The 144179-nt window shown below is 42.6% G+C and overlaps 1 protein-coding gene across 1 annotated transcript; it reads left to right on the top strand.

Annotated features, from left to right (window-relative positions):
• Positions 1–3392: 3392 nt before the first annotated feature.
• SLITRK6 (SLIT and NTRK like family member 6) lies at positions 3393–82741 on the top strand. The gene is made up of 2 exons (XM_040336090.1): positions 3393–3860; positions 80209–82741. The coding sequence occupies exon 2, from the start codon at positions 80220–80222 to the stop codon at positions 82716–82718; it is 2499 nt and encodes an 832-aa protein (XP_040192024.1). The 5' UTR covers positions 3393–3860; positions 80209–80219; the 3' UTR covers positions 82719–82741.
• Positions 82742–144179: the final 61438 nt, after the last annotated feature.

The raw sequence follows: 144179 nt of genomic DNA on the forward strand, positions 1-144179 counted from the left end.
GGTGGTATTTGATCACCTCTGCGGTTTTTATTTTTTGCGCTATAAACAAAAAAAGAATGACAATTTTGAAAAAAAAACACAATATTTTTAACTTTTTGATATAATAAATATCACAATTTTTTATTTATTTTTTATATATTTTTTTCTCAGTTTAGGCCGATACGTATTCTTCTACATATTTTTGGTAAAAAAAAAAAATCACAATAAGCGGCTGGTTTGCGCAAAAGTTATAGCGGGACAGAATTATGATTTTTTTATTTATTTTTTACTAGTAATGGCGGCTCTCTGCGATTTTTATTGGGACTGCGACATTATGGCGGACACATCGGACACTTTTGACACATTTTTGGGACCATTCACATTTATACAGCGATCAGTGCTATAAAAATGCACTGGTTACTGGATAAATGTGACTGAAAGGGAAGGGGTTAACACTAGGGGGCGAGAAAGGGGTTAAATGTGTGCCCTGCATAGTGTTTCTAACTGTGGGGGAAGGGGGGTGACTGGGGGAGGTGACCGATCTGTGTCCCTATGTACAAGGGACACAGCATCGGTCTCCTCTCCCTGACAGGATGTGGATCTGTGTGTTGACACACACAGATTCACGTCCTTGTCTGTGTAACAGCCGATCGCGGGAACCTGGCGGACATCGCGGCCACCAGGCACGCGCATCGGCACCGCAGTGATGCGGCAGGTGCGCTCTCGCGCCCCCCAGTGGCCAGAGGAGCCGAGGACGTCTATAGACGTCCTCCTGGCAATTGACAGCCACCTTGTGGCCATCTTTAATCTATAGCAGGGCTACCAAGTGATTAAAATTATAGGCTGATGATGAAGTTTTCCCAACTTCATCATTAAAACGACATTGCCTACACACCATTGTTTTTAAAAAATTATCTAGCAAAGCGCGGTGACATACAACCCGTACAACGGCATTCTAAAGGGGAAGTTCCATTCGCCTTTGGGCTGCTTTAGCTGATTCCGTGTTAGTAAAAGACGATTCGCGCTTTTCTGTCTGTTACATCGTGATGAATGTGCTTACTCCATTATGAATGGTAGTTTTACCAGAACGAGCGCTCCCGTCTCATAACTTGCTTCTGAGCATGCGCAGGTTTTTTACGTCATTTTAGCCCACACACGATTATTTTTTACAAGCTGAAAAACGACATTGATTAAAACGACGTTAAAAAATGCAGCACGTTCAAATTTTTTTTTTGCTCGTTTTCAGAACCTGAAAAATGATGTGTAGCCCACACACGATCATTTTAAATGGCGTTTTTGAAAAAACAACGTTTTTTTCATGCTGAAAAATGATCATGTGTACGCGGCATCAGCCTACGTGTTCATGCACACATAAGAGTTTAGAGAGATTTCAATGCAGGGACGTTTAGAAACAGGAAAAAAAAAAACACTGCCAGTGTGTGCAGGAGCAGCAGCATCTTTTCAGAAAGAAATGCTTACTGTTTGGAAACATGTGTAAATGCGCATTTACTGCTTGAACATTAACTAATTTCAATGGCCAGAATACATTATTATTCTGTCTAATAAAATTAATTAAAGCTCAAATGCATGACGTGCCAAATGTTCCTAAATGTGTTTTATGTGTATACAAACATTTTTTCTGCCAAAATGCTTTTGCCAGGAGGAAAGGTATCTAAGAGAGTTGGCCAAATGTCCAATGTGCATGATGTCCTACCGGGCTTTCAAATTATACAGCCTTAAATAACATGTGTTAGTATTTTTATTTATTTTTTGTTTACCAATTTTTTTTTATTGTATCATGAAAAAAAAAAACACATACAGATAATACATATATCAAGTATCAGTCTTGTATCAATATTGCATAGATGTTAAAGAACATACCAAATCGTGGACATTGTCCTTTTTGGGATTTGGCGAACTGGGTCAGCCAAGTATCTTTTTAGTTGGCCATGGTAACAAGTTTTTTATATTTTATGAGGAACTAACCTAAAGCAAATATGAAAAACCGGCTTCTGTCAAACGGGCATCCTGGAAAACCAGCATCCAATCAGCATCCAGTGTGTTCTGGCAAGGGTCTGGTCCCACTGTCAGACTTCAATAGCACAGCAGAGGAAATTGCTGTACTAACATTGCTTGTGTTAGTACATGGATCTGTGAAGCCTCGTACACACGACCGAGAAACTCGACGGGCGAAACACATCGTTTTGCTCGTCGAGTTCCTTGTTAGGCTGTCGAGGATCTCGGCGAGCCAAAAGAAGACATGCTCTCTTTTTGGCTCGACGAGATCCTCGACAGTTTCCTCGTCAAAAAGTGTACACACGACCGGTTTCCTCGGCAAAAAAAAAAAAACAGCAAGTTTCTTGTGTACGAGGCCTCAGGTGTTTTGTTTGTTAAGCCCGTTGGGTTGAACGGAAAAAGAAAAACATAAAGCATGTACCAGGCTTTAGATTGATCATTGACTTGAAATCTGAGATATTCAGGCAACTAGAGCTCAGTTTCCTTTAGCCCAGTTTCACACTGCTGCAGGATTGAAATCGTGCACGATCAGCTGAACTTGCACAATTTCATTTTCTTGGGGGGCGATTTCAGAGACATTTGTGCCGGGTTCCTGCACAGATGTCTATTGAAATTGCACCCGAAGTCGCCAAAAGTAGTACAGCAACTATTTTTGGGAATCGGTGTGGGGCTGCAAAGTTGGTGTCACACCGATTCGAACAGTGCTATTGCCGGAAATAACCGATTTGGCACGTGATTTGACATGTCAAATTGCATCAATGTGAGCCTAGGCTCAAACAAAGAAAAAATATAACATGCTGAGGAAAAAAAATCCATGAATAAAATTGTGGGAGCACCTCCTATAGGTGCACAAGATAATTTCAGAGCATTGGATTCTGGGATATATCCATGTTCCAATTATTCATATAATTCTGTTGTAAGATTTGAACACACTCTTCAACCCTCATGCTATAAAGGAGCCAACTTGGTACTGTCTGGCATCCAAAGCTAGTATTACTTATTTGGGTACATCTTTTTTACCCATGGTTCATTTAGCGAGAGAGCTGGTTTTGGATTATTTGCTTATTTTTAGAAATAGATTTTTGATGCTTTTTTTTTTTCCCATTTTGGAATATGTCAAGAAACACATGCAAATGTAAGCTTTTATTCCTACCTGACAGTTAAATGTCAGTTTGCTTTCTTTAGCATGCCCCCTATTAACGATTATCCTGAAATGAGTCATAGAATGTGAATACATCCCATTAATGTGTGCATGGTGGTAATGCACAATGGAAGCAGCAAGGGGAGACGTAGCAGAGATAACGAGGTGGAGTTGTAAGTAAAATGACACTCTCACAATAAACCTTCTCTTACTGGGAAGGGCTTAAAGAATGAGTCAAAAGCCAAGAAACCTCTTCGCTTACGCCCATTTCCCTGCTTCTAGCAATCTGACTAATAGTAATCCGAGCTAACAAGAAAGCTAGAAAGAGAGGAATGAGAACAGAGAATCTGACAGTAGCTATGTCTGCAGCTCAATGGAAGGTCCTGTCAAAATCATTTATTCTCTGCTGTGCAGCTTCCACAGGGTTAAACTCATCAAGTAAACTCAGGGTAGCAGGGATGTCTGCTCAGAATTTTAACTAAGAAAAGGATGCAAGTCACTGGATCAGCTACTGCATATTAGGATCGAACTGCAGTGGGATCTTCAGTGAACTGTTCTTGTTTCCTGATGATTATATGCATCATCGTGGATGTGTTTGAGCTTGCAGGAAAGTTCAGTTTGCAATGTCAATGGATATCTCTCTAAAGGGGTCTGCTTTTAAAGAAGACAAATACCATTTACACTGTTGGAACCTGTTTTACTTCTGATTCAGCCGATTTCACAGGTACGATCCTATTGCTGTTACATTTTCTAAAGCTTTACATAAGAGTGACTCACTTTTTTCCAGAGTACTAAATTGCATGTGTTTGGTTATTTGCTTTATATTCAATAACTATGCTATGAGCTGTACTGTTTGTTAAGTGGCTGTACATTATAACCCAATTCCAAGGGGATTAGGAAATCAAGTAATGATATTACAGTTTGATATAACTTTTCTCAGTTGCTATGTATGCCGTTACCAGTTCAATATAAAAGCCGTTTGCGCATTTTAAAGGTATTGATAAATACCTGTAAAAGTTTGTGTAATCATTTATATATTATCCTATTACTATGCAGAAATATGGACAACAGAGAACATATAACTGACAGCCAGCTGTCATTATGTAGGATTTTAAGGAAGCTAAAGGGTTTGTAAAGGTTTGTTTATTATTTTCTAAATTGGTTTCTTTAAGCTAGTGCATTGTTGGTTCATTTACCTTTTCCTTTGATTTCCCTTCTAAATGTTTTTTTGTTTTATTTGTCTGAATTTCTCACTTCCTGTTCCTTCTCAGTAAGCTGTTCAGTAAGCTATTCTGGCTGACTAACCACCGCTCGGATGATGGGGGCAAGCTTACTGAGGAGAAACAGGAAGTGAGAAATTCAGACAAAGAAAAAAAAAACATTTAGAAGGGAAATTTAAGGAAAAAGGTAAGTGAACCAACAATGCACTAGCTTAAAGGAACCTATTTAGAAAAAAAAACCTTTACAACCCCTTTAAGAAAATAATAGCCTGATCCAACTGATTTTAGCCAGATGGGGCAACAAGGAGCCTTGCACATGATTTTTAGAGAAACAATCAAACAGGTTCACTTGCTAGTCCCCTTTAAATAGCAGCACAAGCAGTGTCTACCTATCTTTTCTTCTGTCCATGACAATAAATACGACTACTTAGCCTAACCAAGCATTTATATTTATGGATAGATTAGTCCAGAGTTGTGCCTGAGGGTAGTCAGGTCATGCCTGCTTGTTCAACTGTTCTCTCAAATCTATGGGAACTTTTAGATGAGGAATGAAGTAGAGAGAGCGAGGAACTGTATTAGGACAACTATGTAAAAATGTTTACATATATAAAAGGGCAATCTACTGTGTAATGCTAACACTAAAGACATTGGCCACGTTCTGGATTTACATTCATTAAACCTAACACAGATGCACATTCTAGAGGAAAGATACCAATGATATTTTGACAGATGGGACCCTTGCCTCAGGTAGTTTGAAATTAAGGTGATTTTAGATATAAAGGCTGAGAATAACTCAGGGTACCTTATACAGTTCCAGAGATTAGGATTTATCACATATTACTTTGTGAAGCTTATATTGTACCAGGTTGTCAGCACAAGTAGAAGAGCATACAGTATATTTAAGCATTGCTAACTCATGCTGATCACTGTATATACACCTTGCAAACACTAGTTGTTTTAATTCTTGTAAATGTTTATTGTAGACCTTTTCATTGGTAGGAATGTTGAACTTTTTTGTTGTTTTTGCAAAGTTCTATATTTAAACAGTGATGTAAAGCAATATATTGCAAAAAATTGAATATGAGAAAATTATGTTTTTCAAAATGAATAATATGACTTGTGTTCCTAGCTCTCAAGATGTGTTGTTTATAATTAGCCAACAGCAGAGGTTACTGTAATAATTTTAAGCTGTTATGCCATACAGTACATACATAAATTGTTTTATGCATACTCAATATTTGATTCCTCTTGTCCATGGCTTTAAAAGTTCCACTTCCACTTAAACAAAATGGAAGAAGGAACCTGAATAGATTATTCAGATTAGATAAACATCTTAATTTTATTTTAAATTAAGATTAATTATTAAAAAAAATGAAATTAATTCAAAATAGATGTGCTTAATGTCATACATATGGGGGAAAGCTCGGCCAAAATATGATGAAGGAAATTAAAAACTGTGAACAATCATCCTTACAGTCTGTCTGCAAAACATATTTAAATTGTTTACTGAAAGTATCTAGAACAAAATTATAAATGCACAATTAATAAATAACACTATCCTATGTCTAAAATTGGAGCACTTTAGATCAGGAAATAAATAAATAAAATGCCATTATCTGTGTTACAATATATCAAAGAATAAATTACATCTTCCAACCACTTTCCAAATTAATGAAGATGACAGGTTCCTTTTAGAAATGTATGGCGTTTACATGTTCTCCCTGTGCTTGAGTTGGTTTGCTCCGAGTGCTCAAGTTTTTCCCACACTCCAAAAGACATGCTTGTAGGTTAAAGAGGTTGTAAAGGTTCATTTAAGAAAAAAAAATAACAAACATGTCATACTTACCTCCACTGTGCAGTTCGTTTTGCACAGAGCAGCCCTGATCCTCCTGTTCTGGGATCCCACGGTGGCTCTCGTGGCTCCTCCCCACAATAGCTAACCCCCTCTAGGAATCTCTCTCCCAAGGAGGTTAGCTTACGTGCAGGCTCCCGTGTCATACACTCGGTGTACATAGTGTATGACTCGCCCCCCCTCCCCAGCGGGCCGTCATTGGATTTGATTGACAGCAGCGGGAGCCAATGGGTGTGCTTCTATCAATCTATCCAATCAACGCCGAGACTCAGTGGAGAAGAGGACGCCGGAGATGAGCTGAGCAGGTGAACGGGCTCAGGTAAGTAAAACGGGGGGCTGGGGGGCCAATGTTTGCCAGGTGTTTTTTCACCTTAATGCATAGGATGCATTAAGGTGAAAAAACACAAACCTTTACAACCCCTTTAACTGGCTTCAATATAATTTGGACCTAGTATGTGAATGTGGGAATGGGACCATAGATCATAAGCTCCTTGAGATCAGGGGCTGATGTGAATATACAGTATATAAAGTCCTGGGAAAATTGTTGGTGCTAAATAACTACCTGTAATAATATTAAATAAAACATATTCAGGCTTTAAATATATGGACAAATCTATATTAGCTAGTTGTCATTGAAAGTCACTTTAAACCACCTAAGCAGCTTAGATGCAAAACCATTAGATTCATGGATACCGTTGGTCTAGTATTATTAGCAATAGAAGCCACTTGAGTCTAGGGGTAAAGGATGTGCCTCTACTAAGCTGCTTGTGTTTATGGAACAAAAAGATATGGCAGCTAAAGTGGATTACTCGCTTCTGTGATAACCTTGTATTTACCACTACTAGACTATTTGTTTTATGGGTTCTAAGAATCTGGTAAGTTGCATGGTGTGACATTTGTTTGGAGGTGGATACACAGTAGTTTGCTACTGCTTCGGTTAAAGGTGTTTCTACTTATTCAGTTAAGGGTGGAGGCAAATGCTCACGCCTGTGGCGGAGGATTTATTAGAGGTTACCATGTTTTCTGCAGAGGAATCAGTTAAAAAAGGAATCTATACTGTAAATAATATAATTATTGTAAAAGATAATAAAGATTGTATTAAGCACCACTAGTCTTTGTTTTTATCTGGTTTAATTGGATGTCTATACCATTTAGCTAGCTGCTAATATACATTACATTACATGTTTTGCATTAGTGGAACACTGATTATTTTATACATTTTAAATTTGTAAACTGATTAGCAGTTGGTATGGAAAAGTGATTATAGACCTTATTACAACACACATTGGATAAACTTATATAGGATTTCAGCCTAAATTCAGACGTAGAAATAACCTGTAAATAGAAGGCTCATTGACATGGGTAGAGGCCAGTGGTTTTAAAGAGCATGCAAATTTAATGATCCACTGCTATTAATCTTAAAATCAGTAATTTACTCTTTTACCACAGAAACTCTGCTTGCCAAGTTTGTTTGGAAAATACTCTTTGTCTCTCATGCCATGAATGTTATTTAGATAATATAGGGTGTCATCAGCTTAAGACCCTTTTGTATGTTATGCTTGACCAAAGCTACCTCACTACTGACTGCAGGTTTTTTTCATGTAATTTTATTAGACATTTATTATATAATATTTTGTTTGATAAATAGCTGCATTTTGCATTGGGAGCTATATTTAGATTCCTGGCTGTGTGCCATTTATTAAAATATCATGCTTGGGTGAGCTGCACTCATCTTTCAGCTAATGGTTGCTAGCAACTGTAGTATAAGAGGGTTAGGGTATCTCAGAACATTATTTAATGTTAATTTTTAAACATGAACTTTTCCAGTGATTTTCTAAGATTTTATAAGTAAATGCTGAGACAGTAAGACAGATTTCTGTTTTCAATATATATAGCATTTTGTACATATGATTTTATATATTATGGTCAGGACTAAATTATAAAAAAATAAAATAAATCAACCCACAATTAGAGATGAGCCAAAGTTACCTGAGTTTGGTTTAGGGCAGGTTCACCAAACATTACTAAGATTGAGATGGTGAATCCAAGCTCCATTGAAGTCAATGTAAAATGACAAAATGTAAAAAAAATGCATATTTCTAAAATAATAAGGAACGCATTGTAAAACAAATGGTATGGGAAGCTGGGCAGTGCCCTGATTAATATGAACCAAGGTATTTAATTCTGCTTGGTAATGAGCAGCCATTCTAACCCCTTCACACCTAAGGGTAAAACAAATCTTAATGCCTAAGCACAATTTTTCAATTTTGACATGTGTTAGTAAAACCGTACATAACATCACAACTACTTTGTTCATCCAGGTGGATTATACCTTGTTTTTTCAGGACAAATTGGGATTTAATTCGGTAGTAAATAGTTATGGATATCTCCTGATTTTTTTGTATTATCAAAAGAAAAACTGTCCCAAAACAGTAAAAAAATAAAATAAAAATTAAATGTAGCTGTATATTTCTTGTTAGCAGTGATACCACATATGTGTATGCCAGTTGTTGTTTGTGCACATAGTACAGCACAGAAGCAATAGTGTGCATTTTGCTTTTTTCTTGTCCTACCTAAAACACACTGACACTGATGCTAATTTAGAAAAAAATATCCTGCCCAAAATATATTGACTCTGACCCTGGCCGTGACCTTTGACCCTTACTAGACTCAAACACTAACCCTGGCACTGACCAAAGCAAACCCTGAGCTAGGTATTTTTTCTTTATTTTGTATTTTATTCTTTATTTTTTCAGCCACACTTTTTTGTCCCTCACTGCACATTGTGAGAGAGAGAGAGAGAGCGAGAGAGAGACTTGTAAAGCGCAACACATGCAAACTAAATCGCCTCTGGGCGCTGTATCCATTTCATGGGTAAGGAACCCCTTGACCTCAGAAGAGATGGGTTTTAATCTTTCTCCTGAAGGCCAAGTGGTCCGACTCCAGTCGGATGGTGGTTGGTAGTGCATTCCACAGACGAGGTCCCTGGACTGCAAATCTTCGATCTCCTCTGGACTTGTATCTGGCTTTGGGTATCTGGAGGAGGTTTTGATTGGTGGATCGCAGAATGTGATTGGGGTTATGGGCTTTTATTTTTTCGCATAGATATTGGGGGGCGTTGCCTTGAATACACTTATGTATTAGGCAGAGTGCCTTGAAAGTGATTCTGTCTTTTACTGGCAACCAATGAAGGGATCTCAGTGAAGGTGAGATTGATTCCCATGTTTTTTTCCCAGTCACTAGTCGAGAGGCCGTATTTTGAACGACTTGCAGACGAGTGATTTGGTATTTGGGGAGTGCTAGATAGAGGGCATTTGCATAGTCGAGTCTGGAATTGATGATTGTTCCCACCACGACTGCAATGTCCTCTTTCGGGATAAAGGACATGTATCTTTCCTCTCCATTTACATAGAGAGAGAAAAACACAGGGGCAGGCCTCATAGTGACTGATCACTGTGGTAGCCAATCAGAGGCTACCACAGCAATCAGGTGACCCTGAATTGAGAGATCCAGGTCCTGATGGTTAGTACAGGGCCCGGGGCTCTCAGTGAGACCCCGGTCTCTGTGCTGGGAGTGCACTGTGTGGCACACTCCCAGCATAAACGGAGATACGCATATATGCAGCCCCACAGAAATAAATCCCAGTGCAGTGGAGCTGCATACAGTATATGTAATGTTAATGTAATGTTAATAATGTTTATGGACAACATTAAAAATGCAAAATTCCCTTGATTAACATATCCTGAGACTTCCTGTGAAGTGGCACTTTTGTACCATGTATACAATCTACTACAGTAAAACTGACATTTACAGGGAATTAAACAAATCTGTTTAAATTAACAATAAATGACATCTCACATCTGTTCCCCTGTGCTTGCAAATACATGGTTGGAAATTCCCTTCAGGTACACCAGATCCTTATACTAATTGAGGGTCTTGTATGAATGTTAATGAGGGACCCCACACAAAAAAGAAAAACAGATTGTGGTTCCCTCTAAAAATATATGCCAGTCCTCTAACTTTGAAAAAGAGTTTTGTATGGATGTCAAAAAAATAAAAATAAAAAAATGCATGGACCCTATAAAAAAAGAATAAAAACGGTGGGGTCCCCCAAAATACCAAACCCTTGTCTGAGCCTGCAGCCTGACAGTCCAGGAAAGGGGCAGAAGGGTGTGCAGCCCCCTTATTAACCATACCAGGCCTCATGCCCTCAACATTGGGGGGTACTTTGCCAGGAGGAGCCACCTGGCAAAACACATTCTCCCCATGTTGATGAAGACAAGGTCCTCTTCCCCACAACTCTGGTGCAGTGGTAGCACAGGTCTCTGGGTAAGGGACTTATTGGAATCTGGAATACCTTTAAACAAAAGAAGGCCTTTAGATACTGCCCCCCCTATATGAATGGTTAAGAAATGCATAGTGATCCCATTGCTCAATTGCTATGAATAACAGCTTCACGAGCTGTCATTTGGAATAAGAACACATAGGCAAGGTAACCTGGGGAATGCCCAGGGAAAAAACAAGCCTACTTATCGACCAGCTTGCAGAAAACCAATTAACCTGTCTACAGTATGTGTTAAAAACAGGGGTTTGGTCTGCACACATTTGCAAATGCATGCGTGGACCACAGAGCCGCGCCAAGGCACCCTGTAATCTGTGGTCCTAACACTAAACAATGAGCATCCCAACATCACAAGGCAAGGTATACCTGGTGATGTTGTTGAGCAAATAAGGACATGACCATATTTTGTCAATGTCAATGTCCAAATATGGGCATGTGGACTGTCACTCTCTATCCTTGACCCTTTGTTCACATGGCTGTAGATTCCTGACCAGCAAATGAGTGGTGCCTGGAAAACATCATTGGTTGCTAAGCATGCTGCAGGTGCCACCCGCTGCTTTCTTAACAACCATTGACAGTGAAAGAAAGAAGATGTCATATTTGGTAGTAGTAAAAAAACACTACTATATATAACATTGTGCTCCAGCCAAACTAGCGAAAATGCTGGTGTTTGGGGAATGCCCTAACAGGCAAAGTTCAGTCCAAACCTGTGCTTGAACTGAACTGAGACTACCCCTGATAACTTTAATCAGTTAAAGGAGGAACACTTTCCTTTCTTATATTCATTCAGAGACATATGTATTTTTAATTAGATATAGGCAATTACAAAGTGAGCAGGCAGGGCTGGGCTTTCTAATAAAAAAAGCCTACTATGCAGTGTACTATTTTATGGATGGTTTTATTGTTAACTAAAAGTATTACACAAGTTATAAAACACGATAGAAAGAATCATTTTTATAAGCGCTAAATACAAAATTTAAATAAAAATGTACCAAAACCATGATACTTTTGAGCTTATTCACACACACACACACACACATATATATATATATATATATATATATATATATATATACACACACACACACACACACACACGCTATTTACTGTTTTTTTTTTTCTTTACAAAAGTAATAGAATAATGAGAAATTAAATTATTTTAAATGTTGCAGTAAATTAAATCTAGATTATGCATAAATTTATCATGTTCCTTTGTTTACTTTTTATAGCAAAGGGGAGGTATATATTTTCTAGAGATCTCCAACTCTTCTGTTATTTACACTGCTAGTAAGTCTTTTGTCGGCTGATACAGTCCTGGAATGTCATTATTTCTGACATTATATGTAATTATGGTCCCTGAGGCACTCTATAGCCATTCTGAACTTACATTCTGTAACACTTGACCCAAATCACACTGTCACTTGCCGCCAGAATTGGGAAATTATGCAGGAGGCAAGTGATACAAAAGGTATGTGATGGATTATAGGTAGACATGGGAGGGGCTTCCCTAAAGAGATAAGACAACAAGGTGACTAAACAGCAGTAAAGGATGGTTTGAGTGATATTATGAGATAGGAATGGTTATGAGGCTTGAGGCAGATTTGTAGATGGGTTTTGTATGTTGTAGTTATTATTTTGAATGCTATGCATTTGGTGAGCTAAATACTGTGGTTGGTTAGGAGTAGAGGTACACTAACAAGGAGGGAGTTGCAATAGTCGAGGCAAGAGATAACAAGGCAATGCATTAGAAGTTTTGTGGTGTCATTTGTCATGAAGGGGTAAAATTTGAAAATGTTTTGAAGATGAAGGCAGCAAGATTTGGACAGTGATTGGACCTGGGGCCAAAAGGAGAGTCCTGTATTTCACCTAACACCTTGGCTTAATGGTGTGATTGATTGTAGTGTTGTTAATCTTGATGCAGAAGTTGGTGAAGGGGACACAGTGGGAAGAATATTAAAATCTCAATTTTTTAAAGATTGAGTTTAGGCAGTGATGTGACATTAATGCAACTATGTAAATTTGGAAGTTAGTAATGCATGATGACTCGGAGACATAAGGGGTGAGCTTACCTGGGAAGATGTAGATAGAGAACAAGTGCAGGGCTTTGGAAACCTCTACAGAAAGAGAGAGATAAGGGGAGTAGATGGAGTTGTAGGTGGCACTGAAGGTGTACGCAGATAGATAGGAGAACCAGGAAAAATATTTATTTTTGGGGATCAGTTTCTGTGGAGTGTTGTCAAGCCATGTTAAAATGGGTTGACATTTTTGTTAAACAGTGACATAGTGGCTCAGACAGTTGTAGACTAGGCACTCTAGACATTTGGAGATAAATAATGGGTATTAAGTTGAACAGACAGGTGGGTTAAAATTAGAGAAAAGTAGGGTTAAACTGGCAAAGGTTTCTACAGGTATTTGTTTTCTCTTTGAAGGGGTAGGGGGTTTAAGATTTAGAGGGCAAGACACTGATACGGTTGTGGTCAGAGAGAGAAGAAAAGGGGTATTTGAGATGAGGAATTTAGAGGTGGGAGAATACAAGGTTAAGGGCATTGCTGTCAGTTTGCGTAAACGTGTGTTTATTGCCCTAGGCCAGAAGACAAGGTTAAGTTGAGGAGCTGAAAAATAGGTAGGATGTTAACAGGCATATTAAAGTCACCAAAAATGAAAGGGGTATTTCAGAGTATAGACAATAGGGTAGCAAGGCAGAGAAGTTGTCAATAAATAGGTCTGGTCCTGGAGGCCAATTAATCACAGTAATCCTCAGAACAATTGGAGAAAAGAGAAGAATACAGTGGGCTTCAAGAGGACAGAGATAGAGATGTAGGTATAGAAAGAACGTGTTAAGTACTTTGTGGGGATAGAAGGAATCCAATTTCACCTCCCTCACATCCAGTGGGTCTGAGTGAGTGAGTCCAGTGGAGGTCACCATGGGAGAGGGCAGCTAAAAAGGCAGATTTAGATTCCTAAAGCCAGGTTTCACTCAGAGCGATTAAGTTAAAGGGTGTACAATAAGAAACCACTGCTTACAAGTGATGTTAGCCGGCCATGATGCTCAGACTGCACAACAATTGAGGTGCATGCCCAGCCACTGCTGTAGCCTCTCAGATATACAAATTATGGGATGGCTGCACACTCAATACTTGCAAAAGAACTGCTTTATTATAGAACAAAGTCCATAAAAACAACCACAACTGATCAGGCAGGGGAGGGAAAAGGCAGGTAGACATGTTTCACACGGAAGTTCGTGCTTTTTCAATACCATAGACAGTTGCAGTCCACTTATCGTATATATATATATATATATATATATATATATATATATATATATATATATATATATATATATATATATATATATATATATATATATATATATATATATATATATATATATATATATATATACACAGTGGGGGAAAAAGTATTTAGTCAGCCACCAATTGTGCAAGTTCTCCCACTTAAAACATGAGAGAGGCCTGTAATTGTCATCATAGGTATACCTCAACTATGAAAGACAAAATGTGGAAACAAATCCAGACAGACAATCACATTGTGTCATTTGGAAAGAATTTATATGAAAATTATGGTGGAAAATAAGTATTTGTTCACCTACAAACAAGCAAGATTTCTGGCTCTCACAGACCTGTATCTTCTTCTTTAAGATGTTCCTCTGTCCTCCACTCAGTACCTGTATTAATGGCACCTGTTTGAACTTGTTATCAGTATAAAAGGTACCTGTCCACAACCTCAAACAGTCACACTCCAAACTCCACTATGGTGAAGACCAAAGAGCTGTCGAAGGACACCAGAAACACAATTGTAGACCTGCACCAGGCTAGGAAGACTGAATCTGCAATAGGCAAGCAGCTTGGTGTGACAAAATCAACTGTGAGAGCAATAATTAGAAAATGGAAGACATATAAGACCACTGATAATCTCCCTCGATCTGGGGCTCCATGCAAGATCTCACCCCGTGGGGTCAAAATGATCACAAGAACGGTGAGCAAAAATCCCAGAACCACACGAGGGGACCTAGTGAATGACCTGCAGAGAACTGGGACCAACGTAACAAAGACTACCATCAGTAACACACTACGCCGCCAGGGACTCAGATACTGCAGTGCCAGACGTGTCCCACTGCTTAAGCCAATACATGTCTGGGCCCGTCTGAGGTTTGCTAGAGAGCATTTGGATGATCCAGAAGAGGATTGGGAGAATGTCATATGGTCAGATGAAACCAAAGTAGAACTGTTTGGTAAAAACACAACTCGTCATGTTTGGAGGAGAGAGAATGCTGAGTTGCAACCAAAGAACCCCATACATACTGTGAAGCATGGGGGTGGCAACATCATGCTTTGGGACTGTTTCTCTGCAAAAGGGAACAGGACGACTGATCCATGTACATGAAAGAATGAATGGGCCATGTATCGTGAGATTTTAAGTGCAAACCTCCTCCCATCAGCAAAGGCATTGAAGATGAAACGTTGCTGGGCAACGAAGAAGTGGCTTCGTAAGAAGCATTTTAAGATCCTGGAGTGGCCTAGCCAGTCTCCAGATTTCAACCCCATAGGAAACCTTTGGAGGGAGTTGAAAGTCCATGTTAGAGTAGATCTGCATGGAGGAATGGGCCAACATACCAGCAACAGTGTGTGACAACCTTGTGAAGACTTACAGAAAATGTTTGACTTCTTTCATTGTCAACAAAGGATATATAACAAAGTATTGAGATGAACTTTTGATATTGACCACTCGAGTATAAGCCAAGTTTTTCAGCATATTTTTTGTGTGCTGAAAATGCCCCCCTCGACTTATACTGGAGTCACCTTTTTGCGCCTGATCTCCTGGATTTGGGGGACCCAGTACCGGCCGACTGTAGATCTCCTGGACCTCTTTGGCACACGTGTGCAAAGGTTCTTGTCCGGGGGACCTACGGCCGGGGAGAACTGATTTTTCAAACCTTGGCACCCCTTCCATAGACTCCCATGTTAAATGGTAATTTCTCAAGTGACTTTGGGGACCCAGTACCGGCTGGTCGTAGGTCCCCTGGACCCGGAACTTGTCACACATGTATTCCCATATCTCCTCTACAAGTTTGCAAGGTTTGTTGTCTGAGGGACCTACGGCTGGGGAGCACCAATTTTTTCAAAGCCAGGCACCCCTTCCATAGACTCCCATGTTAAATGTCAGTCTAGTCATGGACACAGTGAGGCATGGGCATAGTGAGGCATGGGCACAGTGAGGCATGCACATGGACACAATGAGGCACAGTGAGGCATGCAGATGGACACCCTAGGCTTACAGTATACTCGAGTCAATAAGTTTTCCCATTTTTTTGTGGTAAAATTAGATGCCTCGGCTTATATTCAGGTTGGTTTATACTCGAGTATATACGGTACTTATTTTCCACCATAATTTGCGAATAAATTATTTCCAAATCAGACAATATGATTGTCTGGATTTGTTTCCACATTTTGTCTCTCATAGTTGAGGTATACCTATGATGACAATTACGGGCCTCTCTCATCTTTTTAAGTGGGAGAACTTGGTGGCTGACTAAATACTTTTTTGCCCCACTGTATATGGTATCATTGAGTGCAAAACGTGTGTGTGTAATCAATCAACTGCAAGACATCAAACCGAGCTCCACCCGTGTGTCACAGAACATCCAGTTTACAAAATATATAATTTAAAATGTCCTTACACAAAAGGTTGAACTCATTGTATAGTAGTTAACTCAAAAACATGTACAGTGTATAATAACAAAAAAAAGTATAAAAACATTTATGCATACTTATAGGGGGTTAATGCACAGAAAAATACACATGTTCATGGATTAATGGAGTGACTGAGAACAGAGTATCCTCAAATAATCCCAAAACTATCTTGCATATTATATAATTGGTTACTGACAGATAAATCAAGTCATCAAAACCAGGAGGGAAAAAGACCAGAAAACTGAAGTATTGAGCCAAAATATTACCACCCAGGATCCAATCTGATTTATGAAGCGACTAAAAACAAGGCATCCTCATATGATCCCAAAATAATCTTATATATTTAGGCTGGTTACTGACAAATAAATTGAACCATTAAAATGGGGAGAAAGACAAGAAAACCAAAGTATTAAGCCAAAGTATTACCCCCCGGGAGCAAATTTTATTTATCCCTCAACTATAAAAGTGTGTCAAATCTCAGGCCTCGTACACACGACCAAGAAACTCGCCGGGCGAAACACATAGTTTTGCTCGTTGAGTTCCTTGTGAAGCCGTCGAGAAACTCGACAAGCCAATTTTCTCCATTCCCGTCAAGGAAATAGAGAACATGCTCTCTTTTTGGCTCGTCAAGTTTCTCGACAGTTTCCTCGACGAAAATGTACACACGACCGGTTTCCCCCGGCAAAAAAATATCTCCCAGCAAGTTTCTTCCTGTTTTTTGCCGAGAAACTCGGTCGTGTGTACGAGGCATCACTCACAATTCAAGCTGTTCTGAATTCTGGTCTGCAAAGTGAATATCCAAAAGACTCCACACTTGCACAGAACACTGAAACGGATGTCAAAATCTTCTCTATAGCCTGGATCTGTATTAAAGACATATCCCCATTATGAGCCTCATTAAAGTTTTGCAACATTGGTGGTGTGTTCTTTTTCGGTATCATTAACATGATCATGCAATCTATCTCTTAACTGTAGTGGTGCGTCCAACATATTTAATACTGGTCTCCTTACACGTTATTAACCACTTGCTTACTGGGCACTTATACCCCCTTCCTGCCCAGGCGAAATTTCAGCTTTCGGCACTGTTACGCTTTGAATGACAATTGCGCGGTCGTGCGACCGGGCTCCCTAACAAAATTGACGTCCTTTTTTTCCCCACAAATAGAGCTTTCTTTTGGTGGTATTTAATCACCTGTTCGGTTTTTATTTTTTGCGCTATAAACAAAAATAGAGCGACAATTTTGAAAAAAACACAATATTTTTTAGTTTTTGCTATAATAAATATCCCATTTTTTTAAAAAAAATATATTTTTTCAGTTTAGTCCGATACATATTCTTCTACATATTTTTGGTAAAAAAAAAAAAATCACAATAAGCGTATAGTGATTGGTTTGCGCAAACTTTATAACGCCTACAAAATAGGGGATAGAATTATTCCTTTTTATTTATTTTTTTAATTACTAGTAATGGCGGCGATCTGCGATTTTTGTCACGACTGCGATATTGCGGCGGACACATCGGACACTTTTGACACATTTTTGGGACCATTCACATTTATACAGCGAACAGTGCTATAAAAATGCACTGGTTACTGTATAAATGTGACTGGCAGGGAAGGGGTTAACACTAGGGGCATCAAGGGGTTAAGTATATACCCTGGGAGTGATTCTTACTGTGGGGGGAGGAGACTGACTGGGGGAGGTGACCGATGGTTGTCCCTATTTACAAGGGACACACCATTGGTCTCCTCTCCCTGACAGGATGTGGATCTCTGTGTTTACAGGGCATGCGTGTGCGCCCCCCAGTGGCGCACGGCCAGAGGCCCTATATAGACGGCCTCCCGGCAGATCAGAGCCACCTCGGCCGCAGGATGGGAGGTAGTTCAATAAATAATAAACTTAGGGGGTTATTTACGAAAGGCAAATCCACTTTTCATTACAAGTGCAAACTACAAGTGCAAAGTGCACTTGAAATTGCACTGAAAGTGGACTTGGAAGTGCAGTCACTGTAAATCCGAGGGGTAGATCTGAAATGAGGGGAAGCTCTGCTGATTTTATTATCCAATCATGTGCCAGCTAAAATGCTGTTTTTTATTTTTCTTGCATGTCCCCCTCAGATCTACACCGACTGTACTTCCAAGTGCACTTTCAGTGCAATTTCAAGTGCAATTTGCACTTGTAGTGCAAAGTGGATTTGCCTTTCGTAAATAACCCCCTTTGTGTTGGAAATGAAAAAAGTCTCGACACCATAAACCACACCACCAATATTGGATCAAAAACTATCCCCTCTAATAATGCGTGGACAACACGGGCCATTGGTCGCCCCATATTTATAGTTGCCTACAAAGTCTAACCATGTTTTCTATTAGTTGCATGAGCTGAAATAGCTTGGTAATAAAGCGTTACCCAAAGTAGGTGTCCGGCGAGACAAAATCTTGGCATTGGTCTTATCATCATCATCTCCTTCTTTTCATTTCCAAAGTCCACATCCTCACTGCACATTCTCCTAAGCCGTATGAACTGCTCCCTTGGTATGCCACGAATCACATGATGGGGATGTCCAGAATTGGAGCAGAGAAGTGTTTTCCCTGAAAGGGGTTTTCTATATAGACTAGAGACTACCCTGCCCTCTCTGTGTGGAAGGGAGACATCCAGGAAAGGGATTAATCTGCTGCTCATCTATCCAGTGAATTGTAAATATATTTGTCATTAAAATAATCAAAAAACTCATCTCAAGTTATTAAAAAACTCAACTCAAGTTATTAATGTCCCCATAGCAGAAAAACAGCAGATCATCTATATACTAATGGTACAGTTTAATGTAGGACCAGAAGGGATTTCTACTTCCAGATGCAAACCCTCTCCCACCACCCCATATAGAGATTAGTAAGAGAGGGTGAAAATCAAGCTCTCAAAGCAGCTCTGCATTACTTGAGATAGAAGGTATCATCAAAGGAGAAGAAATTGTGGGACAGCAAATAGCCCAAACATTCCAAAATAAACTTTGTGTGTGTAACAAAAAAATACTGTAGAGATCAAAAAAGAAACTGAACGCTCTAAGACCTGGAATATGTGGTATGGATGAGTAGAGACTAGAAACATCACACACAATCCACCCATCTTCGGGTTCCCATGTAACACTTTCCATTATCCTCAGGAGTTGTTGAGGGCCCATTAAATAGCTGGGGAGTTTTTAACAATAGGTTGTAGCTCGGTATCTACCTTTTAGACTAAGCTGTTCATTAAGTGACCTGATCCCATGGGATTCCCAGTCAAAGGACATAAACCCTTATGTGTCTTTGGAAGGTGGCGAAATATTGGACCATAATCTCTCCCTTTTTCTCAGACAAAACTCCTATTCAAACCCATTTCCTTATAAGATTGCTCAACACCTTTTTATAGCTACAAGTGTATTTTCCTTTAATTTACAATATTGTTACTATTGGACAGTTGACGGAGAACTCCCTCATTGTATGCAATAGCAACTTGAACCACAACCAAGCCTCCTTTACCTGAGTTCTTTATTACTATACCACCTGCCCCACCCTATTAGACTGTAAGTATGCATAAATGTTTGTTGTTATTATATACAGGTGTACATGTTTTTGAGTTCAACCTTTTGTGTGAGGACTTTTTGATATATTTATTTTGTAAACTGGAATATGTCCTGTGACACACGGGTGGAGCTCGGTTTGAGGTCTTGCAGTTGATTGATTGTACACACGCATATGTTTTACTCAGTGATACCATTTATATATGATGTGTGGACTGTGACTCTATGTGGTTGTGAGAAAGCACAAACTTCTGTGTGAAACGTATCTACCTGCCTTTTCCCTCCCCTGCCTAATCAGTTGTTGTTTCTATGGACATTTTTTGAATGACAATTGCACACTGTACCCAAATTAAATTTTTATTTTTTTTTTACCACAAATAGAGCTTTGTTTCAGGGGTATTTAATCAATTTTTTTTTTGTTTATTTTGCTAAAAAAAACGAACAAAGATCAAGAATTTTGAAAATAAAGAAATGAAACACTTTTATAATTTGTTATAACATTTTACAAACAGGTAATTTTTCTCCTTCATAGATATGCGTTGATGAGGCTGCACTGATGGGCACTGGTAGGCTGCACTGATGGGCACTGATGAGGTGTCACTGGTGGGCTCTGATAGGTGACACTGATGGGTGCGGTGGCACCGATGGGCTGCACTGAAGGGCATTGATAGGTGGCACTGAAGAGCACTGATAGGTGGTACTGATGGGCGGCACTGGTAGGTGACACTGATAGGCAGCACTGATAGATGGCATGAGTGATGAAGCACTGGTGGTCACTGATTGGCAGCACTTATGTGCATTGATAGGTGGCACTGGTGGGCATTGATAGGTGGTAGTGGTGGGCACTGGTAGGTGGGACTGGTGGGCACTGATTTGCAGCACTGATATGCACTGGCAGGTGGCACTGGTGAGCACAGGTGATGTGGCTATCTCTTTCCCTTTGATGTCGCTTTGGCAGAAGCCGGTGATCAGCTTTTTTTTCTCCTCATGCTATCAGCATGAGAAGAAAAAAAAAGCAGATTACCAATCTTCTGTTTACATCATGTGATCAGCCGTCATTGGCTGACAGCTGATCACGTGGTACGGGGTCGGAATCGGTTTTATTGACTCTGATCACATTGCGCGCCATGCAATTAATGCCCGCATTGTAGCCGTCATTCGGCTATAGCGCCGGTGGGAACTGGTTAAGACATTGTACCAGTGCATCATTTGTGCAGATTTAAGGCATTCCCCAAGCATGTTGTTTAAGAGAAATGTATTGTTTAATGTCACTCTAGGCCTCATGCACACTGGACACAACAAAAACGTTTTGGCATGTATTTTTGTATTATTGTACATGTTTTATAAATGTATTTATGTGAACTTTATAATGGTTTGTAATTTTAAAAATGTTTTGAAAGGTATGTAAAAGTTTTTTATGTGGAAAGAATAAAAAATAATAATAAAAAAAAAGTTTTGGCAGAAAAAAATGCTTGACACTTGTAAACATGTGTAAATGAGTCTTAAATCAAGTTAACAGTAGGCAAATTTAGCGCTTAAATGTTAGTTCATTTTAATGGCCAGAATAAATTACTAGTCTGGCCAACTAAATTAATTAACACCCGAGTGCTTGACATGCCTAAATGCGTTACAAGCATTTACAAGCGCCAAGTGATTTTCTGCCAAAACTAAACTTTTTTTTTGTATTGGTACATGTCCCCCAGGGCAGTGTCTAACTCCCCATGCACTTTTGTAGACAATACCTTTCCTATTAGCATTGAAAATGGTTTGTTTACAAACAGAATAAAGCCAGTCGGGAAATGCCATTTAGCAGAACGTGGTATTTTTTATAAATGTTACTTATGTTGTAGTACATCATACAAGTGTGCCACTTCACAGGCAGGTTCATGGCATCTCTACAATTAAGGAATTGCACATTTTTAATGCTTTACTTTAAGCCTTAGTAAAAGAGTTGCTCATCACTGAATGGTATTTTTTGCATTGGTACATGTACTGATTGGCAATGTCCAACTTCCCATGCCCTTTGTTTGATAATCTTTTGCCAGTTAGCTTTGAAAATGAGGAGTATTGATTTTTATGATTCACCTTCCATTGATTTCCATGGAGTTTGCAGCAAATTTCACAAGTTGCATATTTGTTTGACGTTTTTATCTGAAAGTGCCCACTAATGAAAGCTAAGCAGTTTTCAATTGTAAAGGTTATCAAATGCATTAAGTAGTCTAGAACTATGCCAGACTAAACCTGGTGAAGAAAACCAAATTACATTACCTGATTATATTCATAAGATGATAGTGACTTTTCACATGTCTTTACAGGGATGGTGTTATTTAATAACAAGACATTCTTTTTTTCTTGAAGGGGGTATATTTTTGGGATATGTCTCCAATTTGCATCTGAAATATGTCATTTCTGAGCAGGTCTAGAAGACATTGGGGTTTGTTTACTAAAGGCACATAGACTGTGCACTATGCAAAGTGCAATTGCACTCTGCAAGTGCACTTTCTCCAGAGCTTAATAAATGAGCAGAAGCTCTGCTGACTGCCATCATCCAATCATGTGCAAGCAAACGTGTTTTTTTTAAAGAAAATTTCCTTGCACATGACTGGGTATTCTTTGAAAATTAAAAGTTTACCTAATTTACTAAGCTCTGGAGTAACTGCACTTTGTGAAGTGCACAGTCAATGTGCCTTTAGTAAATTAACCCCATTGAGTAGCTTTTCTAGCGCCAATAGTCAGCTGGTATGTTTAGGTAGGTTATGTGCATGATTGTTGCCATTCTATTATATACCATCTGGGCAGGGTTATATAATAGATTTGTTGATGTTTGGTGCAAGTAGAGGATGGCAAGATTAAAAAAAAATCGTTGTGGGGAGAATCTGGTATGTAAATTGGTTTCCAGGGGAAAGGGGACATAAGGCACTGACAGAGTCCATCTCTGCCTCAAGTACATATCTGTTTTTGTACAGAGCATTAAAAAATAAGGCACTGTCTCATCATCGCATTTGAAACTGAAGAGTGAAAAATCTGGTGCAGCTCTACATAGAAACCAGACAGCTTTCAGGTTTTTCTTTCTGTCAAAGCTTAAAGTGGAGGTCCTCCTTAAAAAAAAAAAAAAATAGCCCAAAAAAAAAAAAATATATACTTACCAGAAAAGGCTGTTACTAGGCAGATCGTTCTAATCTGCCTCTTCCTTGTCCACGATGAGGTTCTTTGTTCTCCTCCTCGCATTGCCTCCTGGCAAAGGGAGGCGTGCTGCCTTCTGGGACACACAGGACGATGTGCCCATTCACAAAAAGCCACGCGACTCGCGCATGCACAGTAGGAAACGGGCAGTGAAGCCGCAAGGCTTCACCGCCTGTTTCCCTTAGTGAGGATGGCGGCCAGCATCGTGGGCAACCTGGACAGGTAAGTGTGCTTATTAAAAGTCAGCAGCTACAGTGTTTGTAGCTGCTGACTTTTAATTGATTTTTTTTTTTTTTTTTACCGCCGGACCTCCGCTTTAATTGAACAAGCTGAAGTTAGAAGCTGATTGGCTTTCATGCACAGCTTCACCAGATCTTGCACTCTCAAGTTCTAGTAAATCAACCCCATACTTTGGTAAATGCTACCCCAGCCATCTGGTAAATTATTCATTCACAAATACAGTACATACCTTTCCTTTTTCTTTCCTTACCAAAATAGCTAATCTTATCTTTACAACTGTAGCCTTTCTTGCAGTCTGTGTGACAAGCTTTAACTGACATGCGTCTTTTATCAACTCCTAATTGGTAAACACTCCTCCATCCCCTCTCAGTATAAGTTTATTTGATCTTATGAGGGAAAGACAGCTCCAGAGGGTAGAAGGCACTGACACCGCCCATCTCTGCCTCATGTACATCTACTTAATTACAGTACACTTAAAAAAGAAGGCACTTAAAGTAAGGCACAGCTAGGGTTGCCACCTCATCCCTTTAAACCCGAACACATATGAATTACACAGGTTCTGAGGCTAATTTAATACAGGAAAGGCACCAAGTGAGTTTAATTACCACCTTAATCAGCCACATAACCTGTGTAAATAATATGTGTTCAGGTTTAAAGGGATGAGGTGGAAACCCTAGGCACAGCCAAGAAAGAAATGACAAACAACAGACCGCCACTCCAGACAACCTGTATCTCTCCATCCAGAAGTTTATTTTCCAGTCTGCTTCCTTCTCTTCCCATCCTCAAACATGCTCTTTCTCCCTTTCCTTCTCATTATGGTTTCCTCACTCCTTAACCCCTTAGAGCTGCCACCTGCTGGCCCTTTAAGGGCTTTATAATGCTGGGAGGCAGGGTGGGGCTTATGGTCATGTGACCGCTGTGATTGGCTGTCACTGCGGTCACATGATCAGAAAGCTCCCAATCGCAAATAGTGAACCAGTCTCACTCAGGAAACAGCTCTATCAGAGCTATTGCATGCAAATGTGTGGCCGATCTGCACCAATGCCTGGACGCTGACGGGCCACATATTTGCGTGTGCTCGGATTCCTCCACCCCTATTCTCCACCCCACAGCTTATATATCACCATCACTTCTGCCCTCATCACCTGTTGCATATTCCAACCTCACACACAGTGACAACCACAAGCACACAGAGGTAGATGCCCTCATATAATTCTCACTCCCATCTCATTCATCTTCCTGCTTCTCTTGACTTCTGGGGATATTTCACCTAATCTCAGTCCCCTGCCATCTAACTACAACTGGCAGTCTCCTCAGGCAGCAGCAACAATCCTAAAAATCAAAGGGTGACAGCGCTGAAATCTGAAAATTGGCCTGGATAGAAAGGGGGTTTAAGTGCCCAGTAAGCAAGTGGTTAAAGCAAAAGTGACAATTGCAACAACAAATTCCACTTAAATTGCTACTAAATCACATAACCTGAACGCTTCCATCCCATTTGTAAACAAATAGGCCAAGATTCTTCTCATCATCAATACCAACCCGTATTCCTAGATGTGAACCTTGTATCGCAGAAAACTTAAACCTCTTTCCTACTTAAAGGAGTTGGTATTGCAAGACATTTGTCATATACGTGGCCAGTTTAAAATAGTTATTATACAAAAACCCATTTTTGTTTTTTATATATTATAAAAGGAATGGTAAAGAAAAAATATTTAATGAATAGATACTTAGGTGTACCAGCAGGAGAATATCCAGATGGTTCTGAAGACTGAAGCCTCGTACACACGACCTGTTTTTCCGGCAGGAAAACTGCCAGGAGAGCATTTGGCCGGGAAAACCGGACGTGTGTATGCTTCCTCACAGTTTTCCCATCAGGAAAACAGCCGGGAACCCCCATGGGAAAATAGAGAACCTGCTGTCTATTTTCCTGTCGGGATTCCCGGCGTTTTGTTTTCCGCCAGATCTACTACTTACCTATGGGAAACACTGCGAGGCAGTGCCGATGGAGCATACACACGGCCGGGATTCCCGGCCAAAGCTCCATGGCAGTTTTCCTGCCGGGTTCTCGGCTTTCCCCGCGGTTTTCTCGGCAGACTTTTTACGGCCTAGAAAACCGAGTGCGTGTACAGGGCTTAAAAGCACTAAAGATATTATTTTTAAATGTATTGTTCCTTAAAAAATAACTACAGTGAATGATAATGCATGTTTTACCATTAGGATAGTGAGGAGTGGCCTTTAGAGTAGTGGAAAAAAAAGTATGCAACAAATTAGATGCTGTGCTTGTTTAGGGAATCTTTAAAATCTACGTACAGAGATTGTTCAATTAGATTGCATAGTGTATGGCCATCTTTATACAAGTACATAAGAGGGAGTGTATTTGGACCCTCAGTTGCTAGGCCTCATTCACATCTCCATGTAGTGAAAACTCACGTTCCCACATATGTTTGTTTTGGGTGTTTTGGAGCTTTTTCACTCGTCATGCATAGGGAAGTCTAATCACTTGAATGGGCTGCCCTACATGCAATAATCAGCCCATGGTGCATTACCACAGTTTTCTGTGCGTTTTCACGCATTTGGGGTGACTTTAACATGTAATGACAACACAAACACAATGCAAATTTACAGTGCTGCTGAAAACCATGGTGAAGCTAGGGTTGCCACTTCATCCCTTTTGAACCCAAACAAATATTAATTACACAGGTTCTGAGGCTAATTTAATGCAGATAAGGCACCAAGTGAGTTTAATTACCACCTTAATCAGCCACATAACCTGTGTAATAATATTTTCTGTGAAGTTTGCCATGCGTTTGGAAACACACAGATGTAAATGGAGCCACATTGTTCTTGTGTAAATGCACCAATTTCACTTTAAGGCGCCATTCACACCTAGAGTAGTGAGAGTGCATGTTTTTTTATCTCGTTTTTCCAGTGACACACATAGGGAAGTCTAATTTCAATTGGCTGTGCTGCACCTGGCAAAGTAGCTTGAGGAACATTTTTTTTAAGTTCTTTACTGCATTTGTCACAGTTTTATTATGTGGCAAAATGTATGTTTGCTTCTGTGTTTGGTGTGCCGTTAACAATTCATGACACTTAAAGTGCCACTAGGTACTTTTAGGTGTATAAATGTGCCCATGCACTATACAATCTCTGTACAATCTCCTTTAGATTTACCAAAACGATATAGGAGGACACACCATCAATCCAATCACTCTGTATCCAATCAGGCAGGCTCTTGCACTACATCTGGGATGGCCCATGGGCTGCATGTGGCACCAGGGAGTTTAGTTTGCAGCCCATCTAAAGGAATGCTGGGGAATTTAGGAAAATGCACACACATGGAGGAATGCCAGGGGGTCCAAGAAAACCTAGACTGGCCATACATTATATAATTTTCTCTTTAGATTTACCTTTAACTGTGTAGTGCAAGGGCCTGCCTGACTGCATACACATTGAAAATGTTTAGGTTGGACCTCATAATATATGATTTTGTTAAATCTAAAAGAAATAAGGAAACATTGTATAATGTATGGCCAGCCTTATTTAATGGGTGAAGGTGTGCTAATGAGGTCAGCTTGTAAACTCCTTCCTGGGTCATACTGGCTTGTCTGTCCTTTGTGTCCTTTCTATATACAGTGGAACCTTGGATTATGAGCATAATCTGTTCCAGGAGAATGCTTGTAATCCAAAGCACTTGCATATCAAAGCGAGTTTCCCCATATAAGCCAATGGAAACAAATATAATTTGACTTCTATTGCATGCAATACTGCATGTGGCCAGAGGTTGGGGGCGCCGAAGAGCCTCGAAAATACTTAGGGACAGCTCGGCTGAACTCTGAAACTTTCGGAAAGGCTCTGAAACACTCAGAAACTAAGGATTTCAGAGTGATTCTGAGTATTTCCGAACGGCTCTGAACCATTCCGAGTGTCATCGGCGCCCCCACACTTCTGGCCAAATGCGGTACTGCACACCAATTAGCTTGAATTCTGCTAGTTTTGTGAGACAATACTCGCAAACCGAGTCAGGATTTAAAAAAAAAGTTGCTTGTCTTTCAAAACGCTTGTTACTCATTAACCAAGGTTCAACTGTACTGGGAAGTTTCTGAAGTGATCGGCAAACTACAGCCATGGATGAGGTAGGCCTTGTTTTCAAAATCAAAGAAAGCTTGTATTTTTGTGCAGCAGAGGTACATTATTTGTACATAGGGCATCTGGATTTTATAAAAAAAAAAAAAGGTGAACTTAGCCTTTAAGCGATGTACCTAGTATTGAAGTGCTTGTGTTGTATCTCTAGTCCAAATACTTGTATCTACCCCTGTGCAAGCATGCACCTCCCCCTATGATATTTACACAGTTATCAGTATAAAAGTACAAATAATAAATATTATTCTGTACTATAATGCACCTCCCCATGAAATAAAACGTGCCAGTGCTTTCAATCCCTAAAAGTGCATAAATATAATAGCTCTAAAAAATGTGCACATTTGCTAAAATTTGTACCACAATACGTGGCCTCCTTTTTTTTTATCTTTGCAAGATATGTAAAAGTGCATCAACGGTTCATCGGGAAAGAGTCCATATTAAAGTGCTCAGAAAAAAAGTGCTTGTAATTACACATGCTCCACCCCTTTGCACCGCACTCACCAGCAATCCATGACTCCTTACTAAAATAATAATAACCCTTTGTAACCAGCTACTTCCTTTGTTCCAATCTGTGTCTACCTTCTACTTTCAGGGTTTCCTCCAGGCTCTTTGCTCTCTCTCCTCTTCTAGATCCGGTCACATAAAGATAAAAATAACTGGAGAGGCAACCCCCAAGAGCATTGCATCTCTATTTATTTTGGGCAAGAATATATACAAATGCACTTGTTAATCACAAGCTACAGAGCATTTGGACGTGTCTGGGAAGCTCCATGGACCAGATATAAGGCAACCGGAAGAGAGATAAGAGCGTCTGAGCGTCGTACGTCACTTCCGGTTACCTCATTTCAACTTGAAAATAAATTGGCCATGCCATATGTAAATTTTACACCTGACAAATGTGAATTACTAAAAGAAAAAAAAAATAACAAAAACTATTCAAAAAAATCCTGATTAAAGCGGAGGTTCACCCTCAAACTGAACTTTATAGCAATCATTTCTGCAGCCTCAATATATGCCTCTAGTGTTGTCTTTTTTTTCAGATGTGAACCCTTACCTGTCTCCAGCCTCACTTCCGGGTCTTCTTCCCTGCGGGGAGTGGGCGTGTCGCTCCTTTTCCCTGACGGGGGGCTCTGCGCAATGTCTCCTGGGAGTGAGTGATGAGAATCCCAGGAGACGCGCTGTGCTGTAATCCCGCGAGATAAGCGGGTCATGTGACTCGGCAAGCAGGTCATGTGACGTGGGCGGCTACGAATTCTCCATTTTAGGTATGGAGTATCCCGGAAGGACATCCTCCTGGGCTTCACAGTGCCCACAAACAAGATGGAAACGTCCATCTATGGATTTTTATAAAATATCGTTTTCGGGAGAAAACATTTCCTGGTGGCTAGAAGATTGGGACACACGAGTTCCTTCTTCACCAAGGTAAGACCGGCAGAAGGATTTAAAAAAAAAAAAAATGAAAAACCCGCGGAACCCCTGCTTTAAGGTTAGGCTCCTTTCACACGTATGGATCCCGTGAGGATCCGTACATGTGTATCCGCTTGCTCAGCGAGGATCGCTCCGTTGAGCCGGCAGATGAAAGGGCAGTCCCCGCACACTGTGCAGGGACTGCCCTGTCAGATCTCCGCTCTCCCCTATGGGAGGGATCGGATGAACACGGACCGTCTGACCATGTTCACCCGATCCACTCTGCAGACAGATGGAAAAATAGTATTTTCCTCAGTCTGCAGAATCAGAGCATTGTGGACACTAATGAGATCGGGTGTAAATGGATGTTCATCTGCTGACACCTGCTATCCCATAGGGATCAATGTATGTCCCTTTTTAATCGGTAAACGGATGGATGAAAAAGCGGACATACGATCCGTATGTGTAAAAGGCGCCTTCGGGAACAAAAAAAAAATAGAAATGGTCTGTGTAAAATGGAATAAATGTTTACATCCAGTGACCCTAAATTATTGTGTGCCATTGGATAAAATGTTGCATTTGAATGTACCAAAGGCATTGGCTTAAAAGATTGGCATTTCAGAATCTCTCACTCTCCCGAACCTTTGTATGCCTGTTCTCCTGCGCGTTGTTTTGATCTGAATGAAAGTATTGATAGCATGTCTTTTGCATAAGCAAATCGAATAGATGCATGACCTATTTAAAGGTTGGAAAAACTACAGTGGACAATGTGATTTAACTAGGTGTACACTAGGGTGTGGAGAATGAAGGGAAATATGTCATTTATTATCTGCTATTTCTGAACTGTTTTTCATATGTTTATAGTTAGGATACAATCTCTTGTATTCAGAAGAGGAAGTTGTAAATGGAACACAGATAATAGGAGGAACAAAATTTGTTGATGAGTGCTATGATGGGTGGAAAGATGATTTAAATACCTATGGTAGGTTTATTGGATTCAGATATACAATACTAATGTGATACAGCTATTTTGTGATGGAAATCAATCATTACGTAAACTGGTTGAACAGGTGTTTGGAATCCAGTTTCAAGAAAAGCAGCAGGTTCAGGATTTGTACATACTAGAATGCAGGTTAGAAATCATGCTATAGTTTAGATGTAATACGATTCCCAGGCTGTGGCCCTTGCAAAAAAATGTCAGACAGAAGATGATTGGGGCCAGGGGACCAGAATCTCAGCCAGTTTCAGGATAATGACAACAATGGGCAGAATCTAATCAATATCCATTTATTAGAGACAGGTTGTATATATGTGTATATATATATATATATATATATATATATATATATATATATATATATATATATATATATATATATATATCAGTTGCAACATTTTCCCTTCAAATTTTGTTATTTGTTGTACCTATTTTCAAAGACAAAACTGTTATTTAGGCACATGGCCTGCTAAACAACTTTTTTTTGTTCTGCACAATTATCTTTCTGGGCAGTAGATAATATGCAGCCTAAGGACAGGTTCATAGGAGCCTCATGCCGCGTACACACAACCGTTTTTCGGGTTGTAAAAAAAATATTTATGTTTTAATATCATTAAAAACGATCGTGTGTGGGCCCCAGAGCATTTTTCACGATGTAAAAAATGGGCATTAAAAATTTTGAACATGCTCTAATTTTTTATGTAGTTTTTAACGTTGTCTTTTTTAACATCGTAAAAAATGGTCATGTGTGGGCTTTAACGACGTGAAAAAAACATGAAGCAAGAAGCAAGACGGGAGCGCTCGTTCTGGTAAAACTAGCGTTCGTAATGGAGATAGCACATTCATCACGCTGTAACAGACTGAAAAGCGCGAATCGTCTCTCACCAAACGTTTACTAACACAAAAGCAGCCCCAGGGGTGGCGCCATCCGCATGGAACTTCCCCTTTATAGTGCCGTCGTATGTGTTGTACGTCCCCGCGCTTTGCTAGAGCATTTTTTTCACGATCGTATGTAGTCAAGGCCGTTTTAATGATCGAGTTGAAAAAAACGTTGTTTTTTCTAGACCATTAAAAACGTCATTTTTTACAACCCGAAAAATGGTCGTGTGTATGCGGCATAAGTTTGCAGGTACAGACAAATACAAACTTGTGTGAGTAGTTGTCTGGATTCAATGTTGTGTAGCCAAAGTTAGTTGAGAAACATTTTATAAATATGAAGCTCTTACTGGAGAACCGAACAGAAGCACAGCCAGAATTCTGGGCTGCAGGACTAGTAGCAGGCTGTAAATAAGCTATACATTCAAACAGTCCTGAAAAAATACTGGATGGGATTTAGATTTCAAGCCAACCGGACAGCACAAATTGTATAAACTCTAATGCCTTGGACACACAACCATTTTTCTCGGCAGGAAAAAAATGATGTTTTTCCCGACGTGATTCCTCTCCAGCCTGACTTGTATACACACGTTCATGCAAAAAAAGCGTGGTGACGTACAACACGTAGGATGGGACTATAAAGGGGAAGTTCCTTTCAAATGGCGCCACCCTTTGGGCTGCTTTTGGGCTGCATACTTGATTCTGAGCTTGCACGTTTTTTCTCCCTCAGAAACGCATACACACGACCGATTTTCGCGACGAGAAAAAGAGAGCTGGTTTCAAATTTTTTGCGGGCAGTTTTTTCGTTGAGAAAACTGCTAGGGAGCATACACACGACCGGTTTTCACGACCAATATAAAAAATGGCAGTTTTCTTGTCATGAAAACTGGTCGTGTGTACAAGGCATAAAAGGTCAAGACAGGAATTGCAGTCCAACAAATCATTAGCTCAGCTAAACAATTCTTTTTCAAACAGGAATAAAAACAAGGCACCTACTACTGGTTGAAACAGCCTTGACAACAGTTTTTTTTTTAAATGTTGTTAACTTCTAAGGTGTACGTTTATCAAACATTGAGAAATTATCTATTTCAGTTCTCAGAAAAAAAAATCTTCTCCTCTGGCACCCTGTTTATGAAGTAGAGAACATTTGTTCTCAGAAGGAGATGAGAGAAGTTTTTCCTCTGAGAACACCTGAGATCTGAGTAGAAGAAGGAGGACTGCCTGTGATCTCCTGAGAAACTTGTGTGATTACAGAGCAGCTGAGTTTTAAAAGTAAAAGTTTAAAAGGCTGTGTTATTAGATAAAAATAATAAGCGCTTTTTTTTTAAGTCAGTTTTTTTTACACACATTTTGGCACATTCTTTTAATGTGTGTTTTGGCCCTTTTTAATTGCAAATTTTGGCATTATTTATGCATATTTTGTCTTTTTTTTTACATCCCATATTTTTTTTACACACATCTGCCCGTGGATTTTTTTTTCTTGTGCATTTTGGCACTTTTTTAAACACACATTTTGACCCTTTAGCACACATTTTGGCACAGGTTCTTTTAAGACGCAGTTTTGTGGTTTGTAACGCAGACTTTGGCGCTTCTTTTAGCATATAGTTTGACACCTTTTTAACGTGCATTTTATGCATATTTTGTCAAACAGCACATTTGCTAGCCACTTTTGGGATGCCATTAACAATTAATGACACCGCAAGCATATCATGCATGTTGCATGTGTTTCTGGAAAGCACTCCAAAACACAGGTGAAAAAAAAAAGCCAAAATGCATGTTAAAAAAAGCACCAAAATGCACATAAAAAATTGCTAAAATGTTTGTTGAAAAAAGCAGCAAAAACAGTACCAAAATGCACCTAAAAAAGGCCTAAAAAGCCAAATTGTGCATTTTTTCAATGCGCATTTTGGCAAGTTGCTAGAGTATTTGTCAAATGACAAAATGTGTGCTAGTTTGCTAACTGCATTCGGGGTGCCATTAACAAAGAATGGCACCCAAAATCGCATTGCGTATTTTGACAGAATTTTAGAGCAATTTGGAATCGTGGAAAGAATTGCACAATTCTGCATTGCTCAGATGTGATTGGATCCTAAAAGAAAATACATTATAACTATACTGTGTATGTGTGTTTATATATATATATATATATATATATATATATATATATATATATATATATATATATATATATAAACACACCTATATACACACATAAACATATATAGTTATTATTTATATCAATCTTTAAGCTTGCTTTTGCTGATATTAGGAAAGAAGAAGCCTCCTTCTTCACATCACAGCAGCTTCTCACCCATATTCTCCACCTCTGAGCTGGAGAATCTGGGACGGAGATATTTTACAGAGATAGCCAGTGAGATCCTCAGATCTCACCTTCATAAACTGGTCATCCGTGTAAAAGTGAATGACAGAATGACAGAAGGGTGTGTCCTGTGATGAGAAGTGAAAAACATGTTCTCCACTCCTCATCTCAGCTTCACAAACTGATACACCTGAGAGATCAGCCATGATCATCAGGATCTCAGCTCTTCTCTGTTTGATAAACGTACACCTAAGTTTCAGTGCCAAGGAAAGAAAGGTAGTAGGCGCAAGATTACTTCTCCCAAAATGCAGCTTTCTTCCAGGAGTTTTATTGTAAGGCTAATACATATTTTCACATACAACAGATGACCTGTATGCATATTTCGAGGTTAACCAAAGAAAATAGCTTGGTGATCAGAGAGCAGTGCAAACAATCTAATACAGAGGAGCAGGTTTAGGATATGTGCAAATAAATTAGGAGTTAGAGGGGGTTATTTACGAAAGGGGTTATGCACAACAAGTGCAGTCACTGTAAATCTGAGGGGGACATGCAAGGAAAAAAAAAACATAGTTTTAGTTAACACATGATGTGATGATAAAATCTGCAGAGCTTCCCCTCATTTCAGATCTTCCCCTCAGATCTACAGTGACTGCACTTGTAGTGCAAAGTGGATTTGCCTTTCGTAAATAACCCCCAGACTGTAGTTCTAAGATCAGCACAGACACTGCAAAATTAGTTTATAATCATTTTATATATACATATAATAGAAAAAGTAAATAAAAAAAATACAATTACTGGGAGCCTGAGTGGTCAATAATTAGTTAGAGGTACTGCCCAGAATGTAGGGGCAGGGTCCCCTTGGACCCCTAGACAGATAAACCAGCTGGAAATTACCTCCCCTGGGAGCTGGGATGGTACAGCTGCAGCTAACTGCCCCAAGAGGTGACCCCAGACAAATGCACATGCAATAAAAGTATAATTATCCAAGAGTGCAGGGACTCCAATGATCACCCAGGATGTGATATATATATACTTTCATTGCAGGTGCATTCATCAGGGGTCACATCTTGGGGGTCTGTTAGCTGCAGCTTTGCAGTCCCAGCTCCCAGGGGAGGTCATTTCCAGCTGGTCCATCTGACTAGGCGTCCTAGGGTAATAGAAAGGGTGGGTTCTGGGGGGGTCACTATATGGGGGATTTTGATGCATGTCTCTTAGGGGGTTACTTTGGTGAGTAGGGGTGCAATGGATCAAAAAACTCATGGTTTGGATCGTTCCTCGGATCAGAGTCACGGATCGGATCATTTTTCGGATCAGCAGAAAAAAATTGTAGCCTGACTGTGCCCCCAATTGCCGCCTGACTGTGCCTCCAATTGCCGCCTCACTTTGCCCCAAATTGCAGCCTCACTTTGCCCCCAATTGCCGCCTGACTGTGCCTCCAAATTGCCGCCTCACTTTGCCCCAAATTGCCGCCTCACTTTGCCCCAAATTGCAGCCTCACTTTGCCCCAAATTGCAGCCTCACCAGGGCGGAGGAAGTGAGAGGGCAGCCAGCAGGGCTGGATTTCCTTTCCCTGCCAACCCAAGGCCAGGTTCTGCAATGCACCCCCTCCCCACCAATTACATTATGACTTTTTTTGTAGCTTGTCGTTTTACTTTTTTTATTTTTGTATAATTGTCTTATATTTAATATTATTTTTCTTATTCTTTAATTTTTTAATTACTTATTTTATTAATTTAATTATTATTTCTTATTTTTTTTTACATCTAACTTTATTGCTATCACACAAGAGAAAACAATTCCCTGTGTCATAGCAATTGGAGGTGACAGGTTCTCCTTGTTGACCCTGTCACCTCCAAAAACAGTCCTCACAGTTGAGATGGGAAGAGCACAGCTCACCCCTCTCACTGTGTACTATTTGCAGCAGGGGCGGAGACTCAGCAGCTGGGGGAGGAGGGGGCAGAAAAAATGGAAAAGGGTAACAAACCCTGGGATTTTTGAGGTGTCAAATTAAATAGTAGATCCAAACAAGTATAATAATATATTTTATACTTGTTTGGATCTACTATTTAATTTGACACCTCAAAAATCCCAGGGTTTGTTACCCTTTTCCATTTTTTCTGTTACCATTTACAGGGATGTGGTGTCTGGATTTGATCACCTATGCCTCACTTATTTGTTTGGGGGAGGAGGGGGTGACAGAACCAGCCGGGAGAGGTATGTGGGGGGGGGGGGGAACGAACGGACGGCAGCACATTCTCTGCTAGAAACCAACTCACCGCCGTATGTTAAAACGTCTTCACACTGCTCGCACACAGCCCCACCTCCTCCTAACCCCATGCTATGATAGACAGAACACATCAGCACATTGGACACACATTCTGTCTATCACAGTGTGGTTAGGAGCAGGCGGGTCTGTGCGAACAGAGCGGAGACAATTTCAATGTGTTTTTTACCGCTTTGCTCTGCTCTGCAGTCTCGCGGCAAACCGCGGATCACGTGTGTGCCAATCCGAAGTCATTGATCCGTGCGGATCACGGATCAATGACGATCCGTTGCACCATTAGTAGGGGGGATGGCATTCTGGAGTGTAGATGGACACTGTGGCAATATTATGTATACCCTGTGATGCTGTTTTATTTAGTTAATAAAGTAATAGGAGGAAGCCTTTGGGTGTTCACTCATTTTCTGTTTTGTTTTTGGATGAGATTAACTAACCCACCACTTAGTAACCATATACAATGAAGCTTTGCATTCTGGTAAATTCCCTAAAGATATGCTCCAAGCCGTAGTAACTACCATTCTAAAACCAGATAAAGATACCTCCTCCCCACCAGGTGGATTTAAAGGAACAGACAAGCCCCCAATGCTAATGGATGGATCATTCATTTACTTGTTTGAGTGCACTGGGGGTTCCTAGAGGAGGTCTTAAAAAAATGGGTTTTTCGTGGTGCAATTTTTTCCACCATCATGGCTCCCTATGCCTGCCCTTCTGCAAGAGCCATTTCATATGGGGCTCTGTTCTTTGGAATTCCTTATTACAAACAGGATTAGACAGGACTGCCAGTTACCGGCGCTCATATTTGCACTGGTTATGGTGCACTAAGTCAGATTCTCTTCTTATGTTTCTGGTATACAAACTGGTCTCATTCATAACAAAATAGGGCTCTATGCCGATAATGCAATATTAGTCTTCACAAACCCCCTCCATTCACTATCTAATGTTTAACATTATCTCTATGTTCGGCGCTACATCCTATTATAAGGTTTATAAAAGCTGATCTTAAATCTTAGGCCTTAACATATCTCCTCTAATTAAAAGCACCATTCAGTCACATTTTCCTATGCTTGGACAACCACCCACTTAAAATAGCTTGGCATTCTATTACTGTCTTTGTCAGAAAAATGTGTTGCCCTAAATGTTTAGTCTTTTCTTGATAAACTCTCAAGGAAATTAAACCACCTAACTACTTTGGAATTCTCCACTGCGGGTAGGATAGCTGCTTTTAATATGTCCTTTCTCTTCCTAAACGACTATACCCATTCCACACAGTTCACATCCCTATTCTCTTAACAGTATTTCAGTAAACTGCACTCACTTCTCAGTTGCTTTATTTAAAAAAGGGAAAAAAAAAGTAATGTGCTTTCTTTATCTTAAAGAAATATGTTCTTGTAGGTGTCTTATCAATACTCAATATTTATTATTATTACCTAGCCTTATGCCGCGTACACACCATCACTTTATGTGATGAAAAAAAACGACACTTTCTGTGAAGTAAAAAATGACGTTTTTGAAACTTCAATTTTCAAAGACGAAGTTGCCTACACACCATCGTTTTCTCACAATGATCTTGCAAAGTGAGGTTACGTTCCACCACGTTTTTCCATTGAAGCTTGCTTCATAAGTAGCTTCTGGGCATGCGTGGATGAAAAAACGTCTTAGAAAACGACGTTTTTTTGCTACACACGGTCAATTTCTGTGAAGTAAAAAGTGCACTTTTGAAAAACGACACATAAAATTGAAGCATGCTTCAATTTTTTTTGGTCGTTTTTTACAAGACATAAAACGACGTTTTCCCCCACACACAGTCAATTAAAGTGACGTTTTTAAAAACGTCATTTTTTTTCATCACATAAAGTGATGGTGTGTACGCGGCATTACTCTTAGACCAAACTTGACATTGGTGAAATACTGATTTCCCACAAACTGTAGTCATGGTTAGAAGCTTTTCTTTACCGACTAACAATACTAAAACCACACTGATGGCTTCCCTTCCAGAAACAGACCCCTCAAATCTCATTATATTCTGCTATTTAATCCACTGTTATTATAACTATCCTCTCCTAGTTTACAGTAAATGATGATAGATTTCCGACATCATACTTTCACTTCCACTTCAATATCTACAAACCTCAACTTAATCTTAGAGCATGGGTTCAAGCGGGTATTCGTTATATTGAAGACATATTAGAAAATAACACAATATTCCCATTTACTGACATTCATAATGAATATGGACAATCTCTAACCAAATATTATCATTATATCCAAATATACCATCTTTGTAAAAAACTGTTCTGTTGAGTACCCCAAAAAAGAGGAATTACCTTTTTTTGACAAAAGACTTAGCATATCCTACAGTACAGTATATGTTTGTTAAAACTTTTACCATACTTAGATGGAAGCGAGATTTGAGAGTTACATACTCAGATACTGCTTGGCAATCGGCCATTAAATGGATTTATAAATCCACTAAGTGCACAGACAACTTTGAATTACATCAAAATATTTTACACAGATGGTATTTCAATCAGTACAAGCTCTCTAGAATGTACCCTACAATTTCTCCAAATTGTTGGCTCAAATGTGAGTCTACAGGTTCACTAATGCATAACCTCAAAGAGATGTGTTCCAAAATATCTGTGACACTCTATGCAGCGCCAATTTGCAAAAATTAATTCTAAAAAAAAATGTATGTACATTGATCATATGTTGAGCATCCCAATGACATTAGCTGCCCCTATAACTAATAAAACATTTCCACAAAAATAGCTTGATAAAGCATAAAAACTTATAGCGGCACTCTGTCATGATTCTCTGCAATTAACTGGCATCCATGTGCTATCCTCACAAGTTTGTATAAACCACCATGTGAGTGTATACAAAAAAATCTCTGGTGAACAATATCCTTGTGTTGCTTTATGTTTTTCCATGCACTATTAACTGGACTGTCACCACGAGAGTCCCACTCCCTTAAGAATTTACATTCACCAGAGATACTTAATTGTCACGCCTTTGTTTATAGTGCTCTTCAACACACTCAAGGGGATGGTACCACTCATGCTGGAACCGCACCAGGAGTCACTGATCTTATTGTGGGAAAAGAAACTCCACGTGGTGTAATCCTGTTCAAGAAGATTTTATTAAAAAACCTCCCTGTTTAAAACCACACCTATAAACAAAGCTAGTATACATGCATTTGTTAAATCAATACAAGTTACCTATCAACCGATCAGTACATGGCATCTCACCCACCACGCTGCTGTTCCTCGCTCTGTAGCTTGTGTCTGTCACTGTTGGCGGCGTGCTGATGTCACTTCCGGCCGCCGCATGACCCCCAACTGAGGTGTTTCATCATTACAAGTTGTAATGCCAAAATGCATCAGGAAGGACCATGCAGCGACTGAAAGTGATGTCAGTGTGCCGCCGACAGTGACAACATCAGCTATAGAGCGAGCAGCTCTAAAGCTGAGGCACTGGGTGATGGGTGAGATGCCATATACTGATAGGTGGATAAGGAATTGATATTGATGTGACAAATGCATATATACTAGCTTTATTTTTAAGTGTGGTTTTAAAGACGGAGGTTTTTTTAATTAAAGTTTGCTTGAATGGGATTACGCTATGTGGAGTTTTTTTTCTTACAATAAGTTCAGTGACTCGTGACAATTAAGTATCTCTGGTGAGTGTAAACTCACCAGAAATATGGTGCACAGAGGGTTCACTAATGCATATTCTTTTGTAGTGCCCCTCACACAGATCGTACTGAAATCACAAATAATATCTGAATTTACAACATCACCCATGCTTCGTTCTGTTGACATGGCACTCCTACACAATAAATATAGTCTCTGTTCCTGTTTCTGCCACAACAATAGTGATACACATTCTCTTGGCAGCTAAATTAAATATCACATGAAATTGGAAATCTCTTAACTTACCTAATATTTTTAGATCTAGCCAATTACTTGACCAATATCTGCTCTCTATAATGCATATTTACAGTTAAAAATTATGCATTCCAGTCCTTTAACTCTTCCTGGAAACTTTGGATGCATGTAAACTAACCCCATTGCATATTTGCTATGTTTCTTGCTATACAAATCTCTCTACGCTTTGTTTATTAGCAAGACACTACCAAGACCAACTTTCTCAATATGTAAGGTCCAGAAAGATATCTCTACAATACAATACATTGCTTGGAAGGTTCCTGTATCATATACAATATCTTGCTTCTCACCAGTGTTGATATTGTTTATGCCTCCAAACACTTTGAGATAAGACTCCTCAGTCTGAATAATATAACTCTCTGGAGAACTGTTCTGCACCAACATGTTTTTTGTTTGTTCTATGTTTTTTAACTCGATTCATATTGTGTTATTCTTCGCATTTCTACTCTATGAAGCTTTAATAAAAAAAAAAATTAAAACATAAAATCTGGTGCAGCTCTGCACAGAAACAAATCAGCTTCCAGGTTTTATTGTCAAAGCTTAATAGAACAAACTAAAGTTAGAAGCTACCATGCACAGCTGCACTGGATTCTGAGTAATCCAGTTTTAGTAAATCTCCCCCACTGTGTAATGAGCAGGCAGAATTTTTTTTTACTAAGGCACAGGCTTTGAAAGTACCTAGTTTGTACCAGATTTCCTAGAGAAGTTTGCTGTAAAATAATCCTCAGGATTTTTATGCTGACAAAAGCTAAGAGTAAAGGCAACATTAAGTAAGGTACCATTTGTGAATCAGAATATTCATAATCAATGGCAAAAAGCAGAAGCCAAAGGCCAGTTCAAGTAAAATCAGGTTGAAACAGGGAAATCTAAATGCAGAACAAGACAGACATGCAGATTTGAGCCAATGCAATACAGTCAAAAAATGTACATATGCTAAATAGGCTCAAAGCGTGCTCCAACAATGGCATTCGTATATGCCCACAAGCAAGGAGTAGATGAGCAGGTGTGGATACAATGGACACACAGGTTAGAGGCAGATAAAAATAAACAAGGCAAGGAAAAAAAAGGAAGAAATGCAGACTGACAAATAGTTCAGAGGTAACTATGGTAATCACTGTGTTATAATGAACAGTAGCAGTGAAGGGGTACTTATGTACTGTATTAAAAAAAAGTGTATATTATTCTGTCTTTGGGTGACAGTGCTCACTCGCCATACCATATCTATGGAGAAGAAGTGCTGTCACCCTAGAACCCGTTTATAGAACACCTCCTACTCTTCTCTTCTCCATAACATAGTGGAAAGTGACAATGGGCCAGATTCAGATAGATCAGCGGAACTTTAGATCCGCATAATCTATCTGATTTAAGATGCGCCGTCCGCAAATTTTCCCGGTGTGCATTGCTCGCAATGACGTCGCTAGGACGTCATTGGTTTCGGCATGAGCGCAACTTGCGTCCAGCGCTTTGGAGAATCGACGTAAGCAAACGACGTAAAAAAAAAAAAATTGACGCGGGAACGACGCCCATACTTAACATTGGCTGCGCCTCATAGAAGCAGGGGTACATATGCGCTGGGAAAACCCTTACGTAAACGTGTAAAAACACTGCATCGGGCCCGCGTACATTCGTAAATTGGCGTATCTCGCTGATTTACATATTCTCTGCGTAAATCAGCGAGAATGCCCCCAGCGGACATTTTTAAATTGCAGTTAAGATCCGACGGTGTAACACAGTTACACCTGTCGGATCTTAGGCATATCTATGCGTAACTGATTCTATGAATCAGTCGCATAGATACGACCGGCCTAACTCAGAGATGCGATGGTGTATCAGGAGATACACCGTCGTATCTCTTTGAGAATCTGGCCCAATATCTTTAAAAAGGGCAGCCCTGCAACTCACTGATACTTACCTTGCCGGTTTGCAAAGGTTTCCCCACTCACACAAGTTATACCTGTCGTTCCAGCGATTTTCTCTTGCCTCTGCCTCTGTTAGAGCCTGCAATTAAACCCAGTGCTAGTGGAGCCTGTGACCTCTCCAGATGTTACAGTGCTCAGGTCTATCAGCCAATCGCTAGGCCCAACAACTGGCACATGACTGGGGGAGTGACATCACTGCTCCCATTAGTGTCCAACACCGTTGATGTCAGTGCCTGCTACTGAGCAGGCAAGAGCTTCAGGGTCGTGCTCATAGGATGAGTATAACTAGAATGGTGTGCCTATTACATAGGCACTGCTAATTTGTCATTCATGGGCTAGGTGAAAATGTCTCTTTGAAGAGACCCTGTCATGAGTTAAACAATTAAAGGTAAAAGCACAGAAAATCAAGTATTTAAAATGCTTACTTGCAGTGCTTTTTTCTTTCCATAAACAGTATTATGTTGTCTGCGGTGTGCCTCATAACTTCCTCATACCACCCTCTCTTCTTCTAGTAGTGTCTTAAAGTGGTTGTTAACCCACTTCTATTACATCCTCCCATCCTCTATGCACCATTATAAGAAGTTTCCCTGTGTTCTGTAAAAAAACTGCACAATTCTACCTATATGAGCTCCGCTCCTGGCGCTCAGCTGATTTCTTTCCTCTGTTCCATCTCCGGGTCACAGCTGCATTGGGCAGGGCCAAGCCCTCCTTCTGACACCAGCCGGAGAAGAGATAGAGAGAGGAGAGACAGAGTGCCGAGCTGCCGACAATCAGCCAAGCGGCTGCAGCGGATCTCATATAGGTAGAATTGTGCAGTATTTTTACCGAACACGGCACAGGGAAACGTCTTATAATGGTGCAGAGAGGATGGGATAATGTAACATAAGATATGAGATCAGTTAGAGCAGCAGGAGCGGGGGGGGGGCACATTGTACGAGCAGAGAGGGGGAGGGGGGAGAAGGACACAGGAGACAGAAGAAAGATAGAAGGCTGATGATGGAGGCATGCAAACAGACCACAATGTCAGGGGCTCAGCAGCCATGATTATCCTGGTCTGTTTGCAGAGGGGAGGGCATAGCTAGGCCGGATCAGCCAGGTATTTCAGGTGATACAGGGGGGCCAAATGACACAGCACAAGCAATGGTCTGTATAACATGCTTTAAGGGAACAGGATCTGTATTTTTTGGGGGGTTAACAAACTCTTTAATTACTGTCTGTACTGGCCACTTCTCCACCACTCTCCTCTCCTCCCTACATGTCACTTGAGGGACATTTCTGAGTCTGCTGGACCTGCTGACATCACATCCAAGAAACAGCAGTCTCAGGGCTTTTTGATGTCTACACAAGGGAGACTTATAAAGGTTAAATAGCCTTTCTAAATACACTAAATGCGTATATGCCATATATACTCAAGTATAAGCCAAGTTTTTCAGCCCTTTTTTTTTGGGCTGAAAATGACCCCTCGGCTTATACTTGAGTCAGTACCTGCCAGTCCATTGCTGTATGACCTCACGTTGCCCCTTGCAGAATCCGATCTGTGTACCCGAGTCAGTGACATATTCAGATGGCGGCTGTGCAGTTTTAAAAACTTGCGCTCCTCCTTGTGCTGTTCTGTGATAGGCAGAACACTTAGTTTCCCAGCAAACACTGTGTTCAGTGTTCTGCCTATCACGATCGCCCTCTCATCCTCTCTTCTATCACGAATGAGAGGGCGATTGTGATAGGCGGAACACTGAACACAGTGTTTGCTGGGAAACCGAGTGTTCCGCCTGTGTTCAGTGTTCCGCCTATCACAATCACCCTCTTGTTCATGATAGACGAGAGGACGAGAGGGCGATTGTGATAGGCGAAACACTGAACACAGTGTTTGCTGGGAAACCGAGTGTTCCACCTATCACGGAACAGCACAAAGAGGAGCGCAAGTTTTTAAAACTGCACGGCCGCCATCTATGTCACAGACTCGGGTACACATATTGGATTCTGCAATGGGCACGGTGAGGTCAGGCTGCAATGGGCACAGTGAGGTCAGGCTGCAATGGGCACAGTGAGGTTGGCTTATACTTAAGTCAATATACGTTTTCACAGTTTTTTGTGATAAAATTAAGTCCTCGGCTTATACTCGGGTCAGCTTATACTCGAGTATATACGGTAATCTTATGGCAAGATTGTTGTTGAAAATAATGGTCCGGGGACAAGGTTTCTTTAACCACTTGCTGACTGCCTAATGTACAGTACCGCGGCAGGTCGACTCTATTGCGCAAAATCACATACCTATATGCCATTTTGTGCAATAGCCACTGGGGGCACGCATGCACCACCAGAGGAGTGATTGTGTGCTGATTGGACAGAGGGAGAGACAATCAGTGGGCCACCCAAGATTGTTTCTGAGAGAGGCAGAACATCGGTCTGCCTATGCAGATTGGCATTCTGACAGGCGAGAAGATAGAGATCTTGCTAAGCAGGAACACAGATCTCTGTCTTCATCCAGTCAGAGCAACCCCCAAAAAGTTAGCAAGCACCCCCTAGGGACACATTTCACCCCTTGATCGCCCCTGATCTTAACCCCTTCCATGCCATTGTCATTAGTACAGTAACAGTGCATGTTTTTAGCACTTATCACTGAAATAATGTCACTGGTCTGCAAAAAAAAGTGTCACAAGTGTCAGTTAGGTGTTTGATTTATTCACCGCAATGTTGCAGTCCAGCTAAAAATCACTGATCGCCAATATTACTAGTATAAAAAAAATGCCATAAAAATATCCCATAGTTTGTAGATGCGATAACTTTTGTGCAAACCAATCAATACCGCTTATTGGGATTTTTACCAAAAATATGTAGCAGAATACATAATGCATTGGCCTAAATTGATGAAGAAATTCGATTTTTTTACATTTATTTATTGGATGTGTTTTATAGCAAAAAGTAAAAAAAAATGTTTTTTTTTCCCCAAAATTTTCGCTCTTTTTTTGTTTATAGGACAAAAAATAAAAACTGCAGAGGTGATAAAATACCATCAAAAGAAAGCTCAATATGACAAATCAAAGGGTTTGTGGAAAACATTTGAGCCTTAAAGGCATACAAACTGTGGACAAAATTTATAAACAAGAGAGCCTGATTAGGCTCAAAATACATAGAGATATTCAAATAAAACAAGATGAGGCAAGACCAAATTATGGAGATAGTCTATACCAAAGCACTAAGACAGAGCAGAGGGTTATTATACAGTGGTATAAATATACCTAAGAAAGTCCTATTACTAAACATCCCAATAGTCCCATGTATTATTGAATACAACCATGGAATCATGGCAGTATGATAAATGCGCTCCATAAAATTAATCAAATCCATTCTAGTCATGACTTGGGCCCAATGTGTCCCAATTCAGGGCTATATTCTATTGAGCTGCACTAAAAAAAAAATTTCAACAGTTTCCTACAAGGGAGGGGGCAGCATCCAATACTGTGGAAAAAAACAGATAAAAGGCCCAAACACACGATCTGACTTTTTGACAACAAATGTTTTCGCTTTTTCATCTGACAAATGTTCAGTGCGAATGCTCTCAAACCTTTTGACAACAAATGTCCTACGTCGGCTAATCTGTTCATGTGTACACAAGTCCATCGGACTTAAGTCCAAAGTACAAACATGCATGCTCATAACCAATGCTAAAGATCAGACAACAATAGTAGAAGTTGAAAAAGCAAATTCCACGGAAAAGTCCATTCAAAGCAAAATCCACGGAAAAGTCCGATGGAAGTCCGATCATGTGTATGAGGCTTAAGAGTAACAGGAAAACCTGCATTGCGGGTAATTTTAGAGTGATCTGCTGTCAAAAAAGTCGCAGGTTTTTGCAGCTCCAACAGATGGATACTTAACTCTGAGCATCCTCCCAAAAATGTGGGTAAATAGATGGATTAAACTGTGAATTTTGTCTGGGGTCTGATACCACCTAGTGTGTAATTTCAAAGCCGTTTCCTGGACAATTCCTGATGTTAGAGAGCATGCAAAGCCAGTCTTCTGAGGTAAAAAGTCCACCTAAGTCTGACTCCCAGACTGAGTACCGGTCTAGGGAGCGCAGAGCAAATTTGTGTGAAAACAGAACTAGGGTGCAAACAAACAGGAAACAGCTTTAAACTGATTTTTTCGATCATGTTCTCTATCAGCATAGGAACATTGCGGCACAGTCTAATTGGCTTCTACAGTACGTATTTTCCTTTCTTTTAAGTTGTTTATGGAATTACAATTGGATAATATCAACAAAAATGTAGTGTTTAAATAGGCTGTCAACACACTTCTGTACACAAACACAGCTGCACAATTTAGTTGTGCAATAATCTATGTTATAATAATCTATCTATCAAAAATCTATGACCTGACATTGTTATGCTACAGAACAATTTAACTGCTGCAATTTAGTTCATAATACTTGGGACAAATGTGTAAAAATTGAAAGACGTTTGAATTGCAAAAATAGGAACTGTAAATAATTTAAACACATTTGTAAACAGGGAGAAACTGCTTTAAAGGATAAAGCCTTTTTATAACATGTTACTAAATCAGTAGTCCCTACACCCCTGAGCCCCAGTTGTGACTTGTGACAGCAGGCAGGGGGTTCTTCTCCCCGAAACCGCTGTCACAATTTAAAAAGAACAGCCCCCCCCCCCAACATGATCATTCCTTCAGAATATTTTGAATGAAACAGCTACAGTCAAACATTGTGGCTGACGGCTGGTAGTTTGCAATGAACTGTGAGGGCACTAGTGAGCCTTATGGTAGTTCATTGATTCTTCCTGCCATTCAGCAACTGCCTGCCCAAACAAGGTATGGGCAAACAGTTACATTGACAACCTGCAGAAGCCTGATACTGCACCTTCGATCTGCTGATCATAAGTGTAATGCTTTACAGGCTCCTAATAAACAAATAAATAAATAAATAAATGCACTTTTTTTTTTTTACCTGCAAAATGATGTGCATTTTTTTTTTATATTTTTAAAGGTGAACTTAGCCTTTAATAATTCCCTCAATTTGACCTGGACTTTACATATATGTTTATATTTCTCTGCGTTTATTACATCGCTGGAGGAAAAAGTATTGCATAGATTCCATTCAGGTGATTTTTTGCTATTTACATTTAATATTGACATTCTACAAGATTAGCTAAAGTTTTGTTTTCCCAATGTACCTCCTAATTGACATTGTCCAAATATGTTTAAAAAATATGGATTCATTGTCAGAAAAGGGGTTACACACAATGTACAAAGAATGTGTGAGACATAAAATAAAATAAAAAACATAATTTTTAAGCTTTATTTTTCCATGCACAAAATGTCTTTCAGGAGGTAAAATTATACATGTGATAAAAGACCATGGTGTACTGTGCTAAATAAAACATACACAAAATTCCTGATTTTGACATTTACCTTTTGCCGCAGGTGAACAGAGTACACCATTAAGTAATCTGACAAAGCACACATAGCATTTCAAAATAATCCTACTTCAGAAGAAAATATTTTCTTTAATTACGTACTTACTTTGCCTATTTACATTGTGGTCTTATTTCCGTAAAAATTCGACAGTGAATGGAACGTTTGGCTTTGTGAAACACCTGTTCAAAAAAAAGGACTTGGGGCTTTTCTTTTGTTCACCACACTGCACTTAGACACAAAAAGTGAGAAAAGAATACAAGTAAACACCAAAAGAATAAAGATTGTTATGTTCTGGCATGTCAAGGCAGAAAGAACTCTGAATAGCAAACACACACATATGAGCACTAGTACTGAATTCCTTAACAACATGCTGATTTGATGGATGCAACCATTATTGGCCATGACTTTGCATCTCTCGTTGTACATTGTAACCAAATAGGAAGTTCAAACTTTGACTGATTATAGAAACATAACAAAAAATTACTTTTTGATCCCTGATAACCATTGTTCAGATCAGAGATCTTAAGTACTCCAAAATTATTACTGACTCACATTTTTAGTAAAATGTAAATAGTTTTCTTTACAACCCTTAGGTTCCTTTAACATGAGCGTTTTAAGTTCAGTCATTTTCTGTGCTAAGAAAAAAACTAAAGAATATTGCTTTAGGTTACATCAATTTACACAACCATATTCAGTTCAGATCATTTTTTTTAAATCAGTTTACAACTGTTTTTGCATCCGTTTTTTACAGATCCAGTTTATAAGAGTCATAGGTTACAAAAGTACAAATGAAAAATCTATTTATTTCTAAAAACAGATGTATTAGGGAATAGATGTAAAAGGATATCATCTGTTTACATTCCTTTATGTTCACAAAAACAGAAAGGATGCAAACATATTTTTGACACTCTGGAGCTCATGTATTTGATTTGTTAGCAATGGTAACCTATCCGACATACAGCTATGACTAGGGCAGTCAATAACACAGGTGTCGCTGTGTTATCAATGACCCTTTATCTCATATTAAATTGTGAGTGCATTTTTGACTTGAGTAAACCATTTTAATGCTTTTACACCATAGATTTTTATCTTTACCTATGGAATGGCCTGCACTGGAGTCATGTATATAGTGAGGTGGGAGCCATTGTAACTCTTGTTTGATGGATTGCTGAAGAGACTGCAAACTATCCAAAGGTGAATTATCTTTATCAAAAAGCGCTGTTTGACCTCATATTTATGAGTAGCAGGGTCCATCTCAAAAGGTGAGAGTATATCTGTTGTGGCACGTGCGGTAGAGGTGTTTCACAAACATATAAAGATTATAGATGGCGCGGTGGATAACTCTTAATGGCAAAGTTGCAGTGTTTTCATCTTTTATATAAGAACACTTTCCATTAAAGTGGAAGTAAACCCTTCAATTTCATAGTTACAAAACAGTTAACATTCCTGGCATGCTGGAAATGCTAGCTGTCACATTTGTTTGTGCTCTCAACCAAACTGCCAAACCATCCAATGGCTGGCTTCATAACAGGTCACATGTACAGCATCATGGCAGTTGCAGATTAAACAGAGGTCAAGATGGCCGCTTCCTTGGCTGAAAACAATAGGAGGGTTTACTTCCACTTTAATTAAAGTGCATCCAAATACACATTTTCCATTCTCGTTTACATTTTGGTAATAAGCACCCTATCATGTCTAGGAGGCCAACAAGGAGAGGCAGACATTCCCATGGCACTGTGAGGGGTCAAGCAGTGTCTGTGTCCACAGGCAAAGGTGGAATTCATCTGTCCACATGCAGGGCACCATTTCCTCTGTTTAGTGATTTTGCCCGTGCTATCTAGCCACAGCTTGCAGAGAAGATGGTGGACTGTCTTACTGAATGATCCTCTTCCTCCTCATTATCTGTCACCCAAGCAGAGACTAGTGTGCATTCCACTGCAGCTGCCAGAGTGGCTTCTGTCTCCTTGTCCACAGCTACTTCCCAGCATTATGCATGACGGAGTCAGCTGAGTTATTTTAACACAGCGTTAGCCACTTGACAATGCACAGACATTACTTTATTCTGAGGTTGGTTCTGAGGTTGAGGAAGGTAGGAACATGAGCCTACAGAGAGGGAAGAACACCAGTAAACAACAAGTTAGCAGTCATGTTTCCCGAGCCGCAGCGTATTGCCAAGTTGTCTCCAGTGATGACGAGGGTGGAGAGATTGATGATGAGGTCACTTGGCTGACGGATAGAGCAGAAGAGCAAAGGGTGAAGCACAACCCCATCGAGTTAGAAAGCAGCCATCCTATTCTATCACATCGTGGAGCTGTTATCTCCCAGCCCACTTCCCACAGCTCAGCTGTCTGGGCCATTTTTAGCACATGTTCAGCCGATCGCACTGTTGCAATTTGCAAACTTTGCCTTAACCTCCCTGGCGGTATGATTCTTTCAGAAAAAAGGTGCTGAAAGTGGTACCATTATTTGCAAGGAAATTTGGCGTTTTATACTGTAGGCCTGTAATTTTTAGGAATAACTCACTTAAATCTGACCAAACAAGAGTATTGTAGGGATCCCGGGTATGAATTTTTTTTAAAAACAAAATTATAAATTATAATATAATAAATAATTATAAATAATTATAACAAATAATAATATAATTCAAATAAAAATTATTCAATAATGTAATCAACTCAAAATCACTGAAATTTGCTCAGTTTCAGAATTGTTGCTGTCATTATTTTTTTTTTTTATGACGAATTTCTCCACAAATCGCTATCGCACAATTCTGCAAGTGATTATAATTTATTATCACTATTTTCTAGCTGATCTAAAACCATTTTTGACTTAAAGGGACACTTTTGTTTGCTATGGACAATCTACAGTTTGCAGGGAGAAAGAACCGTTTTTATTATATAAAATGACATATAGGGCACTGTGCAGACCACTAGGGACAAGGGGGGTGTGTATTTTTTACATACAGTACTGTAATCTATAAGATTACAGTATACTGTATGTAAGGTGTTTGTTTACGTTTTTGAATTTGGCGCCGTTCTCCACCCCCGTGCGTCGTAACATCGCAGGAAACGGAGATCGGCGGCACAGGAGGACGCTGTGTGAATCGAAAGAGGTCCCGCTCGCTCACACAGCGCGGTGGCATCACTGGATCCAGGGACAAGGTAAGTGAACACTGTCTGTGGATCCAGCGAGGCGAGCCCGAGTCTGACTCGGGGTTACCGATCGCAGCACAGAAATCTAACCCCGAGTCAGACTCGGGAATACCGCCAGGGGGGTTAAGCAGATCAAGCGCAGCAAAAACACCAGCCATTTGGGTCCACATGCTTGACAAGGCATTTAACCTCACACCACTCAGCCCATTGACAAGATCACCTGAAAGCCACACAAAAGGGACGCAATTCTGTTCCTTCTCACTTTTCACCTTTCAGGTCTACCCCTGCTATATCTCATGACCTCTCAGCAGCTTCCACTGACAGGGATGATGGTGTAGTGAAGGGTGTCACAGGACCTTGCAGCACGTCTACTGGCAGCACACCACAGCTGTAGACTATAGCGGGCAAATTCCTCTGCCCCAGGTGTTGCAGCAAATAAAATGTACAGTCACTGCCACCCACGTGCCCAGCATCTAAATTCAAGCTTGTCAAAGCTGCTGGCTTCACAAATCCTGATTTTCATCTAGTGGATTCTGCCCCTTCCATGATTTTGCAGAATGTGCTGTACCACAATGGAAGGTTGCCAGCCGCTATTTATTTGCCTGTAAGGCCATTCCAGCTCTTTACCATCACGTGGAAAGCAATGTTGTGGTATCATTGGGAAAGGCAGTCAGGCGCAAGGTCCATGTTAATGCTGACTTGTGGTCCAGCAAGCATGGTCAGGGACGCTACTGTATATTTTGTTCACAGAACACTGGGTAACTCTGCTGTCAACTTGGCAGGGTGCGGAACAGGGCTCAGTGCTGCAGCTTGTTTTGCTGCTGGGTGTCCATATTGCTAGTGGTGATGATGTGAGATTTGTCAGCTCCATCTCCTCCTCCTCCTCCATGCCCTCCTCTGTTGAAATGTCCTATAAACCACCAGTACTCCCTAAGCGTTCAAGGGCCTAATCAATGAGCCAGGCTAAAAGATGCCATGCAGTGCTTCAGATGGTCTGTCTAGGGCACAGGAGCCACACTTGAGCAGAGATTCTTTCAGCTCTGCAGGGGCAGGCCCAGAGCTGGTTCATGCCATGCCAGCTGGAGCCATGAATGGTGGTGTGTGATAATGGCGCTAACCTCCTGTCCATCCTTAGACAAGGAACGTTGACACATGTGCCATTCCTGGCAGATGACCTAAATTTGGTGATGCAGCCTTTCTTAAACAGGTACCCAGGGTTGGAAGATCTGGTAAAGCAGGCCAGAAGAGTCTGTAGCTATTTAATGCAGTCATATACACCACCTGATCTGTGACATGCCTACCAGGTGGAACTCAACTTGGCAATGCTACATCAACAAGTACCTGTGTTAGTATTTCACAACAACAGGCTCAGCCCGACTTGACTTTTTTTTCCCCACGCCAGTGGCTGCTGATAAAGGATGTATGCACTGTACTATCACCATTTGAGGAGGCGACAACAAAGGTTAGCTGTGACAATGCATGCATCAGTAACACAATTCCTGTAGTGTTCATGCTGAAGCAGACCCTGTGTGGCATTATGTACAGGAAACCTGTGGCAGAGCAGCGGGAGGAAGTGGAGGACTTATTTTCCTCTCAAGGCCTGCTTTATGCAGACACCACTTTTGAAAAGCCACAGAAAACATGAGGAGGAGGAGGAGGAGGAGGAGGAGGAGGATTCTGACAGTTTTGGAGGCATTAAAGCACAGGAAGACATACGTCAAACCTTAGGAGAGGGTTTTCCACCCCCAGAACCCTTGGGAGTAGTATATGGCTGGGAGGAGGCAGTTCCAGATACTGTAATCCTCAGTGACCCCAAGGAGTTTGTTTCTCCTGCATCCGCAAACTTGTGGTGCATGGGCGATCTCATTCTTCAAATCCTGAGAAAAGACCCATGAATTTGTGGCATCAAAGAGAAGGCTCAATATTGGTTGGCAACCCTCCTTAACCACCACAAGGGGAAAGTCTCAGAACTCATCCCATTCTCACTGAGGGAGCAGAGGATGAAATACCTTGGGGACACCTTAAAGAGGAGTTTATGTAATGTCTTTCCAGACTCTACTAGGAAAGGCTAGTTATGAGGCTTCTGTTGGTTGAGAGAGGAGTGGTGGAGAAGGGCCTCAGTGATGCATTTCAATTTTTTTTGTGCTCTGCGCTCAGAGCTGTCAGCTTCCACATCCCATCGGCAGCATCTGCATCATATGGTGGGAGATTATCCAGAGGCAAAAGCAGACATGGAGAGCTTTCCAGTTGACGATCCACTGGGTTATGGGGTCATGAGAATAAACCACTGGCTAGAAGTTTCCCAGCATGCAAATGAACTGCTGGGCTGCCCTGCATCCAATATGCTTTCCAAATGTACATGTAATGCTGTCTAAAGTGTTTTGTGACAGATACAAGTACGCTTCAGTCCACAGACTCCATTGACCGGTGCATATGTATCAAAATGAATCATTCCTGGATTAGCAGCAGCTATCAAGCCCCTGATGCCAATGTTGCTGATTGAGTGTTTTTGGGATGTGGAATCTGTGCAAGACTGTCTAGGCAGTCTAGCTGTCAGGGCACCAATAGCAGGAGGACTCTAGGACCCAGAATCTGTCAGGGCAGAAGAAGGGCTCTAGGACCCAGTATCTCTGCCAGCACATCACATGGGCCTTTATAGGGAAACCGACCCTTGGCTAAAATGCTGGTTGCTCTTCAGCTGTTAACAACGTTTCCATGTTTCCTGTTTACTGTGATTCTTGATTATCAACCCAGCTTGTTCCAGACCTGTCTCCTGCCTATCTCCTGATATTGACTTTTTTTACGGATCTCCTCTGTCTGCTACCTGTGTTAACTTCAGCTCCCACCTGACCTTGTCTTCTCTGCTACCCACCTGGAACCGAACCTTGGCTTGAACCAACTAAACTCTGTCCCAGTAACCCTAGTTACCTGCTACATCTCACAGGCACCACCTGCCTGCAGCAGCCCCGCAGCACATCAGCAGTGTTTCCAAGCCTTTTCTGCAAGCAACTATGCAAGGGATCTGTGCTACTTTGGGCCTGACTCCTTCTGTCTCACTTCCAGGGGAGTTTGGAACTTATCTGCAAGAGAAGACCTCTCCATTGACCTTCAGCACTTTGGTACCTGATACTATCTTTGTGGGTGTTGATTTTATTGTGACATAGGTTTCATGGGCACAATTAACACCCAAGGACCAATTTTTCCACACCTGTTTGACAGGTGCACATCATTTAAATTTTTGATAGCAAGGCCAATTCTTCCTTTCATCAAGAGTACCTCTATAGGGTTACGGTGTGAAGGCACCACCAACAACAAAAGTCCAATTTGCCTGCCACTGTTTGACCGGGGAATATAATTAGAATTTTTGACAACAAGGCCAATTCTTGCTTTCATCAAGAGTACCTCTATAGGGTTACTGAGTTACACCCAAAGCCCAATTTTCCTCACCTGTTACTTCCATCCAAAGTTGTGTGAATCAGACACCAGAATTTGTTATCCAAATAATCTCTAATATTGATGGCTTTATCATACGGACTTGCTCCCCAAGCCATTGTTTATAAAATAAAGAAAGCTTGCAGGAAAAATTGAATTTTTTGGCTTTATAAATGTAATTTTTGCTGCTGCAGGTTCTATACATGGTACAGATATGACACTTTATAGGCAACCAAAAGGACCCCACCCCCCGGCACTATATTTAAAGGCACTTTTATTATTGCACTTTAAGCATCAGTAAATCACTGCTCATTTAAAATGTATGTTTTTTACAAACTTATATTTCATTGATACATATCCCCCAGCACAGTACCCGGACCCCCATACCATTTGTATGCCCAATAACTTGCATCTAAGCCCTCAAAATGGACACTTTTAAATGTTCCAGTTCTTGTCCCATAGACTTCAATAGGGTTCGTTATTCGGCTCCGAACTTTTACGATATTTTAGAGTTCTGCCGCAAACCGAACAGGGGGTCGTTTGGCCCATCTCTACATATCATGTCCCTATTACCATGTATCTCCAGCATGCAGTTTGCATTGGTGGAAGTATGTGGTGCATTTGTTACAATGTTCAACCGATAGAGATCTTAAAGTCAGATACTTGCTACAGTAATTTGAATAGATCAAAGTTTTGTGTGATGTGAATTGGAGTTGTAGGTTTTTTGGACCCAATTCATTAAATAGGAAGGTGTGTCGTTTTTTAGGTGGAGAGTTATGTTTAGTATGCATTATGGTTTGTTTGTAAGGTTCTGTTTTGTCACACTCATTTTCAAACATGGTGAGTGGCTTGGTGAGTCTCAAGCAGGAATGAAAGGTAATAGGAAGGTTTGACTGTTTGCCACAATTCCAGGCATGCTAAATGAGAGACCAGCTGTGCCAGCAAAGGCCATTGTTAGGTAGAGATAAAACTAAAAATATGTGTTATAAAACTGAGAATATGTCAATTCAGGAAGTGATGGTTTTCCAAGTCTGGGGGAAATGATAAAATGTCATCCCTCTGAAATAATTTTCTGCAAATAGTGTCATAAGGCACATTGTCTTGAAATGCACTTTCATTAACAATTTCAGATCTTTGTTCAACTGAAAAATAAATCTATAGGGGGACCTTTCATAAAAAGGGTAATGTGGGTTTGCTGGGCGCACACCTGTGTATTCTTTTCTTGATGCATTGTCAATTGAAATCAATAGAAAAACATCAAAATGCATCTCAATGCCTGTATAGACATCAACATGCATCATAGCACACATCAATGCACGCCTTGACGTATGTTGACGCATCATGACAAATAAAAACACATTATCATGCTTGCTGATGCCTATTGATGTGTGCTGTGTGACATTGAATGCAAAGTGTATTGCAATACACATTGAAAACAAGAAACAATGTGCTAATATGATCTCTTGTGGCCTTGTGGAATAGACTTGTACAAAAGTTGACATAGGGGGAAATCTTATGATCAGTCTGACCATATCATATTTTTTCAACAACAACAAAGTCCCGTGGAAGTAGAACCCATGTTTACATAGATGTTCAGACATGTATATTTGTTCAAAATGTATTATGCAATAAAATATGGTCTGATGTGTGGAGTGTTCTCATGTACATATCCAGTATCAATTTTTTTAGCTTTTGATATCACCTTTTATAGATATACGTTTTTGTTTTTTTTTGATACAGTGGAATTAGAACCCCTGTCAGTTTTTATTGCTAACAAAGAGGTAAAATGGTTTAAATCGTAGAAATTAGCCAACTCATTAAGTCAGTACAGTCCCTGCAGCATACTGTATGTATTAATACAAAAGAAAAAAAGTTAACTAGAATACCAGTCAAAGAGAAGCTGCTTATACAGGACACATGTGGTGCATTAAAAACAACTAAGTTCAATTAAGTCAATTCTAAATATCTTTATAAACGTTAAATATTGAATGAAAATAGTATACAAACTATAACGTAATGTTTTCCAATGATGTATTTTTTGTGTGATTTTTTTGACTAAAGTAATAGAGGGAACATTTTCCAATGGGGACACTAATTCTGGTGACCTGGTGGACCCCAGGGGATTCCCTTTATTTACAGGGATTTCTTCTAACTTCCTGTTTTGGCAATGGGACAGGAAGCAAAGGTAAATCTCCCCAATGTGACACAAAATAAAATAACAGAGGTTATAACCCCCATTTACTCTATTAAAAAATAAAAAATAAATTATTCCTTTAGTTACACTTTCAAGCAGCCTTTCTCAACCATTTAGACACAGAAACCCCTGCTAAAAATTATTATATCTACGACTTAGAAAACATTAGTGTGATGGTCAGTGAGAAGAATGCTCATTACACTTGTGGTCACTGGGAAGAAATACCCCCTTTATAGATAGCTAAAAAAGATCAATGATGTCAGTGGGAAGATATCTCTAATTTTTTATGTGAAAAAATAAAGTATCCCCAGTACATATGAAATATGTTCTAACAAGTGATTAGACAATTGTGATATGCGTGTATAAATATTGTATTATGTTTGGAGTGATTGGGAGATTTCTTTGTAGTAAATTATGTAAATGCTTGTATATTTACAAAAAAAAAAGTCTCTAAACATCTGGTGAAATGACCGTAGAAAAAAATAGATATATTTCACTACATGTAATGGGGTGGATTTACTAAATGTAATGGGGTTGATTTACTAAAGGCACATAGCCTGGGCACTTTGCAAGTGACTTTACTAAATGAGGGGGATCTGCTGACTTCCATCACCCAATCATGTGCAAGCAAAAATACAGTTTTGTTTTTCCTTGCATATGATTGGGTATTCTTTGTAAAATAAAAATGTACCCCATGTACTAAGCTGTGGAGCAACTTGTAAAGAGCGCAGTCTATTTGCTTTAACCACTTACCCCCCGGACCATATTGCTGCCCAAAGACCAGAGTACTTTTTGCGATTCGGGACTGCGTCGCTTTAACAGACAATTGCGCGGTCGTGCGACGTGGCTCCCAAACAAAATTGGCGTCCTTTTTTTCCCACAAATAGAGCTTTCTTTTGGTGGTATTTGATCACCTCTGCGTTTTTTATTTTTTGCGCTATAAACAAAAATAGAACGACAATTTTGAAAAAAATGAATATTTTTTACTTTTTGCCGTAATAAATATCCCCCAAAAATATATAAAAAAACATTTTTTTTCCTCAGTTTAGGCCGATACGTATTCTTCTACATATTTTTCGTAAAAAAAAATCGCAATAAGCGTTTATTGATTGGTTTGCGCAAAAGTTATAGCGTTTACAAAATAGGGGGTATTTTTATGGCATTTTTATTAATATTTTTTTTACTAGTAATGGCGGCGATCAGCGATTTTTTTTTCGGTATTGCGACATTATGGCGGACACTTCGGACATTTTTGACACATTTTTGGGACCATTGGCATTTTTATAGCGATCAGTGCTATAAAAATGCATTAGATTACTATAAAAATGCCACTGGCAGTGAAGGGGTTAACACTAGGGGGCGGGGAAGGGGTTAAGTATGCCTGGGTGTGTTCTGGGTGTGTTACTGTGGGGGGGGGGTGGCCTCACTAGGGGAAACACTGATCTTCTGTTCATACATTGTATGAACAGAAAATCAGCATTTCCCCTGCTGACAGGAACGAGAGCTGTGTGTTTACACACACAGCTCCCGTTCCCCGCTCTGTACCGAGCGATCGCGTGTGCCCGGCGGCGATCGCGCCCGCCGGGCACACGCACGGGAGTCGGGGGCGAGCGGGCGGCGCGCCCGCCTCCGGCGGCGCGCGTGCGCCTCTAGTGGCGGCTAATAGGCAGGACGTCATATTACGTGGTCTCGCCTAGGAGAGCCACCTTGTGGACGTATTTCGACGGTGCGGCGACGGCAAGTGGTTAAAGTTGAACTATAGGCAATTGGATAGAGTAAGGCCCCATACACACCATAGAATCCATCCGCAGATAAATCCCATCAAATGGGTTTCAGCGGATAGATCCTATGGGGTGTACACGCCAGCGGATCTTTATCCGCGGATATATCTCCCCTGGGATGGATTCCAGCAGATCGGATATTCGCTGACATGCACAACAAATCCATCTGCTGGAATCCATCCCAACGGATGGATCCGCTGGTCTGTACAGACTCACCGAATCCATCCGTCCGAAGGGATCCCCCGCATGCGTCGTAATGATTTGACGCATGCGTGGAATTCCTTATATGACAGCGTCGCGCACGTCGCCGCGTCATAATCGCGGCGACGGCGCGACACGTCATCGCAAGAGGATTTCGGCGCGGATTTCAATGCGATGGTGAGTACGCACCATCGCATGAAAATCCGCCGAAATCCACGAGAGGATTTATCCGCGGATACGGTCCGCTGGACCGTATTCGCGGATAAATTCTATCGTGTGTATGGGGCCTGAGAGATGCCATCTGTGTCCCCATTGGAAGATGTCCCCTCTATTGCTATTCTGGGGACAACTCAAAATGTGGGACTTTCTTTCTTTTATGTTCACTTTCAATTATAATGGTAAACAGGGCAAATACAGAGTGTGAATCTCCCTAATGGGGGCACAGACAACAATAAAAGCTGACAGGTGTTCTAATCCACCTCCACTCTATCCAAAACTAAAAAAAAAGTTTTTCCTTTAGTTATACTTTAAGTAAATCAACACCAATGATTTCCATATTTATGTCTCTATGCATTACTGTTGAGAAAATTGATCCAAAAAGGCAGAGAGTAATCAAAATTGGCTATTTCATTTTTACATTCCTTAAAGAGGAACAGCAGTCTGCTCACATAAATTGTAATAAAAAACATCTATGTCATTCTGAAGCTTCTCTCCAACCAGTTTGCATATTATTTTATATATACTGTGATTCTGTACTTGCCAAATATGCTGCAGAAATCTCCCACCACTGAGTCTGGTTGCATCCATTTTAACTGTGGGCAGCTCAAGCTGCTGCCTGTTCACGTCTTGGATTTACACCTTCAGCTCTCATTGGCCCTCTTATGACTCACCCCCTCCTTCCTTCCTGGCAAACTCTCATGAGAGTGAGAAAGAGAGATGTGTGCATGATGTCATAAGCCTACGCTAATGACCAGACAAGGAACAGGAAGTGGGCTTTATAAGATATTTACTGGTAGAAAAAAAAAATACTATGCCTTGTTAAAACAACAAGGGCAGACGATTTAATAGATGAAAAGATGAAAAAAATAACTGAAGGTCCGCTTTAAATATTGCAAGCCTGGATCACTACTTACTGTAAATACTGCATGCATTTAATTATTTCTTTCTTTCTGTGAATTGACTTTAACACTTTTTCATGTGGTATTTATGGAGTATTTTCAGTGTTTTGCAGTTAATAACGCAAAACAGCATAGTGATTTGAGAGTTTCAGGATTGCATGCGATATTTAAGGAAAATGTGTCCGGCCACCTAAATACTATCATAAACAACATCATCCCAACAAATGGGACATGTTCGCTAAAAATATGTAACTGGCATAGCAGAATAGGCTGCCATTGCTGACATCTCCTTTTGAGAATGTTGGTTTCCTGGCTGTCAGACTAATGCTTTGGCTTTAACACTTTCTAATTCACTGACCTTGAGCAAGCATGTAGATAAGTGATTTTAACACTTTTCTGACACTCATTTATGCCATGCTTCCTACAGGTCAGTGATTTAAATGTATGGAAGCTAGACACAGCAAGGCGACATTTTCAGAATGGCAGCTCCAATACTTTCATGCCTACAAACAAATTATTCAACTATGAAAAGTGGAAAATGTGATTGATGCCTCACCCTTCATTGTAACTGGACTGCTCATCTTATGTAGTGCTCACAATCCCTTATGATGAATAAAGAGAAATGTTTGCCATTTTGTGAGGCAGATAGATATTAGCTGTGTGGATTATGGTTAAAGCTTAGGAACACAAACCAAAAATCTAGAAGTCGCAAGCATTCTTGGCATTAGGATTCATTTAATATACAATATATTAAAGTTCTATAATATTATATACAAACTCGGTTTATATTTGCAGTTGTTGGTCTCAGAGCTCTTTATAATGGAAAATGTCAGCTGTCCATCAAACTTTTGAATACCATCGTGAGTGCCCCATTTGCATCTTGTTGCTGAAGATTTAAACTAACCCTGTCATAAAAGAAACATAGAAGCTGCCATTGTTGTCCTACTCCTCTTAGGCCCCGTACACACGACCGAGTTTCTCGGCAGAATTCAGCCAGAAACTCGATCGGAGCTGAATTCTGCCGAGAAACCCGGCGTGTGTACACTTTCGGCCGAGGAAGCCAACGAGTTCCTCGTCGAGCCAAATAGAGAACATGTTCTCTATTTCCTCGTTGTTCAATGAGGAAAGTTGGCTCGCCGAGATCCTCGGCGGCTTCACACAGAACTTGACGAGCAAAACGATGAGTTTTGCCCGTCGAGTTCCTCTTATGTGTGTACGGGGCCTTACCCCCTTTCATGACCAGGCCATTTTATGCTATATGGCACTATGTTAATTTAACTGACCATTGTGCGGTCATGCAATGCTGTATATAAATGAAATTTTATGTAATTTTTTTCCACAAGTAGCGCCTTCTTTTGGTGATATTTGATCACCACTGGTTTTTGAATTTTTTGCACTATAAACAAAAAAAAGGCAATTTTGAAAAGCAAATTGAATTTCTTCATTCATATGTACAGTATTCTGCTACATATTTTTGGTAAAAAAAAAATCACACTAAGTGTATATTGATTGGTTTGCGCAAAGGTTATAGCATCTATAAACTGCAATTTGTATTTATTTATTTTTTATATTATTAATGGCGGTGATCACCGACTTATAGTGGGACTGTAATTATTGCGGCAGAGAATCTGACACTAACTGACACTTTTGACAGTTTGTGATCAGTGACACTAATACACTGATCATAGTTACATTGTTAGTCAGGTTGAAAAAAGACACAAGTCCATTCAGTTCAACCATAAAAAAAAAAAATATATATATATATATATATATATATATATATATATATATATATATCGTACAATCCCATATACCCAATTCTATACCCACAGTTGATCCAGAGGAAGGCAAAAAAAACAGCAGAGCATGATCCAATTTGCTACAGCAGGGGAAAAAATTCCTTCCTGATCTCCTGAGAGGCAATCAGATTTACCCTGGATCAACTTTACCTATAAATGTTAGTACCCAGTTATATTATGTAGATTTAGAAAAGTATCCAGGCCTTTCTTAAAGCAATCTACTGAGCTGGCCAGAATCACCTCTGGAGGGAGTCTGTTCCACATTTTCACAGCTCTTACTGTGAAGAAACCTTTCCGTATTTGTAGATGAAATCTCTTTACCTCTAGACGTAAAGAGTGCCCCCTTGTCTTTTTGGATTATAATTCTTTTTTTATTTTAAAACAAATCAGTACAACACATATATATATAAAAAAAAAAAAAACTACATATCAGAACATTATTACAAAACAACAGTCACAGTCCATCTTATTATTATACATCCCCTTTAACCTTGTTGTCACAATCAAACATATATCTCCTTCTTACGTATCTCTCCCCTTCCCAAACATCCCTGAGAGAGAAAGAAGAGGAGAGGGAGAAAAAAAAAAAAAAACAACAACCCACCCTACTTCCCTCTCCTCCGACCCTTCTCCATATTCCTGTGGTTTCTCATTAAATCCCACATATACCCAATCCAAGTTCCCGGGCTCCTTCTATACCATTCAGCCTTATCCCCCTTAACCTTCCCCCCTGTGGTCCATATAGGACTTCCAGGGAGTCCAAGTTCTTAAATATTTTTCCCTTTTATATTGTGTTGTCAGGACTAACTCTTCTAATTTGCTTATTTCCCTAACTTTACATATCCACATCTCCGCTGTTGGTGGAACTGGTGACTTCCACCTCTTCATTATACAGGCCTTAGCAGCATCTAATAGATGGCATATAATCATTTCCCTATAGGCTTTTTCTGGTATTTGGTTTAAATGCAGAAGATAGAATTCCGGATCTTCCGGAATCTCATAATCTGAGCAAAACTGTAAAGCACTTTTAATCTCTGCCCAAAAACTCCTTAGCATTGGGCACTCCCAGAATATATGTAGCATCGTTCCTTTGCTTCCCTGGCACCTCCAGCATTTATCTGATACCTCTGCAAAAATGTTGCTTAACTTTTCTGGTGTCCTATACCATCTTGTGAAGATCTTATAGTTTGTCTCTTGTATTCTCACACATATTGATGTTTCGTGTGTTCGCCTGTATATGCATTGTCGCTGTTCCGAACTGAAGGACTTCTCCAATTCCCTTTCCCATTCCTGAACGCACCTCAGAGGGCAACCTCCTGATCGTACTAATAACTCATAGCTTATTGAAAGACTATGTAGTAATGTTCCTTGTCCGTTACATATTTTCTCGAATTTCATGAGTGGTCTTTCAAAACTCTCTGGATTTGGCAAAGTGTTCAGGAAGTGAACTATCTGAAGTGCATTCCAGAATTTCAGACGGAATACATTTCCTATTTCCATCAGTTCCGCTATGGTTACCCATCTTCCCATGTGGATATACCTTGCTACTTGTATACACTCTCTTTTTCTCAACTGCCGGAATGCTCCGTATTTGTATCCCGATGGGAAGAGGGGGTTACCTATCACTGGGTATAGTGGGGAGGTCCTGGGCTCGATGCTCATCATAGGTAATGCTGCTGCACAGATCCTCACCGTGTTACCCACTATTGGATTTTTATTCATTTCTTTAGGGAGTGAGGCAAACCACCACGGTGCTCTTTCTAGAGGTGTTTTGAATTGCGCCTGTTCGATTTGTACCCATAGCTTCGTATCTGAATGCCTATTCCAGTCTATTAGCCTGTTCAGATGTGTTGCGTAATAATATTTCCTTATATCTGGGACTCCCAGTCCTCCCTGCTGCTTAGTGCTCATTAGTTGTTTCCTATGTATCCGGGGGTTCTTATGTGCCCATATGAACTTAAAGATCACTCTCTGACACTGTTTAAAATACTTTGATGGAATATGTATTGGTAATGTTTGTAATAAATACAAGATTTTCGGGAGTATGTTCATCTTAATAATATTGCAGCGTCCTAGCCAGCTATGAAAACCCTGGTTCCACTTATCCAATAAGATCTTTACTTTCTGTAAGAGGGGTGGGAAGTTCAGCTCAAAGATCTTCTCCACCTTCCCTGCTAATTGTATACCAAGGTATGTCAGAGCATTGTCAGTCCATTTAAACTTAAATTTTTGTTTTAGATAGTTTATCGCTATATGTGGGACATTTACCCCCATCGCTTCCGATTTATTAAAATTGATACATAGGTTCGATAAAGATCCGTATCTCTCAAATTCCTTCATTAATTCTGGAATTGTAATCAACGGGTTTGTAAGACTGAACAACATATCGTCTGCATAGGCTGTAATTTTACAGTGGTTCTTCCCTATTTGTATGCCTGAAATATTAGAGTTTGCTCGTAGCGTACACAAAAAGGGCTCTAGTGACAGGGCAAAAAGAAGTGGAGACAGAGGGCAGCCCTGTCTTGTCCCATTTGAGATTGTGAGGGGCTCAGACAGAATTCCGTTCGCCCGTACCTGGGCTGTTAAGCCTGAATACATGGAGAATATCCACTGTATTATTTTGTTCCCAAAGCCGCCGTATTTTAGGACTGCCCTCATGTAACTCCACCTCACCCTGTCAAAGGCCTTCTCTGCGTCCGTATTGAGAAATACGCATTGCGTCTGTGTTGAGTTGGCTAACTGCACCAGGTTAATTGCCTTGATTGTGTTGTCTCGTGCTTCCCTGGTAGGGACAAATCCCACCTGGTCCAGGTTTATTAAGTCTGGGATATGTTGTTGTATCCTGTTTGCTAAGACCTTGGCAAAAATCTTCACGTCCGAATTTAATAACGAAATTGGTCGGTAGCTTCCACAGAGGGCTGGGTCTTTCCCCTCTTTTGGTATCACCGAGATATACGCTAGCAGGGTATCTTTGGCTAAACTGGCCGATGTCCCTAAGGCATTAAATAGTTTAACCATATATCCTGATATCGAGGGAAACAGAATTTTATAATATTGACCTGTAAAACCATCGGGTCCCGTGGCTTTCCCCCTTTTCATTATGCTTACTGCTACTTTAATTTCCTCCTCGGTTATAACGTCATCTAATTTCTGTCTATCCTCTTCTGATAGTCTTGGTATTGCAGATTCTGTTAGATACAAATCAATTTGTTCTCTAGTCGGGGGCTTGCTCTGTATATTGTAAAGAGAGTTATAGTATTCCTGGAACTCCTTCGTTATATCATTTGGTTTTGTAACCCTGTGTTTCTTGGGTGAGTTAATATGTGGAATATAGTTACTCAGCTTCTGTTCTCTTAGTAGCCTCGCCAGTCTTTTCCCACACTTATTCCCTGACTCGTATTCAGCCTTTTTGCATCTCTGCATTGCCGCTTTTACTTTATAGTACAGGAGATCTGTGATTTCAGTTCTTTTACTAGCTAGTTCTTTCTCTACATTTGTTGACCATGTTTGCTTATGTTTGCCTTCCAAGATGGCTAGCTCCTTTAATAGCCTGTTTAACTTTTCAGTACGTTTCCTTTTGATCCTAGATCCATGTTTAATTAACACACCTCTAATAACCACCTTGTGTGCTTCCCATATAATTCCAGGGTCGCACTCTGGTGTGTCATTAGAATTGAAATAAAACCTCAATTCTTTAATTACATCTTCTAGGACCTCCTTATCTTCCAACAGGCTTTCATTTAGTCTCCACTGGTTTGGTCTGGACTGTCTTAAATCTTTTAACTCATATACCAGGAAGATCGGGGCATGGTCCGACCATGTAATTGATCCAATTTTAGTCGACTGTACAGAGTGTAATTGGGCATGTGGAATGAGGAAAAGATCTATCCGGGAGTATATTTTATGTGGAGCAGAGTAGAACGTGTAGTCTCTTTCTTTATTGTGTAGCAGCCTCCATATATCAATCAGTTGACTTTTATACAGAGTTTGCATAATATGATTTCTCACACTGAAAGATGTGGATGACTTTCCCGATGAGGTATCCTCTTTGGGATCTAAGGGAATATTCAGGTCTCCTCCCATAATCAAATGTCCTTCTGTGAATTCTAATAGGCGTTTAATTGTTTTGTCTAGGAAGGTTCCTTGATGTTCATTTGGGACATACACTGTGGCGAATGTTACCCCTATTCCTCCTATTCTACCCTTCACGAATAAATATCTCCCTTTCGGATCTCTCATGGAGTCTACATATGTCCATTGGATTCTCCCTGCTATCAGAATAGACACCCCCCTTGACTTTGCCTCTTGATTTGTCGCATGGTATGCTATTGGGTATTTCCTATTCTTTAATGTCGGAGTTTTGTCTTCTCTAAAATGTGTTTCCTGTATATACGCAACGTCAATACCTAATCGTTGTAGGTCATGCAGGAGGATTCTCCTTTTTTCGGGTAAGTTCAACCCCTTCGCATTTATTGATAGTACATTTAATTTCTCCATCTATCTTCCTATATTCCCTGTATCAGTTTAGAGCATAAACCTAGAGGGCAGACAATTAACGAGGGGGGGGGGGGGGGAGGGGGGATTGGTAAAAGTGGGTGAAAAGAACAAAAAAAAAAAAAAAACAAAAAAAATAAAATAAAAAAAAAGGGACAAAAAAAAAGAGAAAGAAAAAAGGAGATATTCTCCTTTCCTAATATTAGCTATCCTGCTAATACGAGTGGAAACACTCACCGTATTAACGGTATTTGAGCGTCAACCTATGTTTGGGGGGCGTGCTCCATAGGTGGCCTTCCGTTGTGCTCCTATGTGCCAGTCTCTTTCCTCCCTTTCCTTCTCCTTTCTTTTTAAATGTAATGCTTACACAAAAAAGATATGAGAGAGTATCCCACTTATAGGGACACCTTCAGTAGAATAGGGTAGAGAGAGAGAAATACAGGGAGCACCGTCTTTTGTGTTGACCGTAAAGTGAATAACTCAACACCAAGTTCACTATATGGACCCCTTATATATTTGTACATATCTCCCCTTATTCTCCTCTTCTCAAGAGAGAATAAATTCAGTTCCTCTAATCTTTCCTCATAGGTGAGCTTCTCCATGCCTCTTATCAGTTTGGTTGCCCTTCTCTGCACTTTCTCCAGTTCCCCCATATCCTTTTTGAGAACTGGTGCCCAAAACTGGACTAAGCTGAATCAGTGCTAAAAAGTATGTCACTGTACTAATGACACTGGCTGGAAGGGGTTAAACATCTAAGGTGATTAAGGGTTAAATGTGAAAAAGAGAGGGGGATGTTGGGACTTTAACCACTTGGCAACCACCGGATTCCGATTTACGTTGGCAACTTGGCATGGGCAGGTAAAAAGGGTGTATCTGTACACCCCTTTGAATTTTCCACCGTGGGAGCGTGCCTGTGGGTCCTGCAAATTTGATGCTTGCCAGCGGCCTGCGATTGCGGCGAGGAGAGGCAGAATGTAAACAAGGCATTTTTCTGTTCTGCCTAGCAACATGACAGGGATCTTCTGCTCCCTGTCATTGGGAGAAGTAATCTCTGTCATGTTGTAGTGAGCCCATCTCCCCTACAGTTAGAACACATTCAGGGAACACACTTAACCCCTTGAGCGCCCCCTAGTGTTTAAACCCTTCCCTGCCAGTGTTATTTATACAGTAATCAGTAGCTATTTGTAGCTCTGATCACTGTATAAATGTCAATGGTCCCAAAATAGTGTTAAAAGTGTCTGATCTGTCCGCCATAATGTTGCAGTCCCTATATAATTGCAGATCGCTGCCATTACTAGTAAAATAATAATAATAATAATAATATCATTGCCATAAATCTATCCCTTATTCTGTAGACACTTAGGGCCAAATTCATAAATTTGCCGCGTCGTATCTTAATTTGTGATTCACAAACAAGATACGAAGGCTTTTGGCTAAGATCCGACAGGCTTACGGCTTTGTACGCCTTTGGATCTTAGGCTGCAATACTTTGGCCGCCGCTGGGTGGAGTTTGCGTCGTTTTCCAGCGTCGGGTATGCAAATGAGCTTTTACGGCGGTCCACAAAGGTTTTCGCGTTCGTTACGTCATCGCTAGTAATTTTTCCCGTCGCAAAGTTAAGCATGCTTTTACATGGCTTAACTTTAGACGAGCCATGTTAAAGTATGGCCATCATTCCCGTGTCGAATTTCATTATTTTATTTTTTTGCCTAAGACGTCCGGGAATACGAAAGTAACGTTACGCACGCTGCCGTTCAAAAAAATGATGTCACTTCGCGCAAAGCACGGCGGGAATTTCAAAACGGAGCATGCGAAGTACGTCCGGCGCGGGAGCGCGCCTAATTTAAATGGTACATGACCCATTTGAATTAGGCGGGCTTGCGCCGGACGTCTTTACGTTACTCCACCGCAAGTTTATACTCAAGTGCTTTGTGAATCAGGCACTTACGAGGAAAACTTGCGGCAGTGTAACTTAAAGACGATACGTTACGCCGCCGCAGTTCTTTCTGAATCTGGCCCTAAAACTTTTGCGTTTTTTTTGTACCAAAAATATGTAGAAGAATACATATTGGCCTAAACTGTGGAAGTAATTTGTTTTTTTTATATATTTTTGGGGGGATATTTATTATAGCAAAAAGTAAAAAATATATTTATTTATTTTCAAAATTGTCAGTCTTATTTTGTTTATAGCGCAAAAAATTAAAACAAAAAGAGAAAACTCCCTCTTTTTGTCTAAAGGGTTAAATGTGTGCCTAACCAGTGTTTTTATGTTCAATCTAAGGCTCTTTTACTAAGGGATGTGCTGGTTTTCATTCCTTCCTTTGCAAGTAAACAAAATCCAGCACATCCCCACTGACAGAGCAGAGCTCTGTCCTGTCTTCTTGCTTGCCAATCAGCAGGTGACGGTGCACATCCATTGACCGGCACCCACTGATGGGCTTGTACTAATCACAGCACAAGGGGCACACCAGAGGTGAAAGAACACAATCATTTATTTTTATATATATATATATATATATATATATATATATATATATATATATATATATATATATATATATAAATTTATATATATAATGTATATGTATACATAAACATAATACTGCCTGCACTGTAGCAGTAAAGAGTAAAGTTACTACAGTGCATGGTGAGGACGTGGTTAAAATGATAGTTGTTTATCTGTAATGCTGAACCCTTTTGTTTCTATACTTTGAATCACTGACTGGAAACAAATATCCATATATGGACTCATCTGTACACCTGTTCTAGATCAGTGACTCAGAAACCATTGAAATTAGTCAGTGTAATGGCCAGACAACTAGTATTTTTTTAGAAAGTGGTCATCGGGACAGTCAGTATATTTTTTGTCTGGCAGATTTACTTCAACCTAAAGTCCTACTCTACAGCTTATAAATATTTAAAATATTAATTGCACCTGTGTCAAAAACATAAAGCAGCTCTGGCAGCAACACTCACCTCAACTGCAGTGCTGTCTTCTCCCAAAGACTCATCACTTTCTGATTCAGTTCTCTTCCTGGTTGAATGATGTCCAGCATCATCCAATTACATTTTTTGTGAGCCCAGTCTATCTTAAATATGTCCTCTGTGACAATTTTGCTTTCACACGTCATTACATGGCAAACAACATCTCCTGCGCTCAAAAGTGATGTGACGGCAGTTGGTGTTGCCTAAAATCTCTATGGCTCTGGGTAAACGCACAGACCTTTCTGCCCTCCAATTGTCAGGGAAACCCAATGGAAACACTGTAGAAAAAAACAAAAAGAGGGTGTGCCAACCTTGTGTATTACCCGAGTAACATTTATTAGTATAAAAAGAAAGGAAATATACTCACAAACGAGTCAATCATAAAAGCACTTCAAAGCCCATAATGGACACAAAGCGAACAGGTCACCGGGACTGAATCCAGCAAGCGGAGGACCTTCCAGATGGCTGACGCATTTTGAGGGGGAATCCCCTCTTCCTCATTTGTGAGAATATTTATTTTCTTTTTATACTAATAAACATTACTTGGGTAATGCCCAAGGTTGGTGTGCTCTCTTTTAATTTTTTCTACGTGGGTCACACCGTCTAAGAGAAAGAACCTCCATTGATGCCTCCAGAGAAAAAGAGGAAGGACATCATCAGTCCGGCCTGAAGATTGCAGGAAAAAAGTTATGTATAACAGTATTTTTTTTAAATTGTGAAAGGAATGCTTTAGTTGAGGGGGCAAGAGATAAAGATTGAAAAATACAGAGGTTGGGCTTTAAACAGGGCACGGATGCTGGAGAGTTGGTAGCTTTCAGGAAGATTTGCACTTTGAACTATTTGTGCTCACATGCATTTGCAAAAGACCTACAGAAAAAATAAACAATTGGACCCTTTATGTCTTTTAGGACCCTTTCACGCCATCAAAGTGCATTACTGTGTTTACCACAAAGCATGGCATTACATATGTTTGTCCAATGTCATTCATTCTAAATTTCTACTGCAATTGTAATGCAGTACTCCAATGGTATCTCAATTCACCTTCCCAGCTCACTTGTGCTGCAATGCAAAGCATACATTTCTGGTCCATTGTGGTGCGTTGGATTGACAGAGAACTAATGCATGTTCACACATGTGAATATAGAAAGATTGGGTCTAAGGTCCCTGAACCAAAGAACCAAAAAGAGGAGAGGGCCAATAGGACTATTGTGGTACTAATAATGGGGTAACATCACATATAAAAATGCAGGTGTAAAACCAAAGATTGTTTTTGGTGAATACAACCTCAAAATGAGACACAATAGGAAAATACAGAAATAAATTAGCCATATACCCAGCCAATATAGGGATCCCCGGAGGGGGAAACAGCACAGTGGGTTGAAGGTCACAACAATCTCAACTAGTTTTGCGGCGTGTGCCGATTCATTAGGAGCATATCTAAGGAGACCCCGCCAAATGCGGGCAGCGAGGGTAACCAGACAAAGTCCCACGCGGTGGCCATAGGGGGGCACATATGTGGATGGACCTTGGATGCAAGGAGGTGAGTAGATCGTGGAGGGATGCCGGGAGCAGGAGCCCAACTGGAGCACATGCTGGGGCACATGGGAACACAGCAAGAAATGTAGATGGTAATGTGAATGTGTGAAGAGGGGGACCACGAATGGTCCCAGGGTAGCGTCATAGTAGTGACGCTAGCCAGCGACACTGTGGACTAGGTGGAGCCGCAGCAATCCCGGGATCAGGCTGATGGTACTACTCATCACAGTGTCTATGTATTCTACTCTAGAGGCTTTTATTCATGATCACACATGTGTTTAAGTTGTGCACCATAAACCAATTTAAAGCAGAGTTCCACTCTAAAGTGGAACTTCCCCTTTAAGCACTCCTCGGCATGTCATTTTTTGGGGAGGAGTGGGTACCTAGTTTGACAGGTACTTCCTGTCCCACTTTCTTCTTCCATTGCCTCGCCACCAAGGTGACTCCTCCTCTCCCCCTCTGCAATTTTCTAGGACACGTCACAGGTGCTACTTGATAGACAACTGTGTGGCTTTGTACACAGCTGTCTATTGAAGTCGCACCTGAAATCGGCAAAAGTAGTGCAGGAATAGCTTTTGCAAATCAGTGCGGCACCACAAAATAAGTGTCACACCGATTGGAACAGTGCCATTGGCTGCGACTTGTCATGTGATTTGATCTCTCAAATTACATAAAAAAACACTCCAATGTGAACCTAGGCTTAAAGCACTACAGCAGAACAAATACTATTATAGGAAATTAAGCATGCTTAACCATAGCTTAGGTTACCTCAAAATTGCCTCATGCTGCGTGTGTCCCAGGAAAAAAAATTCTTAGGGCCCATTCACACATGTGCATTGTTGCAAAGCTTTTACTACATTTCCTTGCAGAACCTAACAATGAACCTGCTTCATGATGAGTCCATTGTGCTGCCATTCATTGTGTGTGCTATAAAGACACACCAGAGCACTGCACAGCCCAATGCACATATTGCATGTTGTGGTGTGCTGCGTTGCTAAAAAAGGCTATTTTTTTTATCCAATGTGATGTGTTAACATTCTATTTATAATGAATAGTCTGCCATAAGATAACTCATGGTAATGCATAAAGTAGTGCAAATATGATAATGCACAACAGATAGCAAAAGTGTGAATCAGAATTTAGGCCCCAAACACAGGTAAAAAACAAAACAAAGTATTTACATTTCATTAATAACGATTTCTAAACACTTTGTAAAGCAAATGCCTGCTCTTTATTGGAAATGAGATTAGGATTTGTGCTGATTATGTTTTTGCAGAGAATCTGGTAGACTGAAATTTGTAACATGCTTTCCAAAAATTCTCTGAACTTCACTGGCTTTGGGACTGTAAAGCCTCTGGGGCACAATAAAAATGAGTGAGCATTGTTTAAAAAAAAGCTGGGAGGTGAGCCTGGTCATTATGCAGAAAAAAACTCAGACTTTGCTGGTTACACCCTGTTGCCCAGTTATTCTGAATGGTATGGATCATGGTGTGTAGTTAAGCACAACATGGAAAGCAGATAGTGATATCCACTGTGCATTTTGAAAGAGCCACTTATTTTCAAAACTCATACTTTTGTTATTACCTCAAAGGCAAGTTTGAAGCTATCAGTTTCACATTTTTATTGTGTTCATTTCAAATAAGTTCATTGCATGAAGTATATGAGTGGACCATGAAACAATATATGAGTGGAACGTGAAAGAATAACACTTCATTGAAAAAGTCGCTAGAATACAATTTCCAGCTATGCCACCATGATTTTTTTTTTAAAGTGGAAGTTAACTTCCATGCATGACTTGTACCTATAGGTAATGTATATATTTCCTAAACGTTTAGGAGATATTTACTGTACATGCAGCCAGTGACATCACTGGCACATGCACTCTTAAGGAACGGCAACTCGCTCGTGACATTTCTTCAGAGCTCCATGCTGTGACTGGCAGCTACCACACGCATGCGTGGGAGTGACATCATTGCGTCTCTGGCCAGTCACAGAGCCAGATTCAGGACAGTACGCAAGCCCGAATGCAAGATGGGAGCAACCTACAACAATGAGCAAGCTCTTCAGGGAGTTTGTTCCACATTTTTAAAGCTCTAACTGTGGAGAAGCCTTTTCCGTAATTGAAGGTTATTTTTTTTTCATTCTAGATTTAAAGAGTGCTCCCCTCTCCTCCGTGATGACCTTAAAGTGAATAACTCTACATCAAGTTCACTATATGGACCACTTATGTATTTATACATGTTCATACCCCCCTCTGATTTCTCAAGAGAGAATACATTCAGTTTAGCTAATCTTTCCTCCTAGATGAGCTTTTCCATGCCTCTTAATAGTTTGTATACATTTTCTCTAGTTCCCCAGTATCCTTTTTGTGAACTGGTGCCCAAAACGGGATTGCATATTCCTAGGTGAGGAATTACTAGTGATTTGCACAAGGGCAAAATATCTCTCTCTCTCTCTGCAGTCCATACTTCTTCTAATATAAAAAAAATGATTTACCTCCCTTTGGAAATCATGGTTTGGCATTGTATGCGATTATTAAGCTTAAGATCTACTAGAACACCCAGATCCTTCTCCACCATTGATTCCTCCAGTTGTACACCCCTAGTATGTCTGATAGTTATCACTTATGGCATGACTTGAATGTAGCTGTTTTGGGAAACTGTTAAATCAATGGGTTTAGTTCCATTTTAAATAATTACATACTTTGATATGAAGAAAATAGATGTGAATATAAAGCCAGGCAGAAGCTGGAAAACAGTAATATAAAGTGTAATAAAGAGTTTCTGTACTGCATTTACATCTGAGCTGATAGCCAGTGTCCCAGATAGCAAGCAATTGTGCTGGAAGTTTGAAAATGACTTTCCAAGCTATTGCTTGACTTGTCAGGCTTCACAACTGTGTTGCACAATTTCAGCAAGTTCACATTACATGACTCTAGATCAATTTTCTTTGCAAACATTCTGCACTTCTGCTGCAAGTTCTGGTTCAGTTATGTTGTGCAATAGTCATCACACCACAGGGGGCGCTGCGGCTAAATTTCCATGCTGTAAACTTGCAGAGCTCTTGCTGTAGGCTCATAAATTGCAACTTTGCTCTTGCTGGAGACTTGCTATGCAAATTTGCTACAAATTTGAATAATTTCAACTATATTCAATTGCTCTGCAAGAGTATAACATGCCGGTGAAAATGTGCAGCAAGTTAACAGACTTACAATTCAACACGGCCCCAAATGCATGGCAAGTTATCCTTTCTATCTGGGGTGATATGCAGCACCCTTTAGAATCTCTAGTGAAGGTCAGCTTTATGCAGTCTGGAGGAGGATTCTCAGGATTATTTGTTGAATATAATTGGGACGTAGGCCTCATTTTCCTGCCAATGTGTGTTCTTAAAGCCAACCTCTACTTTAGAAACTATATTTACTATTCTTCATCAAAGTAAAATAGTATGTGAAACACAAATAAGTCTGCCCTTGCTCATGTGGAGCCTTGACATTTGTTTATATTCTCATCATCATCAAGTTTTAGTTAGTCTCCTGCAATGGGTGTTTTGTATTAACTGAGCACCAAAAATAGATAGTCGTGACATTTGTAGCTTAGCCTCCTAAAAACAAAGTAAAATATGTTAAAGTTATCTTATCATAAGTCTATTTTTACTGAAAGGAAAAAAAAAATCACTTTTCAAAGCTTGATTATTTTTCTTGTATCTAATAGTAGGAATCCATACCATATTTAGCAATAGAGCAGAAGATTATATATCCTTTGTAATCCTTGGAATGAAATGTATTGTGCATTGAAAGCTAGGAACGATCAAACAATTTACATTGATAACATAGCATTTGATGTATTTTAGTTTTTACAGACAATAAAGGTTAGCTTTAACAAGACCTGATAAAACTATGCACCCCATGTATGACTTCTGAAAGAGTATTGTGATGATGAATGCTGTTCTCTTTTCCTATCACCTCTACATGAAAGCATTTAATTTAAAACCTCAGAAACAGTGTGAGGGCATTAGATAGAATGTACTGAAATGTGTCTGATCTTATTTAGTTTCAGATGTCACATGATAGTTAGCCATATGTTCAGTTTTAGAAAGGATATGCTGTGTAATTGTGTTAGAGGTATAGTACATTTTCTGGGAAGACTTCCTGCTTCCACTAAAGGTTTTTGTGGTTCTAAGAAATATCACAAAAAATTTAGGGTGTTTTTTTATTTTTTTAAGCACATTTAATGCATTAAACATTGGGAAGGAATTGTGAAATATTAGAGTTTTAAAATATGCTAAATAAAATGGAGCATTTTTTACCCCTGCAATATGCTTTCAAATATACATACTTATAATAACCTCATATCCTTTGGCAAAGGTATGTTAGCTTTCAACATAGAACAATCAAGGCTTTTGGTTTTTGGTGCAGCGATCCCTCCCTACCATAACACCACTGTCATTTACCAACTTGCTAACTCTCACACAAACCCTACTAATCTCTTCTATGTAGAGATTCTCTTTATCAAAGATTTGCCAAAACAATCTAAAAGAGCTTTTGTCTTTAAATGTATTTTTTTCATTGTAAAGAAAGGTACCGTATATACTCGAGTATAAGCCAAGTTTTTCAGCACATTTTTTTGTGCTGAAAATGCCCCCCTCGGCTTATACTCGAGTCACCTTTTTGCGCCTGATCTCCCAGACGTTGGGGACCCGGTACTGGCCGGCCGTAGGTCCCCTGGACCCCAAACATGGCTCACATGTAGCCCCACTCTTCCTCTACAAGTGTGCAAGGTTAAGCTCCATAAGAGTACATAAAACACAAGAAAGCACTAAATAGTGTAATCCCGTTTTAATAAATAAAAAAAAACCTTCAAACAATATTCCCCCGCTCCAAATGCACGTATCAGAGCTGTCGGACTACGCTTTCCATCCAATGGACAGTGAGGAGGGATGATATAGTCTGCACATTCACGCCGAGTAGCCGCGCCCTCTGTTGAAGTCGACAAGTGACGAAACCGGTCAGGGCATGGCTACTACTGCGTAATCGTAAACTCGGAAGTGACGAATGCGCTCCACCGCTAGCTGGCCCAAACCAGGATGGAACTCTAACGCCGCGTACAGCAACACAGACGCTTCTTTGGACCGGATGTTAGCGGTGAATACATTCCTTACTACATGTTCATTACCAGCTGATAAATTGTACGTGCATTTGGAGCGGGGGAATATTGTTTGAAGGTTTTTTTTATTTATTAAAATGGGATTACACTATTTAGTGCTTTCTTGTGTTTTATGTACACTTATGGAGCTTAACCCATGCTGCCCCTGCTATTGCTGACGGATGTTCAAGTGAGAGTGAGAGTTCTTGATATTGCATAAGGCCCACATTATTCATCTTTCTGTTGAGTTTGTACCCCGGAGGGGAGAGTGCCTCACTTGTGGTGAAGATTGGGAGCAGGTGTAGGATGCATCACTGACCATTTACTAGAAGCACTCATCACTTTAGAATTTACTGTTGCAACGTCATCATTCAAATGCTTTATGTGTAGTTGGACATTTATCCAATTTCAGCGCTGTTTTATCATTTGGACTATTTTAGCTCCAGGTATTGATACTTTTTTTATATACGGTACACATGTTCAGTTTTTCTTTAATCAACCAGCAGGTTGAACAAAAGGAAAAATGACAGATCCCTGTATCAACACAATGGTGTGTGATGTAAGGATCTCTTCCACTGTTCTATTGTATTCTGACAGTGGGTACTCAACATGACCATTCAACAGAAACCGGTCATTCCTGTTAAACCGGACAACTTTTAGCACGTCTGTACCAGGCTTACATTTTACTTTTTCAGCTGACATGAGACTCAGAGACGTGTCATTTGTTAGCAAGTCCAAATAATATGGAAATACTAGGGTGACATATTTGAAGATGTGCAGCTAGATGTTAAAATGCACAAATTTGTGTTTAGCTTCATTACCTAAATCAGTATTCTCTGTTAGATAACCTCTATTCATAGTAAGATACATAAAACATTTACTTTAGTAAAGGACAATGAAGGCAAGGCATAAAAAGTAAACATAAACTCTGATGGCCAATTGGGTTGGGGAGGGGGTGGGCAGGTTTTTCTGCTAAGACCATAAGGAGCTGTAAACACTTAAAAGCAAGTTTAACCACTTAAGGACTGGAAGGATTTGCCCCCTTAATGACCAGGCCATTTTTTATGGCACTGCGTCGCTTTAATTGACATCTGTGCGGTTGTGCGATGCTGTATCCAAACAAAATGTATGTCCTTTTCCTTTCACAAACAGAGCTTTCTTTTGGTGGTATTTGATCACCTCTGTGGTTTTCAGTTTTTATGCTATAATTTAAAAACAAATTTTGAAAAAAATAACTATATTTTTTTACTTTTTGCTATAATAAATATCCCCAATTTTTTTTAACCCCTTCCCTACCGGCGCATTGTAAAATGACACAGGCAGGAACCCTCCCTCAATACGGGTGGACGTCATATGACGTCCTGTGTTCCGATCTAGGGCGCGCGCGCACGCCAGCAGCACCGCTTGTGACCCGGGGCGGGTGCCCGGCGGCCGCGATTGCAGTTGGGCACCCGCGATTGCCGGTGATCACGGCAGGAGTGTGTATCTGTGTGTGTAAACACACAGATCCACCTCCTGTCAGCGGTGAGGAGACCAATGTCTGTTCCCAGTACAGAGGAACACACATCGGTCTCCTCCCCTTGTGAGTCCCCTCCCCCTACAGTTAGAACACACCTTAGGGAACATATTAACCCCTTCAGCGCCCCCTAGTGGTTAACCCCTTCCCTGCCAGTCACATTTACACAGTAATCAATGCATATTTATAGCACTAATCGCTGTATAAATGTGAATGGTCCCAAAAACATGTCAAAAGTGTCCGATGTGTTCGCAGCAATGTCACGGTCACAATAAAAAATCGCAAAACGCCGCCGAATACTAGTAAAAAAATTAATAAAAAAAAAATGCCATAAATCTATCACCTATTTTGTAGACGCTATAACTTTTGCGCAAACCAATCAATATACGATTATTGTGATTTTTTTTACCAAAAATATGTAGAAGAATACGTATCGCCCTAAACTGAGGAAAAAAATGTTTTTTTAAAAAAAAAATGATATTTATTAAATAAAAAAGTAAAAAAAATGTTTCTTTTTTTCAATTGTTGCTGTTCTTTTGTTTATAGCGCCAAAAATAAAAACCGCAGAGATGATCAAATACCACCAAACGAAAGCTCTATTTGTGGGGGGAAAAAACATAAAGATTTAGTTTGGGTACAGTGTTGCATGACCACGCAATTGTCATTCAAAGTGCAACAGCGCTGAAAACTAAAAATTGGTCTGGGCAGGAAGGGGGTGAAAATGCCCTGTATGGAAGGGGTTAAACAACTAATTTCTTTATCAGTTTAGGCCAATATGTATTCTTCTACATATTTTTGGTAAAAAAAATCGCAATAAGCGTATATTCTTTGGTTTGCGCAAAAGCTATAGCGTCTACAAAATAGGGGATAGATTTATGACATTTTATTTATTTATTTTTACTAGTAATGGCAGCAATCTGCAATTTTTAGCAGGACTGCGACATTGCGGCGGACAGGTCAGACACTCTTTTGGGACCATTCACATTTATACAGTGTTCAGTACTATAAAAATGCACTGATTACTGTGTAAATGTCACTGGCAGTGAAGGGGTTAACACTAGGGGGTGATCAAGGGTTAACTGTGTTCCCTCATATGTGTTTCTAACTGTGGGGGTGGGACTGACTGAAGGAGGAGACAGATCGCTGTTTCTAATTACTAGGAACAGCAGATCTGTCTCGGGCTGAGGGGGTTGCTGAAACATGTTACATGTTCCTCCCTTATTACGGATATCACATATAACATGTTCTAAAGGTGGAATTAGCCTTTAAAGGGGTTGTAAAGGTTTGTTTTTTATTTTCTAAATAGGTTCCTTTAAGCTAGTGCATTGTTGGTTCACTTATCTTTTCCTTCGATTTCCCTTCTAAATGTTTTTTTTTCTTTTTCTGAATTTCTCACTTCCTGTTTCTCCCCAGTAAGCTTTCCACCATCATCCCAGCCGTCAAAAGTCATTTAGAACAGCTTACTGAACAGCTTACTGAGGAGAAACAGAAAGTGAGAAATTCAGACAAAGAAAACAAAGAAAAAAAACATTTAGAAGGAAAATTGAAGGAAAAGGTAAGAGAACCAACAATGTACTACCTTAAAGGGGTTGTAAAGGTAAATGTTTTTTCACCTTAATGCATCCTATGTTTTCTTTGTCTGAATGTGTAAAGTGTGCAGCTGTTTTTTGCCAAAAAATATATATATATTTATTTTACACATATCTGTACAGACACAAATGAGAGAAAATGGATTTGTTTTGTCTTTTACTTATTGCTGTATTTGTTACAATGATGCTGCATTTCAGTGTGTTGTCAGGCAGTCTATATTAGGACATCATTACCAAATGTTTTCATATAGTCCTGACCTTACTTGTTGCTCTATGGCTATGTTTCTTTTCATTAGGCATAGGGGTTCTTTTTTTGTGTGCACTATTGCTATAACCCCCTTTTTTGGACTTTTTTTGAAACAAGTCACTTATTTGTTTGTGTACTAGGGTCCTAAAATTCTGCTGTATAGGGACAAGATGATTACGGCTTATGTCAACTGCATAGCCAATGACTTTGTGGAATTTTGGGCCTACAAACTGGACCAATTGCCCAACCAGGCCCAGATTTCCATGCAAGTTTTTTCTTTCATCAACCATAATATTGCTGATTTTCCAGTTTATAGGTTGTCAACTTACAGGTATCTGATTTATATCAATTATTGGTGGCCTGAATTTTGATTGGTCTGCTTTTTTTTTTCTAACACAAAGTCAGTTGTTGCAGTACATCACACACTGACAACAGTCTCAGCACAGCAAAAGACTATTTCCTTCTCTCCTAGTCAAGCCTTTTGCACTGAACTGTACCTGATCAAAGGACATTTAGTGTGACACTATTTATTCCCTATATTGTTTTTCACCTACATCAGGATATTGTTATTAGGAAGGATATTCACTCTGCAATTTCTTCATCTTGCACATATTGATTGATACCTCATGTTGTTTAGTGTGTGTACTTGGTATCATTGGCACTTATTGTATCTACAGCAGAAAATGTTGGTATCAGCGCAACACCTAATTTTTTAATTTTCACTATTGGTTTTGTACACCGTTTTTTGTGTATGCAGCTATATCATTTGGGGATTTTTGTTGTGTGTTTTTTCTTGTGATTTATTTAAGTAGTAGCGCTGTAGTACCATTTTTTCTTTTTTCTTTTAAGCATAGGAAGTTTACTTCCTCTTTAACAAGCAAAAGTGAAAAAACACTCAAAAAAGCCTGACAGATACAAAGCTTATGGTAAAATTATTTAATTAATGGTCCCTAAAGACTTCCAGATAAAACCCTGTCTAAATACAAAGTCCATTCCTCTCTCCTTGCTTTGAGTGACAGGTTATTTACATATCTAGCTTGGACATGTTTATCATATGTTATGTTATGTTTATCATAATATGAGGTGATCCACAGGTTATTGTATATTACCAGGATGTGTTATGTGGGGGAGGGGTGGATTTCTTACTTTTTATACTGTGGATCACCTCATATTATGATAAACATAACATAACATATGATAAACATGTCCAAGCTAGATATGTAAATAACCTGTCACTCAAAGAAAGGAGAGAGGAATGGACTTTGTATTTAGACAGGGTTTTATCTGGAAGTCTGTTAATTTTCACTGAACAATAAAAGAGGATTGCTCAGCTGGATTAACTATGTGTGGCAAGACTGGGCACAGATGATAGGAAATCTTATACTCTACATTGTGGGGTTTACATCCACTTTAAAGGAGTTGTACAGGAAAGAGTTTTTTCACCTTAATGCATTCTATGCATTAAGGTAAAAAAACTTCAGAGTATACCACCCCCCCATTATACTTACCTGACCCCTCGAAAGTCCCGCGTTCGGTCCCGACATCCTCTTCGCCGCTCAGCCTGGCCACTGATTGGCTAGAGTGGATAAATTGAAAGCAGCGCAGCCATTGGCTGGCACAGCTGTCATTCACATCCAGTGACGCGGCGTGCCAAGGGGTGGGGCCGAGTGATACAGTGAGCGGCTATGGCCGCTCACTGTATCACGGGAGCGTGACCACAAGGACTACACACAATGTGAGCTGTCTTGCATGAATGTGTGTAGTTCTTGCAGGGAGGACCAGAGACAGCCACCGAGGGACCCCAGAAGACGTGGATCTGAGCCACTCTGTGCAAAACGAGCTGCACAGTGGAGGTAAGTATAACATGTTTGTTATTTAAAAAAAAATAAAAAAAATTGTTTACTACCCCTTTAATAATTACTCTGCTCAATCATGATTTCATCCTAACCATTTTTATACTGGGCTCCAAAACCTGCAGTGATAGTGACTGCTTAAGTTATTTTGTGGATAAACAATGTGCTGTATTTAAAACAGAATATAAGTATATACAGTAGATAGTGTTCATATATGTGTGATTTGCACTCAACATATTTTTAAAAGGTTTTAATAAATTCCTAAGTATTTGGGAAATCCATTATTGGTTGTTGTGATGCTACAAATGTGTACAGTTTTCCACAAAAACAATTTTCATAATTGTGTGTTTGTCTAGGAAGGTAAAGAAAGTTAACTGGCACCGGTAAAATTCATTTATTGTTTATACAAAAACATACCAAATCTTTCCATTAAAATATGTTATAATACCAATTTTAATTGAATGTGTTTTAATAGCTTACAGTTTTGCTATATATAATTTTTTATTCATATCTACTGTATATTGTGTTTTCCTTAGTTGAACAGTTGCAGTTATTTTTGCACTTTTAGGAATATCTTTGCAATTTCTTGCTATTAAACTATTTTTTTTTTTATCTTCAGGAAGAATTATCATGAACATCATGATCTCAACAGTCCTGGTTTATCTACTTCTGAGTACCTCAGCAACATGTACTACATTTGATACTATACTGATGAAATCATGTGAAAATTTGTGTCTGTGTGATGAAAAAGATGGTTCCTTATTTGTGAATTGTGAAGAAAAAGGCATCACACAATTATCAGAAATCGAAGTACCACAGTCCCAATACCTAGAGCTTAACCTATTAAACAATGATTTGTATAAATTGCATTTAAATGAGTTTTTGGAATTCAGCAATTTAATTTCTTTACACCTTGGATTTAATAACATTGTGGAGATTGAACCAGGCGCATTTAATGATCTACGCATGCTGAAGAAACTTCATATTAATCACAACTCACTGGAGACACTCAGAGAAAATACTTTTCTTGGACTTGAGAATCTGGAATTTCTCCAAGCAGATAATAACTTTATTACTACTATTGAAGCAAATACATTCAGCAAGCTTAACAGACTGAAAGTTCTTATCCTAAATGATAATGCCATTACCTTTTTGCCAGCAAATATTTTTCGCTTTGTACCTTTGACTCATTTGGACTTAAGGGGAAATCAGCTACAAACTCTTTCTTATGTTGGATTCTTAGAGCACATTGGCAGAATAATAGAACTTCAGTTGGAGGACAATAAATGGGTTTGTAACTGTGAATTATTACAACTAAAAATCTGGCTGGAAAATATGCCTCAGCAGTCTTCAATAGGTGATGTTATATGCTATAATCCTCTAGATCTTAAGGGTACTACTCTACGAAAATTGAAGAAAGAGATGTTCTGCATTACAACTCCTAGTAGTGACCTAGAGGAACCCTCAGTACCTTTATCACTGTTAGGTACATCTTCCATTAGTGATGGTCAGATACCAACAAAGTTAACCTTCCTTCCAAAGATTCCAACTAAAGAGACCTATGTATTCCCAAAGGCTTCTACTGTATCTCCTGGAATGTACTGTCCTATTCCATGCCATTGTTCTAACACTGGTTTCTCTGGTACTTTGATTCATTGTCAAGAACGGAATATTGAAAGTATGTCTGACCTTGAACCACCTTCTGTAAATCCAAGAAAGCTAATTTTGGCAGGAAATATTATTCACAGAATTTATAAAAATGATTTTACTGAATATGGAACATTAGAAATGCTTCATTTAGGCAACAATCAAATTGAAATAGTTGAAGAACTGTCTTTTGAGAATTTGACTAAATTACAGAAGATGTACTTGAATGGAAACCACCTGAGAAGTTTAAACCCTGGGATATTTAAGGGTCTGATGGCCATTGAGTACTTATATTTGGAATACAATGCTATTAAGGAAATTATAACTGGAACTTTTTCCGTAATGCCAAAAATGAAAGCCCTCTACCTAAATAATAATTTTCTAAAAACATTACCAGAAAATGTATTTTTAGGAGTTCCATTAACAAAACTTAATCTTAAATCTAACCAGTTTGTAAGCATCCCCGTGAGTAAAGTTTTAGAAGATCTGAATTTGCTGACCCAAATTGAAATTCAAGACAATCCATGGAATTGTACATGCAGTTTACTCGGATTAAAAAAATGGATCCAAAACCATAAACTACTTGTTGTCAGTGAGATTTTATGCCATTCTCCTAGAGAGCTGGCAAAAATTGAATTGAAATCTCTTGACAAAGAAGATTTGTGTCCTGAATTATTAAATAGTCCAGTGTTCCCTACTCAAAGTTACAATAACCTTACTCCACCTTTCACAGCTGCAAATCAAGTTGATACTATATTAAAATCGCTATCAGATTACATACCCCTTTCCGTGTTAATCCTTGGTCTTCTAATTCTTTTAATAACAGTTGTACTTTGCTCTGCTGGAATAATCGTTCTCGTGTTGCATAGGAGGCAACGCTACAGGAAGAAACAGGAAAATGGACAAATAAGAGAAGCCAGCCCTGTTCACATTCAGTACAGTATGTATGGCCATAAAACAACTCACCACACCACAGAAAGACCAGCATCAACTATTTCTGAACAAAGAATAGTAAATCCAGTTGTTCAGGTGTATCAAACGCCTCCATTCACACCAAAACATTTAGAAAAAGAGGAAGATATAGAACTTAATGATCCAAAGAGAATTTGCAGAGGACTTTTAGAAAGGGAAAATAATTCACAGCAAGGAGATTCAAATGTAAAATTAAGAGCAAGTGATCCAACGGCAGAATTTTTATCCTTCCAAGATGCAAGTTACCTTTATAGAAACTTGATTGAAAAAGAAAGAGAAATCCAACAACTTGGAATTGCTGAATATTTAAGAAAAAGCATGGCACATTTGCAACCAGATATTGAGGTACATTATCCAAGGACCCGGGAGGAAGTAAAATTAATGGAAACAATTATGTATACCAGACCAAGGAAGGTTTTAGTTGAACAAACCAAAAATGAATATTTTGAACTTAAAGCTAATCTCCATGCAGAACCTGACTACTTAGAAGTTTTAGAACAGCAAACATGAACTTCAGTCAATATTAACACTTATAGAATACTTCCTTTTAAACTCCGCTATGACAATATGAAGTGCCTTAGTGAATTGTCTTAAATTCAGACACTAAACAAAACACACTCATAAAACCATTTGGAAGCTCAGGGATATGTACATATCTGGAGATATGCTTGTGTTTTAAGATGAATATTTGATGTTGTAAAGAAACTGTATATAAGAAAGCTCTTAATTATTTTACCACTTTATTTATATTTTGTAAAATAAACCACAAATCTCTCTGAATATTGACTTTACCAGTAAAATATGTTAGAATTACCTACTGCCAATGTAACCATTGAAGGGATAAAGTCTACCAAAATTACAAGTGTTGCTTATAACATCAATGATGAATTGTGGCATGCTTGTGTTTTGAGTTTCTTCTGTACATACATGGGTTTATTTACTAAAGCTGGAGAGTGCAAAATCAGGCTCACTTCTGCCTAGAAACCAATAAACTTCCAGATTTTATTGCCAAAGCATAATTTAACAAGCTGAGGTTAGAAGCTGATTGGGTTGCAAGCAAAAGTGAGCCTGATTTTACATTCTCCATCATTAGTAAATAAATTCCACAGTGTTGGTGTACATATCTGCATATCTATTTACATATGTGTTTATGCCTATGAGTTTTGTATTTATGTATATAAGATTGTATATTTTAAGCATAACTTACACTCATAATTATTAAATTTAGATATACATTTAATAGCTATATATTAACTAGAGATGAGTGCATATTGAAAAAAAGACTTGACCTTTCTTTATGAGACACTAAAAAAATGTTATATTCTATAACTTGCTAAAACATATTCTATAAAAGCTGTAAAAAATATATATATTTTTGGTTATTAGATTTGTGTGTTTCAACCACTGTGTTTTTCACAGTATTTTTGATTCTTTTTAGCAATATATTTGACCAAAAACCTCAACATATTTTCCACATTTAATGTCGCCATGAAAAATTATCCAAATACAGTTATTTGCATATATACAACTGTATTTATAAAGAAGCCATGTCTGTATCTCTGCATCTTACTCATCAGGTTTTTAAAAATAATCATAGACCTTAGTTGCAAGAGACTTGGTCTTGTCATTCCCTTAGCCTGCCCAGTGCCTAGGAATATTAACATGTTGCAATTTTCTGCTAATTTTGTGAGTCCAATCTGTTATGAATAATGGATGACTGTGAAGCAGATGTAAAAAAAAAAAAAAATGGCCATATGCAAGGTTTACCACACCGTCACTGTATTGCTGCATTATTTAAAGACTGCTAGACTCTGGACAAGCCATGGGCATGATAAGAGCCAGTTGACTGCACATGAGTGTTATATTTGTCAGCCTAATAAGCATGATAAGATGTGAGTGGCATAGACCTTGTTTTTTGAGGTGCATGTATGATTTAACTGGTCATGGTAATACAACTGGTTAAAAAGGTGTGTAAAATACAGTCAAACATGTCCTTATTTCAAAGTTATAAATATAATACCCTTTGCGTCCCTAAGAATTTGGATTATCCAAATATTAAACTGTAAATAGTTTACATTGGTGTAAAATCTGTTTTTGTGTAGTAACACCTGTACATGGATATTCACTTCTTAGAATATGTGTTTTTTGTTTGTTTTTTGGTATAAAAATGCTTTTTTGCTTAGAATTTCACTGCTACTGTTAAGATGTCACAAAACAACAGAATTGTTGAGAAATGCACTAAAGCTTAATACTACAAAATTGGCAGGTTTGTATAAGTTATTTATTTTCCATTTTTATATATTCATTTCTCACAAATGCTCTGTACTTTCAGTGCCTTTAAAAATAATAATAAATTAATTAACAACATTTAATCAATGTTAATTTTTAATTATGTGGAATTGAATGCTATCTACTACATTTGTTAAAGGGAAATTGCTATGCTGCAAGTGTGTTCTGATCCTTGCATTCATGTTTACAACACGTGTTACCATTTTTTTCTAAAATTTTGAAAATGGTGGCATACTCTACAGAACACAAGATCATGCAAACCTGTGGGCTCATCATATCTGGTATATTTTTCTCTGGTTCATTACAGCACGGCCCTTTTCACTATAACTTTAAACTCAAAGTGCTGCAATCTGCAAATTGTGACAAGTGCTGTCATTGTTGCACTATGACCTATGTCCTGCTGCTCTTTTATATTTCTTATATTTGAGATCCAGATAGGAAAATACAGTGAGATATTCCAAATTCCAAGGCCCATCCATCTGCCAGTTCTAAATTTCAAAAATGTATCACGACTGATATGGAGACATAGTGATTCAGCAACTCTCAGTCAGAGATTATTTGTAAAATAAAAGCTAATTATACAAATAATGATGCCACTTGACTTATGGCAGTTGTCCGGCAGTTGTGCTGATCCATAAGCCTCATGCCGCATACACACCATCACTTTATGTGATGAAAAAAAACGACACTTTCTGTGAAGTAAAAAATGACGTTTTTGAAACTTCAATTTTCAAAGACGAAGTTGCCTACACACCATCGTTTTTCTCACAATGTTCTAGCAAAGCGAGGTTACGTTCCACCACGTTTTACCATTGAAGTAGCTTCTGGGCATGCGTGGATGAAAAAACGTCTTACAAAACGACGTTTTTTGCTACACACGGTCAATTTCTGTGAAGTAAAAAGTGCACTTTTGAAAAACGACACATAAAATTGAAGCATGCTTCAATTTTTTTTGGTCGTTTTTTACAAGACATAAAACGACGTTTTCCCCCACACACAGTCAATTAAAGTGACGTTTTTAAAAACGTCATTTTTTTTCATCACATAAAGTGATGGTGTGTACGGGGCATCAGTGTGTTTCAAGCCAATGACCATGAGTAAACAGAATAATCAGCACTGCAGCTGATTGTCTGTAAGTCACTGATTGAAGAAGGTTTTCCACCAGGTTTGTTTGACCAAAGCTGATCTAATAATCAACTTCTGTCATACTGGGAGGACTGCTTACTCTGCTGAACCAGCCAATTGTGTACTCCGCTTCACGGATGTAAATGAAAAGGTAAGGTATGCAGTATATTTACTTGTAATTTTTCAAAATGTGCACTACATATAAAGGTATTAACCACTTGCCTACCAGGTCAATTCTGACATTTCTCTCCTACATGTAAAAATCATATTTTTTCAACTTTATATTTTGCATGGTATTTGCGCAGCAATTTTTTGGGGGAATATAAACAGTTTCATGCATTAAAAAAAGAAAAACAGTAAAGTTAGCCCAATTTTTTTTTTTTTATGTGAAATATGATGTTATGCCAAGTACATAGATACCTAACAGGTCATACTTCAAAATCGTATGACTGTGGAATGGTGCCACACTTTGGTATTTAAAAATCCCCATAGGCGACACTTTACATTTTTTTTTTTTACTGGTTACATGTTTTGAGTTTACAGAGGAGGTCTATGGCTAGAATTATTGCTACTGCTCTAACGTTCATGGCTGCACCTCAAATGTGTGGTTTGAACACCGTTTTTATATGTGGGCGCAACTTACGTATGCGTTCGCTTATGCGTGCGAGCACACAGGGACAGGGACGCTTTAAATGTTTTTTTTATTGTTAGTTTTATTTAAATTTATCTAGTTTGACACTTTCTTTTGATGCTTTGTTTCCTATTACAAGGAATGTAAACATCCCTTGTAATAGCAATAAGCATGACAGGTCCTCTTTACAGTGAGATCTGGGGTCAATAAGTCCCCAAATCTCACCTCTAGGCTGGGAAGCTTAAAAAAAAAAAAAAAAGGATCTCAGCTTCCCAGCCAAGGCGGCGTATTTTTTTCAAATGCAGGGGCTGGGTGTGAAGTCATCGTGCCCAGCCTCCTGGTCCCAGATCATAGAGACTCCTGGGACCATGTCGTGCCAGAGCTTCCCTCCTCCGACTTAAGGATGGCATGGGTGAGTCGGTAGAACAATCAAGTGGCTGAACAGCTGCTATGATTGTTCTTATGGTGTAGGGAATCACCAATGCTAATTGAAGGTATCATTCAGAAATCACTGCTCAAACCCGACAACGTCATATGACGTGCGGCAAGCAGTTAAATAGCATATTTTTTTTAATTGCCATTTAAACAGCAAATGTATATTCAAAACTGGAAGCATGAGATCAATTGTGGCCGTAGGTACATACGTTGTATGCAAACAGAATATAAAATGTTTTGCATCTTTCTATACCTACCCTGAGAAATTCTCATATAATATTGTTAGAATGTAAAACATACAGAAAATGTGATGGATTGTGAGCTGTAAGCTTTGCAAACAGCATAGCTATGTAAGAAACTCAACAAACCAATCTCAGTTTAAACATAAACAGTTTCATTGTATGGACAGCTAAGCTTGTTCACAGTAAACAAAAGTCAAGGGAATGTAATTTTCCAAAGTTATGAAAATGACCTTTTACCCCCATGGAGGGTTAAAACTCTTGTTATTGACTTTTTTTGTGTACTGCTGAAAAGATTTAACCTATATAGTAATTATTTTCACTGAGACTGAAAGATCCAAACAAATCCTAGTCTAAATTTACTTCCACTCTCATTCTAAGACTATTCAATGTACCCTGTAAAAGAAAATATGTCTACATTCTAGGACTATGCTATCTACCCTGTAAAATAAATGATGTCTATTACCCCATACGCACGATCAGTTTTCCCGTCAGAAAAAGTCTGATAAGAATTTTTGGTCAGGAATCCCAACCGTGTGTATGCTCCATCAGACTTTTTCCAATGGAAAAACTGCCGGAAAAAGATAGAGAACATGTTCCAATCGTGTGTACAAATCCAGACGTGCTAAATTCCGACGCATGCTCGGAAACAAATCGATGCATGCTCGGAAGCATAGAACTTAATTTTCTTGGCTCATCGAAGTCTTTTATGTCACCGCGTTCTTGGCACTCAAAAGTTCACCGTGTATGTATGCAAGGCAGTCTTGAGCGGAATTCCGTCGGAAAAAACATCCAAGTTTTTTCCGGCAGGAATTCTGCTCATGTGTACAGGGCATCAGTCTGATCAGTACCGGCTTCAGTGTAAAGGAGAGGCAGTGACAATGGCTGCAAGTGCCTGGGAGATGACATCACCCATAGGCTTACTATGAGGCATCCGTTGTCGGCTGTCCCTCCTCTACACTGAAACTGCCGCTGAAAAACAGTAATTTGACCTGTGCAAAAGTACTGTCCCATTGCTCCGTAGGAAGGTTCAGCTTGAGTTCATTTTCCTAACTCTGGTTGACTGTGTTGGATTTATGGTCAATTTCACCAAAAAGGAGTGAATATACCGTCAAGATCAGGTGTCTTTGAGGATTTGTACTGGTGCATAGTGTTTCGAAAGGAGTTTGTTCTCTACACCACTGTGTGATAGGTCTAGTGGTTTTGCCATTCCATTCGACGGCGTGGCGGAGCCACCATCTCAGTTCCTCGGTAGTCTCTTGGCAGAGAGGGATCTCGTCTGCATATTTGAGGCCCTGTCTCAGGTGCATAATCTTGAGCCTCTGGAGGGCTCTGTAATGCAGTGGAGCCGGGAAGATGGCCTGAATGGAGGCCGCTAGGAGGCCCACTAGGCGAGCCAGTGTACGGAGGGATAGATAACCTCTTCGTAATGCTGCCCGGATCTCTTTGCGGATCAGGGCAAGTTTGGATTTGGGGAGGCTGAGGGTGGATTGAACGGTGTTTACTGTAAAGCCCAAGAACTCCATCTGTTGGGAAGGGACCAAAGTGTATTTTTCTTGGTTGATTATAAAGCCCAGTCTTTGTAATAGGGATATCATCCATGACATGTGGAGATGGGCTTGATTTTTGGAATAGGCCATGATGAGGATGTCGTCCAGATATATAATCAGACGTACCCCTCTGCTTCTCAGTGCCGCCACCACTGGTTTCATGATTTTGGTGAAACACCATGGGGCAAATGATAGGCCGAACGGGAGGCAGGTAAATTGCCACATCCTGCCCTTCCACAGGAATCGGAGGAGGTGTTGAGATTCTGGGTGTATAGGGACCGTAAGGTATGCGTCCTTTAGATCCACCTTCACGAGCCAGTCTCCGGGGTGGAGAAGATCTCGGAGGAAGTGAATTCCCTCCATCTTGAAGTGTCGATATTCGACATATTGGTTCAAGTCCCTGAGATTTATTACTGGACGGTAACCTCCCCCTTTCTTGTGTACCAAAAACAGGTTGCTTATGAAACCTGGGGAAGAGGGGTCCACCTCTATAATTGCCTGTTTGGTCAGCAGGTCTCGTATTTCGTTGTCTATGAGAACAACGTTTTGTCTTGCAAACCGAATAGGGGGTGGAATTATATTGAGTGTCGGTAGAGATTGTATGTCTACAACAAACCCCGCTACTGAGTGTAAAATCCATGCGTCTGCCGTAATCGCAGACCAGGCGTGGGTAAAATACCTCAGGCGTCCCCCCACAGGAATGTGAATGAGTGGAGTGTAAGGCATACTCACCAGTAGGAGGCCGGGATCGTGGGTAACCGCGTCCGCCGCGGCCGCGCCAGGGTCTGCCTCTGGGAGGAAAGAAGGGTGCAGGTTGCGCCACTGGGACGGCATAGGATGGAGCCTGATATTGGTATTGGGCAGGGGGTCTGCCTTGCGGCCTGTAGTAAGTGGGACGGCCGGCAGAACGGCCTCTATTTCTGCCGGCCCTGGTAAAAACCTTGTTAGCCCCGGCTCTCCTTAACGAGTTTTGGGCTTTGTCGAGACTGGTAAACAGTCCCACAAACTTGTTGATGTCCCCGATCAATGAGTCGCCAAACAGCATGCCGTCAGCCGACGGCCCGGGCTCAGACTCTGCTAAGTGGGACAGTTGAGGGTCTAGGCGCATGAGGATCGACCGGCGCCTTTCCACTGAACACGCTGTGTTGGCGGTGCCTGCTAGGCATAGCGCCCTTTGTGCCCAACCTCTCAGTTGCGGGAGGTCCACTGGCTGCTCAGATGCCGCAGCTTGCTCGGACAGGTTCAATATTTTTGTCAGCGGACCCATAAGGTCCAGGATGTGGTCCTGGATGGACCAGAAAGAGCGTTCTATGCCCTTTTTCTGGAATTTTCCTGTCTTTAGTAAGTATTTTGTTAACACCGGGTCCACCTCTGGGGTGGCCACAACCTTCTTAGGTATGGAGGGTCTGGGGCATTCTGCCCTCAGCTTGTTCCGACTAGTTCTCTCCAAGGACTTCCTAGCCCAGAGCTCCACATATTGGGAGACGTGTGGCAATGGTGTCCATTCCCCGGAACGCGGATGGGTAATCGCATCGAGGTGGAAGAAGGGCTCTCCTAGGGCGTCCAGGAGAACCTCGCCCTGCGTAACAGGGGTGGCGGTTGTATCAAGCGCCGTAGCCCCAGCATCATCAACATATGACTCAGAGTCCGATACGTCCGATCCATCAGAAGGGTCGGCCGAGTCCTCCTCTGAGGAGTCTACAAATGAGTCCGGTTTGGCCCTTCTAGTGGCCCTATACCCCTTATGTTGAATCTCCCTGGGGTCCAGGGGTCGAGAGTTATCTGCTTGATGCTGGGGTTGGTAGTTCGTGGTGGGAGCTACCTGGAGCAAATTGTTTTCTTCCCCTGCCGGGGAGTCATGTACCGCCAGGGCATGTTTCCTCTTATGCGAGGCTTTTCCCTTTTTTGTGGGCGGCTCGCCGCACTGGGGCGGCAGTAGCGGTGTATTCACGGGTTGCTGAACCCAGGGGGATGAGGTGGCAGAGGCCAGGGCAGCTTGGATGAACATGTTAATGATGTCTTGTAGCTGCGAGGCGTTCAGGGTGTGGGCAGTGCCCATGGAGGGGATCTCCCCACTGGGTGTTAAATGAGTGGGATGGTCAGACATTGTGGTTCTGGGCACAGATAAATACACCCGGGTGTATATTAGGACGTTTAGTTGAAGTGTACTCAGATATAACTGAGACTGTTATGGCAGCCAGTAGTTGAAGTGTACTCAGATATAACTGAGACAGTTATGGCAGCCAGTAATCAGACCCAAGTTAGAGAATAAAGATACATGTGGTAATAATGTACTGGAGGTGCCGTCTGGGGCGAGATAAGGGTGTGTAGTCGTTTAAGGGGGATACCTAACGCTCGGTGCAGTTAACAGGCTCCGCTCCTATCCTCTCCTCCGTCGGCGCTGTAATGGCAGCGGAGAGGAGGGGAGCCTGAGATCTCCAGCAGCCCGGGAACGAAGTCTCGTGAGACTACGTCCGTCGAGCGCTGATTCGATGAGCGTCGGAAGCCCCGCCCCCCTCTCGCGCGCGAAGAGCTGAGGAGAAAGAAGATGGGGGGAAAGATGGCGGCGCCAGGTGACGGCGCTCGGCGAGGGGGATACGGACCGGAGCGGTGATAGTGCAGGACGTTGCTCCAGCGCCGGGGAGAAGGTCTCCCCGACCGCAGTACGTCCATCTCAGGTACAGGGCAAAGCAACTAAAAAGTGATTGCCCACACAAAAAAGACTGTCAAATACAGTATAGAAACGAGATGGTGTAGATACACAAATAAGAAGGAGCATGAGAATATAGATACACAAATAAGAAGGAGCCTGAAGGAGTATGAAGAATATGAAATAGGGAGGTAGCAGGGGGTAGAATACCCCCTGTACTCCTCAGACTCACAACAAACACTAGAAATGATGTAAAGTACTTATCTGTCGCTGTGAGCAGAAAGAAAGAGGAGGAACAATCACAGGCAGTCCGTTTTATAGAGGTCACTGTCATAGGCGTGGCTAGAGGTTATATGGACTGCTGGGGGGTGGTAGTTTATTGGAAAAGTTTTTTACATTGAAATTACTAAAGAAAGATATAAAATATTTCTGCTGTGAGCATTAATAAAGAAAGATTAATGCATAAGATATGAGCCTCCTGTCTGATATATAATTTTTATTAACACAGTTATCTCTACTGGATTGATTATTATTGCATCATTGTTTATTTATTATACACTAGATACTGTGGAAAAAAAGTATTATGCTGGCCAATGAAATGAATTAATGTCAATGCTTTTTACACACCGAAATTGGTGTGGAAGCCTTTACACACGTTTACAAGCATCAAGCGTTTTATTTTTGCCAAAATGCTGCTGCCTGGAGGAAAGGCATCTTGAAGAGAAGGGCAAATGCCCTGTGTGCAGGAGGCCTTAATGTTGTACAACAAATTTTGATTTTATTGAGTCTCATTTTTTTCTTGAAACTTCTAATACCTAGTTTTCTGTATCAAAGGCATTTGACCCCATTCACACCTAGGCGTTTTTACGCCTGTAGCGCTACGCCGCTGCCGCCAGAGGGCTGAAATCAGATGTCCCTCTATGGAGATGGTTCACATCTCCACGCCGAACGCCGGACGCCTGTCGCCTGCCGCGTGAAAAAAGGTCCCGGACCTTTTTTTCAGGCGTCTTCGAGCGTTCGGCTAGGAGATGGGAATCATCTCCATAGAGGGGGTCATCTTGGGGCACATCTAGGCGGACAATACCGGCGTTTTGTCGCCGCAAATCGCGGTACAAAACGCCGCTATTTTTACCGCGATTTGCGGCGACAAAACGCCGCGATTTCGTCCGTCTAGATGTGAATGCAGCATTAGGTTGCAATTACAAAGTTGTTGCTCTGAAACACCTGATCTTTAATTAGCACTTATTCTGTAAAAAAAAATATATATATCTTCAATTATTTAGCCTATAGTGTTTATAGACAATCCCAACCTTTGTTATGCATTTTTTCCAATGTTCTTATAACGAAAATGAAACATTCTACTTCATATACATACTGTATATTTTGAACCACATACATGTAAAAATCTGTGGGCCAGATTCACGCATCTGGCCGTATCTTTGTGCGGGCGTAGCGTATCCTATTAACGCTACGCCTCCGCAACTTGGACAGGCAAGTGCAGTATTCACAAAGCACTTGCTCCGTAAGTTGTGGCGGCATAGCGTAAATTGGCCGGCGTAAGCCCGCCTAATTCAAAATAGGCTGGTAGGGGGTGTGTTGTATGTAAATGAATCGTGACCCCACATAAATGACGTGCCTAGCGAACGGCGCATGCTCAGTATCACGTCAAATTTACTCCATAAGATACGCCAGGCCCAATGCCTGTGACGTGAACGTAACCTACGCACAGCCCCATTCACGTACGACTTACGTAAACAACGTAAAAAGATACGCTTGCCGACGTCCATACTTTGCATTGGCTGAGCCTCATATAGCAGGGGTAACTTTATGCCGAACGTAAGCCTGAGGTAATCGGCGTAGCGGGCGAAAGTATGTTCGTGAATCGGCATATCTACCTAATTTACATATTCAACATGTAAATCTACGGAAGCGCCCCTTGCGGCCAGCGTAAATATGCACCCAAGATACGATGGTGTAGGAGACTTACGCCGCTCGTATCTTGGCCAAATCTATGCGTAACTGATTCTAAGAATCAGGCGCATAGATACGACGGCTCACATTCGGACTTACGATGGCGTACGTGGAGATACGTCACTGTAAGTCCACTGTGAATCTGGCCCTCTATTTTTTAGAGATGCACCGAATGTAAAACTTGGTGCCGAAACCGAAAATGCAGGATGCACTTGGCCAAAAACTGAAACCGAAAATGACAGTTTTTAAAATATATATTTATATATAATTGTATTATATTCAACTTTTTAATTATCATGAATTTAAATTAATATGAATTTATTGTTGGCCGGTACTGGCACCTTTAGTGCAAGAAAAGCTCAAGAAAAATGTATCCCTTTAAATTCTATGTATGTTTTCACACTGGTTCTTTGTGCTTCTATTGTGGTGTTAAAAATCCTGCTTGCTGCATGTTTGGCCAGTTAAATGAAACTGCATCAAAAACGCACCTCCCTGTTGAAATGCATTGAAAACAAGAACGCATCAATAACGCACCCGTGTTATGTTTTTTATGCAGTTTTTGAGTCACATGACATTTGAAAAACACACCATAAGCACAGTAAAATTGTGGTGAAATGGCAGCAAAATCTAATGCGTTTTCAGCACCATTATCGGCACCTTTTTCTCTTACCGGCAAAATGGCACCATTTTCGGCCTATATGTTTCGGCTGCTGAAATTTCGGTGTATATCTAGTATTTTTTGCTAGGAAATTACTTAGAACCCCCAAACATGATATATTTTTTTAAATACGAGGCCCTAGAGAATAAAATGGTGGACATTTTTTTTTTAGAAAAAATACACTTTAATACATTTTAATGCATAAAAGCACAATATAATAACCAAATGTTTGGTAAATGTTTGGTAAAATATAAAAGATAATGTTACATCTGAGTAAATAGATACCAAACATGTTATGCTTTAAACTTGCACACGTCCCTCGGAACAGCAGCAAATTACTTAAATTATACTATGCATAGGCGATGCTTTAAAAGCCTTCATGCTATAACATTCTAAAAAAGTGTTAGATGGAGTTCAGCTTTAATTTGTTAGTCAAGTCAATTTAAATTTTCTAGTGCATCTAACGCTACAATCTCTACTGGTTTAAGCCTCATACACACGATCGGACTTCCATCAGACAAATCCATTACTTTTTGTAAGGGCGTTTTCAGTGAACTTGTTCTGCATACAGACGGCAGAACATTTTCAGCCAACGTACACCAAACTATGTGGTTTTTCAGCTCTTTACCACCACCCTTTGGGCAACTTCTGCTATTGTTATCTGATGTTTAACATTGGTTCGGAGCATGCGTGTTTGTACTTTGGATTTAAGTGCAAGGGATTTGTGTACACACGATCGGATAATCCGACGGAACACATTTGTTGTCGGAAATTCCAACAACAATTGTCCGATGGAGCATACAGACGGTGGGATTATCCCTCAAAACACATCCACAGGACAATTGTTGTTGGAATATCCGATTGTGTGTACGGGCCTTTAGAGTGCTGCTGCTGTTCAAAGGTATCTTGGTTGCTCCTCCATAGAGTGAAGCCATTCTAGGACAGAAAATGTGTTACTGGTTGGATCACCTGTTTCAAGCCAACCGGAAAAATCATCCCACGACAACATGGACATCCCCGCCCATTCTGGGTAAAAATATCACCCCTAGCACCAAAGTCAAAAGTCTCGGAGTCATCTTTGATACCAACATGACAATGGATGCACAAATAGGGTCAGTAGTCAGCGGATCGCACCATCTGCTGCGCCTACTACGCAGACTCACCCCCTTTATCCCGAAAGAAGACATTGCAGTCGTGGTGGAAACAATTATCAATTCCAGACTTGACTATGCAAATGCCCTCTACCTCGGACTCCCCAAATTCCAAATCACTCGATTCCACAAGACTCGCCTCTCGATCACCAAACCAGTCCTTCAAAACTCGCTTCCATTCATGGAAACCCTCACTCTGCAGCTGCAAACAAATCCCCAAGATACGGTCCATATGCTACTTTGCTATACCAGGCCCAAAAACGCACCTTCTCACGTCATTGACTGAATTCATCTCCACATATACCCTAAACATCAAACACCTTTTGGTGCTTGGGGATTTCAACCTCTGGGCCAACTCCTCGCTGGACCCCGTAGCCGACGCCTGCATCGACCATCTGGAAGGATTAGGTCTGCAGCAACTAATACAAGGCCCCACTCATGCCTCAGGCCATATGCTCGATCTCATTTTCAAACAAGATTTGGAAATTGACGTCCTGGGAAATGAGCCGCAACCATGGACCGATCACCATGCCATCAAATTCACAATCACCAAAAATGCCAGCCCAAAAAAAACGACAAAACCGGTGACAACTCACTGGCCTAGATCTCAGAAGAAGCTCCACTCGGAACTCTTCAAAACAACACTAGGGAACAAAATAAAAACAACCCAACAAAAACAAACAGCCACAGAAACACTTGATGCCATCAACAAGGCGCTACTACAGTCAACTGACTTAGTAGCACCAAAACGCAAAACTTGCATCCGGAAAAACAACTCCAGCTGGTTTAATGACCAGCTGACGTTGCTAAAGCAAGAGCGTAGAAGAGCAGAAGCTGCGTGGAAAAGGTGCTCTTCAGATAAAAACCACACCATTTACAAGATAATAACAAAGAAATATCACAAAGAAATCTTCACAGCCAAAAAAAATCATTTCTCCAACATCATCGCAAATGCCCTTAACCGCCCCCGAGAACTCTTCAAGCTGGTCACTCAGACTATGAATCCAGCTTGTTTAGAGGCCCCCAATTCTGATTCACAAGAATTTTGCAACAAATTATCGGATTATTTCATTAATAAAATTGAAAAAATCCGTGAAAGTATTCAGCAAAATGGAACCGTCACCAACTCCCCCCCAAATCACAAATCTAATACCCACATAAATCCGTCGCAACCACCAAAATTCACTCTAAAACCCATTTCCATCGATGCCACTAAAAACATCATCGGGACTCTGCGTAATAGCACAGCACCCAATGATATCATCCCCACTAAACTGCTGAAAGAAAGTGCCGATATACTGGCACCAGCTATCACGCAGCTCATTAACCAATCATTCAAGGAGGGCATGGTGCCCACCTTGCTAAAACAAGGTACAATAAAACCAATTCTAAAAAAAACTACCCTCGACCCCAAAGACCCAAACAACCAGAGGCCCATAACAGCTCTAAATGTCTTCTCCAAGGTAATGGAGAAAGTAGTTGTACAACAGCTGCAATTGCATTTAGACACCCATAAATTACTCGATCCGTTTCAATCAGGCTTCCGTCCGGGTCACGGAACAGAAATGGCGCTGCTCAAAATATGGGATGACGCTCTAGAGGCCGCAGACGAAGGAGAATCTTGTCTCCTGATACTGCTGGACCTAAGCACGGCTTTTGACACTGTAGACCACGGACTACTACTGGCTAGGCTAGCTGAAGTAGCCGGAGTCGCTGAATGTGTTTTACCCTGGTTCTCCTCCTTCTTGGAAAACAGATCACAAATAGTGAAACTGGGGTCTTTCACTTCTGAAAAACGTACGGTGTCATGCGGAGTCCCTCAGGGATCTCCCTTATCGCCCGTATTGTTTAATATCTATCTTCGCCCTCTCTTTGAAATCATCAGTAACCAGAAGTTACTTTACCACTCCTATGCAGACGACACACAACTGTATTTCCGCATCTGCAAAAAAATGGATCATTCTCCTGGACTAGAGAAATGCCTCACTCTAATAGATAACTGGATGACAAACAGTTATCTTAAACTCAATGGTTCAAAAACAGAACTTCTCCTGTTTCACGCTAACCGGAAAAATCACCCCGCGTCAACATGGACTCCCCCACCCATTCTGGGTAAAACTATCACCCCTAGCACCAAAGTCAAAAGTCTCAGAGTCATTTTCGATACCTACATGACAATGGATGCACAAATAGGGTCAGTAGTCAGCGGATCCCACCATCTGCTGCGCCTACTACGCAGACTCACGCCCTTTATCCCGAAAGAGGACATTGCAGTCATGGTGGGAACAATCATCAATTCCAGACTCGACTACGCAAATGCCCTCTATCTAGGACTCCCCAAATACCAAATCACTCATCTGCAAGTCGTTCAAAATACGGCCTCTCGACTAGTGACTGGGAAAAAAACATGGGAATCAATCTCACCTTCACTGAGATCCCTTCATTGGTTGCCAGTAAAAGACAGAATCACTTTCAAGGCACTCTGCCTAATACATAAGTGTATTCAAGGCAACGCCCCCCCAATATCAATGCGAAAAAATAAAAGTCCATAACCCCAATCGCATTCTGCAATCCACCAATCAAAACTTCCTCCAGATACCCAAGGCCAGATACAAGTCCAAAGGAGATCGAAGATTTGCAGTCCAGGGACCTCGCCTGTGGAATGCACTACCAACCACCATCCGATTGGAGTCGGACCACTTGGCCTTCAGGAGAAAGATTAAAACCCATCTCTTCTGAGGTCAAGGGGTTCCTTACCCATGAAATGGATACAGCGCCCAGAGGCGATTCAGTTCACATGTGTTGCGCTTTACAAGTCTCTTACTCTCACTCACTCGTCTGCAAGTCGTTCAAAATACGGCCGCTCGATTAGTGACAGGCAAAAAAACATGGGAATCAATCTCACCTTCATTGAGATCCCTTCATTGGTTGCCGGTAAAAGACAGGATCTCCTTCAAGGCACTCTGCCTAATGCATAAGTGTATTCAAGGAAACGCCCCCCAATATCAATGCGAAAAAATACAAGCTCATAACTCCAATCGTATTCTGCGATCCACAAATCAAAACCTTGTCCAGATACCCAAAGCCAGATACAAGTCCAAAGGAGATCGAAGGTTTTCAGTCCAGGGACCCCGACTGTGGAACGCTCTACCAACTACCATCCGATTGGAGTTGGACCACTTGGCCTTCAGGAGAAGGATTAAACCCCATCTCTTCTGAGGTCAAAGGGTTTCACTCACGGAATGGATACAGTGCCCAGAGGCGATTCAGTTTGCATGTGTTGTGCTATATAAGTTTTTCACTCACTCACTCACTCAGGTGAAAATAAAGGAAAAAAACAAACAAAAAAAAAAGAAATGAATGCAGCCACTTCGTTAAGGATTGGTAAGCAGGAATTAATAGGTACATATAAATTGTCCCTTGTACTTTTAAGGAAACAGCAGACCATTAAAAACAAGACAAATAAATCATCTTCTAAAACCAAGTGAGGCAATTCAGGTGTCCCTTAAAAATATACTGTGGTTTTATATGCATTATATACAATACAAATGTGAGAGATGGTAATGGAATACTGCTAGCAGAAGCAGGAATTTACAGCTCTGAGCCATGGTTACAGTGACCTTTGAATGTTAGCAGAATGGTGGTCTTTTAGAAAGCTATTTCCCTAGAGACTGATGCCGCATACACACGGTTGGAATTTTTGACAACAAATGTTTGATGTGAGCTTGTTGTCGGAAAATCTGACCATGTGCATACTCCATCAGACATTTGCTGTCGGAAATTTCGGACAACAAATGTTTGAGAGCTGGTTCTCAATTTTTCCAAAAACAAAAGTGCTTGTCGTAAATTCCGATCGTCTGTATGCAATTCTGCCGCACAAAAATCCTACGCATGCTCGGAATCAATTTGACGCATGCTCGGAATCATTGAACTTAATTTTTCTTGGCTCGTCATAATGTTGTCCGTGACCGCGTTCTTGACTTTCAGAATTTACGACAACATTTGTGTGACCGTGTGTATGCAAGACAAGTTTGAGCCAACATTCCGTCGTAAAAAAAAATCACGATTTTGTTGTCGGAATGACAGATCGTGTGCACGCAGCATGACCAAGGCTTCAGAAAGAAGATGCCTGCAGAGGATTTGGTAAAAAGCATAAGACCCCAAAAGGGAACCAGTGAGTGGTCAGCAGAGACACCCATACAAAATAAAAAGTTGCTTTAATTTAAAGTGAATTTTTCAAGAAGGTTGGTACAGTATATATTGATAATACAAGCAGGTTAAAACACCATCAATGCATTTCATGGCTCTTTAGTGGTCACTTCATCATAAAAGGATGTAAAGTACACTGGATAAAATACATAAAAATATGGTGAAAACATTTGTGCAACCAAAGGGTGGAAGATATTTACAATAAAAAAAGTATGTAATTTAAGAAGTGGTAAAAGTTTATGGTGATCAATGCTTCAATGCATTAATTAAATAAAACGTTGCATGACAAAAGTGCAAATCAATACAGGTGCCTCAAATCAATAGTCAATCTAACAAGCAATGCAATGAAAAAATAAATAAAACACTGTAAATTGAATGAATTTTAAGTCCATAAACTATGCAGTGTATAACAAACATCTTTCACAAGGTAAGAATTTTGATAGCAAATCTTCAATGTGATAAAGTGTTTGTGGTTCACATGTGTACAACTCACTCACAAGATTTTATTGACCATTTGTTACACCACCTCCTAGACAAGGTAAGTGTCAGTAAGGCATTTAATCTCTCACTAGTCTCATATCCATATCCTTATTCTCGTCTGTGCCTGCCCCAACCACCATAACATTAACACCTTTACTGCCAACCCCAGAGAAGGGAATTTTCCTTAAGGGCTCTTTCACACGTCCGTTCAGTTTTTCAGATCAGTTTTTTTTTCATCAGTTGATCCGTTTTTCCATCAGTTTTTCGTCAGTTTTTCATCAGTTTTTCATCAGTTTTTGCATCAGTTTTTGCATCAGTTTTTCCATCCGTTTTTTCATCCGTTTTTTTTTTTTTTTTTGGGGATTTTTACATAGAAAAACGGATGTTAGCGGAACGGATGATAAACGGATCATCCGTTAACGTCCGTTTTTCGTCCGTTCCGTTTTTTAGACGGAAGAAAAATAGGGTTTTCTTCCGTCCAAAAAAACGGAACTGAACGCAGACGGATGCTAACGGACGTTAGCGGATGCTCATCCGCTAATGGACGCTAGCCCATAGGGAAGCATTGCGGTCCGTTAATGGACGTCCAAAAAACTGACGAACGGAACGGACGTGTGAAAGAGCCCTAAGGCATGAATATATTATGATAGATTGTTTCCACAAAAAGAATAAAAAATAAAAATCTTAGCCAGCATGAGTTTTTTGTTGGATGAATACACTTTGTCTGGGGCTGCGCACGTCGCCGTTCAAAACATTGTGTCGGGGCGACGTCATTTCGCGCAAGGCAAGGCTGAATTTTTTTTAAATGGAGCATGCGCAGCACGTTCGGCGCGGGAATGCGCCTAATTTAAATGGTACATGCCCCATTTGAATTAGGCGGGCTTGCACCGGACGGCTTTACGCTACGCCCCTGCAAGTTTACAGGCAAGTGCTTTGTGAATCAAGCACTTACGCTGAAAACTTGCGGCGGTGTAACGTAAACGGGATACGTTACGCCGCCGTAAAAGTACATGAATCTGGCCCTCTGTGTTTATGTCATTACCATTTTCCCTACATCTAAAAAAAAAAAAAAAAAAATTATCTACACTCCCAATTGACACCACAGTTGGATTCAGGACGGGGTAAACTGTTCAATCAGCCATAAGGAACACACAGACATTGAAACATTTGAACAATAGAGCACCTTATCAACAGGGAGGGCTGTTGAAGGAATTCCCCCTCCCTTCTCTGCCCTGCCTCCGGTTTACATGCTAGGAGATCAAATACAAATAACCATCTCATATGTAATACACTTCTCCTAAGGCAGACAGACACAACAGAACAATGGGCCACACCAGAAAACAATCACAGCAAAGAGTTCACAACAATATGAGACAACACACAATATATACAACATTCCAGTGTGGCTGTACAGCGAGTTCGACCAGCACAGATCAGACTGGGGTTCTTGGTCACTGTGTGCCCCTAATGGACACAGGGTGATTTACACATAGAACGGGCCAGGGGAGCTGGACAATGAGTTTCCAGAGCTCTCCAAGGTAAGCTGGGTTCCACAAGCCCCCCAACCCAAAGTGACTCCCATCAGTTAGTGATATAAAAACACACACGCACACACACAGGTTGAACTGGATCAACTAGTGTCTTTGTTCAACATTAAGAACTATGTAGATATGTATATAAAGGCCTAACAATACATAGAATTCTGACATAAACTCTAATGCCACGTACACACAATCGGAAAATCCGTCAAGAAATCCGTGGATTTTTTCCTGATGAATTCTGGCTCAAACTTGTGTTGCATACACACGGTCACACCAAATTCCACCCGTCAAAAACACGGTGACGTACAACACGTATGATGGCACTATGAAATGGAAATTCCATTCGGAGTTTGCCACCCTTTGGGGTCCTTCTGCTAATCTCATGTTAGTTGAAGTTTGGTAAAAGACGATTCACGATTTTCAGCCTTCGTGCTTTTCAGTCCATTACTGCTGTTCAGTTTGTGCTTGTAGGTTCGTATCTGTTTTTCAGTGTGTGTAGTCAGTTCATATCTGGTTTTTAGTGCATTCTTGTCCGCTCGTTTCTGATTTTCAGCTCATTGCCTTTCTGTTCTTCTGTGCTTTTTTTTAGTTTGTTCTGACCAACCAACCGTTTTCTAGCCATGTTGCGGCTACGTACTCGTTGTAGAGTTTGTGCTGTGTGGGGGCTTGGTGTTGGGGTTCTTACTTTCACCCAAGCCCAGTCCATGAACAGGGTGGTGAGGAGTTCATGGACGAAGAATTGGTTGCTTCAGCATGACCAATTCTTGCATATGCCTTTGCTGCGGGAGATCCAGGAGAGAATAATCCTGATAATTTTAGGAATTATCTCCGGGTGATGGACCCCGTTTTTCACCGTCTGTTGGTTTTGCTGTCCCCTTATTTCACAAAGCAGGAAACCTGCATGCGGCAAGCCATCACTCCTGAGCAAAGGCTAGTCGCCACGCTGCGGTACTTGGCGACAGGGAGAAGTCTGCAGGACATCAAGTTCACAACAGGCATCTCCCCCCAGGCTCTGGGGATCATTATTCCAGAGACCTGTTCTGCCATCATACAAGTCCTGCAGTAGGACTATATTAAGGTAAGTTTTCTCCTTTAACAATACATTCTATGTATTTAATGTATGCTAATGTATTGTATTTCTGTCATCATTCCCTAATTACCATGATTGTAATATGCTGTGAATGTCCCCTTTGTCCCCATGCATGCTGTAAGCTTTTAATGCTCTTTTTTTGGCCTACATGCATATTTTCCTTCACTAACCTCTCCAGCAAGCTATCCTGGGCCCATACACACCTAGCCTAGTCACTTAACAATGTATTTTGTCAGCTCCATTGTAGTGCTTTACCCTAAACACCCCCTAAAATATGTACAAATGTTATTGTTCTCATTAAATTCAGGCAGAGTGCCAGAGGCATTTTTGGGGTCCCAAACTCATTTAGAACCCCCCTAAAATGTTTAAAATGTGTAAACAGAGGGGGTGAGGAATCTGATAAGTGGACCTTATATTTTTGGGAAACACGTCCCACCACCCCACTCAGTGTCATACTATTTGTACTATAAGGGGTTTCATGTTGATGGCGGTGGTGTCTGTTACATATGAGTTTTTATATGTGGACGTGGGGAAGAATGGGCAGATGTCAGATGGTGGAGTCTTTGCCCAGACCGAGTTTTCAAGACGTCTCCAGACGTCTGATGAAGAGTTTGGTCTGGGTGATCACCAGATGAGGCCATTCCCCATGCGGACCCTCACCCCGGAGAAGAGGGTTTTTAACTACTGGCTGGCCAGATCCAGAAGAGTCGTGGAGAATGCCTTTGGGATAATGGCCAGCCAGTTCCGCCTATTCCTTATGGCAATCAACATGGCAGAGTAGAAACTGAATCACATATTATGTGGCCTCAGAAGCTGTCCGTCCTGGCTTGCCCCCCCCCCCCAAGCGCCTGTGAAGTGCATCAAAAATATGTTGAATATTTTACGGGTAGGGGGGGCCATTGTTATGCCAGCAAATTTCTGATTCTTTTATAAAATATATATATTTTTTTGATCTGATAAAATCTTGAACTTGATTTATTGCTTGTGTTTCTTTTAGCTGTCTCCTATGTTCTCCTAGTGCACTTGCCAAGTGGTTTCTCCTTTATTAAATAACCCCCATTATCACTGTAAACACAAACTTAATACAAAAACTGGTATTGAGCATTGAAAAAAGAAGCCACACATTGTTGAGTCTAAAAACTTTTACTCTGTGCACATTCACATGTGTGTTTTTAAAAAAATTAAAACCCCCAAAAAATGTTGTTTAACCACTTCCCGACGGCCGTACGACTATTGAAGGCCGCAGGGTGGTTCTACTTCTCCGGGGCGCCGTCAATTGACGTCCGCCCCTTTCCGCGTTCCCCGCACGCGCTCCCGAGCGCGCAGCGGGGAACTGCTGTGCTGGCCGTGTCCCTTGGACACAGCCAATCACAGATCGCCGTGGACGGCCAATCGGAGTGGCCGTTTGCTAGGCGATCTGTGCGGCCAATGAGAGATGATCTCATATGTTTACATATGAGATCATTTCTCATTGCCGGCTCTCACAGACAGCGGTGCTGTCAGGGAGAGAGGAGACCGATCTGTGTCTCTTGTACATAGAGACACAGATCGGTCACCCCCCCTCCCCCCACACAGTTAGAACACTATATAGGACACACATTTAACCCCTTCCTCACCCCCTAGTGTTAACCCCTTCCCTGCCAGTCACATTTATACAGTAATTAGTGCATTTTTATAGCACTGATTGCAGTATAAATGTGAATGGTGCCAAAAATGTGTCAAAAGTGTCCGATGTGTCTGCCATAATGTCGCAGTCGCAATAAAAATCGCAGATCGCCGCCATTACTAGTAAAAAAAAAAAAATAATAATAATTCTGTCCCTTATTTTGTTGGCGCTATAACTTTTGCGCAAACCAGTCGCTTATTGCGATTTTTTTTTTTTTTTACTAAAAATATGTAGAATACGTATCGGCCTAGACTAAGGATAAAAAAAAAAAATTAGCTATTTATTATAGCAACAAGTAACATTTTTTTTCAAAATTGTCGCTCTATTTTTGTTTATAGCGCAAAAAATAAAAACCGCAGAGGTGATCAAATACCACCAAAAGAAAGCTCTATTTGTGGGAAAAAAATGACGCCAATTTTGTTTGGGAGCCACGTCGCACGACCGCGTAATTGTCAGTTAAAGCGATGCAGTGCCGAATCGCAAAAAGTCCTCTGGGCAGGAAGGGGGTTTAAGTGCCCAGTAAGGAAGTGGTTAATAAAGTTTGACAATTGTTTTTATTTATTTTTTAACAGGCATGTTTCAAACCATAACATACACAACTCTGGAACTTACAAAGTTCAACGTAGAAAAACTGAAGGCAATATCAGAAAAAATTTGTTGATCTTACCTTCATCAGATGGCGTGATGTCACCCCTGCAAAAGACAAATTTTGAAGATGCACACAAATTGTGAGTCAAAATGCAGATTTCCCTCCTGATGCCACGCCTAATGTCAACATGTACCATCATGGGGGATCAATTGATGTGTTTTGAGAGTGCAACCCCTTCCTCTCACCTACTTGAGTTGCGAGGAAGGGGTTGCACCCACAAAACGTGTACATTGATATCCCCTGATGACAGATAGCACATGTTGACACACTGTGTGCATCTTCAAAATTTTGATTTTAAAATGCTTCTAAAATTTATAGGGACAAAAAAAAAAGTTGAATTTTTTCGTGATGTAGATTCTGCCTAAAACATCAATCATGTTCTTCATTTTTTTATTCAACATCATTGATCTTTTGCTTGATCAGGTCTAGATCCCGATTGTACACCATTATGTCCTGGATGAGGATTTGTGCACTTGCACTGGTGAAACGAGGTTCTTCATCCACATAACCTAAAATTTTAAAAAAACACACCATGTATTATAAATATGCAGGCATGCATCTATTACCTGAAGCTGTGGTGTCAGATACTGACCTGTTGTGGTCACCATTTCGCCCACTTCATACACCTCTCCTCCCTCCACATCTTCATGTTCTGGTGTCACCAGTTCCCCTTCTTTCTGAGGTGTGGGGTTCCTGGTGTCCTCATGTCTCCAGAGTCTTTTTCCCCTATGAGAATAAAACAAAAGGTATACTTAACACACAGATATTTGAGGCCAGAAATAGAAATATGAAACATCTCAGAGTTTTGGCAGAGTTCCAAGCTGAAGACATGATTTTTTCCCTTCCCAAAGATGGAATACTTACCTTTTTTTGGATAAGTTTCACACATGGAGACACCCCAAGTATCCACTGGAACACCTGTGTGGGACACCCTAAAAAGGCTGTTCTGGTGTCCCACACTAGTGCTCCTGAGTCCAGATGTGTAAACAGCTGCTGAGTGTCCTCTCCTTACACTAAATCAAGCTTGCATTTCATTCTAGTTACAAACACATCTAGACAACAATATACTAAGCTTCTTTAAATACAAATAGGCATGACCAAATGTAGTTAACCTGTATCTGCCAAAAACATTGTATTTAGTGGGTGAACAAACAATGTTTACTACGAACAATTACTGTGCCCACGGACCTTAAAGATGCGTAAACTGTACAACCGTAAAGAAAAGCACATGGAGCAACATGCAAGTAATAATAATAGGAACACAGGACAAATACAGTAAAACCTTGGTTTAAGAGTAACTTGGTTTGAGAGCATTTTGCAAGACAAATTTTGACTTGATATACAAGCGATGTCTTGATATAAGAGTAGTGTCATGTCACAACTGAGTATAAAATAGAAGAGGGGCACCTCTAAGTGTAGCAATATGGTTACATTTAATGAATGTACAACATTTAGAAACTCACACGGTTGATGATTAAAACAGACACATCTAGTATGCAGGCATCCAGGGAAAAGCTGTCCACACATCCTCCTCACCCCCATTGATGTTGTCCCTTTACGAGCGTCCAAATCTCAGCTAGAACCCCCCCCCCCCTAAATTTTTTACAATGGGCCATCATAAAGTGTGAGGAATCTGATAAGTGGACCTTATATTTTTGTCTTTAAATACTCCTTTAAATAAATGTTATACTGATGTTGGTCAATGTTGTTTTTGTATAATCTGCTTGCAATGTTATGTGCAAAAGTACTAATAATATTTTTTATATTTATATATTTATATATAATATATTTTTTCTGGTTTGACTCCACAGTTTCCTTCAATGCCACAGGAATGTCAGACTGTGGCATCCCATTTTGCAGAGCGGTGGGACTTTCCCAACTGTGGAGCTGCTATAGATGGGAAGCATGTCCACACCATGCTACCACTCTATTCGGGGTCTTACTATTATAATTATAAATGGTTTAATAGTATAGTGTTGATGCCGTTGGTTTCGGCACAATACAAGTCCCTGTATGTGGATGTGGGGAAGAATGGCCGGATGTCCGATGGTGGAGTCTTTGCCCAGATGGAGTTCTCCCGACGTCTCCAGAGGGGTGGTCTGGCATTGTCACCTGATGAAGACATTGTTGAAGGACTCCCATTCGTCTTTATTGCTGATGAAGCATTTGGTCTGGGCAAGCACCTGATGAGGCCATTCCCCCAGAGGACCCTCACCCCGGAGAGGAGGGTTTTTAACTACCGGCTGGCCAGAGCCTGAAGAGTCGTTGAGAATGCCTTTGGGATAATGGCCAGCCAGTTGCGCCTATTTCTGACAGCAATACATATGGCAGACTACAAACTGAACCACATTGTTTTATCATGCTGCACACTGCACAACTGTTTGTGTCAAAATGCACCAACTTATCTTGCCTCAGTTGGGCCTGAGGCCGGACTTGCTGGGAATCCCCTGACGGGCCTGGATACTGGCTGTACTGGCTAGCCCCCCAAAACGCCCATGAAGTTTACCAGAAATATGTGGATTATTTCATGGGCAGGGGGGCCATTGCTAAACCAGACAATGTCTAAATATTTTTAAATAAAAATAAAATATCTGCTGAAATCTTGAATTTTGTTTATTGCTTGTGTTTCTTTTAGCTGCCTCATAGGTTCTCCTAGTGCACTTGTAGTGCCAAGTGGATTTTCCTTGTAGTAAATAACCCCCATTGTCACTGTAAATACAAAATTACTTCGAAAACTGGTATTGAGCATTGAAAGAAGAAGCTACACCTTGTTGAATAGAAAACCTTCTACTCTGTGTATATTCACATATGCATTCTAACATTTTTGGATAAATTAAAACATATTCTTTCTCAAACTTTACAATATATATTTTTTGTATAAACAGGCTTGTTTCAAAACATAACATACACAACTCTGGAACTTACAAAGTTCAACGTAGAAAAACTGAAGGCAATATCAGACATTATAGTATGTCAAAAATGTGTTGATCTTGCCTTCATTAGATGGGGTGATGTCACCCCTATAAAAGCCAAATTTTGAAGATGCACACAAATTGGGAGTCAAAATGGGAATTTCCTTTCTGATCCCATGCCTAATGTCAACATGTGCTATCTCCCATCATGGGGGATCAATGGATCCTCTGACCTACTTGAGTTGCGAAGAAGGGGTTGCACCCACAAAACACGGACATCGATCACTGTGATGGGAGATAGCACATGTTGACACACTGGGCCAGATTCATGAACAATGGTGCAGATTTGCACCGGCGGGGTGCATCATTTTTAGACTACACCGGTCCAGCGCGGAGAGGCAGTTAGGTGATTCAAGAAACTTTTTTTGTCTACGATGCCCCAGCGGGGCGGATTTTAGACGGCGTAAGGCGGGGTAAGGCCAACTGGGAGTCACCCTATGCTAATGAAGTGCCGACCGTGGCGCAGGGGTCACGCCGGGGCGCATCTTAGACCGCACATGCTCAGTGACATCCAGGGGTAAATGCCCCAATCTGCACATGCTCAGAACTGCGCCCCGGCGTGATCCCTGAGCTACGCCGACCCACTACCAAAGCCCAGTCCATGAATCAGCCCAGACTTCCGCCCTGCAGGTGCAAATGTACTGAAGCTTTTTTTTTTCTAAGCTAGGTCGTTTGCATTGTGGTGGGGCAGTTATGGCTGATGAGGAATCCTCAGGTGGGCGGATGACCAATTTCAGCCCAGAGGAGAGGGCTGTAATTATTGAGGGCCTCTCCCAACATGGGGACCGCCTCTATGTGTTGTCCAGCAAGTGTTGTTGCTCAGTTCGTTTGTAACGCTGCTGCTTTAGCTGCTCTCCAGCTGACCTCTGCAAGTTTGGTGCAAAGTTACCCCTGCTTTTATGAGGTGTAACTTTGCACCGGAAATTTCAGCTCCGCTCACCGGGAGTAGCCTGCGCCGGTCAAGCTTAAGTTGGTGAATTGGCCCAAAAACCTCATTTGCATATTTAAAACACAAAAACCATGGCCGCGCCAGATCCGACCAGCGTAAATCTGCACCAACGCCGCGCCGGCGTGGAAAGGTTACACCGAGGCGATAAAGTCTATTTGGAGGCGTAATCTGGTTCTCTGGGTAAGGCGCAGCGATCCGCTGGCGCAAATCTGCACTTACGCCGTGCATCTACCAAAAAAACGGTGTAAGTGCTTCATGAATCTGGCCCACTGTATGCATCTTCAAAATTTGCCTTTTAAAATGTCCCCAACATTTTTACATGTAGTACAAAAAAAGGAAAAATGGTGGCATTTTGAAGATATTTAGATTCTCCCCAACACATCAATCATGTTCTTCATTTGTTGTTCAAGTACATTGAGTTTATTCCTTATGATGTCTATTTCCAGATTCCACACCATGAGGTCCATGATTAGGATTTGTGCACTTGCACTTGTGAAATGTTGAGCTTGCTCTTCCACACCCAGCACATCACCTAAACATTTATTACAAACATGTATTATAAATATGCAAGCCTACATATATTTCCTGAAGCTGTGGTGTCAGACACTGACCTGTTGTGGTGACAATTTCGCTCACTTCCTCCACCTCTGGTTCCTCCACATCCTGAGGTTGGGTTGTCCTCGGTTCACTTCTTTCTGAGGTTTGGAGTTCCTGGTGTCCTCTGAGTGGTGTCCACCGAGTCTTCGCTCCCCTATGAGAATGAAACAAAAGATATACTTAGCACACAGATATTTGAGGCCAGAAATATGAATATGAAACATTGCTTGGAAGTGTAGTACAATTGTGTGTTTTGATAGAGTTCCAAGCTGAAGACATGATTTTAGCACTTACCAAAGCTGGAATACTTTACCTTTTTCTGACAATTTTCACACATGAAGACACCTCAAGTATCCACTGGAGGACATGTGTGGGACACCCTAAAAAGGTTGTTCTGGTGTCCCACACTAGTGCTCCAGAGTCCAGATGTGTAAACAGCTGCTAAGTGTCCTCTCCTTTACACTGAATCAAGCTTGCATTTCATTCTAGTTACAAACACATCTAGACAACAATATACTAAGCTTCTTTTAATACAAATAGGCATGACCAAATGTAGTTAACCTGTATCTGCCAAAAACATTGAGCTAGATTCACATACTTTGGCGCATTGTTAGACGTGCGTAGTGTATCGAATACACGCTACGTCAACGTTGCGCAGAGAGGCAACCATGGAATTCAGTAAGCCAGTGCTCCCCACGCTGTGTCGGCGTGGCTTAGATTTTGATGGCGTAACCCGGCGTAGGAGGAAGTGGGTGTGACCCCATGCAAATGATGGTCCGGATGTGGAGCACTGTAGCGGAAGTCTGCCCGCACCCATGTGCGCATGCTCACAACTACGCCGGCACAACTTCCTGGCTTACGCCGAGCGCATAAATACGCCCAGCCATACGCCCATACGAAGCAAAAGTACATCCATTTGCTTGTTTCCCCCCCTGAAGCAAGGTACTTTTGTAGAGCGATGGCACCTCCTAAAGTGGGCAAGGATAAGAGGAAGAGAAACTTCAATCCTGAGGAGAGGGCTATCTTGTTGGCGGCAATAACCAAATATGATGCATACCTGCATGGTGCCCACAGTGGTAAGACCAGCAAGGCACAGAAGAAGGAGATTCTAGTGAAGATCAACCTCGATGTGAATGCCATTGGCAATGAGACCCGGAAGCCTGATGACATACAGAAGAAGATCAATGACATGAGACGTCGGGTCCGGGATAAGCTGGCCCTTATGAGGAAGCATGCCAGGGGCACGGGAGGAGGACCAGCCTCATCTCTGCGGTTGACACCTGAGGAGGAGATTGTCGCCAGGTGTCTTTCGCAGGAGCAGGTGGAGGGTGTTGAGGGCTATGACTCCACTGATCTGGACCTCAGGACAGGTAAGTGTGTTTTATCCTCCATTTGGTGTGTAGCATGTGAGGGGGTGGAAGGGAACATGTGACAAGTGTGTGGGTCCACCAACATGTGAATGTTTTGTGTCATCCACAGATGTGCTGGAGGGAGCTGGGCCGTCGTCGGCCGGTGTTCGACCCATGCCATCCCCGTAACATCCTGTGGCTCAGTCTGACCCCCTGGGAAGCCAAGTCATGTTGGTGGAGGGGAGTGCCCATACCTCTCCGCTAGAGGTTGTTGTTGAGGAGTCAGTGGATCTCCACCAGGAGGACTGTGTCTATTATGAGGAGGCTTCCACCATCCCCGGACCCTCAGCCACCTCCCCGCCCATCAGGTCTACCCCCTCCAGGTCTACCCCATCCAGGGGAACCCCCTCCCGGTCTTCCCCCTCCAGGTCTACCCTGTCTGGACAGGCCCTCAGGAAGGCTCTACGGAAGACCAGGGGTGCACAGGGAGCAGGCCCGGCAGACCCGCCATATCGGTGCTATAGTGGGTGACCTGCGCCATGTCGCAGACAGCCTGGCCTCCTTGGCCCAGTCCCAGGCTGCATGCACAGCGGCTGTCCAGCAGTCCCTCACCCAGCAGGCTGATCAGAGCAGCTCCATCTCTGACAGCCTGCAGGATGTGAGCGGAAACTGCATTGCGATGGTGACCTGAATGGGGGAGCAGCAGGCCACAACAGCAGTCCTCACGGCAGAGATGAGGAGGTTGGCAGTGGCTGTAGAGGGGAGGGGAGGCAGACAAGGCAGCACCAGCACCACAACACATCACCCGGCAGCTGTGGATGCTGGCTCAAACCAATGCGATGCTCAAACGCCTCGCCATTGCTATGGAGGGCAGGCAGCCACCACCTGCCAGGAGTGACAGAGCAGGGAATGATGCTCCTTCGCCCACCCCCCCACCCGAGGCTCCCTCCAGACAACTGAGGAGCCAGAGCCGTGGCACCCGCCTTGGCCCACGACAGAGCAGATGAGTGCTCTTTTTTTGTTGATTATGCTCAGAGTAAGAACTTTTTCTTTTCTTTGCTTAGAATATGATTTTTTTTGTTTTATTTGTGACGTGCACAGAAGGATGTGCCGTCCTCATATAAGGACATGCCATGTCAGCCAATGGCATGAACCCTTTTTTTTTTGGTAGTTCCTGCACACGGTGAGGAGTGCAGGCTACAGTGTGACTGGTGTGTGAATGTGGGGGTGACATTCCTGCCAGCAAGGGGTGTCACTCTGGGTCGTCAGGGAGAGGTTATCCCCACGACCGTGTGAATGTGGTATGAATGGTCAGCAACAATCTTGGTGCCTTGGCATGGCATTGCTGCTCCCAAGTCCTGCATGGTGGACTTGGGCTAAACCAATGTGATGTGGATGTGGTGTGTGTGAGCTAGGGACCACAGTGGTGTGCATGCGTGCATTCTCCTTGTGCCATGATCAATGTGTGTGTTTAACTTGCAAAGATGCGTTCCACAAGGCAACTCCTGACTGCTGTTCCCTCAGAAGACAGGGTAGCCTCGTTCAGGAGGGGACTGTGTGGCTGGGGGTCAGGTCATCACGTATGTCAATCTCCAGGCCCTTTCTCATGGCGTAGTTGTGCAGCACGCAACATGCACCGATGATCTGGCACACAAAGTTTGGGGAATACAACAGGGCCCCCCCAGACATATCCAGGCATCGGAAACAGGACTTCAGGAGGGCAAATGTGCGTTCCACCACTGCACGGGTACGTTTGTGTGCAGCATTGTAATTTCTCTCTCCTCTGGTTTGGGGATCCCATTATGGAGTCATGAGATGGGGCCCAAGTGCATATGCAGAGTCACCTGGAAGGGAAAAGACAGGAGGATGTTAGTCGCGCATGTGCCCCTCGTGATGTCTGCATCATGGGGTCGGACAGTCATGCCTGACTCCCATGTCACTCACCAACCAGCCAGTTGTTCCTGTACACGTTCTGTTCGAATTCTGTGGAGATGTTGCATTGACGGTATATGTAGCTGTAGTGGCTGGCCCCCAGGTGTTTGGCACGGACGTGCCATATGAGGCATTGGGCATCGGCTATCACCTGTACGTTGATGGAATGCCACTGCTTACGGTTACAGTATATGCGCTCTGTGGCACGGGGGGGACGTAGTGCCACATGTGTGCAATCAATGGCCCCCACTGTGCGTGGGAATCCTGCAATTTGGTAGAAATCCTGCATTGCCTTCTGCCTCAGATGCTCATGAGTGGGTTTGATGAAGTGGTGGGACATGCGTCTGAGGATTGCGGGGACAACCTGGTGCACGCATTTGCTCATGCTGGATTGTGACATCCCAGCCACTACTCCACTTGTACGCTGAAAAGATCCACTGGCGAGGAAATGCAGTGTTGCCAGTACCTTGACCAGTGGTTCCACTGCATGTGAGTATTGTGTCTGGCTGGTGATGTCATCATGCAGGGTTGTGGCTAATTCCAGGATGGCAGCAGGGTTGAATCTGAAGATGCGAAACACCTCCGAATCACCCATGCCAAAGACGTTCATGCGCGTTCGGTATACCCTCTCCCGTGCCCTCCTACGTGCGGGTGGACACAGTAGTAGTGCTATGACCATGGCTGCCCCTGGCATGTTGGCATACAGATGTGTTGTCCTGCAAGTGGGGTTGCTCAGCTCGTTTGAAACAGTGCTGCTGTAGCTTCTCTCCAGCTGACCTGTGCACGTCTGTTGCTGAGTTAGGCTGGATGTACAACTTACACGCACCACGCGTAGCCTGTCATTTGCATATTTAAATAGGAAATCAAATGGGAGCGCATGATGTGTCCAGCGTAATTATGCGCCCACGATACGCCGGCGTATAAAACTTACGTCGGTCCGAAGAAGCCTAGTTTCAGGCGAAACTAGTTCTGTGGGCACGGCGTACAGATACGACGGCGCACATTTTGACTTACGCGGCGTATTTCTTTTTTTTTTTTTTTTTCAAATAACAATTTTTTATTTTCGAAAAAAGGTCAATACAGAATGTAGCAGCATTTCAAGTGTAAGATAATAGAGGTAATACAAAAATTCCAGCTGAATGTGCTTACACAGCGGCCACATTCTTGGTTATACATTCAGTAACGTATAAAACAACTAGGTAACAAAGAGGAGAGGAGAAGAAGTGAGAGGGTAGAGTAGAAGAAGAAGATGGGGAAGGAAGAGAAAAGAAAAAAAAGGGGGGAGGAGAGAGAGAAAAAAGAAAGAGAAGGGGGGAGACTGGGGGAAGGGGAGGGGGGGGGAGCAGGCAGGAGTGTCGGGTGAGGTAGTGTACCTTGGTGGTCTGTTGTCAGCTCACGGCGGGTCCTCCACCGAATGCCACCTCTCCCAGACCAGGTCATGGTCCTCCAGCCTATCCCGAATCCTAGCTGTCATTTTTTCCATAAGCTCTACATCCTTGACCCTAGCATAAAGGGCTTCCTGGGGTGGGGGCGTTGGTTTCTTCCAATAAAGTGCTATCAGGCACCTCGCAGCTGTGGTTATGTGTCTCAGGAGTTTCTTATAGGGTTTAGCTATGCGGGGTTGGGATAGGCCCAGTAGGAACAGCTTCGGGGAGAGGGGTATGGGTGCCTCCACGAGGCGGGTCAGGAGCTCTTGCACCCGAGTCCAAAACTGGACTATCAATGGACAGGTCCAGTAAATGTGGAACAATGTGCCCCTGGCCTGGTTGCACCGCCAGCATCGGTCAGAGGTGGAAGGATAAATCCTGTGGAGGACGTCTGGGGTCAGGTACCAAAAGAACAGCACTTTATATGTATTTTCCTTATAGAGGGTGCAGATTGAGCTCTTGGCCGCCTGCCTCCAGACCGCCCTCCACTCATCCTCTTCGAGCTCCCCTCCCAGCTCCTTCTCCCAACGGAGCATGTAGGTGTGTTTGCCTTTAGTTTGTAAGGGGTATTCATTTAGAATTTGATAGATATCTGATATGAGGCCCCTGCGGGCTGTGCCCTCGAGTATGATGCGCTCAAATGGGGTCGGTTTTGAGAAAAGGAGCCGGGGGGCCATCGTGTGGGCGTAGTGGCGGATCTGTAGGTAGCTGAAAAAGGCTTGTCGTGGAATGTCGTGTTTGGCTTGGAGCTCAGTGAAGGAGTGCAGGGTGCGGGATCTGGGGTCTACTAGGTGACCAAAGTGAAACAGATTTCGCGATGCCCAGGGCCATGACATCTGGTGGGTGAGACTCGTCGGTAGTTTAGGGTTATAGAGGAAGGAGGTCAGCAGGGAGCTATCAGACGTGAGTCGACAGTCTTGGGCTAGCCTCCTCCAGGTACTTTGCAGCTGCCGCATGGAACCCAGCAAACGTCCGGGTTCCACCGTCGCGTTTGCGTTCCATAAAAGATTATTGGGGTGTATTGGGGCCAGCCAAATCTTTTCCACCTCCGTCCACCTGTTGTAGGACTTCTGGGGAAACCAAGATGCCACCGCTCGAAGTTGCGAGGCCTGGTAATATTTGACCAGGTCAGGGAAGGCCAGTCCTCCCTCGGTGCGCGCGGCCGTCATGACCGAACGTGGGATCCTGTGGCGCTTGTAGTTCCACACATACCGGAGGAGGTCCGCTTGTAGGGCGCGCAGGTGAGCGTACGGGACCGGGATTGGTAAGGTCTGGAAAAGGTACAGCAGTTTTGGCAGGATCACCATCTTTATGGCTGCTATCCGGCCCAAAAGGGATATCTGGTGAGACTTCCATTTATGGATCAACGCCCTTATTGAGCTGTATAGGGGGGGAAAATTGGCCTGGTACAAGGATGCGAAGTTCGGGGTGAGCTGGACCCCCAGGTATTTCAGGGAGGTTCGCTCCCAGTGGTACGGGAAAACGGACTGTAAGTGCAAGGCCTCGGGTCCGGGCATATTAATTGGCATGGCCATAGACTTGGACGCGTTGGTTTTATAACCCGAAAGGACCCCGTAGCGTTCCAGTTCCCTTTGTAAGTTGGGTAAGGAGATGCGGGGACGCGTCAAGGTCAGAATGATGTCGTCGGCAAAGAGGGAAATTTTAAATTCCCTTCCCCTTACTGGGATACCCCGAATATCCGGGTTGCCGCGAATCGTTGCTGCTAGAGGTTCTATGCAAAGGGCGAAGAGGAGGGGGGACAGAGGGCACCCCTGGCGAGTGCCATTAGTAACGGGGAAGGTGGATGAAGTGGCAAAGGGAGTTTTCACCTGTGAAATCGGATTAGTATAGAGGTGTCGGACCGCCTGGAGGAAAGGTCCCCCAAAACCCATGTGTCTTAACGTGGCGAGCATGAAGGGCCAGCCAAGGCGGTCAAACGCCTTTTCTGCGTCTAGACTCAGGAGCAAGGACTCCGAGCCCTCCCTGCCCGCCACGTCAATTAGGTCAATCACCTTTCTCGTGTTGTCTCCCGCTTGGCGGAGGGGGACAAAGCCCACCTGGTCTTTATGGACCAGGGAGGGTAAGACTACGTTTAAGCGGAGGGAGAGGACCTTCGTAAAGATCTTAAGATCTGAGTTCAGCAGGGCTATTGGCCTGTAGCTGGCGCATAATGCGGGGTCCTTGTCTGGTTTAGGGATAAGGGTGATAAATGATCGCTGCATGTCTTGTGGGATGGGGGTGCGTTGTAGAAAGGCGTTGAAGAGCTTCGTCATATGGGGAAGGAGTGTGGGGAGGAAGGTCTTGTAATATTCGTATGGGAACCCGTCTGGGCCTGGGGATTTGCGAGCGGGTAGGGCCTTAATGGCCAAGGTCAGTTCCTCTCCTGTAATGGGAGCGTTTAGGGAGGCCAGGTCCTCCGGTTTTAGCCGAGGGATGCCCGCCTGTGTCAGGTATCGTGTCATCCTATCTAACAGGTCCGGGGAGGGGGGGTTATGGGGGATTTCTGGCTTGTTGTACAAGTCCGCGTAAAATGCTGCGAATGCATCCGCAATACTTTGGGGGTGTGATACAATATTACCCGATCTGTCCTGGACCTGGTGCGGGGTGGAGGCGAGTGCGCGGTCTGTTAGTTTCCTTGCCAATAAAGCTTGCGCCTTGTTGCCCTTGTCATAGTATACCTGTCGTAGGCGAACTAGGGCTTTCTCGACTCGACCCAGCGCCAGGTCCCGGAGTGTTGACCGTACCAGGGCGATACGTTTAAGGAGCATTAGGGAGGGTGAGGTCAGTAGGCGATTTTCTAGGGTTCGGAGCTGCGTTTCCGCCTGCTCTCTAGCCGACTCAGCGTTCCGTTTTAGGGCCGAAGAGATGGCCATGCAACGTCCTCTGATTACCGCTTTATGCGCGGCCCATAGAGTGGCAGCGGAAATGTCCTGGGTGTCATTTTCGTTAAAGTAGAGTTGAAGGGCAGAGTCTATTTCCATTTTAGAGGGGGTGTGCTTGAGAAGGAAATCATTTAGACGCCAGTTATAGGGCCTACGGGTGGGGGCGTTCAGGTCAAGGGTCAAGGTAATGGGGGCATGGTCGGACCAGGAGATGGGCAGAATCCGTGCTGTCTCAGTAACACGTAACGTGGTGTTGTTTAGTAGGAAATAATCTATGCGCGAGTGCGTATGGTGGGGGGATGAGTAAAATGTAAACTGGCGGTCCCCTGGGTGAAGCGCCCTCCAAGCATCAAACAAAGCATGCCTCCTCGTTAGCTGACGGAAGAGCCTAGAGTCCCGCAAGGCCCTTGCCTGCGAGGCCCGAGGATTCACCACCAGGCGATCCCAGGTAGCCGAATGAGGTAGATTAAAGTCCCCTCCCACTACCAATAGGTCGTGGGGGGATCTGGCCAGACGAGCAAAAACCCGACCTAGGAATCTATGCTGATGTGCATTGGGGGCGTACAGCGTGCATAGGGTTATGTCCCGTGAGTGCCACGTTCCCCGCAGTATAATGAAGTGGCCTAGGGGGTCTATGTAGGAATCTGTGCAGGTGAAGGGGGTGCCCTTTTTTACCAAAATTGCTACCCCTGCCCGTTTCCGTGAGCTAAAGGCCTGATATATTAAGGGGAAATATCTGGACGCGAACGCAAAGGAGTCGCCCTTAGAGAAGTGCGACTCCTGTACCATTACTATCTCCGCCCCTGACTGCCTAAATTCCCTAAGTGCCAGATGACGTTTCCTGTTGGAGTTAAGCCCGTGGACGTTCAGGGATAGTAACTTAGCCATACTGTGGGTGGAGTGACCGTGGTTCATACTTAGCTGGAGTCAGGTGCGTTGCATTCGGTTCTGGGAGGGCGAGTGGAGGAGCCGCCGGGCCGACAGCCACCTGGACGCGCCGTCGGGTCCTGCCTGCGGGGGGGGGGAGAGAGAGGTGTCTGAAAAGAAAGAGAAAGATGAGAGCAAAAGACCAAAAAAAGCACACATCAACATTCAACAACGTGGGCCCGAGTGGCCTAGGGGCCCTCAGGTCCCAACAGTTCCTTAAGGACCTCCCGACCGAAATGTCCAAAAATGTGGATCGGGGGGGCAAGGGGGTGGCGTGGAGAGGTTCCACTAGGGGGATTGGGAAGGAAGGAACTCTCAGGCTATCAGCCATGGGGGGGGTCCGTACTCAGAAGGGCAGCCTCTACGGTGTCTCGTCCAAGACAGGCCCGATGTGTAGCGTTAAGGTAGGGCTGGGGCAACCGGGGGGTAAAATAACTGAATAATAACAAAAAAAAATAAAAATAAATCAAGAGGGCTTCATGTAGATTTCTGGGCGGCTCTTGTGGCCAGGGCGGCCGTCTCAGGTGGGGCTGTGCCTGGGGGATTTTCGGGCAGGGTCACGTCCCCTGGGGCGTCTGGGCGGGGGGACTCTCTGCCAGACCACTGGTGGAGGGGGTGGCGTGGCCACAAGGTCCCAATCCGGCAACTGGGGGACGGGGATGTCCAGGGTTCTGCAGAAGGCGTCTAGGTCCTCCGGGTAACGCAAGGTGGCAGAGGTCCCCTGGTGGGTGGCGGACAGGCTAAAGGGAAAGCCCCATCGGTAGACAATGTCTCTGTCCTGTAAGGTACGGAGCAGGGGTTGTAGTAGCCGTCGTTTCTGCAGGGTGATCCAGGAGAGGTCCGGGTAGAGCTGTAGTGGGTTGTTGTGAAAGATTAGGTTGCGAATGGGGCGCGCTTTACGCATTATAGCTTCCTTCATCGGGTAGGAGTTTACACGGCATATAACATCGCGCGGTTTGGAGGCAGGACCCTTTGGCTTAAGGGCTCTGTGGGCTCTATCCATCTCAATGGGCTTGTCAGCTGGTGCGCCCAGTATGTCGTTGAATAAATTCTGGAGGGTCAGCTGGAGGTCCTCCGCCCCGTCGACTTCGGGGAGACCGCGTATGCGGATATTGTTGCGGCGCCCCCTATTGTCCAGGTCTTCAATGTGCCGCTGCATGTCCCTGAGCATAAGGTGATGGTCTGATGCCTGAGTTTGGGTGCGGTGCACCGCCAGTTTAGTCTCTTGTATCTCCTCCTCCGCCATCTCCACTCTGTCAGCTAAGTGCTTGAGGCCTGTGTGTAGGGCCTGTATTTCAGTGCGGCATGTCGCCTTAACGTCTTCAATCAATTGTTTGAAATCCTCTTTCGTGGGGAAGGCCTGCATATAGGACTGCCATGGCGGGGGAGGATATTGGGGAGCTCCTCTGGTGCCAGTGGGGTTATAAAGTGGATCGGTGGGGGACGGTCGGTGGCTGGAGACCAGTTCTGCGTGCCTTCTGGGCTCTAGGGGGGGGGGGGTTGATGGGATGAGTCCCATGGTTCGGACCAGGCCTCAGCCTGATCCCCCAGTGAGGTGGGGGCCCCTCCGTGCCACGGGGTGCTATTGCTGGCCATGGCTGCATATGAAGGGGGAGAGATCCCTCTCCGATCTCCGACCTCGGGCTGGATGGCCTGATGGATCTGTCCCCTGGCTGCAGGGGAGGTGTATTGAGGCCTAGCGCTGGCTGAGACGCTGCCCTGCTCTGGGGAGCTCATGGAGGCCTGGGAGTTGGTGGGGGCTTGGAGAGCCGGAAAGTCCTCCCCAGTGAACGTGGGAGAGGAGGAGTGCTGGGCCCCGTTTTGGAAGTCCTGATCCGGGGCGGTGCGGAGCAGACGGGGGAAGGCCCCCGTACATTGGGTGTCCCGGTCCCGGGGGTCGGGGATGGTTGTGGCCTGTGCCGCATGGTCCGCGGCAGGGGGGCAGGGGTGCGGGGTTCCACTCACCCGTTGCTGGGAGCCATCCGGGCTCTCAGAGGAGGCCGAGGTCTGCGATCGGGTCGGGGATGGCTCTGGATGGCTGGTCTGAGGTGAGCGAGGGGGAGATGTCCCTGTGTTGAACGTGGCCGCGTCCGGCGCCATCTTGTCCCCTTCACCCTGCGGCATGTCGGGTGGCTTAAAGTAGCGCTCGAAGGTCGTGGAGGAGCCTGGCGGGGGTTGGGATGATCCCCGTGCCTTTGTGGATCTGGTGGTCCGCGAACCGCCCATGGATGGCTGCAGAATCCCCCGGTTTTCTGCCTAAGTGCTGCGGGCTGGAGAGGAGCTCTCAGGGGATGCTTCCTTCCAGGCTGGCTTCCGGTCACGCCCCCACGCGGCGTATTTCTAAATACGTCGGCGTAAGTCCTACGTGAATCTAGCTCATTGTATTTATTGGATGAACAAACAATGTTTACTACGAACGATACTGTGCCGACGAACCTTAAATATGCGATTGTAAACTGTACAACCGTAAAGAAAAGCACATGGAGCAACATGCAAGTAATGATAATAGGAACACAGGACAAATACAGTAAAACCTTGGTTTGAGAGCGTTTTGCAAGACAAATTTTGACTTGATATACAAGCAATGTCTTGATATAAGAGTAGCGTCATGTCACAACTGAGTATAAAATAGAAGAGGGGCACCTCTAAGTGTAGCAATATGGTTACATTTAATGAAGGTAGAGTACAACATTTAGAAACTCACACGGTTGATGATTAAAACAGACACATCTAAGTATGCAGGCATCCAGGGTAAAGCTGTCCACACATACTCCTCACCCACAATGATGTTGTCCCTTCCACGAGCGGTTCAAGCCTCTTTTTCAGATCGCTGTACTGCAGGGTAGTCTTCCCGGTCACGATTGCAGACTGATAGCATTGAGAGCCGATGGTGCAGAGGGCGGTCTATGTGGACAGCTTTACCCTGGATCTCTGCATACTTAGATGTGTCGGTTTAAATCATCAACCATGTGAGTTTCTAAATGTTGTACTCTACCTTCATTAAATGTAACCATATTGCTACACTTAGAGGTGCCTCTCTTCTTTTTTATACTCTGTAGCTCCTGCTGGATTTTTCTTCCAATCCCCTTGTGGAGGCTTCCATTTGTGGATGGACATTTTATGGTTACACAACCACATTGCGATAATCTTTTTATATGGATCATAAACTGAAGGATTTAAAAATAAATGGTTGTGGAAAAAATCCAAGGTTTTACTGTACTTACTATTTAGAAGCAGTTTCCTGATCCTTCTGTATTGATCATGCTCCCTCAATTTCAGGTCTGACCAGCATTTCCTCAATTGCTCATTGGAACGTTGTACCCCAAAATTCTTGTGCAGACTTCTCACAACTTTAGACATGATCTTGGCCTTTCTCACATTTGGGTTGGGGTACGGTCCATACTTCCCATCATAGTTGGTCCTCTTCAAGATGTCCACCATCTCCACCATCTCTACATAGGACATATTTGAGGCCTTATATCTCCTCCTGGTTCGGGATGTTTCTGGCTCCGGGCTTTTCTCCTCATTAGTGCTATTATCACACACCTGCTGTGTCTATGCCTTGTTCCTCTCCCACTGCGGCGAAAGAGAAGGGGCGGGGAATATACTAGAAAGAACTTCAGGGGTGGGCAATGGTTTACGGAGTTTCATGCATGCGCAGTGTATATAAAGCTAACACGCGTGTGTCGTAACTACAATCTGTGAGCAGGGAGGAAGGAGTAACGGAAGCGCCGATCGAGAGAAAGAAGGTACAATTTTAACTTGGGGCACCAGTGGCCTATACTGCTTCTAGATTGAGGCCTATATTGGGATAAGATTAGGAGAGTTTAGCCCAACATTAGGGTTTTTGTCCTGTGTTTTGTCTTGCAGAGAAATGAATAAATTCAAGGACCCTGATTTCATGGGCCAGTTCATAGATTTTTACAGGGAGCTGAGAAATTTGTGGCAGGTCAAACACCCTTTATACAAAAATAAACCAGCTAGGAAGGCAGCGATGGAGAATCTGATGGAATTTGTGAAGCCGCACGTCCCCACGGCAGACATCCCCTTTTTGAATGCCAAAATTGATAGCTTGAGAAGTACATGTAAGAAGGAGCATAATAAGGTCCTGGATTCCCTCAAATCAGGAGCAGTAGCAGAAGACGTGTATGTACCCAGTCTGTGGTACTACAACAGAATGTGTTTTCTGGAAGACCAGATTGAAGTCAGGGAATCACTTTCAACACTTCCTTTCCCCCTTCTTTCCACCCTTCCCTCAACCCAAGCTGAGGCTTCTGAGGACCAACCTGGGCCTTCCATCCAGGAAGAAGTGGAGGAGCCCAGCTTGAGCCAGGTATAGTATTTTTCTACATATTTATTATACTAAAAATAATGATGTTAACTAGACTAGTGATAACAAATTATTGATTTAACAAAAAGTGTTTAACATATCAATAGACAGTAGTGGCCAAAAATGATTGAGACAAAAATGAAAACTGCTGGGGTCAGAATGAGAGTATTTTCTATTTATTAACATTCAATTTTCAACAGTCATGAGCTAAAAATTGTGTGTGATTGATGAACCAAAAACGAAGTCCCCTTTTTATACACAGGAAAACCTCAGCCAGGACGAGGCTCTGGAATGTGGCAGCCAGAAGGAGGTGGGGGTAAGTGGCAGCCAGTAGGTGGCAGGGCCCAGTAGCCTCACAGAATTCCAGGTGCCTCCCCTCTGCCTTCCAATAAAAAGGGCCAGGAAGGGGAGGAACTTGGAGGAGGCAGCACTGGGCCTCATTAAGCAGGCTAATGCGGCCGGAGTACTGGACTAGATTGTGCTCCCTATTATATGGACTTCTCAGGCTACAGTGGGTGACCGCGATATTGTGTCAATCTCGCTCCCTTTTTCGGCGAGATTGACCACCTACGAGCCCCATCGCGGGAGCCAGCGCCGAGCTGGCCGCGATGGAGACAAAACCGTCATAGAAGCGACGGGAGATCCGACTTGGATTCCCGCCAATTCTAGGTGCGGCATTTGGTATGCATTCCTGAGAGAATCCACGCCAATTTTTAAATAAAAAACCGACATGGGTTCCCCCCCCAGGAGCATACCAGGCCCATAGGTCTGGTATGGGTTGTAAGGAGACCCCCCCTACGCCGAAAAACCGACGTAGGGGGTCCCCCTACAATCCATACCAGACCTGTATCCAAAGCACGCTTCCCGGCCGGCCAGGAAAGGAGTGGGGACGAGCGAGCGCCCCCCCTCCTGAGCCGTACCAGGCCACATGCCCTCAACATGGGGGGGTTGGGTGCTCTGGGGCAGGGGGGCGCACTGCGGGGCCCCCCACCCCAGAGCACCCTGTCCCCATGTTGATAAGCACAGGGCCTCTTCCCGACAACCCTGGCCGTTGGTTGTCGGGGTCTGCGTGCAGGGGGCTTATCGGAATCTGGGAGCCCCCTCAAATAAGGGGGGGCCCCAGATAACGGCCCCCCACCCTAAGTGAATGGATATGGGGTACATCGTACCCCTACCCATTCACCTGGAGGCAAAGCGTTAAAGTTAATAAAAACACGACACAGGGTTTTTAAAATAATTTATTAGTCTGCTCCGGAGGCCCCCCTGTCTTCTTTAGCTCTTTCACCAGGGGGGGCTTCTTCTTTCACTCTCCGGGGGGTCTTCTTCTCTGGGGGGGTCTTCTCCGTTCTCGGGGGTCTTCTCCGCTCTCCGGCGCTCTCCGCTGTTGACTCGGCGCACCCCGGTTCTTCTCCCGATGTCTGGTGCCTTCTTCTTCAGGGCTGGCCGCCGCTATCTTCGTGTGTTAGCTCAATTACTAGCGGCGGCCAGCACGCTCTTCTGTGACGTCATCTTCTTCACTTCTCTTCTTCTCCCTTCTTCCGATGTTGACCCGACGCTTCTTCTCGCTGCAATGACAGGTGCGCAGCATGCATCCGACTTATATAGGCCTCACAATCCCATCATGCTCCGGTACCTACCCACGTGGGTAGGTATTACCTGGGTAGGTACCGGAGCATGATGGGACTGTGACGTCATAGGTGGCCTATATAAGTCGTGCGAGCCGCCGCACCCGGCATTGCAGCGGGAGGAAGCGACGTGTCAACACCTAAAGGAAAGAAGAAACGAAGACAGCAGAAGGCGACAGAAGAAGAAGCAAGAAGACAAAAGAAGAAGCAAGAAGAAGACAGAAGATGACAGAAGCACACCACCCCCCGCCGAAGACATCGGAGGAAGCCTGCCGGGGGGTGGGCGCTTTTATAAAAGCGACCCCCCGGTGGCGGAAGAGAACCAGACGGTGGCGAAGAAGAGCGGCACCCACCCCCCCGCCGAAGACGTCGGAGGAAGCCCGCCGGGGGGCGCTTTTATAAAAGCGACCCCCCGGCGGCGGAAGAGAACCAGATGGCGGGAAGAAGAGCGGCCCCCACCCGAAGACGTCAAAGAAGCAAGCCCCCCTCGTGAAAGAGCTAAAGAAGAAAGGGGGGGCCCCGGAGCAGACTAATAAAATATTGTAATACCCTGTGTTGTTTATTCGTGTTTACACTTTGCTTGCAGGTGAATGGGTAGGGGTACGATGTACCCCATACTCATTCACTTAGGGTGGGGGGCCAGTATCTGGGGGCCCCCTTATTAAAGGGGGCTCCCAGATTCCGATAAGCCTCCCGCCCGCATACCTCGACAACCAATGGCCAGGGTTGTCGGGAAGGGGCCCTGTCCTCATCAACATGGGGACAGGGTGCTCTGGGGTGGGGGGGCACAGTGCGCCCCCCTGCCCCAGAGCACCTGACCCTCCCATGTTGAGGGCATCCCCGACGCTTCTATGACGCGCTCGCTGAAATGTGCTTTTACTATTCCAGCGAGTGCGAGATGTCGGCACCCTGTCGCCGAGAATCAGCGCGATGCTGTCGTGCTAAAAACACATTCTCGGTGACAGGTACTGTACCAATTTTGTTTTGCAAATAGTTGATGTCTGCCCTGGGGTACAGAGGCCTTGCAAATCCCATCAGTTTCTCCATCGTTGCCTTCCTCTTTATTTTGTTATGAGCCAGAATAAATGGATATTTTTTTTCTGCAAATACTTGCCTATGTGTTTTTCTTAAAAAGGACAGTTTGTTTGTAAGTAGACAAAAATACAATGTCAAATTAACAAGGAACACCAACCAACCTCCTTTAGGTTAATAAATACAAGATAATAATAATGTTGTTGTGGTAACTTGACACACAAAAAAAAAAATATATGGAGATCACTTTTGTAATAATAAAAAAAGGAGATATAGATAAAAATAAAAAAATGGTTTTAAAAATTAAAAAGATTATTTGTGAGATCACGAGAAATAATAAAGAAATACGTTTGTCAGAACTCTGTGTGAATATCAGCAGCGAAACAACTTGATTATTCTAGCATTATAAATAAGAAAAGAATGCGCTGCATTAAAAGATGCTAAAATTTGCAGCGTGACAAATGTGCTATCTCCATTACGAATGGTAGTTTTACCAGACCGAGCGCTTCCGTCTCGTACTTGCTTCAGAGCATACGTGTTTTTTGCGTCGGAAAAATTGAGAACCATCTCTCAATTTTTTCTTGGTGGAAATTCTGACAGAAAAATTCCAATGGAGCCCACACACGGTCGGACATTACTCTTTGACCCTCTTTAACAAACCTGTCCCATTTGGGAACACTTGTCAAGCATGGAAGTGCTGTTTTTTTATGTCAATTTAACATTTAGGCCCGGATTCACGTAGAACCGCACATCTTTGTGCGGGCGTAACATATCCTATTTACGTTACGCCTCCGCAACTTTGACAGGCAAGTGCAGTATTCTCAAACCTATTTACGTAGCATAAATAGGCCGGCGTAAGCCCGCCTTATTCAAATGTGGAAGATGTGGGCGTGTGTTATGTAAATTTAATGTGACCCCACTTAAATGACGCTTTTTACGAACGGCGCATGCGCCGTCCGTCAAAGTATCCCAGTGCGCATGCTCCAAATTAACCCTGCAAGAGGCCAATGCTTTTGACGTGAACGTAAATGACGCACAGCCCTATTCGCGAACGACTTACGCAAACAACGTAAAACGTGAAAAATTCGACGCTGTTCCGACGTCCATACTTAACATTGCTACACCTCATCTATGCCTCATATAGCAGGGGTAACTTTACGCCGGGAAAAGCCTAACATAAATGGCGTATCTGTACTGCGCCGGCCGGGCGTACGTTCGTGAATTGGCGTATCTAGCTGATTTACATATTTCTAGGCTTAAATCAGCGTACACGCCCCTAGCGGCCAGCGTAAATATGCAGTTAAGATACGACGGCGTAGGAGACTTACGCTGGTTGTATCTTATACAAATTCTGGCGTATCTGATTCTTTGAATCAGGCGCCAAGATACGACGGCTCAGACTCAGAGTTACGATGGCGTATCTGGAGATATGCTGGCATAACTCGTACGAGAATCTGGGCCTTAGTGTGTTTATTTATAAACACCTTTTCACCTTCAAAACCAATATCTTGAATCTGATACATTTAGGTGTTACTGTTATTCCAGGTGTTTTTCAGTCTTTTCACATTCATGATCATAAACTTTTCTAAATTCTACATATTAAAGCGGTAGTTCACCCTCACTGACATGATTTTACCATCGAGACAGGCATTGTAGCGCGAGCTACAGTATGCCTGTCCCGATTTTTTTAACCCCGGACTCACCTTGTAATCGTACATTATAGATTTCGGCTCCCGCGGGGAATGGGCGTGCCTATGGAGACGGAGGATGATTGACGGCCGGCCCTGGCACGTCACTCTCCCCGAAGACAGCCGGAGTAGGTCTCGGCTCTTCACGGCGCCTGCGCACAGGCTATGCGCAGGCGCCGTGAAGAGCCAAGCCTATTTCGCCTATTTCCGGAGAAGCGTGACGCGCCAGAGCCGGCCGTCAATCATCCTCCGTCTCCATAGGCACGCCCATTCCCCGAGGGGAGTCGGTATCTTGGGATGTACGAGTAAACGGTGAGTACGGGGAAAAAAAAATCGGGACAGGCATACTGTAGCTCGCGCTACAATGCCTGATTTTATGGTAGAACAAAACATTTTTTTTTTTTTGGGTTTATAGGGTGAACCCCCGCTTTAATGAAATTTGAAAAGGGACATAAAAATGTGATTTTAAAGAATACATATATTGGCAGAAAGGTAGAAATAATATCATCATGTTAATGTAAACACCCACCTATCTGACACCTTCCACATCAGTAATGGGACAAGACAGGGATGCCCTCTGCCCCCCATAATATATGTGCTAATGTTGGAGCCTTTTTTGTGGTGCATGCCAGCAAATAGGACTGTTCAAAGTACGGTTGTCCCGATACCGATACTAGTATCGGTATCGGGACCGATTTCGAGTATTTGCGGGAGTACTCGTACTCCCGCAAATACCCCCGATACCGGAATAGAATACTATAACCACCCCCCGCCGCCGCCGCCAACACCAACGCCGCCACCGCCAACGCCGCCGCCAACGTCACGCCGCATCCCCGCTACCGCCGACTGTGTAATACACGCCGGGAACATTACAGCTTTGAATAGCTGTAATGATTCGCGCCGTGTATAGACACTCCCCCTTGCTCGGGTGAACTGTCCAATCCCGAGCGAGGGGGAGTGTCTATACGCAGCGCGGCGCCAATCATTACAGCGATTCAAAGCTGTAATGTTCCCAGCGCGTGTATTACACAGTCAGCCGGCGGTAGCGGGGATGCAGGACAGGTAAGCGGGACATGGCTGGCTACATGGGGGGAGACATGCTGCATGGGGGGGAGACATGCTACATGGGGGGGAGACATGCTGCATGGGGGGGAGACATGCTGCATGGGGGGGAGACATGGCTGCATATGGGGGGGACATGGCTGCATATGGGGGGGGACATGGCTGCATCTGGGGGGGACATGGCTGCATTTGGGGACACATTTAAAAAAAAGTATCGGTATTCGGTATCGGTGACTACTTGAAAAAAAGTATCGGTAATTGTACTCAGTCCTAAAAAAGTGGTATCAGGACAACCCTAGTTCAAAGGATTCAAGTCAATGACAAGTAATACCAAATTGCAGATTTTGCCGAGGACATCCTTCTCTTTTTGATAAAATCAATCACGACACTCATGTGGGATCACAAACATTTTAAACTGATTTCCAGTCTTAAAGTTTACAATTCAAAGTCATGCACCCTCAGGCCTCGTACACACGACCGAACATGTCCGCTGAAACTGGTCCGTCGGACCAGTTTCCGCGGACATGTCTGACCGTGTGTACAGCCGACCGGACAGTTTTCCGGCCTAGCGGACAGGTTTCCAGCAGACAAATGTTTCTTAGCATGCTAAGAAACCTGTCCGCTGGAAGCCTGTCCGTCGGACATGTCCGATGTTCAGTACGACTCATCGGACATGTCCGCTGGCCCGAGAACCCGCGCATGACATCGAAGTGATTCGACGCATGCGTGGAAGCATTGAACTTGCGGGTTCGCGGACGTCGCCGCGTCATCGTCGCTGCCACGTCACCGCGTCGTCTGTCCACGGGGAATTTGGTCTGATGGTGTGTACAGCCATCAGACCAAATAATCCCAGCGGACATGTCTGATGAAAACGGTCCGCGGACCGTTTTCATCGGACAGGTCCGCTCGTCTGTACGAAGCCTGAAAGGTTGTGAAGCCATTCTGAAAATGATAGCTCTTCCATGGTTCCTTTTTAAGCTCCAAACAATTCCAATTAAAATACCAATCTTTTTTTTTTTCATCATAGAAGCAGATATGCACTATATTTCTCTGGCAGAGGAAACCTTCCCGGATCAGCTGGGTCCAACTGGTGCTAACCAAATCAAGAGCCTCCCTGATCTTTGAAAGCATTTTCGGTGTGCCAACTTACCAGGATGGTTGATTGATTACTCCACACTGATTTTAAAGTCTTGGGTACCCCTGGCAAATTTTTTCGCTCTGTTGCAACTGGCCTCCACACCTTGGATCCTCCCCCGACACTTATCTTCTGCTTTGTTGGAGCACCCAATCATGGGCTCCACACTTCACAGCTTCAGAGTCTGCTTCAGAACCTCCTGCTTTTCTTCCCAAACCAGTCCCCTCACTTCAGTGAAGGATAACCCTGATTTTATTCCAGGCATGTCCTGTACCTTTTTGGCCAAGGAATAGCCATACTCCATGATGTTTGCGAAGCGGTTTTTGGTATAGGACAGTTGCTGGATCTATCCAATCTAGCTGAGACCTCAAATCTGAAGACATTCTTACTTTGTTCCTATTTTCAAATTAGGCACTCCATAGCTGAATAAAGCTTACAAACCTTCTTCACCCACCCCCTACCTCCTTTGAATCTCGGTGTACAGGGAAATCCCTACAGCAGTATCTCATCTTCTCCATATATGCATTTCAATTTTGCCAGCAGGCAAATTCAGGGCCAGAATGTAAGACCTGTGAAAGAGAATTGGGTAAGGAACTGTTGGAAGAGGGTTGGACTATTATTAATAAAATAATCCATAAAGGGTCATTGAATATTGCAAATGTTCAAGAAAACAGTTCCAAACTTTGAACTAGATGATATAGGACCCTGACCTTCCTCCACACAATATCTCCAATAAACTCAGCACTGTGATGGAGATCCCCTCCCCCAGGTTACGGAGGTTTCATCAAAACTTATGAACCAGGCCATACATTTTGAGGAGCCTGGCCAACTGGGCAGTCGGGTGGAAAATGAACGGTTCAGGTGCTGCTGTGTAGCTTGGGAGGGGGCCCACAGTGGGGGGGTTCTGCCTCCTGGCTGGAGGTTGGAGCAAGTCGGAAAGCTAAAAGAGGGAGCTTCACTGCCCTGCAGGGCACCAGGGAATGACAGCCTGCATAGCACTGGAAAGGAACAAGCCCAACAGAAGGCCTGAAAGCAGTTCTATTCGTGGCTGCAGGACAAGGACAGTGTAAGTACCTCTACACCCTCAGTGCCTATAAGGGAGAAGTCTGCTAGATGCAAATTCTTGGCAAGTCAGTTTATTTCTTACCCAATTCCTTGCCTTGGGATCAGATACTGTAGCCAGGTGGGCTGGTATTTTTCATTAAGGAGACCAAGAGCTCCTACAAGTTGGGACTTTGCCAAAAATCCCCTCAGGGCACACCAAACTCCTGGGAGGGAATTACTTTGCTAAAGACTGTCACTGATCCGAAGGAAATACAGTGAAGTATCTGTTGTTCTAGTGTGTCAGAGAAGGAAGGTGTCCTCATTTTGTTGTTCTTTGAGTCAAGTTGGTCATCCCATAACCCCTTTTACCCTATCTAAGTTGAAATCCCTAATACATCCTAAAAACCAAGCCCATGGACTGTTTCTTGCAACTGGATGCAAGTTGGAAAATGCATATTGCCTGGCTGTGCAGACTATAGGGGGACCCAAAACAGTGGCTCCCAAGGGGATAGTGCTACAGGTACTTCACCAGCTTTGCAATTTTTCTGTTTGGAATATATTGGTACTGTAGCGCTGTGCTCCCAATGAGTAGGCGATATGTGTTAAATTATAGTTGTCTAAGCTGGTAGTTTGGCTCAGAAGGATTATGTTAAATTTACGGTTCTGTTTCAGTTCTGCTGGGTTGCATGATTTTCCCCTTGACGGTGGGTGTCACTGCAGGTCAAGGTTGGAAAGGCAACAGGCTGGATGCATTGGGTACATCTTTTCAGAAGCAGCCCAGGGGGCGTGGTCAACCCGCTGTGCATTTTGGGAAGGTACTTAAGGAACTTAAGGCCTCAGGTGATACGTGAGCTGTCTTATAGTCTCGGGGTCAACTGGCACGAGGCTTGGTACCTGAGAGTAGGCACGGAGGTTGCTGGGGCCTACTAGTCCAGGGAGGGTCCTTCACTGTCTCGCCAAGGGAGTTGAACCACTGGAATTCATTTGAAGGACTTATCCTGTCAGTTTTACCTCACTGTGCTGCCGGATTGGCTGAAAGATTCTTGGCACCGTGAGTCGTGTACTCTATTGAAATTTCTACAAAGTACGTGAGTAGTCGCATGATCTTGTGGCAGAAGATTTTGAGATGGCCCAATGAACTTACCAAGTCTGTGGCAGAGACTTTAGCGAGCTTCGTACTAGTTGCTAGGCCGGTGAGAGTAGGCCTATCTGGTGGTTGCTGAAATCCAGCGTGGAACCAAATGAATCCTCTGGATCTAAGTTTGTACCCGTGATCCGCAAAGCAAAGGTACCCAAGTCTCCCCATCCCTCTACCCCTCTGTTGGAGAACTTGTGTTCAATAAAACCCTCAAAAGAGACTTTGGGCCTGATTTACCAAGCCTTTACTCCATGACTCATGGAGTAAAAGCAGGAGTAGCAGCCGTTTGGCCATTTACTAAAGAAATACGCTGCTAGTGCAGTGTATTTCCCTAGTTACTAATGTGCTCCGTGCGCCCAGGAGAGGGTGCATTGTGCACCAGTACAGACCTGGCGCACGGCACATTAAACTATAAATTGCGGGGGTTTGGGCGGGAGTTTATTAAGGGGGGAGGTGGGGGGATGCAGGGGAAGTGAAGTGACATGTGTTTTGAAGTGTTTGGCGGGCCGAATTGAAAGGGAAAGTGTTTTTTGAAAACAGATCCCCGTACGCTTGCACAGTGCGCCTGAACCTCGGGAGGTTCATTTGCATACTGGGCATGCGCAGAGAGAAAAGTCAGGGATTCCCGTGCGCCCTGTCAGTACGCCGTGAAAATCTTGGTAAATACCAAGCGGCGTACCCGTGAATGCGCTGCGTGACGCGGCGCACGGGAATCTCCGAGCTGTTTTCAGCCCTGAAGGGGAACTCGGCGCCAAATTTCAAACTTGAAATCGGCGCGGGTCCCCCTTCAGGGCTACATTAGGCTCTTAGGCTTGGTCCGGAACGTGAGGGGTTAAACCCGCGCCGATTCGGCGCGGGGGTCCCCCCCAGATCCAAACCAAGCCCTCATCCCAAGCATGCAGTCTGGCCCGGACAGGAATGGGGGAGGGGACGAGCGAGCGGCCCCCCGCCTCCTGAGCCGTACCAGACCGCATGCCCTCAACATGGGGGAGTGTGTGCTGTGGGGGAGGGGGGCACTGCCCCCCCACCCCACAGCACTCTTGCCCCCATGTCGATAGGGACAAGAGCCTCTTCCCGACAACCCTTGCCATTGGTTGTCGGGGTATGCGGGCGGGGCTAATCGGAATCTGCGAGCTCCCTTTAATAAGGGGGCCCCCAGATGCCGGCCCCCCACCCTATGTGAATGAGTATGGGGTACATCGTACCTCTACCCATTCACATGGGGGAAATGGAAAGTAAAAAAAACACCACACAGAATAAAATATTTTATTGATCTGCTCCGGAGCCCCCCCTTTCTTCTTTAGCTCTCTTAGAAGGGGGGGTTTCTTCTCTCCCGATCTTCCGCCGGGACCCTGGGCTTCGGTGATTTCTGCCGGGGGAGGGCGCCATCCCTCTCCGGAGCCTTCCGCCGGATGCCCCCACCCCATTTAAGCTCTTTTTCATTAGGGAGGGGCATCCGGACTTCGGGGTCTTCTGCCGGGGGATGGCGCCTATCCCCCGGTCTTTCCGGTGCCTTCCGCCAGGGTTCCGGTCTTCCTGGTCTTCTGCCGGTGGTGCGCCAACTCCCCGGTCTTTTCTCTGCTCCCTCTTCTGCCTGGCTCCCCTGCGGAGCCAGGGCTTTCTTCCGTCTTCTTTCTTCTCTCTTCCTTCTTCTGCCTGTCTCCTCCGGGAGCCCAGGGCTTGTCTCCGCTGTCTTCTTCCTTCTTTCCTTCTCTTCCATTGGATGTTGACACGACGAGGTCCGGCGCTGGAATGCCGTCTGAGCAGTGGGCATGGACTTATATAGGGCAATGCCACCATGTGACCTCAACCCATGTGACATCACATTCCCATCATGCCCAGGGAATGTGATGTCACATGGGTTGAGGTCACATGGTGGCATTACCCTATATAAGTCCATGCCCGCCGCTGACACGGCATGTCAGCGCGGAACCTCGTCGTGTCAACATCGAATGGAAGAGAAGGAAGAAGACAGCGGAGACAAGCCCTGGGCTCCCGGAGGAGACAGGCAGAAGAAGGAAGAGAGAAGAAAGAAGACGGACGAAAGCCCTGGCTCCGCGGGGGAGCCAGGCAGAAGAGGGAGCAGAGAAGACAGAAGAGAAAAGACCGGGGAGTTGGCGCACCCCCGGCAGAAGACCAGGAAGACCGGAACCCTGGCGGAAGGCACCGGAAAGACCGGGGGATAGGCGCCATCCCCCGGCAGAAGACCCCGAAGTCCGGATGCCCCTCCCTAATGAAAAAGAGCTTAAATGGGGTGGGGGCATCCGGCGGAAGGCTCCGGAGAGGACCGAGGGATGGCGCCCTCCCCCGGCAGAAATCACCGAAGCCCAGGGTCCCGGCGGAAGATCGGGAGAGAAGAAACCCCCCCTTCTAAGAGAGCTAAAGAAGAAAGGGGGGGCTCCGGAGCAGATTAATAAAATATTTTATTCTGTGTGGTGTTTTTTTTTTACTTTACATTTCCCCCATGTGAATGGGTAGAGGTACGATGTACCCCATACTCATTCACATAGGGTGGGGGGCCGGAATCTGGGGACCCCTTTATTAAAGGGGTCTCTCAGATTCTGATAAGCTCTCCGCCCGCATACCCCGACAACCAACGGCCAGGGTTGTCGGGAAGAGGCTCTTGTCCCTATCGACATGGGGGCAAGAGTGCTTTGGGGTGGGGGGGCAGTGCCCCCCTCCCCCACAGCACACACTCCCCCATGTTGAGGGCATGTGGTCTGGTATGGCTCAGGAGGGAGGGGGGCGCTCGCTCGTCCCCACCCCCATTCCTGTCTGACCAGACTGCGTGCCTGGGATAAGGGCTTCGTTTGGATCTTGGGGGGGGGGGGGCACGCTATTTTTTTGGGCCCCGGTTTAACCCCTTATGTTCCAGACCAAGCCTAAGAGCCTGGTATGCACCTGGAGGGAACCCACCTTATTTTTTTTGGGGGGGTCTGGAGTTCCCCTTCATGAACAGCGATCTGTCATTTACACATGTCAGTCCCCTCCCCCCCCCTACAGTTAGAACACACCCAGGGAACATATTTAACCCCTCCCTCGCACCTAGTGTTAACCCCTTCCCTGCCAGTGGCATTTTTTGAGTAAGCAATGCATTTTTTACAGCACTGATCGCTGAAAAATGCCAATGGTTCCAAAAAAGTGTTCGATGTGTCCACCATAATGTCGCAGTACTGATAAAAATCGCTGATCGCCCCAATAACTAGTTAAAACAACAAAAAAAAAAAATTTGTAGACGCTATACCTTTTGCAAAAACCAAACACTAAACGCTATTTGCGATTTTTTGGAACCAAAAAGATGTAGAATACGTATCGGCCTAAACTGAGGGGTTTTTTAGTTTTTTGAATATATATTTTTGGGGATATTTATTATAGCAAAAAGTAAAAAGAATTTTTACATATGTGGGCGGGACTTACGCAAGTCCCGCCCACATATATAAACATCGTTCAAACCACACATGTGAGGTATTGACGCGTGCGTTAGAGCGAGAGCAATACTTTTACCACTAGACTTTCTTTGTAACTATAAACTGGTAACCTGGAAAAAAAAATAAAAGGTCGCCTATGGGGATATTCACGGAATTCATTTTGGCCCCATTGCAGGAGTGTTTCCAATAGTAAAGCGTGACATGTAAGGTATCTATTTACTCAGTGTAACATCATCTTTCACATTATCCCCAAAAATTGGGCTCACTTTTGTGTTTTGTTAATTTTTAACCACTTGAGCCCGGACCATATTTCTGGTCAATGACCGGGCAAGTTTTTGTGATTCGGCGCGGCGTCGCTTTAACTGACAATTGCGCAGTCGTGCGACGTGGCTCCCAAACTAAATTGGCAACCTTTTTTTTCACACAAATAGATTATTAAATGTGCGTGTTTACTTCTGTCTTTAACACCTCCCCTTCAGGCTGGAAAGCATCAGATCAGGGGAAACAAAAAAAAAAAGCTCTCATTCCATTGCAGCTTGGTTCCTACATGTGTGATGAACTGAGCATGCTCAAACACTTAGAAAAAAAATATCCTTTCTTTTTAAAAGGTGAAAAACACTCATTGGATGCTCATAGAGCGTGGTTTGGGTTAATTGCAGGTGTGCCCAATTACAAGCTCACCCAAACTAGAGACTGCAATTTGTTCATGTGATTTCAATTGCTTCATTACTAGCACTGTTATAAAAAGCTTGGATCGATCATTCCTCAGCTGCCCTCAGAAGGGGCAGGCTGGCAGAAATGCTGTTGCTAAACACAAATGTGGTTTGTTGCATGGGTTTTGTTTTATTTTGCCAATGGTTTTGGTTTATTTTTAAATAATGTTCACTTTGATGTATTTGTCTATGTGGCCTTATTTTATGAAAAATGTGTAAAGCTATGGTTAATTAGAATTTTGAAATGTATTTTTGTTTGTTTGTCTTTTTTTGCTTTCCTTGTTTTGTTGACCAATAAAAATTACTTTAAAATTGTTAAGTTTGTCTTTTGTTACTTTTTCATGCTACATATGTTGACAGCTGCAGCTGAACTAGGTTTGGGCCTAACAAATTATGTGTGATTTTTGTCTAAGCTTCTTTCCTGGTGTGTAATCATGAAATGTTTGCCATGTTTATTCTCCCTGACTTTAAAGACAAAAACTGGTAAGTATTTTATTTATTCTGCAGTGGTCCTCAGCCCTCAAGTACCCCCGACAGGACATGTTTTGGGGATTTCTCTTATCAAGAATTGCTGTCCAGACTATTTTAAAGCACATGTGCAAGATGAAGGAAAACCTGCAAACATGGCCTGTGGGGGGGGGGGTTTGCTATTGGTGGACAGGCTTGACGTGCTGATTTACAGCACTGTGCTTAAATCTAGCGCAAGGCAATCCTATTCAAATTGTGGGTGTTTGAGGGAAGCCAAGTGAGTGTTAGAACCCCTGCTTTGTGTTTTTTTATTTTTGTGTTGAGCTTTGTGTCCCTTTTCTTAAAATTGGCTTCACTTCCTGTCACACAGCTGAACAGGAAGTGAGGTTAAAACCCTACCAGTGTCATTTCTTGGGGACACCGGTCAATCTAACTAGTGTCCCCATTAAGCAAATTGCACTCCAGCACTGCTGTGTACACCCCAAATCATGGGTCTTCAAACTACGGCCCTCCAGTTGTTCAGGAACTACAATTCCCATCATGCCTAGTCATGTCTGTGAATGTCAGTGCATTACAAGGCCTCATGGGATGTGTAGTTCTACAACAGCTGGAGGGCCGTAGTTTGAGGATCCCTGCCCCAAATGATTATTTAGTTTGGGGTTTAGTAAAGGCAAAGCCACTCTGCAGTACAAGCATAGTTGCTGAAAATCTGAGAGGAAGCACTGATGGTTTTAACATCCAATCCTGTAGAAGCAAAGTTGTTTTGTTTTCTTCCTTGCTTTGCACTTGTAGGAGTGGATTTGCCTTTAGTAAATGGACCCCAAAGTCCAAGATCCCTAATAATTTGGGGTGTACACAGCAAAATGCTAGAGTGCAATTTACATAATGGGAAACTATTTAGATTGATCTGTGTCCACAAGAAAATATATTAGTAAGGTTTTACCCTCACTTCCTGTTTGGCTATGTGACAGGAAGTGAATGAATTAGAAAGGGTGAAGACACCTCACAAATGTTGTCACTATCAGGGGTGCAGACATCCCCAAAAAAATGAGCAGATAATACTTATTTGCAAATTAATAATTTTTTAGTTAACATTGGGTGGGGTGCTCTAACACACATTCCTACATATTAGCAACGCTCTATCCTGGCCTATTGGCATGGTTATATTTTCTTAGGGCTCTCAATAAAACTCTATGAAATTTGTGCTTAAACTAGAACCAGGGGCGGACTGACAACTCATGGGGCCCCCGGGCAATAGAAGATTATGGGGCCCCTCTGGCTTACAGATGACCACCACGCCAGGAGGTAGTGCAGAGGCGGGCAGCTAAAATCTTGGGATATTCACATTAAAAGCATGTCATTTTCGGACATATCAGGGACAGATCTAAAAAAAACAGATTTTTACATACTGTCCCTGGTTTTACTGAGCCTGGCAACCCGGATAGGGCCCCCTAGTGGCATGGGGCCCTCGGGCAGTGCCCGAGTGACTCAATGGTCAGTCCGCCCCTGACTAGAACTATAATCAACACGTTTTATTTTCTTTAATTTGGGATAGAGTGAGGGAGGGTTATAGGCCCTGTCAGTTTATTTTGGATTATCTGTGTCCAATTGGGGAGATTTGCCTTCACTTCCTGCCCCATAGCCAAACAGGAAGTGAGAGAAAAACTATGCAAATTAACCACTTCCCGCCCAGCCTATGGCCGATTTACGTCCGGGAAGTGGTTACACAATCCTGACAGGACGTCCTGCAGGATTTCATGCCGCACGCGCCTGTGGGGGCACGCAGCGCGGCGATCGGTGATGCGGGGTGTCAGTCTGACACCCTGCATCTCCGATCTCGGTAAAGAGTCTCTCACGGAGACGGAGACTCTTTACCACGTGATCAGCCGTGTCCAATCACGGCTGATCACGATGTAAACAGGAAGAGCCATCGATGGCTCTTCCTCACTCGCGTCTTACAGACGCGAGTATAGGAGAGCCGATCGGCGGCTCTCCTGACAGGGGGCGTTCGCGCTGATTGTTTATCAGCGCAGCCCCCCCTCGGATCACCACACTGGACCACCAGGGATGCCCACCCTGGACCACCAGGGTGTGCAAAAAAAAAAAAATTATAGAACAAAAAAACAAAAAGCATTAAAAAATAAGAAAAAAGATGCCAATCAGTGCCCACAAATGGGCACTGACTGGGAAAATCAGTGCCACCCCACAGTGCCCATCCATGCACAGTGCCCACCTATCAGTGCCCACCTGTGCCACCCATAAGTATCCATCAGTGCCACCCATAAGTGCCGCCCATAAGTATCCATCAGTGCCACCCATAAGTGCCGCCCATCTGTGCCGCCCATCAGTGCCGCCTATGAGTGCCCATCAGTGCCGCATAGCAGCGCCGCCAATCAATGCCACCTCATCTGTGCCGTCAGTACTACCTCATCGATGTCCATCAGTGCCATCTCATCGGGGCCCATCAGTGCCGCCATATCAGTGCCCGTAATTGAAAGAGAAAAACTTATTTACAAAAAAATTAACCTAAAAAAAGAAAAAGGTTTTTTTGTTTCAAAATTTGCAGTCTTTTTTTAGTTGTTGCGCAAAAAAAAAACGCAGAGGTGATCAAATAACAACAAAAGAAAGCTCTATTTGTGGGGGAAAAAGGACGCCAATTTTGTTTGGGTACAGTGTTGTATGACCGCGCAATTGCCATTCAAAGTGCGACAGTGTTGAAAGCTGAAAATTGGCTTGGGCGGGAAGGTGCGTAAGTGCCTGGTATGGAAGTGGTTAAGGGAATCCAGTGCCCCCCCAGAACTAGTGTGTGGGTCCCCTGAAAATTACTGGGCGGGGTTATACAAAAACAGGGTGTGACCTTGACAGGAAGGGGTGGGTCATTTTTCTATTAGGAGGTGCAGATATGTAGTCAGGCCTAGGGCAGAACCAAACCTTAATATACTACTGCATATTAGGGCTTATTTAGACCGGAACCGATTTACAGCGTGTTTTTATATTGTGGGAGGAAACCCACGCAGGCACAGGGAGAACATGCAAACTCCATGCAGATGCTGTCACGGGCGGGATTCGAACCAACGACTCTTTTGCTGCTAGGTCAAAGTGCTATACACTACACCACTGTGGTGAACGAACATGATTGCAGCTGAAAGCATGAGATCTATTTTTTTTTTTTTCAATACCATGCTTTCCAGCCTTATTGACCCCGCCTCTCTCCATAAAGAGGACCTGTCACACACTAGTCCTATTACAAGGGATGTTTACATTCCTTGTAATAGGAAGAAAACTGATCATTTTTTTTTTATTTTTTTATTTCAGTGTAAAACATTATAAAACTAAATAAAAATAAATAAGAAAACCCCAAAAAAAATTTTAAAGCGCCCCGTCGCGACGAGCTCGCGCACAGAAGCAAACGCATACGCGAGTAGCGCCCGCATATGAAAACAGTATTCAAACCACACAAGTGAGGTATCGCCGCGATCGTTAGAGTGAGAGCAATAATTCTAGCCCTAGACCTACTCTGCAACTCAAAAAATGCAACCTGTAGAATTTTTTAAACGTCGCCTATCGAGTTTTTTAAAGGGTAAAAGTTTGACGCCATGCCACGAGCGGGCGCAATTTTTAAGCGTGACATGTTGGGTATCATTTTACTCGGCGTAACATTATCTTTCACAATATAGAAAAAAATTGGGCAAAATGTATTGTTGTCTTATTTTTTAATTCAAAAAAGTGATTTTTATCCAAAAAAAGTGCGCTTGTAAGACCGCTGCGCAAATACGGTGTGACAAAAAGTATTGCAATGACTGCCATTTTATTCCCTAGGATGTCTGCTAAAAAAAAATATATAATGTTTGGGGGTTCTGATTAATTTTCTAGCCAAAAAATTGTGATTTTCACATGAAGGAGAGAAGTGCCAGAATTAACCCGGTGGGCAAGTGGTTAAAGTACTCATGGCTATAAAGAATAGAGTCATTGCTCATTAAAAAAAAAAAAAAAAAGGGGGTCCCTCCAAATTAAATTACCAGGCCCTTCAGGTCTGGAATGGATATTAAGGGGAACCCCGCCGTAAAAACCCCAAAAAAAAAAGACGTGCGGTTCCCGGCAAATATCCATTCCAGACCCTTCAGGTCTGGTGTGGATTTTAAGGGGAACTCCACCCCAAATTGAAAAAAAAAATGGCGTGGAGTCCCCCTAAAAATCCACACCAGACCCTTATCCGAGCACGTTGACCTGGCCGGCCGCAGAAAAGAGGGGGGGACAGAGTGCGGCCCCCCCCCTCTCCTGAACCGCACCAGGCCACATGCCCTCAACATGGGGAGGATGTCCCCATGTTGATGGGGACAAGGGTCTCATCCCCACAACCCTTGCCCGGTGGTTGTGGGGGTATGCGGGCGGGAGGTTTATCAGAATCTGGAAGACCCCTTTAACAAAGGGGACCCCCAGATCCTGACCCCCCCCCCTGTGTGAAATGGTAATGGGGTACATTGTACCTCTACCATTTCACCCCAAAAAAAATGTCAAAGTGATAAAAATGACAGTAGCCGGTTTTTGACAAATCTTTTAATAAAGTCTTCTTTTCTTCTTTCCTTCGGGGTTCTTCCGCTGCTTCTTCTCGTCCACATCTTGCCCGACGTCTTCTTCTATCTTCTCAGTCCGTCCTTCCGCCTTCTGGTCCTGCATCTTGCCCGTTGTCTTCTCCGTCCGCCTCCTCGTCCGCATCTTGGGTCTTCTGCGGTCTTCTTCTCGGTCCGCCGCCTTCTCGTCCCCTGCGTTTGAATTGTAATTGGCCGCCGTTTTCCCGCTCCTGGGACCCGCCCCCCTCTGACGCCACAAGTAAACTCCTTAGAAGGTCATGTGCGTCAGAGGGGGGCGGGGTCGCAGAGCGTCACACAGCGGGGGAATTCAATTTCAATCGCGCCGCCCGGAGAAGAAGTTCCCGCCGTGTCACACTCATGTGACCCCGCCCCCCTCTGACGCACATGACCTTCTAAGGAGTTTACTTGTGGCGTCAGAGGGGGGCGGGTCCCAGGAGCGGGAAAACGGCGGCCAATTACAATTCAAACGCAGGGGACGAGAAGGCGGCGGACCGAGAAGAAGACCGCAGAAGACCCAAGATGCGGACGAGGAGGCGGACGGAGAAGACAACGGGCAAGATGCAGGACCAGAAGGCGGAAGGACGGACTGAGAAGATAGAAGAAGACGTCGGGCAAGATGTGGACGAGAAGAAGCAGCGGAAGAACCCCGAAGGAAAGAAGAAAAGAAGACTTTATTAAAAGATTTGTCAAAAACCGGCTACTGTCATTTTTATCACTTTGACATTTTTTTTGGGGTGAAATGGTAGAGGTACAATGTACCCCATTACCATTTCACACAGGGGGGGGGTCAGGATCTGGGGGTCCCCTTTGTTAAAGGGGTCTTCCAGATTCTGATAAACCTCCCGCCCGCATACCCCCACAACCACCGGGCAAGGGTTGTGGGGATGAGACCCTTGTCCCCATCAACATGGGGACATCCTCCCCATGTTGAGGGCATGTGGCCTGGTGCGGTTCAGGAGAGGGGGGGGGGCCGCACTCTGTCCCCCCCTCTTTTCTGCGGCCGGCCAGGTCAACGTGCTCGGATAAGGGTCTGGTGTGGATTTTTAGGGGGACTCCACGCCATTTTTTTTTTCAATTTGGGGTGGAGTTCCCCTTAAAATCCACACCAGACCTGAAGGGTCTGGAATGGATATTTGCCGGGAACCGCACGTCTTTTTTTTTTTTGGTTTTTACGGCGGGGTTCCCCTTAATATCCATTCCAGACCTGAAGGGCCTGGTAATTTAATTTGGGGGAACCCCTACACATTTTTTTGTTTGTTTTATGAATGAATCCCTTTAGAATTGTCAGAGCCGACAATTCATTATAGCCGCGTGTGAATTTTTAAATGACTTTTTTCCTTCAGAATGTCACTTTGTGCAGGGGGAGTTCTAAGTGCGGGAAAAATGCGCTATTTCACATGCTGACATTACACCCCCCCTAGGTACGAAATTTAAAGGAATATTTCACTTTTATTGTTTCACTTTAAGAATTATTAATTTCACTGCTCCCGAAAAAACGGCCGTTTTAAAAAATAAAAAAAGCATTGATACATGTTCCCTGGGGCAGGACTGAGGTCCCCAAACACTTTTTAGGACAAAACTTGCAGATTAGCCTTTAAAATGAACACTTTTGATTTCTCCCATAGACTTCTATAGGGAGTTCGGCGCGGCTTTACATATTAGTTTCAATGCGCCGGCTGCTACGCTGGTTCATGCGCCTGATTAAGCCTCCACCCGGAGTACTAATTAATGCATGAACCAGCGCAGCGCACATAGCTTAGTAAATCAGGCCCTCTGTGTTGGTGCAGACATTTCTAATGGATAACTGTTCAAGGAAAACCCCTGAGACGAGTGCATGGGACGATAAGGTAACGGCAGGCCCAAATCTAAACCAGCAGCTCCTTCGAGGGTAGTGCTACAGTAGTTTTATTCTTCTTCACTTATATTTGATACACATTTCAATATATGTTGTCTATATCCTTATCCTGTAATCATGTAAGCTGACAATCTTGTGGAGTTATAATAAAGTTCTTATGGAACAAAAAAATGCATGGTGTTCTTTGTTTTGTGTTGCTGTATGTTTCAGACACGCATTCGTAATGGTTTGTTCAACACACTGAACAGAGATGTGGTGTGAATGGGTTCTTAGATCCTTTTTTACATTTGCATAAGCTAGTTTAACTAGTGCAATGCCGTTAAACACAATGTGGTTAATTTACTAAAACTTGAGAGCGTAAAATTTGGTGCAGCTCTGCATAGAAGCCAATCAGCTATTTTTATTTGTCAAAGCTTAAAGTATAAGTTTACTTTCTTTTTCAAAATTTCAGCTCCATATGTACCAATATACTATAAATTGACTTACCACTGTGTCCAGCTAGTTGTATAAAAAATGTCACCATTACTTCTTGGACAGACCTTGAGATGTGACACAGGAATGAGCTTACAAGCTGAACTCATTAGCACTCAGCCTGAAATTGTCCTCCACCTTTCAGCAGATTACTACCATCTCATATCAGGTGCCCAATGCAGTCAGTGAATATTGTTCTCACTAAATACACAGCCATAGATATTTTATTTCCAGAGTGTGCAGGAGCTGAATGATCAGATAACAGCCTATGTGAATAGAGCTGTAATAGTGAAAACTGAAGAAGTATGTCCTAGGTCCTGTAAAGCTCACCATACACTATACAGTCTCCCTTAGATCTGCCATCAATTATGTAGTGCCTGATTGGATACAGAGTAATTGAATAGATGGTGTGTCATCCTATCATATAGTTATGGTAAATCTAAAGGAGATCGTACAGTGATTGTACAGTATATGGCCACCTTTATACACCTAAAATTAACTAGTTGTGCTTTTGGCAATCTATAATTGTTAACGGCACACCAAACCAAATCTACATACCAGTAATGGTATAATGGTACATAGGGGAGCTGGATTTTAGAAAAAATAAAAAGTGAATTTTATTTAAAAAAGCTGAAGTTAGAAGTTGATTGGATACCATGCACAGCTGTACCAGATTTTGCAATATCCCGTATTAGTAAGTCAACCCCAATATGTCCAAACTTTACAAATGTTTCCAAAATATATTCTGCAAGATTGAATTTGTTGTTTTTCCATGTTCATTTAGACTGCAGTTTAAACCCACCAGGAACTGCCTCTAGCAGAAAGAAATGCTCACTCAATTAAGGTGGACAAATTGATGTGATGTTGGTATGTCTGTGTTTGACCTCACATTGACAAGGCTGCCCCTCAGTCATATGACAATGATGTAATAGTTGAAATGAGAAATGTTTTAGCGATAAAAAATATTCTGGTAAACTAAATGCAAGGATGCATTTAAATGGATACAAATTAAACATTTATTGCACCTAAAAAAAGAAAAGGTGATCTACCTACTGTAAACCGTAAAGTGTGGGAATAATACCACAACCCCTCGCCTCTTAAAGGAAGGATCTCATGGTTCTATTCCCACATGCAAACCTACTCACAAATGTAAAAACCCTGTTTTTAATGCAGACTGTTGGACACGTTAATTTGGTCAGTTGGCAGACTGGTTGGTGAGTTGAGCTATGGAATGTTCTGTTTTTACCCTTCCATGTGCTCTTTGCTGTAAAGGCCAGTTACTGTATAGGTGGGGGCAGGGGAAATATTTTTGTTACTGTTGTAAATATGGTAAGGGCACACACTGGGAACCTTTGTTGCCACTGTGCGATGTGCTGGGTGTCCAGTGTGCTCCTGTTCCTTTAAGGGGGATTGGGCTGCCTCCAGGCCCAATTGCCTGTCATCTATCCATTTAATGCATGTTCTTCCATTGTGGATACGTTCATAAATTCAGTAGCATTTAGGACTGCAAGTGATACACAAGGTTCAGTGAAGAGGCCTTTGCAGCTTATGCATGCATTTGCAAATGCGTGCTAACTAAACCCCTGATTTTAACTTAGACTGTTGGACAGGTTAATTTGGTTGGTTGGCAGACTGGTTGGTAAATGAGCTATAGTATGTTCTATTTTTGTCTTTAAAATAGAACAATTTCCCCACCAGCTACACACTGTACTAACATAGAATATGAACCACAAAGCAACATAACACCCCCCCCCCCCATAAAAAAAGTTAGGTCTGCTTAAGCTTTTTTCCCGTCTTATGCTTAGGAGTTGTTGTTTTTTTCACCCTTAGACAGACCTCTTAATGTTGTGAATTTCATCGCCGAGACAACCCTACAAGAGAAATTGTGCATGTAGATTAGCTGAAAAAAATCCTTGAAACAGGTGTTTAGTACAGTAAACTGTATGTACTGTATATATACTGTAGCCATATCAAGGACTATTGAATTGACTTGCTATTTTAAAAACAATATAATTTAGGAA

The sequence above is a fragment of the Rana temporaria genome, chromosome 2, assembly GCF_905171775.1.
Source record: "Rana temporaria chromosome 2, aRanTem1.1, whole genome shotgun sequence".
NCBI classification, from domain to species: domain Eukaryota; kingdom Metazoa; phylum Chordata; class Amphibia; order Anura; family Ranidae; genus Rana; species Rana temporaria.

Bases quoted from the DNA above. Each gene is read 5' to 3' on its own strand.
- SLITRK6 (XM_040336090.1), top strand. From the start codon at position 80,220: ATGAACATCATGATCTCAACAGTCCTGGTTTATCTACTTCTGAGTACC.